Genomic DNA, 130,224 nt, shown 5'->3' with positions numbered 1-130,224 from the left:
ATTTGCACTAACCAAGCCCATACCAAAATTGGCAACCCAAAAAGGAAAAGTTTCTTGTTCTCTTCAGCAATGGGTGTCTGTGGCAAATGGCTCATCTGTCCAAGAGTCCATGCCCAGCAAACCTGCTTCATGGTCCACCAGTCCACAGGTCACAATGCCACCTCTTTCTCCTCACTCTGAGAGGAGCCAAACAAAGACACCTGCTAGAGTCCTCTAGAGGTCTCACTGAGTAAAGAGACCCAGCATCTCTGAGCCTGAGACACAAAGTCAAAATGGAAAGTATCTACGAAGATGTTCTCTGAAGTTGACAACATATAAACTCTCCAGCTTGGACTAGACAAATTAAGGCCTATCTGCTGCCCTGTTCCACTGCTGTTTGAAAGATATTCTTATTTTGTGACTTACCTCAGAGTCCACCAGCTGTCGAGCTACTGGAGTTACCTCCTGGCCCCACTTAGCCTGCTACATTTGTGGAACAAGCCATCTAAACTTACCTCATCAGGTACAGCAAATAATTAAGGATAGAAACTTCTCCTTAGTTCCCTCCAGCTGCACACACTTCTCTTTCCTACTTTGTCATGTGCCCTTTACAGATACCTTCACATACATTATTCCCACTTATTTCACCACAAGAGGGCGATGAAGCTTTCCTGCAGGCCTCTGCCTCAACTGTAGCAAAGAAATGGCAACACAGACATGTTGTTCAAAGACTTGTCACTTGGTGGCAGCAAAATTATAGCATATAAAACGGGTTTTTTTTTTTTGTCTTTTCATGCTTTTGTTTGACCACTTTCCTGGCAGTGCGGAGGATCATTTTTTAGTCACTGACCTCTGGGAAGTCTCTGCAGAGTGCTGCTTCATCTGCTGCGCTTCATGAACTCTAATTAATTATAGGAAGAAACAAACATCATTCAATATTGAGGCCATTTTGGGAGAGGAGGATAGTAGCAAGTATACCTAAGATTTGAGTACTACAAAAATGACACTACATACACGCTGCGGTGCAGACGTCTAGAGGGTGCATTAAAGTGTCTGAAGCTTAGACATCACGCAGTCTATAATATATGTTAATAACATCACAGAGGAAATTATCCCAGGATGCTACGCTGCCTTATAAGGTACTGTCATATGGTTTTGACTAGATTTCCATCTTTTTCTGTGGCTGTGTGATTTTACATCTCACCAAATGTAACATTTCTGACATTCAGTAATTCCACAGTGCAAATTTGTGGATAGGACTCATCAGTTAATTACATTAAATGGATAGACTTGTGTAATGCACCTGGGCCATCAGAGTTTCCTCATCAACTGATAATGTGATATGGTTTCTGTGCTGGAGAGAGAACAGGAATTGGTTAGGCTGACCAGTTTTTGACCTTTGAAATATCCACATTACAGTAACTTATACAGGTGTTTGTACAATTAAACAAAAAGAGATTATTATCTATTATTATTTTTTGTTGAAATGCAGTTTCATTATTTGCCACACAAGACCCAGATACTCAGCCAAAGGAAGCAGACTCGTAACATGGCCCAGTTAAGGGTTTTCTGTTGATTATATCCTAATCTGGTGAGAAATCCCCAATAAGCTGAATAAATATATAGTTATCCAAAGGGCTAAGTGTTTATATGAAATGCAAGCCTGTTTACTCACACAGCACTAATGGTGTATTTGCATGTACCTCTAATTAACCCTGGACAACATTAGGACTTCATCCAGAGCTGTATGAGGGGATGGGGCTCCCTGATAGTTGTGGCCCCTCTAATCACACTTTAAGTGGGATCTATACCTCTGCTTTGAATGGACGCCATACCTACAGCATAGGCCCTGCATCGACATAGAGCCTATGCCATACGCTATACCGTAGCCTGACGTGCACCTCCCCATAAATGTTACTATGCGTCGTGGCAATGGACCCATCTGTCTATTTTTGTAAGCTGAAACCATTTCCCTCAGTGGAAACAAAGCTTTCATTTACTTTTATTTCATAGAGAAGAAACAATAAATAATGAAGACAATAAAGCCTCCGCTAAGATAACATTTCAAGCCTTATGTGTGATTTATCCTGGCTCATATGAGAAGAGGAAATCTCTGCGCGTCGCTTGGCTAATTTATACAATGTAAAATGCCATAGGCTTGTGCTAATAGCATTAACACGTTATATTTGTTTGGAAAACATGTTTAGTATAAGACAGCTGTTTTATCGGTGAACCATGTAAGTTGTAATAGAGCCGAATTTTGTAACGTTACCTTTGATAAATGTCCCTGGTTTTATATCAGTAGAGGAAAAGTCTGCAAGCCTCTAGGCTAATTTATACAATGGAAAATCCCATAGCCTTGTGCTAAAAACATTAGCATGTTGTATTTGTGGGGAAAATACGTCCAGATAAAGACAAGTGTTTGTCTGTGACTCCTGTAATTTATAGTGAAGCCGATTTGTGTACCTGTGTTTGACATTGTCTCTATTGAGCCATGTTTAATGTGTTTTGAATCAACTAGACTTAATAGCACTTCATATCACCATGCATTTATAAATGCTCACCACAGCATAGGCCATGTGTGTAGGCTACAGCGTAGGCTCTGCATAGTACTGATGCACAAGTATAAATCCAGCTTTACTCCCACTGCATGCGCTCTGTGTGGCACAGGGGCTCAGAGCATGCCCCTCTGTCTTCCTGCTGGGTCTGGTTTTCTGGGCCTCTGCTGTGGAGGTGGTTTGGCAAGATGGATTGGATCGATGGCAAGACAGTGAGTTTATGACATGTGTTGCCCTGACTGACAGCAGGTCCTTTCCCAAATGGGCCTCCTGACGACCACAGCTCTTACATTTGCAGTCAGCACTAGACCGCGGCTAATAGGAGGAGCGCTCCTCCTGTTGTAGAATGGGACTTGTAGTTTACGGCTGGCTGGTAATTCAGGACAAGGAGCAAATCTCTCTGGCTTCTGTCTTAAACTGTCTTTGGTAGTTAATTAGCAAGCCTTTCCTTATGTGACTGTCTGAAGGAACCATAACCTAACACACGCCCACTGAAACTAGCCTTCAGTGCGGGCTTCTGATTTTTTAGTACTGATACTATCCAAGGTCTGCAGAAATTAACAATGCCAAGAGTTGTTTAGGCAATTGGGCTGATGCCGTTCCTGTGAGCATGCAGTAACTAGTAGTCAGACTGGATTCAAGTCAGACTTGAGTCACAAATTTGATGACTTTAGACTTGACTTGAAAAAATCCAATAAGACTTGCAACTTGACTTGGACTCCAACACCAATGATTTGTGACTTTACTTGGACTTGAGCCTTTTGATGTGAAAGTAGGCTTCTTGAGATCAAATCAGTTTCATTCCCAGCAAGTTGATTCTTAATTCCCCAGATCTACTCTGTTTGAACCACGAGAGAACCATGAAGAGCTGACTTTTGTTATTAAGTGCCAGTCGGAGAAAAATGTTTCCAAAAATGGTTTCATTCACGCACAAATCTACACTGTGGTCAGCAAAAAATGAACTGCTGTATGCCAAACATGCAGATTGAAAATCACAGATGGAGATGCGAAAACTTTTTTTATGATTAAACTTTTTATTAGGGCTACTTTTTCAGCATTTGAACAGGTACATTACAAATGTACAAACAATATTCAAAAATTAAAAGAAAGAAGAAGAATAAGGAAAAAAGAAAAGGGCATGCACATTTTTCTTGGCAGTGTGTAACACAGGCTGATATACAACATACTACATCATATTGTGTCTCATGTTCATCCACTTCGCATAAACAATTATATAGTGCACAGAGAGCAAGGACAAGACCAACAGATATCAGCTGACGCATTAATCATCTTTACCGACCATCTCCAGGTATGGACCCCAAATATGTCTGAAAACCTTTGAACTACTATTAACTTTGTGAGTAAGCTGCTCAAAAGAAGTTATCCTCACCACTTCACTGCTCCATTCTTTGAAGCTGATTTTCTTTTTTGACTTCCAGTGTCTCAGCGCTATCCTGTTTCGGTGATGAGGGCTAATTTCACCCAAGAACATACTTTTGAGGACAGGTTAGCCTCCATCAGTAAGACGCCAGTGTACATAAGGCCGGACCCTCTGTTTAAAGTACACTATCAATATATTTGACAATAGCTGACCAGAAGTCATGCACTATTTCACATTCATAAAGCATGTGCCACTTTCTCTGTTGCATCTCCAACAGCTATCATCTTCCCTCAGCCTGACAAACCTTTTTTGATAAATAAGTACAAATTTTGAAAAGCTTTCATGATTTTTGTAAATGTAAGGTATTATTGTTCTGATGTTAAAAGGGCATTACAATCGGTGAAGAGCGCAGACTTGTTAAGGATTCAAAACTAAACATTTACTTGGGACTCGTTAATGCTGACTTAAGATTTGACTTGGAACTTGAGTGCAAAGACTCGAGACTTACTTGTGACTTACAAAACAATGACTTGGTCCCACCTCTGCTCATAGTCACTGGCCTTTAAGTTGGGTATGAAAGGCACTTTCAATGTAAGTGATGGGGGACAAAATCAGCAGCACTCACTTTGTGCAAAAATTTACGCAGCAGGGTCAGTTATACAGCAGTGATATGTGTGACAAAGTCAAATGTACATTTGTAATATTAAGTATTACATTTCCACAAAATTAGTTTCAATTGTTATTACCTGACATGCTCGGCCTCCATAGTCAATATGTGGAATGTTTGGTACTCAGTTTCTGTCCCCCTACGTCACCTTTGCAGGTACCCCACCTATAAAGGGGTGTCTCCCGCCTTACCTCTCCCCTTTTGCTGTTGAGCTCAGTGGGAGAGGTACGTCGCTCTCATAGTAATTTCCATGTTTTAACACTGTTAAGATGTTTATAAATTAATTTTATGCTAACATAATCTTGTGTCACTTAATTTGTGTCTTGAGTTTGTATGTGGTTTGTGGTTGTGTTTGACGGAGGATTTTGTTTCTGCCACTTGCTGTCAGGAGTAAACAGAGATCGCCTCCAAAGATATCCACGGTCTGGGCCTCTTCATATCAACACACAGCAGTCAACACTAGAGTCCACCAGTTACATGTATTCAGAGGTTAATCTGAAGCTTCAGCAGTCTCAGTTAGACAAATAATGAGAGTATCTGCCAAAGATTTAAATGTGACTGACCCGAGCCAGTGGCAACAGTATTCTCAAGCAGGATTTTAATCATCTTAATCAGCGCACATTCCCATTAATATTAGTCTTTATATGTGAAATTATTAGCTAAACAGCCATAATAGATGCTAACTAGCTAACTGGTAAACTCTACATTGTGCCAAATTATAGGGTTCATCACTCAAAAATGCTGCTAAAATTACTTTTCTATAGTCCGGGTGTATGGACAGTATGTACACAGGACAGATACAAATCCGTCACAACAGGTTCCCTTAAAGACTGTACAGCTAACATCAGCAGGTGTCTATCTCATGCTTCCCCAGGCTTTGTGACTGTAGAATAGAGCGTCTGCTCAGCTACTGCAGGATAGGTGGCACCCTGAGACCTAGTGATAGAGTAGTCACAGGCTGAGGAGACAGTTTTATTCATGTCAGAGATTGCATTCCTGTCTGTCAAGACAGAGTCTTTCTGGAAATTGACGCTGGCATAGTGGAGCTGGTCTGCAGGAGGGTTGACGGTGGCATAAACGGACGGCAGTACGCCTCCTGCGCTCACCTGCTGGTTCTGCATCTGTATTTCCTCATAGTGGGGCTCTCCATGATTTCCCTGCAGAGGAAAAAGGGGAGCAGTGTGATTCATGCTGCTGTTGTACTCATATGCAAACTCATAAACACAGAAACACACACACCTCTGTGTAATGCTGAGCGTTTGTCCTCTGCTCTGATGCTCCCCCTGCAGCACAGCACCCTGAGAAAAGGAACATTTGAATAGATAAAATCAGCCGGGTGTTTTTAGCTGTCTGCATTCAAAGTCGTCACAGTCAAAATCAGGTGGAAGTTACGCTCGTCATACATCTTTGCCTCCTTAATTCAGTCAATCAGCATCACATGATCTGTTTTGTAATATACTGACATGACTTCCTGCCAGAAAAAGGAGAATTCAAGACAAGAAGAATGTTTATAAAACTACAAATTCATAAAAAAAAGTATGTGTATGTGTGTTTGTATATCCCTTACCTAGTGTCCTGGACAGTCTGTGTCTGCATAGGACAAGTACAAACACAACTATCAGAATCAGTGCACCACACACTACCGAAGGGACAATCACTTCTGCAACCAAGAGCAAAAAGTTGGAGCTGTTAAAGAAAACATGCTATCAGCAGAGTTTCACTGTTGTCAGGATTCATTCATAAAGGAGCAGTTGTTTCAGTGTTTGTGCATATTTAGTGAGGTATGTACAGCTGCAGCAGTAATCAAAGTGACCACCTAGCTCCATGTCTTTCTTATGGTCTTCCTCGTCTCCTCCCAGGTAGTCTTCTCTTTTGGTTTTTCTGTCAGCTGTGCGAGTGTAAAAAGCCACAAGGTTAGGGGAATGACAAGGCATAAGCTAAATTACTGCATACAAAACACACACACACACACACACACACACACACACACACTATCACTACGGTATTTCCTCTCATTATGTTTGTTCCAAAATACTCAGTGGTGAATTAAGTCCTGCATGCAAACTAATTCGAAATATTGGAAGTTACCTAAAATACACTAATCAGCCAAAACATGGGCTAAGTAACCCCTCCTCACAGTGACGGTACTTCCTGAAGGCAGTGCCCCCCCCCCCCCACAGAAAAATGCACCATGCCACACCACAAAAGCTGCTCAGGAATGGCCTGAGGAATGAAAGCTCAAGGTGTCGACCTGGCCTCCAAGTCTCCCACACACACCAATCTGATTGAGCATCTTGGGAAGTGCTGGTACCCCACCTCACAACTGACAGCTCTCAAACGATCCAAAGCCAGCAGCCAGACAGCACAGAACACCCTCCAGAGGTCATGTGTCCATACCTTCAGGGGTGGAAATCCTGGGGGGGACAGGGGGGACATGACCCCCCCTTCAGTAAAGCTGTCCCCCCCTAGAATAATTTGAGACACAATTAATAATTTTGAACAATGCAGTAGTATTTATTGAAAGCACAATGTAAGCAGTGCTCATTATAATTGCGCAATAATGTGCTAAATCTTAAAAAAAAATCTTAAAAGATTTAGCCCCCCCCATTCCTAGTAGTAGTATATCCCACACTCTTGCCAACGGGCAGGGCTAGCAGCCTTAGTACTTGGCAGCAGTTGCAGCGTGTGGCTGGACCTGGCTGCCCACATCACGCATCGCGGGGTAAGATGTACACTCACACAGACACAGTTTAACTCAGAGGGAGAGGACAGGACAAGAGCAGTCAGTGACAGAGCGGCTCGTAGCTATGGGTACCTGTCTGTAGGCTCTCCACCTGTCAGTGAGACAAACATAAAAGACGTGCAGTCTAACCGACGAGGATCGGTCATTACGCGCAACTATTATGCACGGTTGTGAGGTGCGCAGTGGCACACTGTTTATAAACCAGTTTACCAGTTTAATTGCAGGAAATGTTTAGTTGTTAAGCCATTTCTCATAAGTATAGACATTCACTCTGCCTGTTGGAGAGATAGAGAGAAGATTAAAGTGTCAAATTGCGGTAAAAGATACTGTTTAAAAGAGAGGCTACAACTTTTTTTCCTTGTCCCCCCCTGGAATTATTCTCTAAAATTTTACTGCTTATTGCCCCCCCCCCCCAACTATGAAATGGGATTTTCGCCCCTGCATACCTTGACATGTCAGAGACAAGACTGATCCAGGAAGGCCCCACCTTGGATTGGAGGTATCTCTGAGGTACCACCATGTCCCATGGATGCTTGATCAGATTTGGATCTGGGGAATTTGGAGGCCAGGTTGACACCTTGAGCTTTTTGTCATGTTCCTCAGGCCATTCCTGAGCAGCTTTTGTGGTGTGGCATGGTGGATTTTTCTGCTCAGGGGGGCCACTGCCATCGGGGAGTACCGTTGCCGTGAGGGGGGTTACTTAGCCCACAGTGGTGTTTGGGTTATTATATATTGAGCAGCTCATTAGTATAGAGACAGGTAGAGGGGTGAGGTCATCAACGGGCTGATGTATTTGGTTATGCGGTGTTACTATGGCTACAGCAGCAGATGGAGATGAAGATTCCCCATCAGGTTACCCATGGCCAAACGTCAAGTCCACGTCTTAAGTTTGAAATGTTTTCTCTTTTTACCGTGCACAAACTTCATCACCTGAGAAAGCATGTCGAGGGATGTCATCATTTGCTTAATTATTTTAAACAAATCAGAATCAGAAATACTGTATTGATCCAAAAGGGTAAATTATGATTCGTTACAGTCACTCTGATGTGAATAATAGAGAATAATAAGAAGTAGGAATAAGAGCATAAAATAATAGTGTGTAAATATTAAGTAATAAAATAAAACAGAAATAAAAATGTGCATTAAAATAAAAATAAAAAGTGTACTATGCCACAACGTTTACAGTAATACTAGTATTTAAAATAATTGTCTGTCATAGTTGTCTGTGCTTGTAGTAAATACAGTTGTTGTGATATGTTTGGTCAAATGACTTAGGTTCTTTTTTCCAAAAGCAAGTATTCCATTACAGTAACTTTGACTTGTATTGGAGGAATATATATCAGGAGTTTCTATACTTTGACTAATAGAGTTGTGTAGTTTGTCCACCACTGTCTATGAATATGTACCTCAAAAGCCATAAAATTATGAACTATCCCTTTAATATATCCCATTACAAGTAAAGGCCATGCATTCAAAGTCTTAATTTGGTGAAATACATAATGTGTAAAGTTTTAAAAGAAAAACAGTATGAAAGGAAAAGTACTCGTTAATTATTATTACTAATTATGCAGAAACACAGCTGCCCGTGAAGGTTACATGATCATATCATGTGGTTATGTCATTATCATTTAATTATTCTATTAAATGAAAGCCCCTGAACACTCCTTCTTCCCATTTTAAGTATTTGTCTATAACATAAATGAGCAACAATTAAATTAAAAAAAAATATATATTTACTTGACTTATTAAGAATTTAACACAGAGAACTTTAGTTAAGGCCATATGCACTGGGGCATGTGAAATAAATGACATGAAAATGCAAAATACTCATCTACATCAAACAATTCACACCGGCAGTGATGCAAATTTGTGACAGCAGCAACAGCCCTGCCATTGTTGTGAAGTTGTGACATGAAGGTCACTACGCTCAAAAAATTCCCTCACTACATCATTTTTACGACATGTAATGAGTTTGGAAAGGAAAAATGTAGTTGTGCGACTCAATCGCTTGAATAAAAAGGACTTTATTTTGCTTTATGAGCACAGTATGGATGTGGTTATATCAGATTTGATCAACAGTAACTGAACAGTGCTCTAAATCCTGACAGGACATGGCATTAATTTTCTCTCACTGAGCCCCACCCAACTCAAACCCTCCAGAGGAACAAAGGGAAAATAATAAACTCACTAATGTGTGAATTTTTTTATGTGTTTTTTTTTTTTTTTTTTTGTGCTGAAGAAAATAGCGTGTATGTACAGTATAACACCACCATCACTCATAGCTGATGGAGAAAATAGAATTTCAGTAATAAGTATTATAAAACTGTCACAGTTTGTTACAATAAAGATAATTTTAACTACTAGTTTTATCTTATAAGATGGCTGAATGTCTTGTAAATTCATGTAACTTTGCCTAAGTATGGAGTAAAAAGTACATTACTACATTACTACTCGTTGATGAAGTATAAATTAGCACAAAATAAAATTTACAAAATCCTCTAGTATTCTCAAGTAAAATATAAGTATCTCAAAATTGTACTCTACTATATTTTCATGTTCTTAGGTGTAGGATTTTCCAGTCATTATTTTATTTTAACGTCCATGAAGCGAGCACGTCTCTACAAAAATATTTTGCATGATGCTTTACATCATCATTGTACTTACAGTTCATGTAAACATTTCCTCCTTTGTATCCTCTCACAGACTGTAAACTCACAATAGAAATTTTTTTTTAAAAAAATGTAAGAAAAAAACCTATTCATTATAACACCGTCAACCAAACTGGCCGAAATATTTTTTTTTTCACACTCCTCAAAAAACAAACAAACAGAAAAATGTGATTACCTGTGATTCAGTGATCGTCCCCTCAGTCCTCAGCTTTTTCTAAATCACACTTTATCAAATATTCAGCTAAATTTCTCAACCGTCATTCGTCATGATATCAGTAGACTGCTGTCACATCTCCTGTCTCTCTGCACACCTTTCTAACACAGAACTAGAAACATTTGCATCTCAAAATGAGGATGTAGTTTTTTTTATGTGGAGAGAGAGAGTGAAACAGAGCGAGGAAGGCAGGAGAGAGATGGAGAGATGGAGAGTGAAAGTGTTAACCCATATTGAGAGTCATTATTTACCTGCTGCATCTCATGATCTCCTCATCTGTTTATATGTAAAACCCAGCTGCAGCTGTGCTCCAAAGAATAATGCTAACAATGTTCCTCGTTATCTTTGGATCAAAATAATTATAATACCAGCTATTTATATCCAGACTGCAGGTATTCTAGTGATCTGCATGTCACAGTAACATGTACTCTTTCCAGAGGGAGGGGCATCAGTGCAGTGGAATATTCAAAACTCACTTTACGGTAAGTAAAAGCTGTGTGAACTATGGTCCCTGTATTGCATGTACCTGGAAGAAAGCAAAATCCACTGAGATATTTCTTGAAATAATATTTCCAAAATGTGCTTTAATAGTGAGCCTCCTTTCTGCTTTCACCTTCATTTACAGTAAAACAAACAAACATCAACATCTTAATGAATATTTATTGAAATACAGAGGACCAGTTACTCTCTACAATCTACATTATTGTCATTTGAAAAACATCTGAAAAGAACTTTAGTTTCCAAAGGCCCTTCACACTTAAATTGATTCATTTGTAATTTGTTTTTGTTTGTTTGTTTTTGTAAATTGTGCATCTCTAATAATTTTGTATTACTTCTTAGTTCTTCTGCAATCTTCACTTTTATCTTTTTCTTTTTATGTACAATTGTTATTTAATAAGCTATTTTTTGCTTACTTTTATTTTCTATACATGTATGTGCAAATAAACTAAACTAAACTGAACTGAACTGAACCAAACCAAACTGAACTGAACTGAACCAAACCAAACTAAACTAAACTAAACTAAACTAAACTAATCTAAACTAAACCTGAACTGAACTGAACTGAACCGAAACAAACTATACCAAACCAATCTAAACTATACTAAACTAAACTAAACTAAACCAAAACAAACTAAACTAAACTAAACTAGAACTGAACTGAACTGATCTGAACCAAACCAAACCAAACTAAACTAAACTAAACTAAACTAAACTAAACCTGAACTGAACTGAACCGAAATGAACTAAACCAAGCCAATCTAAACTAAACTATACTAAACTAAACTAAACTAGAACTGAACTGAACTGATCTGAACCGAAACGAACTAAACCAAACCAATCTAAACCAAATCATAATCAAACCAATTATAGATATAATGCAATAATTATAAGCTATGTTATGACACTTTTTTCACGGCACCTGAGGATAAAGGCACCCGCCATACCAACACACCACCACTTTATTCTGTTAAAACAATATTCATAACTTGGATTAATTTTATGACAAACACTTTTGTAGACTTTATGACAGCTTTAGATGAAGGAAGTCACCACTTGTTTTTTCGTCATGCTGGTAAATCTGAATAAATTCCAGTCTTCTCTGGTGCTCATGGTTTCAGTAAAATGAAGTGAGCTAACAATATGTAGCATCACCATATTGACAAAAGTTTGAACATTTATATTTATGCAGCCATCTAAGCAGTTAATTAACATTAGCTCAAGTGGGTAGTCAACAATCCTGTTTTATAAATCCAACTTCTATAAAAATGAAATGTTTGGCAGCCCATAGACCAGGCTTCTAATTGAGACAGGCCTTTGTCAAAATGTAGCTACAGCAGGCTAGTGATAGAGATTGGCTGTCTAATTGGGAATAGGCTGTCAATTTAAGTTTTACGGTATACTTCAACAACATGATAGAACTGGTGAAATTCAGTTATGGCTTTTGGTTTTGGTGTGCCACCCTTAGTGGCCACCCCTATGAAAAATTTCTGGGGGCACAGGTGATAGAATCATACTGTGACCATGTTTATCAGACTGCAGGGTTGAATGATTGACAAGCTATTAAACACAAATAAATCAACAGTAACACCAGGGACTATGTTTGTGGGTGCATGATAGCGGCGTACACCTCAGAGGGTCCAGCAGCTGATGTTATCTGTCTCCTGGGCTGAGCGGCTGCCTCTGTGTTGAAGCGGACTGTGGAGTAGATCAGATGGACGTCCTCCGTGATGTGCTGGTCTCCAGGCTCAGTGGAGGGGCTGGTGATGCTGTACACGTTATCCACTCGCTGACTGATTACCGTTGCAGGAGCATCTTGTAATACAAAACCAAGCATTAGAGCCTAACCAGGATAAATAGTTATTATAGAATAATGTGAGTCCAGTTCCCCTGATTGGCAATCGGAAAATTGTTTGGTAAATAATTATGTTGCAGAGACAAAGAAGTGTGATTGAGGTCACTCACCTCCTGCTGTATCATGTCTGTGTTTCCTCAGTCTGAAGTACAAAAACACCACCAGACCCAGCAGCAACACAGCAGTAGCAGCAGCAGCAGCAGCTGCCACAACCAAGTACAGCTCCTTTCCTGCCAGTGGTGGTAACGCTAAAGTGAAGAGTAGTATCGCATTCAACACAAGACACGCTCCAAACAAAATATACATCTCCTATCTGTTCGCCTGTTTACTTTTACTTGACAAAAATGTAAATCTTAAAGAAAAAGAAAAAGAAACCCAAAATGCTCTTTAATTTATCAGTTCAGTACAAATTTAAGCTTGGAAAACACATTTGGCCTTGAATAACAAATTGACATAAGCTTTTCCTTTTAAAACCTTAGCAGATACAAACCTCTAAAAAGGAAACAGGTGACATTACAGCATGACCTTAGCCACTATGCTAGCTTTAAGAGAGACAGAGCAGGGACTGCATATTAAACTGGGCCTACAGTAACGTGTAGGACGGCCGAAAATGCCATGTATGAACAGACCTTTATATGTTGTATACAATACAAACTTTAAAATAATAATCATTGACTGTATGTTTATACATCATAGATTTATTTGACAAGGATTCAGGGGTAACAGTTTGCCCATCATCAGTGCCGTGTGCTGTAAATTAAATGGGTTGGGGTTTTTTGTTTGTTTGTTTGTTTGTTTGTTTGTTTGTTTCTGTAGGAATAAGCCGATTTGTCTTTGTTATTTATATGCTGGATTTGTGTTTATCTTTATTTTGAGATATATTTGAATTTTTTGAAAAAAAAAAAAAACAACAAAAAACTGAGACTTTTTTTTTTTAAGATATCTTTTGGGCATTTTTAAGCCATCAATCGATAGGACAGACAAGCGTGAAAGGGGGAGAGAGAGAGAGGGAGCAACATGCAGCAACTGAGACTTTTTAGATAGACTGGCTTGTTACTGACCACATAGTTACTACATAGTTCGTTAAAGAAATGCAGCACAAAGTTCTTTACAATAAGGTCAGTATAAGCAGTGAGTGCTTCACATTAGAAAAGACATAATGGACTTCAAGACAATTTGATATAAAAGGACATTTAAAACAGTTTAAAACATGGATTGCCTGATTTATAAAATCAAAGATTTGCAAAATTATAAATCATGAAATCAAGTAAGATTTTAAAAGAGCTGCAGCAGCATGAAGCGTAAAGAGAAAGTAAAAGCGTAAAAGGAAAGCGTTTCAGATCTGTATCAGGGAAGTCAGAGCTAGTTAAGGCTTGGACCCTACAATAGAGTGTGCTAGTAAACCCGGAACTCCGTTAGCGCTTTTAGCACTTCTGGTTCTCTCGTCTAAAAGTCAATACGTTTTTTGAATGGGATTTTGGTAAAATGCCTCAAATAAGGTCTGTAGTTAACAAAAGTTTAAGCGAGTTTCAGGTTTTGTTCTACGACATAAAACACGTCAGTAAATACCCTACTTGTGAATTTTGAAGCTTTTACGTGTCGTAAAAAAGGCGGTTGCTAACAAGTTGCTCAATACGACTACAAACCTACAAACCCTGTCGGGTACATTAAATGTCATCACCCCCGAACAGGCGAGAGTGCTGGCAGTCCGCCATTACAGCTTCTTATTTAGCTTAAACAGTCCGATTTCCCCATTATACAATGTTTTTAAAATAAAGCGGCCGAAATCAATTGAAAGCTTAGTGGCAGTGACATCAAGAGTCATGCGACCGTGGAGTAGTCATGTAGTCCATTAAAGCCTAACGTTAGCGTTTTACTTCTGGTGATCGCATTTAAGCTTCAAATGCGGTATGAAAGGTGTTCATATGTGAAGATTATCTCGCTGAACAAAACCTGTAAGTAACATAAACTTGTGTTAGCCACAGAGCTTATTTTCTGACATAATCCAAAATGCAATGCAATAATCACATTCACTGTCTCTTCCGGGAACCAGCGCGATGCTAAACTTCCGGGTTTTGACGTCAGCCCTGGCACACTCTATACCAGAGTAGCGACACACATTGGTCAAACGGAAAGTTGGTCACGTGCCCTCTACTGGCAGGATAGCGCATTGCATATCCGACCAAGATCTGACTGAACTTCAGTATTGCTGCATTGCTACCGACCAGGAATTCTTGTGCATTTCCAAAGTCAAGCAAACCTAAAAGCATAATCTACCATAATCTACCGTAATAGGAGCATCGGTGACCCGTTTACACGTACAAAAAAAAACAACAGTTGTCTACCATAATGTTACTGTCTACATTTTGAAATAAATAAATTATAAGCATTAATATGACCAAGACATCTAAAAGTAAAAAAAAAAAGGCCGTTTTCATCAACTTACAAGCACGTGCGCGTCACACATACTTTAAGTAATTAGGTTTCTGGTCGGACAGGTAATGCGCTCATGCCCCAGTAGAGGGTGCGTGAGGCTTAACTTCAGCATACCACAGGAGTCAATGGAAGTGTCGTCACTCTGGTATTGTAGGGTCCTAGTTAAGGCTAAAGTGAACCGGTACGTTTAATGTAGCTCTGTCCCAACCCATGTAGGGCTTTGTATAGAAGGAGGTGAACCTTTAATCAGTTCTAAATGCAACAGGAAGCCAGTGCAGAGCAGCTGAGACTGGCCTGATGTGCTCTCTCCTCTTGGTTCTGGTTAACAGCCAAGCTGCAGAGTTTTGAATGCGCTTAAGTCTCTCAGTGGTTTTTTATGGAAGGCCAGTAGAAAGTGCATTACAGTAGTCGAGGTGGCTTGAAATATAGAAAACTCAATAAATTGTTGTGTGGGAGGTGTTACCTGTGTGCACACCTGCAGGTGGTGTGGGCCACAGTGTTGTACTACTGGCCCTCTCTGTCACTGGGTAAAAGCAGATAATATTTTAAAAATATCTTCATAAATAGCTTATGAAAATGTCTATAGAGTATATTCCTGAACACAGTGTAATACATACAGTGTAAGTAACCTGTAGTTGTGTCTGATTGTCGCTGGTTCCTGGTGATGGCTTGAGCTGTGGTTGACTCAGGAGGATTTGATGTGACCAGTGGAGGTTTAGGAGGCGCAGGAGCTGTCAGAAAAAGACTATAGATGTTCAGGGAGGAAGAATGAACACAAGTGCAGTAATAGGAAAGATAGCTCAAGATAGAAAGAAAATAATTAACTTTGACATACCTTTGTTGACTTTGAGCTCGATTTCTGTTTTAGGATCATAAAAGTATGCATCTATTTCACACCAGTATGTCCCGGCATCATTCAGGGTCAGTTTATAGATGGTGACATTCAGGATCCTTTTTTTCGTATCATCACAGGAGTAATATTTCCTTTCTTGTGGCTTCTCTTTGCACATATTACCAGTGATTTTAAAGATGGTCCTTCTTTTAGCATAAATGCCTTTTGAGAAATACTTAGGATATTTTTCATACCCAGAGTCATATGAGCAGAGGATGTTAACCAGCCCTCCCTCCCGGGCTGATAGAATTATCTTTGATTGTTGGCATCTGACTGCTTCAACACAAAAATAAACACAGGAGATTATTATTTATTGATTAACTACAGTAATTACAGACATTTTTTGTATCTAAACTGGCACAAAAAATTCAAATATTCTCAGCTGTATAATAAAAGATATCAACCCTGTAGGTAGATTATTTTAAACCTGCAGCTGGAATGTGTTGTTATCAGCACTCACCTGGGAACAGCCAGGTGCTTAGAAGAAGCATTTTCCTCATCGCCATCTTTGTTTAATTCTCTCCCACCTTTTTCCCCTTGGGGTCTAACTTCTCTGCCCGTCACCAACTCTCAGACTCTCAGACCACTTCACTAAGTCGAAATTCAATCTAAGGCACCACTGGAGCCCCACAGTGAACAAGGAAGTGTTCAACAGTATTAGGTGTGTCATAATGAAGCCTCTTTTTTTTTTTTGCTCACATCACATTCTCAGTTCTTTCTAAGTAAAGCTGTGTGTGTGTGTGTGTGTGTGTGTGTGTGTGTGTGTGCCTGTGTGTGTCTGTGTGTGTGTGAATATTCTGAGTTGTTGGTGTGAACATGTTTCACTTCTCCACTAAATCCTGACAACCACAGACACTCATACTCACTCTATATGCAGTATAATGAGTGTGAGAAGCAGAGGGGCTTAAGTGCTATTTGACCAGCTTAGCAGTACAGCCAAAACAAAAAATGACCACAATTTGTCCTGACTTTGTTTATTGCTTTTAATCTTAATTATTAAAACTTCATAAACATGCGAATGACAATATACTTACTGAACAATATTCATCCATTTTCATAACCACTTATTCCCTTGAGGGTCGCGGAGGGGCTGGAGCCTATCCCAGCTGACATTGGGTGAGAGTCACCAGTTAACCTGCATGTCTTTGGACTGTGGGAGGAAGGCGGGACAAGGACGAAAGTTAAGGCAGCGAATGAAAGTGGGGCAGGTGGGAGGGGTGGTGGATGTGTCTAACAAACACCAACCTTCACCCGAGACTCCAAAGTCGTTGAAACCCGGTGCTTGGGCAGTGACTTGCGCACACTGACGAAAAAAGCTAACATTGGCAAGAACTGTGGTCACAGGTACAGTTTAATAGCGCTTGGCGGCGTCAGGGTGAAACATGGCAGGACAAGAATAAAAGTTAAGTGGTCGATGGGTCCAACAAACACTGGCCTTGACCCAGGAGAGCGCTGTTAGCATCCCATAAGAGTCTAAAGCCAAACCCTGTTCTTTTTACCTAAACCGAACTGTGTGCTTTTTTTGTTGGTGAAGGAAAAAAAAAATTCAATTCACAGTGTTGTACCAACGTAGTGTGTTTATTTTGAAAGAGACTGTATGAGAAAGTTAAATTTCCTGTGAAAATGGAAGTGTATTTGAAAAATGACAATGCATATAACAGGCAGAACTTGACACGGTGTCCCAGAACGTCAACAACCAACTCACCCAGGGTACCTTGCACATCGTATGTGGACGTGGAAAGTCCATGACCAAGCACATCAATACAGTATGTGACAAGGTCAGAGTGAGAATGTGTTGGTGTTACTGATAATGTCTGTCCTGCATACATGTAAAAAATAAATAAGTGCAAAATATTATTATAGTGGTGGGTATTTGCAAGCATAACTCAAACTCTTATAGCAAAGGAAGATACAGCACTGAGGATGATCAGCACTGAGCTCAGGCATTGTCATGCACAGTTGATTCATCTGTTGCTTTGTATTTTGATAGCGGAGTATGTGGGTGCTTCAGTGTGAGGTGTGACAGTGCTACAGTCTGTGTGTTTGTTGAAGCTAACAGTGGAGTAGAAGAGGCCCTCGGGTTGGATCTGAGGCTCGGATGAAACGGCCACATTGGAGTAAATATTGCTGGTATCTTGGTGCTGAGTGGTTGATGAGCCGTTAGTCCTGCTGTCTGTGTCTTGATCCTTATTGGCTGTTAAAGAGGAAGTAGTGATGTTCTGTCCATTCTGTTTATGAATAGTTACTGTTGCATAGGCCACATCATGGTCCTTTCCTGAATAGAGAGTGATGATACAGTGACAAGTTTTAGATTGCTGTGAAATGAAAACCACACTTTTTACTTTCACTTCCTGAAATATTTTTTTTCTTTCCGGTGCCACAATGCTACATTTAGCATAGCCAAAAAAAACCAAACAAACAGTAACTTGCTGCCAGGAAAAGAGGAAGGACAGACATGTTTGCAAAACAGACTAAAACAAAAAAATACAATATGGAAAATGGTATTGCTGTCTTGTTGCTTGCTGCTCACTTACATATTAGCTACCACTTTATACTTTAAAAGTGTTAATACATGTTAAAGGCAGTACTAATAGAGAACGTGAGGTTCAGGTCATGCTGTGTTCAATGACTGGATGGGGGCGCCATCTTGTGAGGACTGCGTGTGCCACGGTGGTCAGGCAACAGTTTTCGGACCTACTAATCACAATTAACAACATTGAATCCATTTGACTTGACAGCCCAGGGCTGGATCACAGACCCTGATGCACTGCCTCCACTAACATACCTGGATATTGTCATCTGTCTTGTTTCTGGACTGTGTGCATACACTTTGGTAAAAGTAGTAACAGAGAACATACCTCATAGATGGCGCCCCCATTTCACAAGGCATGATGTACCTTCAAATTTTCTAGACTATTGTTGGTGTCATAGATGGTTGCTAAATTGTTGCTGAGGTATTACTTGTTTTTTTCCAATGCAGTGGCCAGTCTGCTGTGGTTTTCAGTGTGTAAGAGCAGTTACTACAGGTTGTAGGAAGCGGTGGTTGCTATGTGGTAGCTATTTGGTTGCTAACTGGTTGGGTATTACAAAAGATGCTGGGTAGTTGCACTGATGTAATAAGAGAGGTAGCTACAGTGCTACCACTCAGCTGTGTTGCCAGTTTGTCCCAGTGGCCACTCATGTTGTTGCAACAAAAATAATCCACTTAGGTCCAAAAAGCATTTCCCCTGGAGACCGCCATTATGAAACGCCATTTGTAAAACACCATTGAAAGGACAAACTGCAAACAAGTTCAGTTATGACTTTTTATTTTATGAATTTTTAATCCATCAAGGTATATATTTGTAAAACTTTTCCAGTAGTGATACATTGGTCACGTTTTTTTAACCCGCAGCCACCTAAGGGGCAATCTGCACCACCCAACCCACAAGAATATGTGGTAATTAACCAACTGAACTCGACTTAACCAAACCACCAGCTTTATGCATTATAGTGAAGACCAAGATAACAACAGAGACAAGGACTGAGTGCTGCAGTGCTCTCTGAGGTTCTGACAACAAGCAGATAATGTAGTCTGTGAATGTGTCATCAGACAACAACCTGCCTCAATCTCCCCACACCTTACTTTTTGGGCCCATTTTGTATGCAACCTTAGCATTGCCTTTTCTCTGATTGATATGTCAGCCATATCAGCGGTAGCCTCTTCTTTCTGACCCCCTCCCAAAAAACACTGCAGTATAGTCCTGGTTAGATATATCACAGTAGCTGCTTGCTTTCTAACCAAAAGAAAACTTAAACTAATTGTTCCTGGAATAATGTGTTTAAAAACCAGTTATATTACTACCTAAAACTGACCTCTACACCTGACAGGGTGCACTGAGCTTTACCTGACCTACAATGCTTTTCTGTATAAGAACAATGAGATTTGTATTCATTGAAAATTATAGCTTCTTTTCATGTTTTCCAAGAGAGAACAAGCAGGAAGTGAGTTCAAAGGATTATAAAGTTCCATCTGCAACTCTGGCACAAACTGGACCGTACGTAAATTCAGATCACTGTCAGAATGTATTGTTCGGTTATCCAGATCACCGCACTCTCCGAATGGCAGAGCGCTCTCTTGGCGACAGAGCAGCAGAGCGCCAGTGAAGTGAATGTGCGATTAACTTAACAGTTCATTACTTTATATAGAAATTTAACAATTTATTTCTTCGACTAACACGGTTCTCATTTTAGTGTAGAGCGTCAGACTGAATTTATAAACGCACCATGTCAGGTCACTCACTCTCCGGGACCGCGAGTGTTACTTGAATAAGAAAAACATAACCTCCTTGGCGGAGGTAAAAACACTGACTAGCGGGCCCAGACTGGCCAACCCTTATGCTCTCACTCAGTGACTTGAAAGGTTTGCTGAAGGTGGGATGGCTGGCTTTGTGGTTGATTATTATGCCAACTTACAAAGGAGGACGACACTTGGTCCACTTTGTTTTGCTATTGGAGCTAATGCTAGCTAGTGCGCTAAAAAGTTAGCATTACGGAGAAATCCAATGGCAGTTGGTATGTGATGAAATTTAAGTGTTTGTGTTCAATATTTTAAGACTCCTATGTAGCCTCCAGCTGTGTGGTGGCGAGTCGTGTTTTGCCTCCAGCTAACAAACTGACATCATATGTTTTCTACCATGTGTCTTTTACCCTGCCATCATATTCTGAAACTACTATGAAATTAGTCTGTTAGCATTATACCTGAAGATGCACTGGTGTCTCTCTTTCGATGTCTGAAGAACATCAGAAGGACAATTGCAAGGGCCAGCACAATCACCCCGAGACTTGCTCCAACGTACATCAGTATCTCTGAAAAAGAGACAACATCACATCTCAGTGACAATATACCACTCAGGATTTATCTCACACACGTACAAATCAACACACAACCAGACAGGTGCTTACTAGAGGATGAAGCATTTGATTGAGCCAAGGCATCGCCAGGGTTTCCTGAGAGAAAAAAACCAAAGAATTATGTCGATTTTGTTCTCTGGACCTCAGCCACATTTTATCTGCTGTTTCAGTGTCTTTTTTTTCCCCCTGTTGCAAAAAGGAGAAGATCAGTGTGAGACAGACTGTGTTGTGAAATAATGGCCATTTTCTAGTGAAAAGGAAATGGAGCAAAGGTCTTTATTCTTTAAGTGATGATAAATAGTAACGCCATAAAAGCTACTGACACACAACACTGAATTAACTCACCCTTTTTGATTATGAGGACTACTTCATTGTATGTGTCAACACCAGTTCTCTCTATTCCACACCAGTAAGTTCCTGCGTCTTTCTCCGTCAGACTAGAGATGGTCACATAAAATGTGTTTCCACTATCATTAATACTGTATCTCCCATTAGAAGCTTTCTTATTTTTTCTGCTACTTATTAGGATGTCTTCATATCCACACGCTCCCTTGCAGAAATATTTGACGTTGGAGGACGCGTAAGAGTGAGAGCATGTTATTGTGACCTCTCGTCCCAGCACTCCTGTTACTGACTCAGCTTCAGTCTCCCATAACCCTGCACAAAACACACAGACAGCAACAGAGATCAGACATTCAGTCAGTTTGCAAACAGCTGTTGAACCTTAGCAGTGACACTGTATAATACCAACCAAATAGACCTATCTTGTTCTTTAAAGCAGTGGTTTCCAAACTTTTGCTTTCTGGCCGCCCCTGACACAGGTTGTCTTATGAGTTGTAGGCAGTTTATTCTGTTTTGATTGTTTCATCTGAATCATTTTTAGAGGCCTAAAGAGGTAAAACTATACGGATAAACAGATGTAAGAGAAATCAATTTTTTGTGTTGTACATTTTGTATTTTTCTAAACCCGGGTAATCATTTCCGAAAAACTGCTCTGAAGGTGCACTCCAGGGGTGCCCCCTGTAATTCTATTGAATTTCCCCAATTCAATCATGCTGTTGAAATTTATATACAAGTTGATAACTGCGTCAATACTTGAGTTAAGGAACTGCATACTGATGCGCTCTGGTTTCTTGTTTGAATGTGTTATGTGTTATTCAAATAGACTAAATGTCCCATTTTCCTTTAATTTTGAGCTTTAATTTGAAGGAGTAAGCCTCCTTTCATTGTAAGGAACAACACATTTACCAAGAACAAGCCTTCTTAAGTTTAAGGAAGATTCGTAGGTACCTATATACCCCCCCTGTTTTGACAGCCTCATCAGTAAAGTTAACCCTCATTTGAAAAACAGCGGTGCAGTTTTTCTATTTGAGATGAAATTGTCCTTCCCCTTTTACAACAAACAACTCTTACTGACAAATCTCAAATAAGTCTTCCCCATTCACTCAAAGTATTTTAAAAGTGAATTTAAAAAGCAAAAACTTCCACCTGAGAATGCTCACAGCCACAAAAACGCCAAACATTAACACAGAGGCAGAGACAGCTTGACAAAAGAATGAATCTCCATTAACATACCTCCCACAAGAAAGACCAAAATTATGAAAATCATCTTCATGTTGTTCAGACTTGATTCGTCTTTTACTTTCCTTTGCCTTTTCTCATCTCACACTTGTCTCAGGTCTATGCAATAGACTCTACATGAATGAAAACTCTGCTTGTGTGATAGGTTCCTCTTTGTTTTTGCACTTCCTAATTTTAGCCAGCTTCCTCTCTCTAAATCTCTATACCAAACCACTTTGACCATATGTGAAGCATACCAAAACATCTCTCCCATCTTCTGTCTGTCTCTTAGTGAATGTTAAGAGATCAATAAGGCCATTCAATAATTGACACAAGGACACCCTCTGATAATATCACTTGGTTTATTTTAATGAAATATATCAGAAAGCAGCGTGAGACAGTAGGTAACACATGCAGTCAGCTCTTCTTTGCGGATTTTGTCAACTCAAGAGAGTCCTCCTCAGACTGTGAAAACCAAACACAGCAACAATTAACACTATAGCAACTTGACTTAAGATCCTTAATCACGAACTTTTGAATGAGCTTGGCTTAAATTCACTATTCATTACAACCTGGGACTTAGTGTTGCCTCATATCACATAACGCATATCTCATCAGGTTAATAGGTGAGATCTGGGAACATGGCAACAAGAAAACAAAGGTTAGCTGTAAAGTTACAGACTTTCTGTAGGTTGTAATTAACCTGGAATTATCTATCCATCAACAGTCAATCAGCTCTTTGACTCCCACATTGACTCCATCTTTAGGATCGTTGTTTCCATGAAGACTGTGATAGACGTGCTCCTCAAACTGGCTGAGATCCAGGTGCTGGTACTGGCAGATTTGCTTTGGTACATCCACATCAACATATTCACCAAGGCCGAGAGTGACGGTGGACTCCCGATTCTTAGGCGGAAAGTGGGACCAGAGGTCAGGAGGTGGTGATGGTAAAGCTGAAAGATCAGCGCAGTCTACAGACGAACAGCTGCAGCGTAATTCAGGATCAGTTCTCACACCAGGCATCATTGTCTCGTAGTCAGATGACATCTGTGGGTGTGAAAAGAAACCTGCTGAGATTGAACTGCTTCCTACCACTATGTTATTCAGTGTGGTATTTTCAGTAAGTAAACAAGACAGACTGTATTCAAAACCACCTACTACTGCATAGTGTCTTTGTTCAGCAGTACAGCTGAGGCTGATGGGAATGTCATTAGTATTGCAGGTATTTAGTCTTTAACCAAAGTTCAGTCTGGAATACTTCAGTCAAAGAAAATTTTATTTCCATTTGCAGTATTATATTTGGCCCCTCTGCCTTTCCTCAGGCCTACGCAGAAAGCCTCTTCCACGCGCCTACGTGGAAAGTATAAGGCGGAGAGAGCACACGTCCGTGCCCTTCCACGCGCCTGTGTGGAAAGACATAAGGCAGGGAGAGCACACCGCTCTGCCCTTCCATGTGCCTACATGGAAAGCCTAAGGCAGAGAGAGCAGCAGCAAAGATCCCCAGGAACAGAAGAGAGCAGCATCAATGACAAACAGAAATGACTCTGATAAGTCAGACACAACATGAAAAGGAGGAGCTGGGGTGGAGGCAGGTTGTGAAGCAGCTTGCAGAGGAAGCAGCAACAGTAGGCAGGCCAGAGCAGTTTAAATAGGGCGCCCTGAATGAGATTGCCAACTGGTTGCATAGAAAAGAATCATGTGGTCCATCAGCTGACTCCCTTCCATCAATCAACCGCTTCATCACTTGATTGGCTATTTGAGATCAGATGATGTAGCTGGGTGTGAGCTGAGCTTGATATTGTGTCCTGACTAAACTAATACTATGCTCAATTATTGGACAATAGAACAATTAGAGGGTCATCAAACCAAGTACATTTCATCCCAATGAGAACATGACGTTGGACCAAAATTTCTGCCCATCCATTCACTTGTTACTGAGAAATTTCCATTTGGACAAAAGTGGTGGACCGACCAGTGTTGCCATTCTGAAAGCAATGCTCCTAGCGTGGCTAAAAGTTTGCACAAACCTCTCCACTCTGGCGTGGGCCGGGTCTCCGTTGTTTAATAGCCAGCAGAAGACAAAGTGTAAACAGGCAGATAAACAGCATCGCTGCCATACACATCACTGCGGTCATGAACAGCGGCAGGTGGAGCTCTGCAGGAGAGAACGACAACTGAAGATCAGGATTCAGACACACACACACACACACACACACATACACACACACTGAACACTATGAATACATAGGTATATGCATATTTATATTTATACAACTCACTGTCCACTGTTTCCTTTGGAAAGATGGGTGATCCAGTTACTGGAAAGCACAAATACAAAAAAGCACATTAAATAAGTATTTTTAGAAATAAATATGCACAGAATTAACTGATGTATTGTGTAGTTTTACAAATCTTACTTACTTTGATGGGTGACATTTTCTGGAGGATTTGCTGTTGTTGAAGGGCAGCAAATAAAGCAATTAGTTTACAAAAACTTAAATGTGCATTGTAATAAATAAATGTACCTGTAGATCATATATAAATATATATATTTTTACACTTTGTCCTGGCATTTCCACAGAAGTAAGTGGTTCAGAAAAGAGGAACAGGTGTGGGAAAAGTAACTCTACTTAGTTCTTATTTACAGTAATAGCAACATTTTTAGATTGAAACCAGCAGGTGGACAGAAACTGTACAGATGTATAGCTGCAAGGCACGAATGCAGAGACCAGATGCTACTTATATGCATATGGATGGAATGTAACTGAAGACCACATATGAACATAGTGATTCTGTGCTGTGTGACACACTGTACCTCGGGAAACATTCAGTTGTATGAATCTTATATCGTCAGGGCGGAGGCTAATGTCCACCCCACACCTGTAGGTCCCGCTGTCCTCTGAGGTGAGTTTGTCCACCCTGACGATGAAGAAGGCTGCAGTGGTGTTGTCGTACAGAGAGAAACGTCCACTTCTCTGCCACTGGTCATGTTTTTCTGTCCGTATCAGTTGGGTGAAGGACATGTTGTCATCACTGTCATAGCAGAAGTACTTGGCGTTTTTCTGCCAGCTTTTCTCATAGTCACATCTGAAGTCAAATCTCTGGCCTTTCACACCCGTAACAGCTTTGATTTTGACACTGATCAGAGCTGTCAGTCAGAAAAAAGCTGTGTTAGTTGCTTCTTCATTTTATCATGTAATAAACTGCTTATTTCAAGAGAATAACATCAGCTTAAAAAATCTGAAAGCATAGCCAGCTGCCCACCTTGGATTTGTAGTAGAGTAATGAGGACAGTTGTAGTTGTTCTCCATGAGATCCAGGTTGCGCCCATCACTCACAGTTTACCTTCAGTCCACACACTCTGATTCTTCCCTGGCTGCACAATGAGGCAGCAACCTGGACTGAAGACTGTGTAGGTGTGTTCAATCTGATGCTTTCAGGTCCATGTTTTTAAACCCCTTCCTCTTTCGCTTACAAACCAGTACACACATAACTTTAAACCTATGAAAGTGAAATCACAGTGGCTCAAAAAGTGACCTTTATCGGTCTTCATAAACTAATTTTTATATAGCACATCTGGAAATCATAATACAGGTTAAATTTGATCCTTCCCTTTAAGACAATCAATCCCATCCTCCTCTGTAACCCACCTGGGTCATCACAGACTGTACTTGTGCTTGATGCCAGTGTTGCTGTCTGTTACTGTACCACTTCCTAATAAGTAGGTGTGACCAGGTTCAACAGCGGCCAAAGAGATTTTTCACAGTGTGCTACCCCAATGTCCTTATTACTGATCTATAACGCATCAATAACTGATTTATTAACATTTCAATCTTCACACATGAACATTCTTATATAAAGAACTGATCAAATTACTTTGAATGAGGTGAATGGTTTTGATCATAGTAATAAATCCACCTCACTCTGCAGTTTACAGCTCTATGGAGCGTCTTAGTGTATTTTAACTGACAGTTTTGGTTTTATAGCCCACAACTATACTATTTTCAATTACTCTGACCGCTCTCATCAGAGTTTTTTCCTGCTGCAGCAGGAAGCTGTTCCAGATTTTCTTTAATAAACCAACTGTACTTTCACAACCGAGCACTAAACAGCAGACAGTTGGTGACATGACGGAGCATTTAGCAGCTAAAGAGCCAGATATTTCCATCAGGAGTCGGTAGAGTTAAAAACAGAGTATCAGTATTCAGTGCTGTCTGCAACAATGTCTTCATTAACATGACCAGTAGGAGTCACCAAAGTCAGAAGAACCTTTGACATACTTCATATGGAGGTGTCAGCCCAAAAGTGCAGATATGTTTCGTTCAAGGTACAGACTAATCTTGTTAGTGCCACTGACTTACTGAGGGTCAAAGCTCCCTCTTCATGCTCACATGCTTTCTCTAACTGCAAACACACATTCAAATATGCATTTGCATCCTGACACAATCAGCCACAAACAGTCACATGCATGAGCACACTTGTTTGGTCCCTGGAGGACACTGCATGGACTAACGTTCATATGCTGGAGACGCAACCAAATCATAACCTTTACCCAACACCTAGTCTGGCCTTAAATAAAATCATATATCTCTATCTATCTATCTATCTATCTATCTAGATCTCTCTCTCTCTCTCTCTCTCTCTCTCTCTCTCTCTCTCTCTCTCTCTCTCTCTCTCTCTCTCTCTCTCTCACACACACACACACACACACACACACACACAGACAGTGTTACCAGCTCACCCTTTTTCCCTTGTGGCTAACCTCCGAGTGTGTGACATGTGCTTCGGTGTGTGGAGGGAAACACTTTTCTCGGGGTGTCATGGTGAAGACGGCAGGCGGCAAAGACTCATGATAGTCAGCAGAATTAAGTGTCTATATAAGCTCAGGGCTACTGTGTGACCTCATGAGAAGCCATGTTTGTTGTTTTGCAGTGAAGACTGCAATAAAGCCATTGCTGGTGAACAGCACCCAAACGCCTCGCCATCCTTCCTTCAGCGGAGTGGTCCGGACTGCTAGAAGCTAGTTACCAGCTATTAACGAGCCAAGCTAATTTAATATTAATAAGCCAACGTGTTCCCAACTATGGTTCGGAGCTGTCACTGAAAGAGGTAACAGCACACACACACACACACACACACACACACACACACACACACACACACACACACACACACCCACACACACACACACACAGGGTGGAGACAATCAAAGGAACACTTGTACACTATGGTGGCCCACAGAGCCAAAACATTATATGTATCTTAAAAAAAAGAAGAAAGAAAGGAGACACCAGATATTTGTTTTACCACATAAAAATACATCTTTAATACTATTTTAAATTTTGCAAGAAATATAAAACGGAGGTAAAAGCTAAGTTACCCATCCCCTGTAACTGAAAAATGCTTCAGTGTCACTGCAGTTGTAACTGAGTTTGCGAAATTCACAAATAAGGCAGTAGTTAAATCTAACCTTAAAGAAAAAACATACATTTGTAATTAGCCTAGCTTAGCAGAGTGGCGGTAACTGCTTCCTCTGCAGTCTCTGACCCCCGGTGGAATTCACATGGTTACACCTCCAAATCATGTATTTAAATGTCATTAAAGACTAACTGTTGTTAAAGTGGCTTGTTAGTTTAAGTGAAAAAGAAAGCAGAAAAATGAGGAGATATTTTGTTTGAAGATGTTGCTTTTCTCTGCACCCTTCAGTATCTGAATGTATTTTTAATGTTAAGTCTGTGACAATGATTAAAAATCGGCCTAAAAGGCATAAAGTTAAGGATTTACACAACCAGGTCTCACTCCGACCTCGTCACATATTGGCATTTTGGCATGGACTTTCCACATCCACATACAACTTGCAAGGCACCCTGGATGTGTTGGTTGTTGACATTCTGGGACACCGTGTCAAGTTCTGCCTGTTACATGCATTGTCTTCTTTCAAAATACACTTCTGTTTTCACAGGAAGTTTACTATTTACATACAGTCTCTTTCAAAATAAACTCACTACGTGGTACAACAGTGTGAATTGACTTTTTTTTCCCTTCAACAACAAACGCACATGGTTGGGTTTAAGCAACAAAAGGAAGTGGTTAGGTTTAGGTAAAAGGAACAGGGTTTGGCTTTAGGATCTTACAGGATGCAAGCACTGCTCTCCTGGTTGAAAGTCGATATTTGTTGGACCCACCCTCGCTGACTTAACTTTTGTCCTTATCTCGTCACGTTTCCCCCTGAAAAACCTTTAAACCTCAAACCCTCTTTTTCTTAATTTCACTATTTCTGTAATTACTGCTTTCTGCCATTATCAGGTGCTGTGTGTGTAATTGCAGTGTAATATGTACCACTCCTGTGAAGCTTACAAGCATAAATTGTTGTTAAGGTTATGTCATAGAGGTTTATTTTATGCATACTGTGCACAAAGGCCATGCAAAAACACAGTGACGTTTCAGTTAAAATCCTTAGACTCAGCTCTCTCAACAACAGCAGTTGAAGCAAATAGTTAACATTTTAAGCCTCTCACAAACGCAGTATAATACAGGACTGTAGTATCAGATTTTATTACAGTGATCTATCTGACTTTGGACGGTCATCACCTCTACCTTTCCTTCAAATCAAGTATGATCAAGTGAAGCAAAACACATCTTCATAGTATATAAAGTAACTCAGTGAAGCTAGGAGACTGTATTCGTTTGTCTCTCTGTAGCTACACAGACACATAATGAATCCAATCAGTGCAAAGACAGGAGCTGTCTACGTCCCTCAGCATATTTGTAAAGGACAGAAATGTAGTTTAAAGTGAAATATGATTGTTGGTTATGACTGGAGAAGGTGCAGCTCAGTTCTCTGTTGATGTCCAGTCACACCTTTGACAGTAACTCACACTGTTCCTGATAAATCCAAACCAAACCAGAGTGATGTGGGCCTCACTTCTGTGGAATCCCTGCGAGATCTGGAGTGAAAAGCTGATGCCTTGCTTGTACTGCTGCTTGTAGTTGCTGTAGGTTTAAGACAACCTTGAACAGTTCTTTCAGATGAAGGGGGCAAAGGGTTGATGTAGATCTTAGAGCTGGCTTCACGCTTGTCTCTGTTGTTTGCAGCTGAACATCTTGAATGTGCAGTGCCTTTGGAGCAGCAGATGTTTTCATAGATATGATGGGGTGTATTGCTTTCGTCTGCTGTGGTCGCAGATGTTGGTGGATCCTGCTTTGGGTGGTGAGTACAAGAGAGCTTCTCAGATATTTTTTTTATCGACAGAACCTCCCCGCCAATGTCATCGTACTCGCAGTCATCCTGTTGAAGTGGCAGATGAAAAAAATAAGTATATATTAAGCATATATATGTTTGACATTTTGCAGAATACTGTTTTTGGCTTTCTTGACAAGAGAAGATGGACACCACTGTTATGTCTTCAAATGTGGTTTGCATCCAAATTGCAAAAATGCTTGTTTCATGTGCTTTTGTAGTGTACAGTGTACAGTGTAGTGTATAGTGTACAAATAAAATATTTTATGACAGTATGCTTATTTCTCGCCTAGGAGCAGTGACTTTCTGAAGTCTTCCTGTCGCTAAGCTAGCCATCTCCTGGCTGTAGCTTTATAGTCATCATATAAACATGAGATTGGTATCTATCTGCTCAACTAACTCTTAGCAAGACTACAAGTAAGCATAGTTCCTAAAATTTTAAACTATTCCTTTAATGCAACACTCCTGTATCACTGGCAGGACTGTTTGGCTTTGGGTTTTGAAGCATCGTCATGCAAAAACTCCACAGATTAAAAAAAAAAAAGGAAGAATAGGACTTTTGGGAAACCCCTCTTCATACACTGACCTCTGAAACCAGGAAAGGAAACTTCATCGTCACATTTATTCAATTCGCTGTCAAAACAATCGTCATATTTCTCTAGGAAGACAGTTGTTGTGCTGTAAACTGAGCTCCAGTTTGTGTCTCATACCTCTCCTTCATCTGCACCGATGCTGTTGGAGCACACTTGTGGTTGAGGTTTTGATTTTACACTGCATTTCCACACGATAACTGCCAGCATCACGATAGTCAGTATGGCAACAACCCCAGCTGTAGCATACAGCACAATCCCTGACCAAACACAAAAGAGATGGCTCAACAATTTTTACATATCCACAAATGTGAGTCACCAGCTGATATTCATGCACCAACTGCACACAACACGGCAAACTCACCTCTGCTGATGTTCTGTGCTCCTCCATTAGTGCTGTTTGAGGCTGTAAGGTTCAAATAGAATATTATTGTAGGTTTTTCTGTCTATGATTTATATCTGATGCAAATTTAATATTTCCTCCCACCTGTTGAATGGTTTGCAGGCCTACTGGTGTCTATTCCAGATGTTAATTGTGTTGGGTTGGAAATATTCTGATAGGTCCATGTGAGCAGTTCAGGTTCAAGTGTAGGTATGACAGTCGTTGTCTCGTTTGCAACAACTGTATCTGTAACAACTGGATGGGGGACAGCTGTGGAAGAAGTATTTCAATCCTTTTACTTAACTACCAAAACAACAGTGTAAGAGATAATACTTCTGTTAAAGTACAGACGTAGTATCAGCTGAATGTACATAAAGTAGCAAATGTCAAGTACTTGTTGTACAGTAAAATCTGAGTTGAGCTGGAGCTACTTTTCAATACTCTATATAGGCTACAGTTAGTTAGTTGGGTCCAGTGGTACCCAGCTAGGGCTGGGTATCAGCATTAGGCGATTTGAAGGGGGACGAGAGGGGACAATGCCATCCTCGCTGTCCTCCCTGTTGAAAACTGACCCACTGGGTATTGATATTCAATACATTTAAGGAACTGATCAAAATATCCCAGCACCAAGTAGTACTGAGACTTCTGTAGTCAAACAATACCTGCATTCAATCCTTTTTGTACCAAGAACTAGTAAAAAAGAGTCTTTGTGTGGTTTTGCTCGCAGCCAATCCCTGCAAGCTTTCTTGAATTTAAAATGATGTGTAATTTGCTCACTACCACAGCAGCCACAGCCCTCAGGAAGTCAAGTGCTGTCTCTTTGAAGGATTTGGCAGTTTGGCCCTATTCCCAACCTAGGGGATCACAAGATGAATCTGAGGTTTATTAGATGACTACTTGCAAATTTTTGTTTTTTACTGGGATTTTTTTGTTTGTTTTTGTTTTAAATATACACTGCTCAAAAATATTAAGGTCACACTTAATGGTCACATTATAACACCGAGTCAGAAACAGACTGTCAGAAACAGACTCTGTGAGAGTGGCATTAGGGCTCGACATCCTTCAGTGAGACCTGTGCTCACAGCCCAGCACCAGGCAGCTGGATATGCCAGAGAACACCAGAATTGGCGGGTCCACCACTGGCACCCCGTTCTGTTCGCAGGTGAGAGCAGGTTCACACCGAGCACATGTGACAGGCATGAAAGAGTCTGGAGACGCTGTGGTGAATGTTACACTGCCTGTAACATCACCCAGCATGACTGGGTCAGTGATGGTCTGGGGAGACATGTCCTTGGAGGGTCGCACAGACCTCCGCGCCCAGATGTTGTCAGGAGTGCATACAGGCACGAGGGGGCCCTACACACTTCTGAGTCACATTATGAGTTGCTGTGTGCTGTGCTGTGTTCACACAAGTTGGATCAGACTGTGATTCTAGTTTTTCAAATCCAGCTCTCAGTGGGTCGATGATTTTGGTTTCCACTGACCATTGTTATGCCATTTTGCTCTCAACAAATTACATGTACATCAGTAAAGATTTTCAAAGATTTTCAACTTGAATAATTTGTTCAACAAGATCTGATGTGTGATTTCAGTGTTCCCTTATTTATTTATTCATTTTTTTGGAGCAGTGTATAAGGAGTTTTGCATCATTGAGCCTCAAACTGTTATTTAATTCAAGTCTTCTGAGCAGTTTAAAGGGGAAAGCGCTCTTTGGTAAAAGTTATGGATTTATAAAACAGTGACAAAGGGCCCCAACCAAACACTGCTTTTTTTCTTAGGTGTCACAAGCCAAAACCACTGGGAACCACTTATTATACAAAATGCATTGTATTTTATAAACGTAAACAATATTTTGTGTGGAAAATATTAATGCGTAAAGTGTCACAAGCTGTCAGATAAATGTGGAGTAAAAAGTACAATATTTCCCTCTGAAATGTAAGGAGCTAATGTATGAAGTAGGATACATACGAAGATTACAAGTACCTCAAAACTGTACTTAACAGCACCTGAATAGTTACATCCCACTACTGATGGGGAAATGTGTATTCATGATACATCTTATTCAGGGTGAGAGTGATCAAATCATGCACATACCTTCCTTAACGGTAAGTTGTACTGAAGTGTATGTATCAAAACCAGGCCTGTCCACTCCACACAAATATCTCCCCGTGTCTGACAGCTGGAGTTGACTGAAGGTCACAGTAGAGGCCCCGTCCCCAGAGTCCACCAAGGTTATCCTCTCTGCCCCTGCTCTTCCACCAGATTGTACAGTAACCAGTATATCTCTACTGCTTTTACATGGATCGTTGCAGAAGTATTTATTGTTTTTCCATGCAAGTTTGTGTGAACACCGGAACGAGACTTCTCCCCCCTCGAATCCCTCCACGTTGATCTCTGCTCCCTTGATTCCGGCAACTGCTAAAATTAAATCACGTTACAAGAGTTAAAGCATCTTTGAGCTGTTGAGGTAAATTGATGGATGTATTTCATTAACACACTTACCATATAGAAAACAGTAGAAGATAGAGACAATCTTCATTCTGATTAGTGAAGTGCCAGTTGTGTAGTATTTCGTATTCTCCCTGCAGGCCTTGTACACTGATTGAACATCCGTCTGTCTAAAAACCTAAACAGTGGTTAAATGTTTTATCATACTTTACCACTGTACATGCACGACTCCGTTCATGCAGATGAAATGACATCGAGGTAAGCTGCCACCTCTCTAACTTCTTCCTGTGGTTTTAACTGTGTGAGAGCGGAAGGCGAGGGCTGCAGATACAACCCAAGAGAACAGAAACATGCACGACGAAGCAGAAGGGAGAGGACCTGCGTCTGTGATGCATGCCCACACTTAGTTTCAGTTCTGTAATTTTCTTGTATCACTGTATGTGTAACACCTAAGTTCACCTTTCAGCTACAGGTGAACTTCAATAACAAAGCCAACAGTCAGTGTGGGTCAAAATTACATAGCAGGCTTTTATTAAACTCAGGAGCCCTAACAGCAGTAATAAAGAGTGTCTTGGGGGTTTGATCAGAAAATTTAATATCACCTGGCAGCCATTATTTATTTTGTAGAAGGTATACAGTGATTTGCACCAATCAATCACCAGTGATGCACCAATCTGTAGGCACTAGAAGTATACTATATATGGATAACCAAGACTACACACAAAACAAACCCCTTTTTCAACAGGAAAAACACCCGAACTACAAGTGACACATCAAACCTTATATCACCACAACTCAATAGGTGAATGTAGGAGGCCAACACCAACTGCAGCACAAAAACTTAAACCACACATTAATAAGTTAAGTTTACTAAAATACAGATAAAATAATGTGCAATGAGTAATATAAAACATAATATTAAAAAACGGCAATCAGCGCTTTGCCTGTGAATTGGACACAGCACATGTCAGTCTTCATCCAACCACAGGCAAACACTGTTTCATATTAAAAGGCACTCATTCCCCTGGACTGTTAGGACCCTTAACAGCTCTCAACAGCTCAGGTGCTCTCATTGTGACTGGCCAAACTTTGCCTGGGTTGTAGTGTACCCCTATGTATTGCTCAAGCAAAGTAAAAACTGAAATTCAATACATTCAATATATGAGTGTCCTACAGTAGTGAATCAAAATACACTACTACTACTACTACTACTACTGCTACTACTGCTTTTCTTCACTACTATGCTGATCAATAATTAAAATTTAGCACATGTCAAGACCAATACAGGCAGTTCAAATAGGCCAGCTCATACTGAAAAGTTACAGTAATGTAGACACACTTGTTTTTAAAAAAATTCTCCAGAATCTGCCGCTCCCCTCAGCTTTACAGAACTTTATAGTGAGTTTCAGCTCAGTAGTTGGCTGTCCAACCCACAGCTCTCACAGCCTCATTTTCAGCTGCAGCAGGCTGAAAACAGAAGGCTCTAAAAACTATTTCAATCAGGAGAGACAGAAGAATGAAGTAAGGATAATATTTTAATACAGAATACAGTGTACAGAGTAACGGATGATTTGTGCCAGACACCAGAGGGAGATATTTTGTGATTGAGGGACATCTGAGCGGCAGCAGGATAAATCCCCCCATGGAGTCCAGACACTGGTGGAGGTGGTGGCTGATGACTCTGAGGCTGCTGACTGCTGAGGCATATGAGGCTGATGGATCTGTAAAGACTAGGTGGTGATGGGGAAAGAAAGAACTACGGCAGAGAAAGAACCATATTTAAAAAGAGGAGCAGTAAGATGATATGCTGACAGAAAAGGTGTGTCTCTGTGCTTTATGTTAATCAGCTCAAAAACAGCTGATGACGCATTTGACCTACCCAGACAATGGGATCCATGTCATTGGTTCGACAGCCCATTGGTTTGACATCCCATTAGTCCGACTGTCCACGGTGCTGAACGGCTCGCGGTGGGCATATGGTGCGCCGCGACCGGCTTGAGGCGGAGCAGGCTCACAGCTTATGTGTTTGTGACTTTCTTTTTCATTTTAACTCACACCATGATCTTTTCCTGACCCTAACCAAGTGGTTTTTGTGACTAAACCTAACCAGACCTTAACCACAGGGCATCATGATGATTTCGGAACAGACTTCGTAACAATGAGTTTAATATGGTTGGACCAATGGGATGTCGAACCAATGGGCTGTCAAACTAATGGGCAGTTCCCAGACAATGACACCTAGAGATAGTGAGTAAGCATATGTGCAAGGAGTGAATGACAGGATGTGAAAGAAAACGTACAGCCTGAGCATGAAAAGTATTGTCTTCCTGACTGAACTTTCAGTAGAGCTTCGTATGTACACTACTTGCTCAGCACCAAACGGCACAAAAACAAAGTTAGCAAGCAGCTGGTGAACATAGGGGAGCATTTAGCCAGTATCTTCCCTCCTCTGGAATTGGTACAGACGAAAAGCAGAGCTAAAAGCACACTACTCGAAATTAATGATTATGTTGTTCCATAACTGTGAATAAGCATGTGCTGACTAACAGGTGTGCCATATAAACTCAAAAGATGCCAGTATGTCAGTGTTGTGTTAAGTGTTGCCCCTGGAGGCCAAAAAAATCAGTTAGTTCAGGTTAAGCACGGATAAAATTGGTGACAAACATACATAGGCCTATGGTAAATTATATTTTTTTAACTACAGAAATATCCTGTTGAGTGAGACAAGAAGGTCAATACTGTCTCATGTCTGTCTGTTAAATATGAAGCTACGGTCAGCAGCTGGTTAGCTTAGCGTAGCATAAACTGTAAACATGGGAAAATAGCTAGCATGACTAGAATTGTCGTTATCTGGTGTTTATACTTTGGTTTTCAACAGATTCCAAAACAATATAAACTGTATTACTTGGTGAATTTGAGAGGTGGTGGTAGTTTCCAGTCTTAATGCTGGCTGTCGCCTTACACATGAAGCTCAGGGTAATATCGATCATGAAGATTTTCTTTGTGCTCATCCATTCACAAATCTCTCACTCCCAGTTCCAATCAAACTTTGTCACGATTTCTATCAGCCAGTCAGGATGCCACTGCAAAATTTTAAATCAGCTCTCTCCTCTGCTGATGTCAGCCATCATTTTAGGCAGAATTGTTGCACCCTCCTCCACCCCGTCCACCTCCAGCCATCGTATCCAGAGTCCAGGACAAGCTCAACAAAGACTCATTCCTCTACTCATCCAGATCATCAGCACTTCTCCATCCTCCTCTAATCTCATCTTCACCACCTCTACCACCACCAGAGTCTAGACCCCGGGGAGCTCCCTATACGACTATGGATTCATCACCCTCCTTATATCATACCATATCTACGGGTCTAATCGCCAAAGACTTTTCACACTTTTCATTCTTATGTGCACATATTAATAAATATTCTTTTTACTATAAAAACAAGTTGTCAATTCAAAGACACCTGAAAGCAATTATGAGCACTTGATTATAATCTTGATCCGAATGTCAACAAAAAGATAACACAAACTTCTCACACTATTTAGTGCTAACATCAGTTTTCTGAAAGTATGTGTAGGTGGCCAAAACGCTCACTGAGTGGGCCTTTAGATGCATGACATGTAGGTGCGAAAGGCAAAAAGTGACAGGTGACAGACGTGGAGGCACCTTAAAGGACCTCAGTCAGTAGGCTGGATATAAAAGCTGAGAGTAAATCTCTCTGGATGTGTGCTCCACTGGTGGGCTGAAGTGTTGAAGTAGTAGGTTGGAAATGCAATTATAGAATGACTGTGCATTTGCTTTCCTTTTCTCCAGCCTTCTTGTAACCTCCCTGGAAAGTTAGTGACTCAGAGTTATAGTAAGCAAATAAATCAGCAGACCTGTGCGTGTGCATGAAAACAGAGATGTGGTCAACTTTGTGCCTTCATTTAAACATAAAAAATAGATTTCATGAACACAAACTCCTGTGGATCCAGTTACGGAAAGATATTTTCATCACTAATTAATTCCATTTTTTTTTTTTTTGTTGCTTTTAACTGCTTCATAATAGGTCCAATTCCAAAATGAGCTGCATGTAGGCCTAATTAATAATCTTAATCACACTTAAGCAACAACAGAAACACATATAACACCATGAGGACAATACAGCAACGAGAGCAGAAAGCAGATATAAAACAGGTGACAACAAGTCATTTGAGTTTTTAAATGTCTTCTTTAAACCACATGTTAAAAGTTTCCTGAAGTCATGGAGCTGTCACGAGGTGGTTGTGAGAGAGTGGAAGAGTTGACATGCTGAATCACCACACATAGCACCCTCTGCAGGTTTTACTGCAACACTACTTTAAATCTTATGAAGCTGATCATCCCAAACTGTGTCAACAACAGACATATAGGCTACTCTCCACAAAACCATCAGCGTTGTCTGTCTGATGAACACACCTCTTTAATTTGTTTTCTGTTTTTATTTCATTTTAACATAGCGCATAATTCATTCACTTATCAAAGACAAAAGGCTAAATTAATGTCATTTAATGTGTTTTTTATTTAATTATGATACATCAAATGCTTGCATAAAAAGGAAACACACATTACAACGTGTATTGTATTTCACTGTATTTTCTTTGTTTCTAACTTCAGCATTTTCAATCTTCCATATCTGTCATCCTATAAATCTACTGCAAACACTTTTTCATCAGGCAGCATTAAAATCTTAATAACCTCATTTCTATCCAGGAAGATGAGCAGGGCAGTAAGAGTGTTGCTGTCACTGATGATTATCACTGTAAGAAACAGAGAATCAACTTACAATTTTACAAAAATGAACGTAGAACATGCAGAGATATATATTCAAACATGTGTCCTTTATTTGATTCTAAAATACAGAAAGTGGTGAGATTAGCTGTCAGCTCGGAGAAGGAATAAACCCTGCTCATTCCAGAGTTTTGGGATCCAGTGCCTTGTAGATGGCAGCATACTGGGAGGCATCATGACCGCTGGACTCTGCATCAACATGTGGGTTTAAAGATTGCAGCCTCACGGCACCTTGAGACGCACCATCTGCATTTTCCTCACAGTAATCAGACTGTAAAGAAATGAGAATGATCATTAAACGTGATTTTATCTGAGCTGTAAACTTAAACACTCCAGAAATCAAAATTAAATTGGTAAATGGCAAAATGGTCGCTCACCTCACCCTTGTTGTGGCCTTCTGAAACAAACAGAAGATTCATTAAAACACATGTAAATGCTCTGTTTTGGCTTCAGATGTCACTGTGGAGTGACAGTAGTGTGTGCATGTGTGTGTGTGTGTGTGTTTCACCTCACCCACATTACTCCGGCAGTGTGTGAAGAATATAAGAGGTATAAAGGCACAAACCAGAAGGGCGAGGCTCACCGAGACAATAATGACCACTGTGGTGTCTGCAAACAACAGAGGCAGATGTACCGTTGTTCTGGTGACAACAGAACAGGTCCTTCAAACAAAATGACAGAACAGTCCTTCACATATATTCACAACTGTTTACATTCATTTTCAGCTGATTTTCAACTTAACATAAATAAATCATTCTGATTCATAGTCCTTCTGTAAGTGTGAACATTCATCGTGGGTTAGGGGTAAGAGCAAAACAGCAACACACTTTTGTTCCAGTTGTGGGACAAAAAAAAAAAAAAAAAAGTTTTGCCTTTCACTCTAAAAAGCCCACATGTCACATAGTCACTCTTCACTGACACTGCTCTCTGTGGAAAAACATCTTTTACACATTTAACAATGTTATGTTTATTTTCACAACTTCACTTATTGGTAGCAGCAAGATACAATAGTAAACGACTATTTAATCCATTCTAGTGTGATGCGGTGCATACTACTCGATAAAGTAGTATACTAGCTACCTCCTGTCGGAAAAATCTGTCATGATTACATATGAATTTTCTGTTTGGCCTTGAACAAATTTTACAGATTGATTTAAGATCTAACAACAACCAGCACTTGGCTGGATGATGGCATTATAATACGATATGACGCGATGTGACGCAAAGTGATATGATGTGATACGATATGATACGATGTGACGTGATGTGATACGATGTGATACGATATGGTGCGATGTGATACGATATGATACGATATGACGTGATGTGATACGATGTGATACGATATGGTGCGATGTGATACGATGTGATACAATATGACGTGATGTGACGCAATGTGATACGACGTGATACGATATGAAATGATATGATGCGATGTGATACAATGTGATATGATGTGATATGATATGATACGATATGACACGATGTGATACAATATGACGTAGTGTGATACGATATGATACGATATGACGATGCGATACAATACGGTACAATACAATATTCTTTATTCCCTGTACATAGGGAAATTTGTCGTAGGAAATAGTAAATAGTCCAGAGGAAATGAAAAGCATACACCATAAAAAAATAAATAAATAACAACAAAAAAACTAAAACTAAACCAACAAACTCTTAAGGACAGGCTACTTGTTGGCCAATAACTCTGGCACCATGTGGCCTATAGGGTCTTTAGTGGCCTAGGACACAATAATTATGCCAGATATTGACGTGAATACATGGTTACAAATTTGTCACATTATTTTATTTTTTTATTTTTTCAAAAGCCTAGCCCTTAAATATACATTTATCTTTACTTAGTGTGAAAAAAAGTTAAAGATCCCTTCCTGACATGTTTTAAGAGACATACAGGTCTTCTGATTCGGATAACGGGTCTGATATGATTATTTTTATGAAATAGTTCACTTAACTTAAAATAAGTTAAAAGACCATCTACTCTTTCTCCTTCATTTAAAAGATCCAGGGTGAATATGGAAATATGTTTTATTTCGGAAGCTTAACTGGACACAACAAGTTTCCTTACTTGAAAAATCCACGCTAAGGGGCTGTGTTCACCAAAGCTTTTTTTCCCCTGATGCCAAAGTATTTTTTTTTTTTTAAAAATTGCAATAGGAATGTATGCTACAAATGCCAGCAGCGTAATGAAGTGCTGAGCGTCTGTTGTCCCCTAAACGCTGTGTGCTAGGCATGTTTTTTTCCTGGTTGCAGGGAGCTGAAAACTGTTCAACTTTGGGTAAAATGCTACGCCTGTCACAGGCACTTTTTACCTAGCCGTAGAGTCCCAATGGAGGAGGGGTGGGACGAAGACACAAAGACCAACTGTCACATCTTAAAGGTACGAATGCTGAGCAACAACAGCAATGACGGAGGAATATGTTCTTATTCTGTTTGGTGGACACTGGCCTTAATGTAGGTGACCTAGACGCCTCATGTTTCCACATCACACTTGTTGTATATTGGACCATATTTGGCTTCCAGGCTAGTTCTCCAGATTTAAGCAAGCACTGAGACACTTTACACTTTCACCAGATGATTGTGAAAACAGTCTCTGCACAGTGAAGTCAAGCATCCAAGTGAAGTAATAATAAATTGTCTTTACTGTTCTGAAGCTTGCTACCGGACAGTGGCTACTGACAGTGAAATACCTTTGAGGCTGGTTGCTTCTGCCTGTTTTTTCCTGCCCTCTGTCACAGGCAGGGTTGAGTCTGCTGCTGACTGTTCAGTGGTGAATGCAAAGCTGCCTTGGGGCAGAGTATCTGCTTCGGTCTGCAGTGTGGTGGTGGTGGTGGTGGAAGGAGGAGCTCCAAGAAGAACAGTGGGAGCTTTGAGAGAACAGGATGGAGGGTGACTGGTGGGGAATATTGCGTGTTCATGTGACGTTTTTGTATCACAAGACATACAGTGCATGTAATTATTTCAGACTTTCTACGCAAAGCAAATCCAGACTGTCAGCTACATGAAAATGTGGTTTTCTTTGGGCTGACAGAATCAATTTTACTTACAAGGCAGAGTTTGTTTTGTCAGTTTAACAATCACACAGTTCAGACAACACTTTGACACTTTGGGCTTTGCTTCACATAAAACTCTGAGAGCGCACACCTCAAACAAGACCACATCTTGCAATGTTGAAGGTGCAACAAATGACATTCAGAATGATTTTAGGCTGGTTAGAGATTAATTGTGCCTTGTCTGAAAATTAGACGCAATAAGATGGCAGCAGCGGGGGGCGGTGACAGAAAGCTCAGACAGTTTTCTTTTTTTTTTAGGGCATTTTGCCTTTATTGGACAGGACAGGTAAGTGTGAAAGGGGGAGAGAGAGAGGGGGGATGACATGCAGCAAAGGGCCACGGGCTGGATGCGAACCTGGGCCGCTGCGGCAACAGCCTTGTATATGGGGTGCCTGCTCTACCACTAAGCCACCGACGCCCCAAGTCAGACAGTTTTCTGTCAGGACAGAAGTCCCGACAGAACCACCTGTAGGCTACCTGTAGCTCACGTTCGGATACTATGGCTGATTGTGATATTCTGTCAGAGCTTATCTGTCACTTAACAATAGCTATAATCTAAAAATAGCAATTGAGATAACCACATATCCAAAAGAGACAAAGAGCAAAGTATTTTAGATGTTTAAGGAATTGTTGGAGACCACAACCACAACTTCAGAGTGACTGTAATGGATTAGTTAGACTGTCACCTCAGAAGACACCATACCAAATATTGTCAATGCAGCTCATCAATACATTTACACTTTTACAAATGTTTTTATCAATAACTAATTAAGCATTGTTTAGGTTTATAATAAATTCAGAATGCAACTTTTACAAATTATCCAACTCACCTGAGAAGCAGCAAAACATGAGGACATGTAGAGTCCTCATTCTTCATCCAGGTTAAAAACACAGGTTAAAAGACAAGTGTAGTCCAGCAGTGTCTTAAGAAATGCAGCAGTCTTCTTCAAATTAGTCATATGCGTCTTTGCCATAGATCAGGAGAGCCATACAGATCTAGTAAAGCTACAAAAATGTGATTGTGCAGCTATGTGTTTTTGTTTTACTGTGCCTCTTCAGCTACATTTTAAACACAGAGACTGTAGAGTAATGCAGTACTTCTCCAGCCCCCTTTTATTTGAGGAGCCCAGCTCATGACTGTGACACAGTGTAAACTCTTCACTGTTAACATTTACTGTTCAGGCTCTTGCAGCTGGCTCTGTGGTGTAGTTCACTTACAGTACAAAGAGCTGGGGGGCATCAAACTCAACAAGCCGTCTGCTGACTCTGTCATGGTTTTCAGAGGGCAGCCTCGGGGCAACTTCAGCTATCAGGCTTTTTTTTGTTTGTTTGTACAGCAGGTTGAAGCTGTCTCGAAGTTACTGTGGAAATGTATTGCTCCACTCAGGCTAGTCTTTAGACTTAGCTTGACTTTTGACATGTGGTAAGCCCTACCGTAAGACACAGCATTCACTCCTTAGGGACTGTAAGTTATGAGGTGACAACAGGGGATTGCATTTTTGAATTTCTTTCTTTTTTTTTTTTTTTTAAAGCAATATGAGCATTTGCTTTGGATGCTCTGCTTGACTGCAGTGAGACTCGGCAATGCATTTTTGTCCTCTGTGCGGGACATGAGTCTGAGATCTCTAAGTCAAGCACCATTTATGCTATCTACTTGAATCCCACTGTACTGTCAAGAGGACATCCTGGGCTTTCTAGTTTTAACCCTTTCAAAACACTTTTATTCAGTGTCCTTTGTAGTGGACAGCAGGACTTACTATCCCTGTTTTTAACCAATTTCCATACTCCAGGAAGCAGAGGGAAGCAGAGTGAGGCAGAAAGGATTTTGCTAAGAATTGTGGGAGGAGAGTCAGACTTAGAGCTGCCAGGAGATGATGTGGAAGAGGGCCACACAGTAGAGCAGGAAGGTGAAAGTTCAGATGACGACGTGTCAGCTTTTGAGGAGCCTGAGCAGGGACAAAGTGACGCCACCCACCATCCATTATGGATAAGAAGCAATGTGTATGCTAGGGCTGAATATTATTTGTATTACTGTGTGGAAAGGGAAAAGAGAGCCATATTTCTTGAAGTCACACACACACACACACACACACACAGTTAAAAGCTTAACTTGGTAAACTACCGTGCCTTTTGATTTGTGTTGTTAAAAATGTATACATAAATGTAATGTAAAATGCTAAAAGTTCATTAAACTATACCTCTCCTTTGTTTATCATTCAAGTTTCAACAATGTTGTGGAGGAGAACACTTCGCACAACAACGCTTGCCACAGCCATTAAGACTGGAGGCCCTCTGATTACTCCCAACAGTACATAGGTAACCGGGTTTTTGAAAAAATGTCAGAGCACACAAACCAGCGGGAATTGCTTATCACTGGAGGCAGCCTGAAAACCACTCCAAAGGAGCTAAAAACCTTCTTTGGCATATATATGCATGGCATGTCTTGGATACCCAAGGATCCGGATGCAATGGGCAGCAAAGACGAGGGTCCCAGTTATGTGTGATGTGACCTAACAATCTAGCTTCAGGTTTATCAAGTACACAGAATGCGGTTTAATCAAAAAGCTCTATTGAGAGACGTTCCTTAATTTTTTTTAGTGTTTAGATGTGTTTCCTTCATCAAACTGTTGTAATGTTCACAAAATGAAAAGAAATGTAGACAAAAATCCACAAAAAATGAATGCATTATCATTATAATTTAATGTTACACTTGTGATCAAACAAGACCCAATGTCCACTACAAAGGGCAGACGATTAAAAAAAAAAAAAAAATTAATTGAATTTTTTTTTTTGCTGTAAAATGTTTCCTTTAAACCAAGGACTTAAAGTATCTAAAAAATACATGAATATCAAAAAAAATTTCCTCTGGGTCTCAGGACACATTTTCCCCACAAATACAACATGCTAATGTTTTTAGCACAAGCCTATGGCATTTCCATTGGATAAATTAGCCTAGCGCTTAGTGGACTTTTCCTCCACTCATATGAAGCCTGGGACAACAGCAACGTTTAACAAAGGCAATGTTACAATTTTTACAATTTGGCTCCATTACAACTCACAAGGTTCACTGACAAAACAACTGTCTCATACTAAACACGTTTTCCAAACAAATACGACATGCTAACATTATTAGCACAAGCCTATGGCATATTACATTGTAAGAATTAGCCTAGCGACGAGCAGAGATTTCCTCTGCTCATATGAAGCCAGGATAAATCACACACAAGACTTCACAATTTATTGTTTCTTATTTGTGAAATTAAAGTAAAAAAAAAAGCTTCGTTTCCACTGAGGGAAATCATTTCAGCTTGCAAAAATAGACAGGAGGTCTGCGTCCCTGCGACGTGTAGTTACACTTCTGGGGAGGTCCTGTCATTGCATTGCTCTGGCAAAGGGGCTAAAATTAATACTTCCATTACTGCCAATCAAACTTGAAGCTGGAGCCGATAAATACCGATGATTACTGCAGAGTCTTTTATCCTGGTTGTGAATGCTGATTGTAACCTCTCCCATTAAATACAAAAGCCAGATGTTCTTCCTCTTTCCTGACAGGGTGTGTCTAGATTTCACTGTGAACACTCCCATTAATTTCAGTGCAGGGTGTCACCATGGGATGGAACTTACATTAAGCAGTGGAGTACACTGAAAGAACAATTTTTGGTGATGGATTGTCACTTGGTGCATTTACTCAAGTACTGTACGTACAGTTCTGAGGCACTACTTTAATTAGTGGGCTACTATCTCCATTTCATGCTACTGCATACTTTAACTCCACTACATTCATTTTAAAGCTTACTAGTTACTCATTGTAGTTGTTTTTTTTTTTTCAATCAATAATAGAAATTTGCATAGCCAATGAGAAAGCCTTAATCAATAAAAATGATTAACACATAAATACATCAATAATCATAATCCACATTTTGAGACACTTCATTGTTTTTATTGGACCCTCTCCGGACTGTTCAAGCTTAAGCTCAGGAACAACGCTGACTGTTGGAAGTGCTGCAGTTCTGAAGGGACGCTTCTTCACCTACTCTGGGAATGTACCATGATTCAGAACTATTGGATAAAGGTTTGTGAACATATTAAAAACATTAAGCAGACTAACTTCGAGTTCTGCCCGAGGCTGTATGTTCTCAGTGGCCCACAAATGACATTTCACTGTGGAGCCAGGGACTTTATTCAGACCAGTATAATAGTGGGAAAGCAAATTATAATGAGAAACCGGTGGAAACCAGGTGAGCCCTCTTTCAAGGAATGGTTGACACAGAGCTGTCAAAAGTTGCATCACATGAGCAAATCTCTTTCAGTTCTAAGGACAGGACAGGATGTAATATGTGGCTAAGTGGAGAAGCTATATTTGGAGCACATTGCTGGTGTGAACGAAACTTGAATTGAATCATACATTTTTTGAGTGTCTGAGAGTCCATCAGCTGCTTGTAGATCAGAGAAGATTGTGGTGCATATTCATGTAATTTTTTTCGTGCCTTAAGAATTACTTAAGTTTTTTTATATTATTATTTTATGTAGTAATTGTATTTTGTTTCCTCTTGTGTATGTACATATATTTGATTTATTAACAATTGGGGACACTGTATGTCAGGGGGAAAAAGCAGTAAGTTTAATAAAATATTAATGATTAAAAAAATTAAGATCTAATAACACATAAATATGAAATGGGCCATTCTGCATAATGAAACTTTCACATTTGGTAGTTAAAAGTGTATTTTGATGCCAATAGATTTGCACTTTTACTTAAAATAAGATTTTGAAAACAGGACTTTAACTTGTAAAAGTATTTTTACACTGTGGCACTGCTACTTTTAGAAGATCTGAATTCTTCCTCCACTTCCACTTATTTTACATTTCAGCTAGTCATATCTTAAGGTCACAAAAAAACAGTATTGGCAGTATTGTGTATTAGCTTGTTCAAGCCCTTGTTGAAGTTAGGCTCTAATGAATGTTAACAAGAGTATTTCCAAAAATGTTGGACTATTCCTTTAAGGCGCGTTCTAGAGCGCATGGATGTTACAATCCCTGATGCACATACTTAAGTGGGAGTAATAGTGCCATCTGGGGGTCTGAGTGGGAGCCAAAGGGTTAGATGGATAGAGAAGTAGGAAAGAGCAAAGGTAGATAGAAAAATAAGAAGAGGCATAGGGAAGGGAATTGAGGTCAGCAACAGAAGAGACTTTGGCGATTAGACCTTGTCATTGGTCAGATGTGTTTAGCTATGATTCAGTCAACCTCAGTGCATGTCATCAGTCCCTGCAGACATCATGAGTTATAACCCTGTGCTTGGAAGTGGCTGCTCTGTCTCTGTTGGCCCCTCTGGAGAAGACATCCTACAAATGCAGCATTTCAAGCCTCATTGACTCCCGGGTTTTAGCAGTAGCTGCTGGGGAAGTCAAACAACGTTAGTGAAGAATCATAAGGCCACTCTGGTAAATGTTTACAGCACCAGGCAGTTTTCATGTCTTCATTGTTCTTTTCGTAACGATACTTGTGTTACATCAGTTCCCCCACAACTTTTCACTTGAACGTAAAGTTGCCATTTTTCACTGCGTGAGCGGTCCACGAATCTTTCTCCATCAGTATACACTTTATAAGTGTTCCATCTTAACTGTGTAAACAATTCAATCTTCATGTTGCAATGTAATACAAAAAAAAAAATCTCTCAGAGAGAACCTTTAATTCCAACAAAACAGGTCCTGCAGAAAATTGTACATATATTTTATATAGTCTACTTTTTTCATCAAAATATAATCTTATTCAGTAAATCAAACACCAAACAATATTGGTCATATTTACATTCAACCCTGTGAAATGCTGCAGTCATTCACAACGAGCACTTTCCCAAGGTGGTTTTTACACTATGGTTGACAGCGTGCACGTAGCTGTCTCACAAGTCTGTGCTTCATTGTCTGATGTGATTTGTAACACCACATGAAATGTCCATGTGATGACTGACAAGAAATTAGATGGCAGCTTAGTGTCCTTATTATGAAATCCTGGACATCCCTTGGTCTTGTTTAAGATCGCGGCAGGACCTGAGCGATGGTGTCCCGGGCACTCTGGCTGAGCCGCTCTGGGAACTTGACCTCATACTCCACTAATAGGTCCCCTCGACGATCGGGGCGTTTGGGATAGGGCAGCCCCTCGCCACTAATGCGTCGTTTCATCCCTGGCTGCACGATATCTGTTGTTGACACAGTCACCGTTCTGCCGTCCAGTGTGGGTGCGTTGACTGTGCAGCCACACAAGGCCTGATGGGACAGAAGGGGAAAACAATCATGAATAGGCACCAATAGGAACATTTGGAACTGTCTTCCAACACTTTACAATTTTTAAGAACAATAAGAGTATGTCATTTTAACTTACATCTCTGAGTGAAATCTTTGCTGTGTAAACGATGTCCGAACCATCACGTTTGAATACTGGGTGTGACTTGTCCTTTAACACAAAAACCACATCAGCTGGAATAACCGTGGGAGTCTCGTCGCCCTCTTTGGGAAACGTGATTTTCGTGCCCTCTTTCCAGCCCTTCTTTATCTGCACCTCCAGGATTTTATCCTCTACCCTTACTGATCGCCCATCGGGGTTCAGCCTTTTACGAGAGATCTTCATTCTCTTTGTGCAACCCGACAGAACTTCCTCCAAGGTCACCTGGAGGTCGTGAACCACAGGAGGGTCCTGGTGCTTCTTTACAACACTAGTGTGAGGGCCCATTCCTCCCATGCCGGAGCTGAAGGAGCGAGGAAACCCCCCAATTCCACCGCCCCCCATCCCAAAGCGGGCAAAAGGGTCGTCAGTGTCCATGTCCTCATCCATGCCTCCATTGCGGCCACCGAAGAACTGTTCAAAGGGATTGCGTCCACCAAAGAACTCTGCGAAAATGACATGCGGGTCGCCCTGGAAGCTGTAACTGAAGTTGCCAGGACCACCACCACCACCTGGGATGCCTCCGCCTTTCAGACCTGAGTGAGAGAAACAATCAGTTAATCATGGAGGATTGGGGACTGAATGCACAAATGATAACCAAAGTCATGCAACACTTACTATGGACTCTGTAATGTTATAATTGTATTATCTCATTGACATTAACATCACAAGGAAGGAATCTTTTCCTCAAATTTCTCTTGTTAGGCATACATATGATCTGGTTTCTTTCACAGTGTGAATGAGGAAGCAACAGCACTGTAAACAGGTAAAGCAACAGCACTGGGCACTGAGATCATGGGTGACATGGGGGTGCCATTTTGAAGACATGTTATGTGTGCGACCCACCACAGGAAATTTAAAAAGTAGCTAATAGCAGCTAGCAGCTAACTCAAATAAGAACAGCGGTTTAAAACGGCTGCAAACTGGGAAAACAATGAGGTCTGGGAGCTCCTTACCCTCCAAACAGAGGACAAGATCTGCCGCCATATAACAGGGACAGTAAATCATTGTGATTGTGACGGTAATGCCATTGTTATTGTTTAGAAAGCACTGTTAATGGCTATATGTTACACTAGAGGCCGACGTGTTGTGTTACATCACACCCGTCATGCCTCTGATTGCATGCTATCTAAAATCACACCCTGGAGGGGCATGATAACGCTGTTGTTTCATGCTGTGTAAAAATGCAAAGGCTGCATAAAAAAGGGACTTTGTAACAGCCCTATAGTGTGATCTCTGAGTGAGGGCTAATGGCTTCACTTTGTAGACCCATGAGCTATTTCCACTTCTTTTATAGTCTATGACTATAGCAAAACAAGCAGGCCTTGAAACCTTCAACTTCACTGTGTACAGACACCACCATAAAAAATGTGACACGAACCTTCCAAATGCTATGGCGCCAACTGTTGTCGTGGTTGCAAAGCTGTGTGTTTGCTGATATTACTTGTCAGCCTCCTTATATGGAAGTGTTCTAAGCTGAGAAATAACCAGGAGGAATATATAGAAAAGACACGCCCTTGTATAAGGCTCTGATTCCACTGGATAGACATGACTTGCACTGGAAGTTATAGAGTTTTCATGTAAGAGCTGCTGCACCCTTATACATATTTTTGAGCTGTAAACTAAATAAATAGAGTGTACTATGCTGGTTTTAACACTGACATTTCTTACCAACTTTATAAATTCAGCATTTCTCCTTGAAAGTGCCTCAACATGCCTTTTATTGTTTTAAGTCAGGCCTGAACCTGGCAAGGCCAGTGCTGGCGTAGGATTGACTAGTTGGGACTTATCCATCAGCTCCTGCATCACACATCCACCCCGCCCCACCTCTCATGGCTCTTGTGCACTTTTTCAAAATTATGCAGATGTGGGGGTGAAGTTAAACTTCAATGGTTATTAATGTGATGATGTAAACAGATATCATTATTCAGTGGTGGGGACAACACATTAATCAATGCAAACTTGTGACTGTTGATCCAAATATGTTGTTGCCATGGTAACACATCAGACGCCATATTGGGGAGACGTCTCAACCCCAGTGTTGCGTTAGAATCTCAAGAGTACTTTAGGATACATTGCTAATACTTTAACAAGTTAATATTTCTTACAATTACCGTACAACTCTAAGTCCTTCCTATAGTTACCATGGTTACCAAACAAGTAAGGATAAAGTACATTTGTGTAACGCTGACCCACCTCTCAGGTTTCCATGCGCCACAATCAACAGTGACACCACCATTCAAACATTCATATCTAACAGCACAGGGACGCTAATCCCCGCCCCCTCCTTCCACTTCCTGTCCTGAACTCACGGTTACATATTTCCAGTTTTACTTTGTCACTGACTTCTTGTACAAACATGCAGTAAGAGTTTTCCTGTCTGCACAGCCTCGCCTCTCTGCTGGCTCAGACACACGCCTTAGCTGAAGGACAGGACAGGGCAGAGGGGAGCTGCAGCTGCTGGGAGGAGCGCCATGACACTCGCAATAACATTATCCGTCTGTCCCATGCATGGCAAATATCATAACCTTTTCAACATGGCTTTAGTTTGGTTGAACTTTCAACACAGTATAACTTAACCCTACTGTTAGCTAGCTCCACTGTCAGAGCCATGCCACTAGTGACACTGTTAAATGATTCACAAGTACACCTTACCTTCTTCACCGTAACGGTCGTATATGTCCTTTTTCTTTGGGTCGCTCAAAACGTCATAAGCTTCAGCAATCTCCTTGAACTTCTCCTCGGCTCCCGCGGACTTGTTTTTGTCGGGGTGAAAGCGCAGAGCCTGCTTACGATAAGCTTTCTTTATATCGTCCTCCGACGCTCCTTTCTTAATTCCCAAAATGTCGTAATAGTCTTTACCCATTTTGACCATCCAGTGGCTTGTTTAATAAATATTACAGCAGTCCGGAACCGGCTGTTGGAGCACTTACAGAGCACGTCCTGAAGTCAGTACTCTTGTCCCAGAATAGTGCGCTGTGCCCCGGGTATTTTCTTTATAAACTGCGTGGAAACTTCCAGAGTTTTCCATAAACAGCTCGAACAGTCTCAACTGTGACGGTTTGGCCAAGACACGCCCGCCTCTACGTCACTGTGTGCCGCCTTCAAGGGCTGTCGGAAATTCGGTTATTCTTGTACAGTAACATGCCATGCCTTATCAGTCTACCAAACCTCAGTGTGGCTCGTATACAGTCTGTGGTATAGCTATAAATATTGATGGGAAAAAACAGTGGGGCCATGTGTACTCAGATTATTCAGTAGTAATAAAAGTACTGTTACCAAACTGTAAAAATACTGATAAAAGGTGAATACATACAAGTCCTGAATGGAAGTATCTAAAGTTACAGTACTCAATGCAGAAAAATCCTCACATTTGAGAAGCTGGAAACATGAGACATTGATGAAAACAGTTTTGTCAGTCAGCTAATTGACTGCTGATTGTTTGGTGGTTTGATTTATAAATAAAGAAAAGCTAATCCTCTTTTTAGACTGGTGTAAATATAATAGAATAGAAAGAACGTTTTTCATTCGTGAAAGAAAATCCAACTGTCCAGCAGCTTATAAAAACAACAACCACACTTCTCCTCATCAACAACAACATGGTAAATTAGACACAATTTTTTTTTTTAACTAAGTGTATAAATAGAAATTAAAAATCAAATTGAAATTAAATGAAAATTGCCCATTCCACAGTCCAGTCCAGTTGTGGCTAATGTGATGTGTGTGTGTGTGTGTGTGTGTGTGTGTGTGTGTGTGTGTGTGTGTGTGTCTGAATGTGTGTGTGACTGGATTCAGGAGGTGTGAAAGCATTTGCTCAAAACATCACTGGTGGATGTGCTAATAAACTGCACTTGAGTGACCTTTCTTCATGTTTTTATTTCTATCTTTCATAGGCCTAGTACCTGCCTTAAACGGTTTTAGGATATGCACTACTGCTGTACTTTTTGTGTAGTTTAATTTATTACAAACCAGACTTTATAAACTCTTCATATGTTTTGTGTGCCGACATCTGAATTAACAAAGTAAATTAAGTGGAGAGAAGTACTATATTTTCCTCTGACACGGTTCTAAGTCCCACAGATGTGTATTTAAGTACATTACTTTAGTGAACGTAGGCTGTGTTATATTCCATCACTGGGAAGACACATTCAGATTTAGTTTAGTTTAGTTTATTTAAGAAGGGACAGTGTAAATTCATATATACACATGGTATAAAAATGCCAGAATTAGCCAAAAAGGCTATTTTTCATCTGTAGTCCCTTGGCCAAGATGTTACACAAGGCTACTGTTACATCCCACCCTAAAAAGACACAAAAAAGAAAAAGAAAAAAGTGCGTACAATATAAAAGTCTTTGAATACATCAACAATAAATTACTTAAACAGGATTTTTTTTAGTAACAAGAATGTAATGATCATGAAATCTGTGATTTGGTGCTAAAACTTGAGGCAAAACCAATGTAATATAAAAGGACATAACATTTTTTTAAAAGCACTAGAGGCAGTAGTGCCATATTTCGAAATAGAACAGCATTGCAACACCAGCAGGACATATTGTAATCAGCAGCAGAAAAGAGTTTAGTGCTTACATGTGTATGTATGAATCATCCATAGTTTTTATTGGTTACTGAGAGATCTATAAGTGTTTAGTTCTCTGGTATGAATTGGAATTACATTCCACTCTCTTAAACCTCTGATGATTTTTTACTAATGTAAAAGTAGCCTATCTTGTAGTGTGAAAATACTCCAATCAAGTCCTTCATTCAAAATGTTACTGTAGTAAGAGTATTATCAGCAAACTGTAACTACCTGAAGTAGTAAATAAAGGTATTTATTTTGCCCCTGTGAATGACATGTTACTATTATATAAAATATTATTAGATTGTTAATACTGATGCACCGATGTGTAATAAGCCCACTGTTGGAGATTAAACCACTTTTTTTTCAGTTTGGCAGTTTAACCTTGTAAGACATTTAGAGTTAAAATCCCTCTGTGGTGAAACTGCTAACAACTTTCTACCCCAACTAGACACTGTTTTACTGTAAGGATTCACAAGCAAAAAAGGCTGGAGACTACTGTTTCAATCTGTAAAAATGTTTTGTATTTTATAAACTGATCATATGTTTTAAGTAAAATCTAAATCTGTAAAGTAAAGAGTATCCATCTGATCACTTAAATAAGTAAAAGAATAAAAAGTATGATAATTCTCTCTGAAATGTGGCACAGCCTTGTAAATGTGGAATTACTCAAGTAAACAATCAACAATTGAATGCTTAAATTTACATGCCCCTATGGACCATAATAAGCGGTCCCAGATTATGTCAAAAACAATGAATAAGCCAAAAATAAACAATAGCCTAGAAATACTAAAAAAAAGAAAAAAAAGACAACAGACTCCCCTCACTGAACCCAACCACACCAAAATGAAACTGCAAATAGATTTCTGGCAGCAGCTTTTGTTATGCTTGGGTGGGGCTCAGATTCAAGATTACTAAATCCCCTGCGTACTCGCTGGTGGTGTGGTGCACAGCAGGGACATGTAGGGCACAGCGCTGTGCTACTGCCAAATGTTATGGACAAGATTCCCATTAAGTTTGATTCATGTTCAGTGAAACTGCTCAAGTGTACGAGTAGTACCTGAAGGCAGCATTTCAGATTTGATTCATATTAGTGAGCTCTAGCTCTTAGACACCAGTGTCTGTAAGTGATTTGTTGGAGCATATAACATCAAAAATAGTGCAAATACAGGACTGAATCAGTCACACAACATTTGCCTCATAAAAGTGCTGTAATACACACTCGCAAACATGGTCATACACATTTACTCAAGAAAAGAATCTCAGCGGGCTCTCCTCAGCCGTCCCATTTTTCATTTCACAACACTTCTGGTAAAAATAACCAGTAGATTGCAGTAAAAAGTCAAAGTTATCTGTTAAAATAGCGACTACATGCCACTTGTGTGAGATACTTGCCTTTGTCAATTGCAGCAAAACCTGTTTTTCAGGGTGAGAGTGCCTTGGCCTTAGCAGGTTAAATTTTAAGTATCACTGCAGGTTTTAACCACAGACCCACCCAAACTAGGATTTTTAAAGGTGGAGCTCAGAACAATATTCTTTTAGAAAAGCCATAATTCAATTCAAAGGTCATTCAAAGTAGAAGTGTCAACACACACGTAACTCTGTGTATGTACTGAGCGTATTAGGTAACATAATTATGGTGCCTTTGGAGATACAAGGCCTGCAGGTCAGGCTTATCTAGGCTGCAGAACTTATTTTATGTTTACCCTTAAAATGTGTTGGTATATTTCACATTCATGTGTTCTCATTTTGTCATCATGTTTTTTGCAATAACATTATTTTGGGTAAATGCACCTGACTATAAGCAATTCATACCCTGACAGTTTCCCTCAGAATGACTGTTGCCTTTGGTTTAAGATTATAAAGTGACAACATACCATGCAAATGGAAAACTTTATTCATACAGGACAGTTTATGCACATGGAAAACACAGTGTAGACCGACAAAGAAATGCAATTAAAGAGATTACACAATGTGCAGTTGTGGGCAAAAATGAATGATGTAATAGCATAATATAGAAAAAGGGGCTGCCAAAACAAATTAGCCTGGAAATAAAGTTGGGAAAACCCATAAAGTATTTGCTATACAGCATGAGAGGTGGTGCACAGTCTGTCGTCACCAGTTGGATCAGTAGATAAGCCTGCACACAGACGGTCAGGGCTGCTACGCAGAGAGCACTCAATTTTATGTATAAATCCAATTATGTTAGCATAGCCGCGACCTCCCCGTTTGCTTAAATCTAATTGGCTTCGCCGCTGATAGTGAGGACCAGTGAGAACCAGTAGCTTTACTGGTGTGGAAGTGATTGCCTTACTGCCGCCGGTTCTGATTGGCTGCGGCAGGGCCGTAGTGCCCGCCCACTGTGACCTCACCAGTAGCACATTACTCCGCTGATTGGAAGCGGCCCTGTCACTCATCCGGGATATTAAGGAAGGGGGTGCAAACTGCCAAGATGAAGCACTACGAGGTGAGTAGTGTCTATGAAACTCTAAACCGTTAATGGGGCGCTTTGTGGGGCCAGAATATAATTTATTAAATCAGTTAGGAATGTTCTTGTGATTCCTGTAGAGGTAAACTCCTCCGGAACAGTCACATTTAGAGCTTTAAACACGAGAGCAACGCTGCCTGTCATGGTCAGGTTGCTATGACCGGGGATTTGTGGCTCCTCGTGCACGGAAATTAACGGTTGTATCGGCTAATATCGTACCGGAAATACCAGCTGCACCCTCAGTTACGACGAATTGTACTCGTATTGTGTATTTGTTAGGTTGTTGGTAGACGCTGGACGCCTCTGTTAGCTAAACACAGAGCCCTCTGTGCGGGATAATGCTTGTCATTATCGCCATCTCTGGCTGGTATGGCTCATGGCGCTTCTTATCTCGTTGTTGCCCAATACTGCAGGTGAACAGCCAAGTGCGTGAGCCCTGCTGAATTAACTCAAGTGCCCAGGATGTGATATATGATTTAACATAGCATCAGTCAGACCCTAAACTGATGACAGAAACCTACTTAGAAAACAAAAACAGAACAGAACTAATGTTTAGGTTTAGGCTAACTGTTCCAGAAACATCCAGGCGTGACTCTTCATCATTAACGTGAAAGGTTTCCTCTGCCACTAAACCACTGTGCTCCTGCAATCACTGAAAGCTTCTCTAAATGTTAACAAATAAGAGTTTCATGGGCATCAAAACCCATCAGACAGGCTTTAAAGTAGTCTGACAGAAACAACCAGTGGCTGCTCCGGTTCCCCTTCTTTCTGTTGACAGATGTTGCAACCTGCGAGAAGCAAAACAACACTTAAATCATAAAAAGATTTTTTCTTTATCAATCTCTCGTGGCTGCACTGGTGTCAGAGTTCATTTGGACTGGACAATGTGTCAGTAATAGGACACTCTCGCAACCCCTAATCAATTAGCCTGCCTCACCTTTTCCTGGTCATGGCCTTTGAAACTGAAAGATAAGCCAGTAAATACACTTTGTTACAGCAATAGCTACAGCAGGTATCTTCAGTTATCACCATCTGCCATGACCTTGGCTGCATGTGAGTACCACAAATATGTGTGAACCCACATTGTAACTAGTGTATGCAGTATTACACTTATGTGACTCTTAAGACTCTGTGAAGGTCAAGTGTGGAAGAAAAACTGACAGGGTGACCACGTTTTGGCAAATGGTGGCTCTCCAGACAAACCGACACTGCTAGCCACCATTCTTTACAACAATCAAAATTTGTGACTATAAAATACTATGAAGTCACAATTTTGATTAGCAGTTATCAAAATATGACACATGGTACAAAGTTTTGCAGTTACAATACACCAAAGGTATGCTGCTCCGGTCAGAGGGTCCGACAGGTCACAGAATATGGTGATACACCAGTGTGCAACCATGTGTGTGCAGAGGTTTTTGTGCATGTGGCCAATGAAACTGTATGATTAGCTAGTAAATAGGCATTGTTAGAGCAACAGCTACAGCAGGTATGCTTACTTAAAGTCACAAAAATGTGGTCATTGCAGGGTGTGGACTTTGACTGACACCATAACCAGTACACATATTAAAAGTTAAATGTTCTCACCAGTGCAAGCACATGCTCCATGAGTTCATTTTTTCTATGTATTCCTCAATGATTTCATCAAATAAAGTTAAAATTTAAGAGCTCAAGTTTATGGATTCAACTGTAATAGTTTTACTTTTTGTAAATTGCACAATATATAAGCTAAACAGAAGTAGCCTACTTTGTACTTATTTTTTTAGTTGCGGTGTTAACAGTATCCTGGGACATAAATCCAACTGTAAATGTTTCAGTTTTAGTCATTAGATAGATTGCCATTAGTCACCAGGTAGCACCAGAGAGCTGCAACATTTTCTCAGTGATCTGTCTTGCTAATCGGTATGTGGAAGTGTGTACAAAAACACGTAAGGAGCATTTCCAGATTGTCTGCTCATCTGTCTAAACAGGCCATCCCTTAAGATAAAAAAAAAAGTGTCTTACCTTGGGACAGGAATTACAGGCAAAACCTGCAAAGAACAGCTTAAGTCCACCATCTCAATTAAATTGTGTCCTGCTTCACCCTCACCAGGACAGACTGTCACTGCCAGAGAGGAGCTTTATATAGATGAGATGTGGGAGGTACAGCGGCAGTGGGTATGCCTGGCACAGAGTAGAGATGGGTTTATTTCCCTGAAGTCTCAACTACAGTATCATATGTCCTGCTCGATTTGAGCAGGCGTGAATGTTGCATTTACACAGTTATTAAGCGGCTCAGTTCATTCATTTAAAAAACATGTAAAAGTTTCAGAAAGGTATGTTGCCTTGTGTGAATGAGATAAAAAAAAAAAAAATCAAATATGTGCCACGTGAAACGAACAAAATAAAGCAATACGCAAAATTTGTCAACATCTGAGGCCATAAAACTAAATCACCAGAGAGCCCTGTTTCACTTTTAGTCTCAGATGATACTACGTAACTGATGCACAGTGTGTTTACTCAAAAAAACAAACAAATTTGTGGCAGGTACATTAGATAGACATGGTCCAGGCCACTGTCTAAATCTGATGTTGGAGCAAAGTTGATGGATGCGAGGGTGACTGTTTCAAAGATACATGTCTGGCATAAACTTCCATGTTGCCACTTGTGACTTTATGTCTTTCATTCATTATTGAAACTGTATCTGACTGCTCGTCATTAGAGAGTGGGGGCTCCACCAAGGGAATGCCCCGACTAAGCCCTCACAGTCTGGATTATTATCACCCCTTGGTGGCAGGAAAAGGCGACTCCCCATGTGAGCAAATCAGCGATCATGCTGCTCGGTTTGGTTTAAAGGTACCACACGCTGTAAAAGTTGTGGTTTTGGGTTTCTGATCAAATGTGATGTACAGTATATCATTGCTGTAGATAGATATGGACAGTAGTGAACCGATGACATCATCTTTTAGGCGCAGACTGGTGGGGATCTTTAGAGAGAGGACTGCTGGTCATGCAGTTAGCAGTGGATGTTTATATTTAGCTGTGGAGAGAACGGGAGGGGGACAGACGTGGAAAGGGGGGTTGCTGTTTGGCATAATACCTCTCCTCCATCTTCCCACTTAGCAGGGGGCTGAGAGGTGTCAAAGGTCGTCAGGTATCCTTTTTTTAGGAGGGAATTATGTTTCAAAACCACTGCAGTGCTGAAATATAGGCATTACTCTGTGCTCTAGAAGTTTCCTTTGTGAGATATATACAGATGATCTACGGCAGACAGTTTGCCACGGGGATACTGGGCATTCTTGTGTATGCAACTGTGCACACACATGTGGCGTATGTCCACGCTCCAGGGGTCGACTGGCAGTTAAATAAAGCAACGCACCAGAAGTGAAGGAATGAGCGAGGGGCAGAGAGGGAGGGAGAGCGAGAGAATGACAGTGAGGAAGAGGAAGGAGGGGTAGAAGAGCTGTGGAGATTTATTTCCACAGCTGAGTGCCGCCCCTCTCCTCTATGGTTTGGCGTGTATCTCAGATAGACAGTTGAGAGGTGAGGAGTGACAAGAAAACCGAGAGGAAGAGTGAGGGGAAGAAGGGAATAAACCGAGCACAGGAGGAGGACTGTGGACATGGATGCCCTAGCACTAGAGGCCACCAGCACTAAAAAGCCGGTTAACGGGGCGGTGCTTGCCCCGTTGCCAGTCCCAGCACCGGTCAAACGTAAACCTGCTAAAAAAGCTAAAAAGGCTGTTGTTTTCTTTGAGGTGGAGATACTGGATGCCAAGACCAAGGACAAGCTCTGCTTCCTGGACAAGGTGAGAACGCATTTCTTTTCTTCATATTTTTAACAGTTTTCATCTTAATTTCAGTTTAAGTACTTTTTTTTCTACCTGAAGTCTGCAAAACATCTTTTCGTATAACGTATGGACACATTCAATCATCTGTGTGCCTGTGTCGAGTGTCTGTATGTTTACTAAATGCAACAGGTGCAGTATGTCTGGTCCTCTATCACAGCAATAAGTCTGTGTGTATGAGTGAGTCAGACGTTTTCTAGAACATTGTCGAGCTGCTGTAGCCCTTGCTGTCAGACAGTGGGTGTGAAAATGAGATGCACACACTGGAGCCTGTTTTATGCATGCGACACAACACTGCTGTGACCAGATATCTGTGTAAGTAAGGGGTGTCCGGCATGCACACCTACAGGGGGTAAACACAACAATACAAACGACTGTACAGCTGCTACAGGAGCCCTCACACACATCCAACCTTTTGGCATTTTACAAAGACGACTTTTTGTTGGGACTCTGTTGGAGAGCTGCTGATTCAACTCTGTCGTCAACTGTGGTCGATTGTATAGGCAGATATTATGCTAGGTACAGTACACCTTACATAAGATATTACACCACCACAACCTATGGCCTCGAAACTGCACATGTGTTTGAGCAGTGACTACACCCTGAACATCTCCTGGAGAGAAAAGTCTGACATAATGTTCAAGATACTCTTTATCATTAGTGGTTTTGTATCATCCTTGATATTTATGATATTCATGATATACATTTTGAAGTAATGCAGAAAATATTGTATACAATTTAAAAACAAACCTTCGGTGCACTTTTCACTTCAGAAAATATCCCAAGGAACCTCACTCCTCTACGTGAAATAATAAAAGGTTGAAGATACATGATAATAATAACCATAATAATGATAAACTTTATTTATAAAGCACAATTCATGCATAAAATGCAACACACATCACTTTGTGCAAGGTTCCTTTTTTCATTATGGCCTTCAGAAGTTGGTTGTTTGAATTGCTGTTTCAATTCGGATGGTTGAACGGAGGCTGAGGAGGTAGAGAGGGTCGTACAGTAATCAGGAGATCAGTGGTTAGATCACCATTAGGGCTGGGTTTTGGTAATTGATACCTTTTTAATGTATCAACCAAAATAAAGCAGTATGAAGTAGTATCGTATGTCTCCAGTCAAACGATACCTGCATGTAATTCTTTTTGCGCCATGGGTCTGATCCTGGAGCATCCTGACTACCCGCCAGATCAGCAGACTTTCTGTTGCTGCCTCCGCACTGACGGTCAGTTCAACCTCTGCCTAGTTAGCATGAGGTAACGCAGCATCCAACACTAAGCCGTTAAACAGTCTGAACAGTATTACACTGACAAAGAAATGGCTAAGCTCTGTCATTAAACCTGTTAATAACCGGTAATGTTAGCCGTGTAATGCTAATAGTTTGCCTCATCACTGTGTGTTTGCGGCTGGGCAGACTCTTACAGCTGTCTGCAGCACCAAGGTCACACTCCTGCAGTAGCAGCTACAACACATACAGTTTGTGATGTAATGAAGTCAGGTGTGTTACATTTGCCGGAGTTCAGCGTGCTGAGATGCCACCAAAATGTTGGAAAGTTTGGCTGTACTACATGCCATGCCATTCACATTATGGGTATCAAATTGAAGTACTCTATTAGTGTCAGTATCACTTTAAAGTGTACTGGTATTGGAAACGGTATATTGAATTTTTAAATGATACCCAGCCCTAATCCCTGGCTCCTCAAGTCCGCATGTGAAGTGTCCTTGGGCAACATACTGAACCTCAAATTGCTCCCGGTGGCTCTGCCATCAGTGTGTGAGCGTGCCTTAATGCTCATCTGATGAGCAGGTGGCACCTTGTATGATAGCCTCATCCATCAGTGTATGAATGTGTGTGTGAATGGGTGAATGTGACATGTAGTGTGAAGGGCTTTAAGTGGTCGTAAGACTAGAAAGGCGCTATATAAATACAAGTCCATTAATCGTGAACAAGGTGTGGTGCAGGTAGGTATGAGTCCCAGAATATCAACCTCTCTACGTTGTTAGCCAGTTGCCAGCAACACAGCTAGAAAACAGCTCTCAATTGGATCACAGATGAGTGTTTACACAATTGTCCAAAAGGGCAAGAAAAGCTGTTTAAATCAAATCAAATCAACTTAATTTATATGACACTTTTCATACAAAAGTAACACAAAGTGCCTCACAGAGGTTAAAAACAACAAAGAACCAAAACAGAAAACAAAAAAGAAAAGAGAGAACCCAACTCTCCCTCCCACCCCACATAGAGATACATAAATATACACATACGCACAGACACACACACACACACCCAAGCTCACACCCACACACACTAGCTATCACTAAAGAGACATGGCCGAGCACCGAGACCCGAGGCAAGGAAAAAGTTTAGAGAAAATATAGGTGTCGCATATATGCTCAGAAAAGCCTGGAATTCACTGTCGGTCAATTTGTCTGGGTTTTCTTCCATTTCTTCCATACAGGGTGTTTTGTATTGTCTGTTTACATGGTTAACAGCTTTTTAAAAATGGTGGTTGCCGGTGCTGCATTGGCTTTGTTTGACCAATCACCGTACACCATAGACATTCAAGGTTCCGCTTGTGCTGGGAGAGTACTACTCTAAAATAGGAGCTAAAAGCCCCTTAAAACGGTGATCTAAGAAAAACAATTGTTCATAGTTCTTTAGGTATGGAAACAACAGAAAGGGGGGTTCCTATGAAAAAGTTATAACTGCTTTTTGTGGAGTTCCTCCTCACAGCATGAGCAGATTTGGGATTTTGAACAAAGACTCAACCTCAGTTGGGTACAGGGTCAGGACAAAAGCAGATATATTGTCAGCTATTCTATTGTATCGTATCATATCACGATATGGGACTACATACTGTATCAAATTTTGGATATTGTGATATCAGTGTTGTCTTTCCTGGTTTTAAGGCTGCATTAGGGTTGGTTAAAAATATTGCGATATTTGATTTTCTTCATATCGCCCAGCCCTAATACAACAAGTTACAAGATGTAGTACAATTAGTTTTGCAGTACAGTCTGAAAAGGACAGCGTGATACTGACTGATGGACTCCAGCTGTGTTTACAGTCTGGCTTTTAGAGTATCATTGTTGTATTAGCCACCTTTATTTTGAAAGGACTTTGGAGCTCATTGTTTTATCAGGTATATTTCCAGCAATTTGTACTTGGCCTGTGCTCTGTTATTGTTGTGTTAGACAGCTTTCAGTTGTTATTGACAGGTCTGAAAGTCAGTGCGGCTGCATTAGGAGGGTTTAGTGTATTGTTGGTGTGAGGCCTGTTGGTATATAGAGCTGCATTAGCCAAGTTTACAGTGGTGTTAGTCTGTCAGTCGGGCCAGACTTGGCTTATCAGTGGCTGCTCCTCAAGACCACCAAGTATAAAGTGCTATCCTTGTTGGATTATACCCTGTTGTCAGCTTAGCAGAGTTTCCATGGTGATAGCGTGCGCAATCTTAACACATTTTGGAGAGGACGTGTCACAGGTTTGACAGATATAGATCTGGATCTGGACAGAGGGCCCTTTGGGGGAATGGTGTCTTAAAGTTGTCTAACAGCTAAACTAACAGACTGAATTAGAAATAAAACTCAAGTACTGTATCGTGTCTGGGTCGGGGTTACCGGGACAGACTCAGAGATCTTAACACTGAATGAAGCCTGTAGAAGGATCGGAAGGGGTCACAGAGAGGTGGTCTCTCGATGATGTCATCCTGCTTAAAATGGCCTGAGGTTCTCTAGACGACATGAACAGAAGCCAAGTCTATTACAGCAGCAGACACCTCCTCAGCCTGCCTCAGATGTGTCACACGATCTCTGAGGGACTGTTCCTTATATTCTTTAAGTTCCAGGAAACCCCATGGAAAGGATAAGGTTTGAACACCAGTGCTAAGATAATCTAGCATACTATTTATACTGAACAGCACTGGCCTCAGTAATTAATTATACATCCAGGCCTTTGATCGTAAGTACTGTCAAACTCAGTGCTCTCTAACAAGTTCAACAGTTCAAAGTTTGATTTGCAATTGCAGGTTTTAGATTTGAATTTGCTGAACATTCATACAGTGCAATATTTTGTCACATCTTTGCTTAGATAATGTGATTGCATATTGGGGATGCAACTAATGATTATTTTCTAGAATAATCAATTAATTGTTTGGTCTACGAAATGTCAAGAAACGGTGAAAAATGTCAATCACAGTTCCTTAGAAACCAAGGTGATGTCTTTAAGTGTCTTGCTTTGTCAGTTAAAAACCCAACGACATTTCATTTAATTGTTTAAAACGGAGAAAAGCAGGAAAACAACAGCCTCTTTTGCCATTTTTGGAAGAAAAATTACTTTAATGATTAATTGAATGTCACAATAAGTCGCGATTATTTTCTGTCAACCGACTAATCAGCTGTCGCAGCTCTATTGCATATAGGTATACATTTCACGAAAACATATTAGCTTTCCTGGTCCAGGCCATCGGAGGTATATAGGCTTACTGTTAAAATGTTTTGAGAAACCTGTCGCCAAAGTCATAAAAGTCAGAGGCCGGAGAGAAATTTGATGCGGATGCCTGAGATGCTATAATTATGTAATGTGCAGATAGTATGGCAGAGTTTGTATTAATACTAATCGGGAATTGTCTCATTTTTTTGTTTCCATTTATTTCAGTTTAATAACTCGCAGGGACCATGAAACTTATATAAGACACTCTGTCACTTACAATATAATTAAGGATAAGATGATAATTACCTCTCTCGAGCATGTTTAAGTCTCTAAGTTTATTTTTGTAACCTTCTGAAATGAATGGATGTCAGTGGTTGCCTCAAAAGTTGGTTAAAGACATTCACAAATCAGAACATCAATGCTTTAGAAACTGATTAGTCAATCTTTATTTATTGGGCACATTTCATACAGGTTAGGGAAGTCCAACATGCTTTAGTGACATTAATACAAACATAACAGGTGAAACAGCACAAAACTAAAACTAATTTCAAACAGACAGTGAAAGCATAGAGACAGGCAGTGTCTAATCTCTATAAATAGATATTGTATCTGCGCATGTATGCAGAATCTGTAAGCAACAGGACAAGGTTTTGTTATCGAAAGATTCTAGCTATTGTTTGTAGTCAGTTTGTCTATTTCCAGCCTATATAGTATTGACCAGTCGTGTTGGAGCGGGTTTGGTTGCCTGCAGGTAAACAGTCCATGTGGAGAGTAAAAGAGGTGGAATGAAGTGGCCGTTGCTGAAATGTAGTCTTGGAACCTGTCGGCTATCATCTGACAATGATTTAGCTTTTTGGAAAGTGTTTGCTAATTTGTCTGTGTTCATATGCAGACATCTGTTTATAGCCTATCACAGCTGACATGCTGGCATTGGGCAAGAGGTGGGTTACACCCTGGACAGGTCCCCAGACCTTCACAGGGCTGGCGCATAGAGACAGACAACAATTCACGCTCACATTCACACCTCCAGATAATTTAGAGTCACCAGTTAACCTAACCTTTATGTCTTTGGACTGTGGGAGGAAGCTGGAGGACTTGCAGAAAAACTTACCCCAGGGTTTGAACCCCCCACTTGAGTTCGAACTGGGAACTGTCTTGCTGTGAGGTGACAATGCTAACCACTGCATCACTGTGCCACCGATGACGCATAGATTTGATAACTCAGGTTCTTGTTAAACTACATTTTTTTGATACTGCATTGCCTATTTCTCATCTAAAATGTTTCAGATACAGCTTACTGTAACTGTGATTTGAGATTGTTTGTTACCAACTGGTTGCCATATTGCCTCCTGTGTCAAAAGACACAAACTTGAATTACGTGGCCCAACAGCAGGAACATTTATTGGTCCCATGCGGGAATAGTGCATTCTGGTAGTTGTAGATTTTCTACCTCTTGAGCAAGCAACCTGGTTTTATGAAAAGACCATCTTTCCAGTGGTAAAATACTTCTTTAATGTGAATCAGTCACATCATGGCTGACGCACTTAATAAGGTCAGTAGGCTCCCCTTATACATGCAGCCCGAGACCTTATCATAGTCACTGAGTGAGTCACAGAGCTGAATCCTTCAGGAGGTAAACTAAAAGACATTTTATCTCACAGTGGGAGTTGTTCCAGCCTTCTGGAAGAACACACAACGGGCTCTTTTCCACCTCAATAAATGTGCCTATTTTATGAAAATGCAGTATTCCACATAGATCATGTCACAATCAACATAAATGGCTGTTGTTAGCATGTAGAAGAACATGCTGCTGCCTGTAGACTGACAGAGATCACCACTGTCAGTCTACTGGCCAGGTCTCAGGGCTCAGATTTACATCTCAGATGAATCAATCAAAGGTAGACATCCTCATGTTTTTAAACTGTGGTTTTGATAGTCCATATTAGAAGGGTTTGATGGAGGTATGTACAGTATGAGCTGCCTCAACTCAAACAGATAAAGCCATTTGATCAGATTTTGGGAATGTAGTGATGGCTTTGAGTTACCTGACTCCGCCTCAGATCAGCGAGATCACTGCTCTGTCATCCCACCTGTAACAACTGTGTGTCCACATTTGCCACTGTGTGCTCTTCATGTTTCTGTTTTGTGGTCATTGTGTTTATATTTGGGCTAGCCAGGCTGTTGCTGGCAGCCTGGCACAAGGTCGTGTACTTTGGCTGTGGTTTTGTATTTGTATGTGTGTGCGTGTGTGCCTTGGCTCTTTGAAACCCTAATACCAGCTGTTAAATAAACCACGTCCACAGGGTGTGTAGGCACAGCCAGAGCTAAATTTACCACTAATCGCCATCATGAATGGAAAACATGGGTTATTAGCTGTCCCTTTGTGTGTGTCCCCCACTTATTTATTGTGGTCTTATTTGTAGGTCGAGCCAAATGCCACCATCGGAGAGATCAAGTCTATGTTCCACAAGAGCCGTGAGTGCCATCTCTCTGCAGGCTGACTGAAGCCTCATAAATCTGGTTTAACGTCAAGCAAATATTTAAGCTGCACATACATAAAAATACTCACGTCATGTCCTGTCTTAAGATGTCCGTGACATATTTATCTATCTGTTTTAGATCCTCAGTGGTACCCAGCCAGACAGTCCATTCGCCTCGACCCCAGTAAGTCAGCATGATCGTCTATCAGTATACTTATAGTACATGTAGTACTACTTCTCTCATCCACTCATAATGTACTGTACAACTCATTAAGCAAATGTGTGTGTTTCAGAGGGAAAGTCTCTGAAGGATGAGGACGTTCTGCAGCATCTCCCTGTGGGGACCACAGCAACATTTTACTTCAGAGACCTGGGAGCGCAGATCAGCTGGGTCACAGTGAGTACAACACATTGTGCTGTCGCAGTCAGGTCCAACTGTCCTGACAAACCCACATATATCAGACTGCAAGTGGGATCAACTGGAGCTATATTGAGATTTCCCACTGGGTACAAAGGGAGTGTGTGTGTGTGTGTGTGTGTGTGTGTGTGTGTGTGTGTGTGTGTGTGTGTGTGTGTGTTGGGGGGTTACTGGCTCTGCCAAAAGAGGCAGACTGAGGAGAGAAAGAAGAACAAGGAGAGGGGAGATGATATCTTTGTCTTCTAACACAGCAACAAACTAATATATCAGTAATATGACACTATGGCTACAGTTTAACCAAGTCTCCAGGGCTCTGTCTTATCCTGTCCTACGTCTTTTTTTTTTTTTTTTTCTCTCCAGGTCTTTCTGACTGAGTACACAGGTCCTCTGGTCATCTATCTGATGTTCTACTTCAGAGTTCCCTTCATCTACGCACCCAAATATGACTTTACCACCAGTAAACACTGGGTCGTACAGTGAGTGTCTCCAACGTGCCTTCACAGACTGTATAGAGTTCTGGAAAGTCGTCTTGTCCCAAAGAGGGCTTTCTTGCCTTGAGTTAGATGAGAAGATGGATACCACTGTTGTGTCTGTAGGTTAAACATGAAGCTCCAGCTACTTAGCAATCAGCCAGGCTCCTTAATGGCATGTTTTCTCTTGCTGAGTTCTTAAAGCACTTCTGGTCAACCACATCACCGCTGTTCAATACAAGGAAAGCCAAATTCACTCTCACTTCTGAACTTGTCTGTAAAAACCCAATGGGTTCCCCACCGATCGATCTAGTTACCATTCCCTGTCACCAATCAACAGCTGTTAAAATATTAGCAAGGCTCCAGCTACTGTTCATCCAGACCAGACCAATTTTATTAAGGAAAGGCATTCATTCATCAACACATGCAAACTAATTTAAACCGAATGCAGCTGTAAGCCAATATAAAATTAGACACTGTGGAAAAAACATTTCATAATTAACTTGTGGGATTTTATTTGCAGTGCTTCAGACACTTGGATTCAAAGCATAGACTGTATAAAAATAAATAACGCAGCAGCTGTTACATCACCAGTTGTTTTGTAGGCCCCTGTTTTGAAGCCTCAAGTCAGGTGTTGTTTTTTTTTTTTTTTTTTTTTTGCTGTTGCCATTTTGAATTTTTTGGAACCTGAAGTGACCATATTTGGACAAGAGGGTGGAACTATGGAGGAGCGAGGGGTGGATCACACAGAAAGCGTTTTGCAGGTTTCAAAATGCGCAGCACACTGCTTTTTTTTTTTTTTTTTAATTGAATGCGGCTAGTAAAAAAAAAAAAAAAAAAAAAAAGCTTGCTGCAGGTTTTGTTGCCAGGCAACCACGCCATCACTTCCTTATCCTAACCTTTCTATGTTATCAATCGACCTTGAATTAATTAATTTTATTAATTTCACAGTAATTAGTATCTAGTTCCTAAAATGTTGAGGCAGGCGGTACTTGCTGTGGCTCTGGTTGAAGGTGAGAGGCTGTCAGTGAATAGTTTGTTGGGCACAGGAAATGGAGATCTGTGTGGGTACATGAGACCCTAAAAAAGAGGGTGGATCATGGAGAGTACCACCAGTTGGTCCAGGAGCTTCGCCTTGATGATGGCTGTTTCCAGACATATTTTAGGATGACTCGGGGGCAGTCTGACAACCTGCTGTCTATCATCGGGCCGTATAGCTCTGGGTATCCAGCAACCGCTACCACCAGTTTCTCCTCCATTATTTACCAACTGTGAACTTGTTGTTGTGACCACCACAGAAGGCCCGCCTCTCAAAACATCTGATTGGACAATGGTAAAAAAGATGATTTTCTGCTTGAAGTTTTTTAAACTTGAGGAGTTCAGAGCACTCCTCCAGCAAAAACGCCAGGTGCCTGGAGCGCAGAAAAACGAGGGGCTTCGCAACACACAAACTGCGACCAAAAAGCTTCATTCTCATTTAAAACAATTACAAAAAGCTGCCTCCAGCTGCTTCTACGCTTTCTGTGTGACCAGGACCCTAGGCTACTCTGCTGCTGGCTGTACCTGCATGTTTCCTGTACAGACCCAAGAAAGGTATTGTCGACTTGTCTAACTCAAAGCAAGAAAGTAAATAAACATTTTCCCCTTACCCAAACTATTCCTTTAACCCATGTTCTTTCTATATTGATGTATGTGTCAAAATCCTGCCTGGACAGAGCTTTTAGATGAGATGAATAGACTGGCAGTGTTGTCATTTGGAGGAGATGCAATGTACCTGCATCTTTTTAATAACTGTAGCAGAGCTAACACAAGCGTCTGCTTTTTTCAGTCTCGCCTGTATGTGTCACTCTTTCCACTTCGTCAAGAGGCTGCTGGAGACGCTATTTGTGCATCGCTTCTCTCATGGAACAATGCCGTTACGCAACATCTTCAAGGTGAGACGCTTTCTCCCACTTAAACTCTGTCTTTTCCCGCTTTACATTAATATGTGCGAAGGTGTGATGTAGAGTCTTATGGAGTAAAAGGTGGATAAATAACTGTTCAGTTTGTGACAGAAAAGGTGTATCTCTTACCACATAGAACAACGTTCCTCTTATGTTCTCCATTTCAGAACTGTACCTACTACTGGGGCTTTGCAGCATGGATGGCTTATTACATCAACCATCCGCTGTACACACCACCCAGTAAGTATGCACGCAGCGTACACTCCACACTCACATAACACAAGTGTGTAATTGTAACTGCTTTCATCATTACTCATGTTAACTGTCTTGTTTCAGTCTACGGGGAGCAACAGATCCGACTGGCCCTCATCATATTCTTGGTAAGAATATTTCTCTCTTCGACACTTCCATAAATGTATCCTGCATCATCTGATTTGACAAATAATAGAAACAAAACATGTCATTCACATTATTTAAATTATTAGTAGTATTAGAATTGGAAGTATGTTTGTCCACTGGCTCTCTGTCATCCTCAGAAGTGTACAATAATGGCTTTTATTGAATCACTTGTGGCTGTTTTCGTTCTCAGTTCTGTCAGATTGGCAACTTTTCCATCCACATTGCTCTACGGAACCTCCGTCCACCAGGTAAACACACGTAAACACACACACACACACACACACACACACACACACACACACACACACACACACACACACACACACACACCTGTAACACCTGTACATCTGACTGTCACTGACACTCTCTAAGTTTAAGCCACAGTCAATGTTAAGCATATTTTCAGGGATATTTGATGTTTAACCATCAAAATTTGGGTTGCTATGTAATTAATTTAAAGAACAGAATGTCTGTTGTGGTAATCAGTTGTAGTTCTTGTGTTGTGTGTACGCGGCTCATGAACCATGACGAAATCAGTTCGGTAAATATGAGTGCTTTTCGATTACAGCTCCTGAAAACATCACTTCACATATTAAGTATCTGACTCAACAAACATCCTGATACATATATTACTGAATCCTAACTGGTGGATTGAAATATATGTGAGAGGGGCACAGACAAAACAACGCAGATAGAAATCTCTCAGTGAAATAATCAAAACTCTTCACACTGGGGCAGTGCCTACCACAGTTTCAAGTTACTGCAGTTGTTTCATCACATGCCATTTCCACTGCTGGGGATAATAACTGCAAAGAACTTACACTGATATTCTTGTGACTGGGGATAGCTACTGAGAAAACAGAAGCGCTATCCTCGTCCTGTTTTGGTTACGCAATGGTTAATGCACTGCCTTTGTAGGAGGAGATCGTACTTGGTTGCAGACAGAGCTTCATGGTAGAAGGAAGACTTAAAGGGAACCAATCTAAATGCCCATAGTGTCATGATTCTATAGCCATTGCATTGTGCCAAAAATAAAGTCTATTTCCACTTTAAGGTCAATTTAGGATATAATCATTGGTCAGTATGTTAACATTTGATATGGGGCCATAGTGTAAACATAGTAATAAGTAGATGGAGTTGATTAACTGATTTTCTGTATCTTTTGTTACCTTCATCCAGGCTCCAAGACCAGGAAGATTCCCTATCCAACCAAGAACCCCTTCACCTGGATCTTCCTGCTGGTCTCCTGCCCCAACTACACCTATGAGGTAATGTGTCTGAGTCATCAAGGGATGGCTGATAAGTTTTCTCTGCATTAATATGGCAGTCATTGCATGAAAATAGAGCGGGGAATTGTCATATTGAGCTTTAAAAGAATGAATAACACTTACTGCACAGCTGGTAGCTTTAAACTTGATAAATTAGCCCCCTGATTATACTGTTCCACGTCTATTTGTATTTTATCATAGGACTGTCTCATTTTGTCATTTGAAAAAGCTCTGAAAGTTTCCTTAGTTAAACTCACAGCTGCTGCCCTCTTGTGGTCTGAGTCTGTGTGTGACGTCCCTCCTCTTCCTCTTGCAGCTGGGCTCCTGGCTCGGCTTCACACTGATGACCCAGTGCCTGCCCGTGGCCTTCTTCACCCTGGTTGGTTTCATCCAGATGACTGTGTGGGCCAAGGGGAAGCACCGCAGCTACCTGAAGGAGTTCCGCGACTACCCTCCTCTCCGCTCACCCATCCTGCCCTTCATCCTGTAGAGGAATACTTGACCGCTCCCCTCGTCCGTTCAGCTCTCACCCCCACCCTTGTCTGAGAGGGTGCTCTACCCCGGAGCTTAGTAGACTGACTGACTGAAAGAATCTAACCCTTTGTGCTTTTTTCCCCCGTCAACAAAATCATCTTCTGCTTCCTGCCTGTGATCCCTGTAATATTGAGTGCACTACACTTGCTCTGTATTTTTTAATCGCCCACAAACCCATTGTGAAGCATCCAGAGCAGCTCCTCACCTTAACTCTACAAAGTGTACACTGAATGACGCACTGTACATAAATACTGTGAGATGTCCAACTACTCATGTCAGCTGATACTGTTGTGAGGCTGAATCTGCATCTGAAGCTTTAGTTTTTATATCCATTCATCTAAATTTGAGAACATGACAGCATGTCATTTTGTCTGAAGTAATTTATTAAAAAAAAAGGGTAAACCAAAATGTCCTTGCCTTACTCCGTTATGTATTAGTGTCACACTGTGTATTTGCATCAAAGACTTTGCCAATACCACTCCAGCCTGGGAATACTGGAGCTTTTTTGTAGAAGGCTGTATTACGCAGAGTTCAAAGCGTCACCAATAGGCTCAATTGGGGTTTAAATGTGCATCAGTCATCTAAATTTGGTCGCAACCATGTTTTGATATTAATAAGACTGAGTTGTAGAGCTTAAACAATATTGTTTATTGTGAACGGCAGCACTTATGTACAGAGAAGAAGAAGCATCAGAGGATGCACTGATCATGCAGCTTCAGCCTGAGCCTCGATTCTCTTCTTCCTCAGCTGGAGCCTCCTCTCTCGTTCATACTCCTTCATACGCATCACATAGCTGGAGGCAGAAAAACACAGGGCCCACAGTCAGTGACAAGTTGGATGTACCGCATCTTATCACAAGATTAAAGTTTAACTGTTAAATCTGAAATTGAGGCTGTTAAATGTACTAAAATTCCATCACAAATTAACAGTGACTTCCTTTGAGAGACAATATTATTGTCTAGCAAAGAAGGAAAAAAACAAGGTTTCTTGGGATTTTGGATTTAGTGTGGAGTCCTAATTTTCAAAAAGGGAAACTAGCTACTAAGTTTACACATATGAATCTTTGAGATCTTTTTTTTAAACCAACATAGATGAGAATTCTTAAAAAGTAGGGCTGGGCAATGTGGAGAAAATCAAATATCAATAGTTTTGACCAAATAGTTTTCCCACCTTGACATAACGCATAACCTCGCATTTGGTTAAATCAATGAAGTGGGTCTGCTGAGAGCCTCATAATCTAGATCAGAGTCCATTCTACGAAAGACCGACTAAACCCAACCTTCCAAATGTATTCATGTAAACACTTACTCCTGGTGTTCGCAGTAGTCCCAGTCGTGTCTCTCATGCTTGCAGGCCAGGAAGTTGGGCCAGTTGTCCCTCTTGCACTTCATGAGTTTCAGGAGGTAATGTGCACAGTAGTCCCTCTGCTCCAAAGGCAGCTGGGCCAAGTTCATCTGCTCCTGGGTAGCTACCATCTCTGGCAAAGGGATACACATTTTCACAGTCATCTTTCAAATCATCTTTCAATCTATCAAGTACTAAATGATTGGTTGTTAGTAGGGCTGTGTATTGGCAAGCATCTGGTGATACAATACTCATCACAATACAGGCGTTAAGATTCAGTATAGTGGGATTTATTGTGATACTTGTGACTATTTGTGACTTTTTTTTTTTTTTTTTAAAACCAATGTTAAGAGCTAGTGGTTCTTCCTTAATGACTCTGTCTGTTTCATTGGTCTGCATTATTGGTGTTTAGGTCAGCAAGAAGTTGTTACGTTGGAGTGAAAGAGTCATAACGACACTGAAGGAGCTATTGTCAAGGGATTAAAGACAACACAAAATGATCACTCTCTGCCACTAATCTTTGCATGTAAATTATTTCTTCAAAATCAGTGTTTTTTAGAATATTACAATGCTCAAGTGTATCAATAATTTCTTACACCCCTAGATGTGGGAGTCTTAATACATCGTCCGAATACGTCTGTTATGCAAATACTGTACAGGGAAGAGGCTCTGTATATTTTTCATAATAACACAGAGTTATCTAAGAATTTGTTCTAACTGTAACAAATATCCATAACAGTCCCATTTTAATCTACGGTACTACCTGACTCAAGCGCCTTTCTATGCACCACACTCAAGCTTCATTTAAAATAGTCCATTCTTTAATTTGAAAAGATAACACCTTTGAAGTAAAGTCCACTGACACTGATTTCTTGGGGTGTTTTTGCTTGAGACATTACATCCAAATACATTTTATTTCAGATCTTACAGTTCTGAATTGGAACATGAGCAAATTCCAACAATATCGCTACAGCTTCTGTACAAGGAGCTGATCCTTTATTCACTGTATATGTTTCTCTTTACTGTTCAGACTTTAAACTTAATTACATTTGCCAAATAAACCTTTGCTTTCCAGCAGAGATATATGTGAATTGTAGTTCTGAAGGGGGACACCACCTAAATTAATAATTCTAACATGCTATTTTCATGGCCTGGGAAGGTTCAATCAATATTTGTGTGCATGAGCTGCTATCTCTCAAAGCCAGAAACAAGAGGGGTAAATGTTAAACCTGCGATGTCATAGGGTATAAAGTCTGGAGCTGGACCACAGACAATGAATAGGAGACCGATTTTGCGGACTCACAGAATATTTGTTTTCTTTTTTATATGCAAAATGAGCTTTATAGTGTAGTGTTGTAAGGGCTGGAACGGATGTTCCCATATACTCAGAACAGCCACCTGTGTGCTCTGTGTCATCTATAACAGATTTAATTTATCACTGTCTGTGAAGCAGCCCCAGACTTTACACCTCATCACAAAACACTCTAGAGGGAGAGAGTTGTTTATCTTTACTAATATTTTTGCACTGTCTTAGACCGTAACATGTATTAACTTTTAAAATGGGCGTAGTCCCCCTTTAAAGTGGAGCTCACCTTTTATCTTTCCATGTATCTGTATGTGAACATGGCATCAATATACTTCTGAAATACACAATTCAACAAGATGTACTGTCTTTTAGGGGGAAAGCAGGCACCTGTGGTAATGCTGGGCAGTATAACTATATATTGTGTTTACTGATTATTAAATGTGTCTTTAAGCTGCATTAAAAAATGAGTTGATAAAATCTACAACACGTGTTGCTAGGTCAAGTATCTCCCTATTGTCAGCTCAGTTTTATGCTGAATGTATAACAATTAGCTTATGCTTTATAAAACTATGAATATCTTAGGATACGATGAGATGTTTGGTATTTTGTCACCCTGCTGACGCCATGAGAGGCTTCAGAAAATCGACAACTCACCCGATATACAGTGTAAACTCAGTACATGTCGATGCTGCATTACAGTTATTTGGATATATTGAAACAAGTGGGAACAAGTTAATACATATAGCCAGGTGGCTACAGACTGTAACAGGGCACACTGCACCAGCTCACCTGACACTGAACTCCTCCAACACCAATTAGCTAGTAGCTTGTTAGCTATCTGGTGTAGCTTTACTGCCGTTAGCACAAAGCTAGCTCGGCTTACTTAACGAGCTGACCTAGCGTGGCTGATAAGGAAGCCAGTTTAAACCAAATGCCTGTAAACACATTGGAAGATGCATTAATGAGTTCACTGCTGCAGACAAACCTCTCTCGGTCCTCCCTGCAAAACCAAACTCGGGGTCGAACTCGAATTTCTTCGATGGGTCCGGCTCGGTGTCCCTCTCGGTGATATACCGTCTGACCAGGTGAGCTCCCATGGCACCGGCGATGTTTAGACACTGCTAGCTAAAAATAGTATAATATGTTTGTTTGTGCTTCGCGTTAATTTTGTATTACCAAAATTATTCTGCTGTCTGCCATTCGGTCACCTCCACAAGCCCCCTACGCTCACTTCCGCCTCCCACCGGAAATAAACAGCCGAGCGGTACTGCAGAGAAACACATTCCCTCTAACCAAAGGTTCCGCTGGCAGGTGGCTCGTGTTTCCACTAAGTTAACTAATGTTTACAATGACAGTGTAACCAAGTGGACATCAGGGGCCATGACGGCCTCAGATTCACTTTGTCAAACATTATGTCAGTTACTTTTGGTGATATAAAAGGTTGAAAAAAGTGAAAATTGACCACTGTTGGATAACAAAAAGAACGCTTGACATTTCCGAAAAATGTGTTCCTTTTACATTTCTCAAACATAATCATTTTTGATGCTTTAAGGGCCTGAAAATGTCATTTAGATTCATTATATGGGGGTGTAGCCTACTGTACTGCACTGGGGAGGGCGTATGTGTTATTTGTTGTTATGTTTACTGTACTGTTTATCTGTGTTTTTATTGTATGCAGCGCATATGAGTCCAAACCAAATTTCCCTATGGGACAATAAAGTATATCATATCATATCGCATCATATCGTATCAGTACATCAAACCTTAAAGGGAAATTTCGGTTTATTTCAACCCGTCTCCTATCGTCCTAAATTTGTTTCAAGTGACTAGTGACATAAAAATAATAGTTAGCATGTTAGCCGTTAGCCTAGATACAGCCAGGGTGCATAGTAGCTTCAGATCTGTTAAAGCATAAGTGAAAGGGCATACTTTAAGTGCAAAGTTAGTCCACTAAACAAGCTTTTTTTCCACAAAGACCGCCTCATATCGTTAAGATAAATGTCAAAGAACATATAGAAAACGACATGTAAACGTGTTGTCTTACCTTACCGGTGTGCTGCCATGTTTGTTTACCATTTAGTTCTGCTTTCCAAAGCGCGGCCTTTATTTATTTATTTATTTATTTATTTATTTATTTTAAGCAAGGCTTTATTTTATACAGTCTATGGCCCCGGCTGTATCTAGGCTAACGGCTAACATGCTAACTATTATTTTTATGTCACTAGTCACTTGAAACAAATTTAGGACGATAGGAGACGGGTTGAAATAAACCGAAATTTCCCTTTAAGCAAATAAAACTGAGACTGTGCATTAGTAGACATGACAAGAAGTATGTGGGAAAATGTATGTTTGTGTGATTTTTATGAACCAACCCTTTCTGTGGTCACATGGGTTAGTCTTGTGATTCTCTCAAAGAAGCCTGTGTCATATTTGGTGATGACAACTTGATGCGTATTCGTATGTGTTCAATCAGATGGGTTTTTCCACAGCAGATATTTGGGATTATCAAAAACGTAATGATGGTTCTATCCAGTAAGCCATGACAGTATGACCACATGAAAACCAGGATCCTGACACTGAAGTAGATATTTGTACAAAAATACTACATTCAGTGTCCAAAGATAAACCCTAAAGGAGCGATCACAGAGACATACAAATAAATTTATTTATGACATTTTAAACTCACACATACATAAAACATGCATAAATTTCATAGTGCAAACAGATTACAGTGTGAAAACCCAAAGCTTTGATGTTATGATGGTTTACACATTCATTCTTTTGTCTCAGGGCCACTGTCTTACAAGTGCATTGGTTTTTACATTGAATATCGTAACATAATTTTAGACAGACATTTTTCATCTGATTACTTGTTTGATTCATGTTTTTAAAAGTGCTTTTTTAGAAGATCCCTTATAATTATTATAACTATTATATCCCCATGTTTGCCTTTGTATCTCATCATTTTCAGTCCCTTTATTCTTCTGTTTCTATTCCTCCAAGGAAGCCAAGCACAGCAGTGGAAGAGGAACACATTGTGCAGCTGTTCAACTATAGGTTGAGTTTTCATCACTGATAGAGATCATCGTTGCCGTCATCGCTGTACAGGCCTGGCCTCCCTGACCCAGAGCCTGACCCCTGACCTCCAGACCGGGTACCAGTAGCAGAGGGGAACCTAGATAAAGGTAGAGGGAGGAATGAGCCCTGAATGCATCTTGAAGTAATCAAGACTTCATTTTCTTTATTGACACACGTGTTGTATTTTCATATGTGTACCTGAAGTTTCCAAAACCTCGGCTCTGCTGCAGAGTTTGAGCAAACATTTCATATTTGCGGATGTCATTGTCGCTGACAGAGCGACGAGCGAATCGCATCGCCTCCTCAAAGTGGTCCTTCCTGATCTCTGGGACTGGATCAAAGTCCTCCTCCTGCAGGCCAAGAGAAACATAATGAGGACTCGATGTGGAAACAATACGCTGTATGTGGATGTGTGTGTGTGTGTGTGTGTGTGTGTGTGTGTGTGTTCCCAGTCCAAAGGCTGAAAGTTACAAAACCCACAGCCGCCCTTTAGGGAACTTTTTCATCTTCCACAGTCTCTTTCTGTACCGAGCACACACAGCCTGGCACTTCTTTGAGGAGTGGAACTTGTGTGTGTGTGTGTGTGTGGGAAAAAGAAAAGTAAAAGAGACCCAATTATCAGTCTCCTGTTTAATACATTACAGTACAGTTTAAATAAGCAAGTATTCAGTGCGGCAGCAGCCTGACGGTCTGACCATGGGGATGCCTGGTCTGCTCTGCCTCTGACGCTCAGCCTTGATCTCGGCCTCGATGGCCTCACGGATGGCCAGCTTACAGGCCCGCTGGCAGATCTCTGTCAGGTCAGCTCCGGAGAAACCATCTGTGATGCTAGACAGGTATTGCAGGTCCACATCCTATAGGAAAGAGAGGAAGGAGGAGGAAAAGGAAAGAGAAAGAGGTAGAATAGGAACACTGCTCACAATAAATACTTGTGATACTTAAAGGGATATTTCACCCCAAAAATGATCACTTGTATATCCAGGCAGCCAAACTCACACCTGGCCAGGGAGTACAGATGAAAACTAGCCTTCTGGGTAAGTCTGCCATATTTAAGTAATGTTTATTAATATGCACTGTTGATAGACAAAAGAACAGGACAAGATACAGAGAAACTCATCTCCATGTGTGTGTAAAGCACTTACTCGTGCAACAGGAGACTTGCGTAGGTTGGCGTTGAGGATTGCAGTGCGAGATGGTTTGTCCGGGAGCGGGATGTAGATGAGCTGGTCCAAACGGCCTGGCCGCAGGATGGCAGAGTCAATGATATCTGGTCTGGTGTGGCGTGAGGAGTAAAGAAAGTGAGATGAGAATCATGACTTCCAATGGACTGACCTCTCAAACCACAATCATTAAATACACAGTCCCGTATATGCACCTGTTCGTGGCACCAATAATGAAAACATTCTTTTTGTCTGACATGCCGTCCATCTCTGTGAGTATCTGGTTGATGACTCTGTCAGCTGCACCACTTCCATCCCCTGCTCCGCCTCCTCTGGATTTGGCGATGGAGTCTAGCTCGTCGAAAAACAAGATGCATGGGGCTGCCTGTCTGGCCTGTGGGCAGAGACGGTCACAGTGTGAAACAAATCTCTATCTTCTCACAATTATTCATTCATCTTTCCTTTCCCTGCTCTCACCTTATCAAACACATCTCTGACATTGGCCTCCGATTCTCCAAACCACATGGTGAGCATCTCAGGTCCTTTGATGGACACAAAGTTTGCTTGGCACTCGTTGGCGATGGCCTTAGCCAGCAGGGTTTTCCCACAGCCCGGAGGGCCGTAGAACAACACTCCACGAGACGGAGTCATACCAAACTTCAGGAACTTGTCCGGATACTCGACAGGATACTGAGGAGAGTGAGATGAAAACAGATGGGACGGTTAATGGGACTGTTTGGAGGTATGTGCAGAATCTGGTGGTGTGAGTGTGCGAATGTTTCTGTTTCTTCCACCTGGACAAGCTCTTGCAGTTCTTTCTTGACCTCGTCCAGTCCTCCGATGTCCTCCCAGTTCACCTGTGGCACCTCTGCAACAGTCTCTCTCAGAGCTGATGGGTTGCTCTGACTCAGAGCCCACTGAGGGAGGACATGTTGAGCGTTATGGAAAGGTGATGCACCACTCCTCATGTATTCATTTGTTAAGAAAAATCACGTCTAGCTTTTAGCATGTGGTTACAAATAGCGAGATGCACAGCTGTGTTCTGTGAGGGACAAACGTACCCACATATGGTCTAGAAGAGCAGAAGTCTGTGTGTGTTTACCTGGAAGTCATCCATGGTGACAGCCAGTGAGTTGAGCAGGTCAGCGTCGATGGTTTCGTCCTCCAGGTCGATCAGGATCATCTTCTTGCGGATGGCTTGCAGAGCAGCTTCTGAGCACAGAGCAGCCAGGTCGGCGCCTACGTGACCGTGGGTCTCTGTGGCGATCTGAGACATGTTAAATAGCTCAGGGACATTAATATTAATTTATTAAACAGCACACATGTATATTGAGGTTGGGATGGATGCTATCAGAAGGCAGGTGTGACATTTGAGTTCATAGCTAAATGTGATGGCGATGACGTCGATGGACCTGTGCTGTTACACAGTAATTGTGATAAATCCCACTAGCATGAGCCAGATGAATTAAAATCAATTGAATCTGTTATTGCCGGAAGGTTAGCACTTGAAGGTGAATAATTATTGATCAGATCGTCATATTTATACTAAGAATCCTATTATTTAATATCATAGGGAATATATTATATTGTATGACTATAATGATATTCATGTCAAATGAGAGTCTGTGGCCAAAAGCTCACCTGCAATGTGAGAATATTTAAGAAAGCCTCATTGAACTATTTCCGTTGTGGCTGCAAGTAATTATTTTCACACTATTGATTAATCTGCCAATTACTTTCTCGATTAATATATACATCATTCGGTGCACAGAATGACAGAGAGTGGTGGTAAACCTTGATCACAACGTCACAAAATCCAAAATGACATATTAGAATTCCTTGTTTAATGTAGCCAACAGTCTAAAACACAAAGATGCTCAGTTTAATATCACATACAACAAAGAAAAGCAGCAGAATTGACCCTTCGCTAAGCCCTGCCCCTTTGTGATGGTCTGTCAAACTGTCAGAGTAAGCATGGAGCCCACACTGTCACTAACTGCACTCCCTGAAGAAATGTTATCATATTTTTGGAAAAACAAAACAGTAATTCCAGAGAGAAGCAGACAGAGGGGTCTACAGTCTGTGTTTGAAGGATATATCCAGGATGTCAAACTGACTCAGCAGCAACAACAGGTTAAAAAGACAAAGATAGTTAGAAGCTAAAGCCGAACTATAGGCTACAGATCACAGTGTAAAAGTGAACCACCACATCACTGCTGATCGCCACAGAAGACAATGAATATAAAGGGAAACTCTGCTGATATTGAATCAGCTCTGTGTCATCACAGTGTGTGCAGATGAACCGTGTTTGCCTTCCCCCCGTGCCACTGCCAGCACTCAGACCTCTGCCACCAAATGGGCGGGGAGCTCTAGGGGAAGTTAAAGGACGCTCATCTGCACACACTGTGAGGATGCACAGCTGATTGAATATCAACAAAGTTTCCCTGCTTCCCTTCACTGGTTCCTGTACAGCAGGGTCGGTCTTTTTTTTCACTGTTATAACCATTAAAAAGCAAAAGCAGCATGTGTATACATTCAGTAGGCTATATCTTCAGTAGCTAGCTAGCTAACCCTACACTTTCCATGGTCTGATTTTGTGGAAAAAACATGCATCTCCTTCCAGTCTCTCAGAGTAACAAGTATCATTCATACACGACGTGCCCCAGGCACAACATTTGGCTCGAAATCCACAAAACCAGCCTGAAAATGAAGGAAATCTAAAAGAGAGTCTATGAAGCACAGCTGTGTTGTTGTCAGACCCTTGTTAGAGCTGACCGATGCTACGCTATGATTGGCTAGTTTGCGTTCGAGGGGAAGGGCTTAGCGAAGGATCAACAATCTACTGTTTGGTGTTTTTACTTGAAAAGTGAATTTTAAAAAAACTTTTCGTTGATGATCAGAATAGTTGCAGATTAATTATTTGTGATCAACTAATTTTTCAGCTTTAATTATTAGAGAATTTGAAGGAAAAAACGGTTTTATCTTTCTTTTAGCATGTGCTGCTTCACTTTCTCACCCTCTCCAGATCGATGTCACTAGCCAGTTTCATGTTTTTGGTGTGAATCTGCAGGATCTCCAGTCTGCCAGTCGAATCAGGGATTCCAATGTCAATCTCCCGGTCAAACCTGCCTGGAGAGAGACATCACCATTTGTAAATGTGTATGTGTGTGTGTGTGTGTGTGTGTGTGTGTATGTACAAGGGTGTGGGTGGCTGTCCTGACCGAAGCGTCTTAGAGCAGCGTCCACGCTGTTTGGTCGGTTTGTGGCTGCCATGACAACTACATGAGCTCTTTGCTTGAGGCCATCCATCAGGGTCAGGAGCTGGGAGACGATACGCCTCTCCACTTCACCATGGGTCTACACAGAGACATACACACACAAAAGTTCCAGGCAGACATGATGACTTTCTGAATATTAAGCACAACGCACGCTTGACTGTACAGATGCTACAGACAGTTTCTGCACACACAGAACTGTCCACTGACACTATACAGCAGACACAGGCACTTTGTGCTCGCTCTCTGTTGTTTACCTTCTCTCTCTTAGGGGCGATGGCGTCCAGCTCATCAATAAAGATGATGGCCGGAGCATTTTTCTCTGCCTCCTCAAACGCCTTTCTTAGGTTGCTCTCTGACTCTCCCGCCAGCTTGCTCATGATCTCAGGACCTTGTCACAGAACAATGCACAGCATATAAACCACATTTTCTCCTACACAGATCTATAAATAAGAAAACCGATTAGTAAATTGGAATTTTCCAACTTTGTAAACTTTATTTTCAAACTTGCAAGAGCACTGTGCAAGAGCAGGATCTGCTAATTTCTTCCTCTCTTGCTCTGTACACATTTTATCACCGTGTCACCGTGTGAAAACAAACCTTACCATTGATAAGGAAGAAGAAGGAACCAGTTTCATTGGCTACAGCCCGGGCCACCAGCGTCTTCCCTGTGCCTGCAGGGCCATACAGCAGGATTCCTCTGGGGGGCTGAGAGAGAGGAGCGAAGAACACACTGCGTCATGAACAGAGAAAATGCTTAATGTTAGAATCAAATGAAGCAAAGACATGAGTGGTCTGTGTGTGAATGTATGACACCTTAACTCCTATAGCCTTGAAAAGGCCAGGGTGTCTGAGAGGAAGCTCCACCATCTCTTTGATCTGAGCCAGCTGTTTCCGACAGCCTCCGATGTCATCGTAGCCGATGTCATTGAGGCTCTCCTCCTCGTCCTGTCACAAGGCCATATGTAAGATTCAGACCTGGTTGAATTTACTTAGTCATGAACGTGGCCTGGTTCCTGACTTTGCGCGAGTTTCTGTTGCATGTTATGTATGAAACAGCAAGAATCCATGGATCCAGCTTGCCTGGTTTCAACAGCACAGGCCTGAAGTACATGTGGTGTTCCCCTTGCACCATTATTATCATTTGAACACTATGTGGCTAAACCTTAAAGCTGTCCAGGAGTGAAATGGAAACCTCCAGAAGTTCTTTTCATTGAACCAAACATCATCTCAAATCAGGCTCTGCCAAAATGACAGAGGCTGCAGTTTACATCATTGGCCTACACAGCCCCTGCCTCAACCCAGCTGAGCTCCAGGATGTGGTTGACCAAGCATGTTTGCAGCATGAATGTGCTGCTGAAAAATCTGCATCAACTGCTCGAGGACATCAAGTCTGTGCACAACCCTGTATACTAACCTAGTTTTAAATATGTAGATCTTTCACTCTAAAAAAATGGCATGAATTGAGTATTTTTTTTAAAAGGCCAGCACACAGATTCACACATTCTTTTAATGTGGTGTTAATGAAGTTCTTCTGCAATGCAATGTACAGTAGATAAGAGAGGAGTGACTGCTAGCTGGGAAAAAAAGTAACAAGATATGTTAGATGATTATGCAACAGATTTAAAGGAATACTTCACCCTCAGAATGATCATTTGTATATAAATGACTCAGCTTGTGTTACGTTGAATTCGTGAGGAAAACTTTGTTTTTCTCTCATGCCTTCACAGTGAATGAAGAATCCAACATCGGAGACAATTCTCGATGAATTGGAGTAAAGGGGGTCCATATTTAACAGCAGCAAAACTTTATCAAAACTTCTATTTACAAAATCTCACATGGCTCGTGCAGTATAATCCAAGTCAAATTTATCCAGTCGTATGCTCAGAAGTTGCTGTAATGTTTAAAACGCAGCCATTTCATCAAGAACTTCACTACATCACATATAGTACACATATATAACGCATACATTTTCTCTAAAACCTTGGCAAACGCTTTTCTTTCAACACATTCTCACGCCAACCTCGTCACATATCGATGTTTGGTCATGGACTTTCCACGTCCAGATACACGTGCAAGGTACCCTGGGTGTGTTGGTTGTTAACGTTGTGGGACGCCGTATCAAGTTCTGCCTGTTACATGCATTGTATTCTTTCAAAATACACTTCCATTTTCACAGAAAATTTACCGTTTACATACAGTCTCTTTCAAAATAAACACACTACATTGGTACAGCAATGCAAATTGAGGTTTTTTTTTCCTCCAACAACTAACGCATGTGGTTGGGTTTAGGAAAAAAAGAACAGGGTTTGGCTTTAGAATCTTATGGGACACAAACACTGCTCTCCCGGGTGAAAGTCGTTTTTGTTGCGCCTACCCGCCCCCCTCCGACCCACCCTACTTGGACTTTTACTGCCTTAACTTTTGTTCTCGTCCCACTGCGTTTCCCCCTGACGCTGCCAACCGGCCGCATATCATGCCGACATTAAAGGATGGCTTTTTTCAACACTGTCTGATGCCACAAGACACTGCCCAAGCACCAGATTTCGATGACTTTGGAGTGAGACCAGGTTGTTTGTTTGCACTCTGCTAAAAAGTTCCAATACACATACTTGCCCTTGCGTATTACTCATATGCAAAAGCATTTAAAATAGTAGTGATAGTGATATAGTTTTGATGTTGTTATATGTGCACCCAGTTTTACTTCAATAGATCAAGTGTTTTCTCTGTTTTTGGGTTATTCATTCATCGAGCAGAGATGCCAGCAAAACAAACTTTTCTTCACGATTACACTGGGTAAGTAATTCATATACAAATTATAATTTTGTGGGTGAAGTATTCCTTTATTAACTAGAGGTTAGAAAATGAACAATAAACTAACAAATACTTTTTTGCATTTGAAACTGGTGGGTGTGTTCCGAAGTTGCAGCCTGACTATCGTGCATCAGTGTATGCCTTGGATCATTCCCAAACAGCACAGTGCATTTCTTCCACTATTAAAACAGATGAGTACATACTGCATATATTACAAAAGTGTGTATTAAGCTGAGTCTCTCACAGACCTCTCTTTTGATTGGCTCTCCCTCGCAGTAGATGACAGTGTCTGGGGCGACAATGCAGTGAGGGCTGGGGTCAGTCTCCACCACCTTGAACTCCACAGCGCGCATGCTTCCCCTCACCAAGAAGATGTCACCTGGCAATACAGATAAAGTCACCACACACACAGGAGCATCCTAATGTGCCTTATGCGGAGGTGACGAGATGATCTAAGCAAGCTGATTAGTTGAGAAAAATAGGTTGTCACATCTGGTAGAGACATCTTAGGCAATTATTTTTACAGGATCATGTTATGAGCAGCTGTTTGATCTAAGGACGTAGGTTTTAGGGGGCGGGGCATAATAAACAGGGAGCCTGGGGGTCCTCCATCAAGAAATTTTGGATGTTAAACACTTAATTTTCAGCATTTTAGTGAATTTTCACCAATGAATGCACTGATTTGTGCCTTTTCTGCATCAATTTATGGCAGAACTGTTGCGGTACTTCCTGATTCAACCATGAATTGTTGCTTCATCTTTCCATTCAATGGCAGATTGCAATCAGTGCTTTTGAGGTTGCATACCACAACCAACTTTACCAGAGGCATTGTTGCATCTAGAGCTGTTTTTTCATATGAACTCTGGACAATGTCAGGAGAATCTGGTCCGGACATTGTTCAGAGATTCCCTTTCACACATGAAGCACGCAACAGAAGACTGTCCATTTCAGAAGTATTCTCACTATACTTTATTTGGTTTAGGCAAGGGGTGGCACCTAGGTACAGCGTGCAGGAGGCAGGAAATGCCACGTTCACACAGCCAATTTGTAATTTGGTCACATGGTGACGTTCCTTGAATTTTTCTGTTGATTTCAGCTTCAGCCTGTACCGACAGATGCTCCTGAATCTTGTCATCTCTCCAGTGAGACATTTTAGTTGTCATCTATGTGTAAGTGACCCTTCTTTGTCACACAAACATCCTGATAGAAATGTCATCAACATGCCCACTCACTTGCTGTGAATTATCAGACAGTTACCTACTCCATTCATGGAAGTATAAAGGGAACTCCATTCATACATGAGTTCAATCGGACATGACACAGACTTTAAGCAGTTGGTGGGATAAAGTCCATCAATGTCAAAACCAACTGATCTGATATTTGCATTCTCACATGCAGCTCCTGGTAATGCCTAAATAATCCAGGTTTGCAGTGCATGTGTGAAATGGGCTTAAAGAGTCGCATTCAAGCATTTTGTCGAAATAAAAGTCCTCTGCTACTCGTGTACTTAGTTGGGGGGGGGGGGCAAATGGATGTGCTCTAAATACTGTGGGGGACGTTTCCCTTGCATCCCCCCCAATATCTTTGCCCATGGTATGTTCAGCAGCAGAGGTGTTGCAGTACCTTTATGTATGGGTCGGTAAGCCTCCAGAAAGTATGGTTTCAGGAAAACCTCAAAGAGGTTTCCTGTCAGGCCCTCAATGGTGTCATCGATGGGGAGGACATGGATCTTTTTCCCATACTTGATATCAGGGCAGGCAAAAATACTGTGATAAAACACATGTCGACATCTTGGTTGTTTCATTTCAAACCTCAAATGCAACTCCATACCAAACACAAGGACACAGTGTGTAAGATCTACCTGACGACATCACCGAGTCGGACACGCAGGTTGTTGCGTGTCACACGATTCATGCGGATTCTTTCATTTCCACAGGTGTCATCAGTCAGGACGATGCACACTGTTTGGCGACGCTTCCGCCCTCTCAACACCACCGTGTCCCCCCGGAAGAGCTGCAGCTCCTCTGTCTTATCCTAGTGCAAACACACACAAATCTCAGAGGAACGCAACATGGTGAGGATTTAGTCAGACACACACACACAGACCTGTGTCAGGCTGACAATGCTGCTGTCTTCATTGAGAGCTTCGTCCACAATGAGTCTGTTAGGTCTGTGTTTCTGCTTCAGGATGGCAGTGGAGAGATCTTCTCCCTTTGGGCTTCCAAACAAGAGACACATCATGACTCTCACATGCAGGCTCTGCACTTGTAGCTCTAGTTTCCCCATGTGACACCGAGCTGTATTTAGACTCTCTTTGGCTCTGCACGTAGCAACTACATGAGTGTGAATTTGTGAAAACATCACATTCATTTATCAGTAGTTTTGAGTCTCATGTAAAAAATATCATTGAGCCTATCTTTAAAACTTGATCAACAGCACATGCAATGGCACACTTGAGACATTTGACTGGTTTTATGACACAAACATGTTTACTGGATTAAATATGCCAGTACTCTATATCTGTAAAATACCGTGCAGTATGTTTAGATATGCATGAATAAGCACACGTACACTGTACACATGCAGCTGTTCCACTCACTCTGCTCCTCCTGAGCCTGGCATGACTGCTCTCCTTTGTCTCGTCCGATATCCTCAAAGTTCCACACTAAGTTCTGCTCCCTCTCTGTCGCCTGCAGTTGTTTACTGGGGTATATTCAAGAGCTGATCTTGTATGGTCGGATTTCTGCCACGATCAGTGCCAAAGGTTTCAGGTTCTGACTGATCTGAACCGCCCTGGTGTGGTTTTGGTCTTCCTGGAGCCCAGAAGTTTCCAGCAGAGAGTCTCAGTCTTTTCTTTTTCCTATGTTGCCTTGAACCACCATGTTTGTGGGAGCTGCAGCCTGTCTGTTTATCAGTGGACGTATGAATATGCCCATCCGCTTATTTGTAACCCCATCGTGAACACACACACACACACAAACTTTCACACACTCGCACACAGATCCCAAGCACTTACCCTGGAGAGTGTCCCAGGACAGATATAGCATGATATTTCCTCCTCCCCTTTGCCTCTCACCAGCAGATGCAGGCACAAGTCCCTAGCTGGTCATGGAGAACACTTCCCGTCTTACTCTGAAATATTTATGGGTCAAAATAAATGCTGTACAGAGCCTATTTTCCAAAAGAACAGCCTTATAGTCTGTCTTGCCTGGATATGATTTTTCTTCTCTAAAACGCAGCATGGTCTTTCCTTTTTCCACTCCTTGTTGTTGTGAGTGAAGGGAGCTGCTGCTGTAACCCAGCTGCTGTGTTGTTGGATTCCCTCCCTCACACACGCGCCACATATGCATATTTCCACAGACACACAAACATGCATGCAACATGCCTTCGCACACACTCAGAACGGACACGTTGTGGTGTTTTAATCTCCAACTTTTATTACTAAAATTGTCCTTTAACAAATGACAAGCAACAAGGGCACAGGCACACTGTACATTCCCCTTGTGTGAATCTGGACCCAAACACAGCTGTCCTCTCCTACAGATTAAACTCATAAGAATGAAATGATCTGAATGACAACAGTGGCAATAAACAACGTAAAGTTGCAAAGAAAGAGACAGTGAAGGGGGAAGCGAGGGGAGAGAGGTAGAGGAGCTTTGAATGCACAAAGAAACATTCAGTGTGTGAAGAGTGGACTGGAAACATTCACAAAATGAAACCAACGTGCTGAAAACAGAAATATAAACATTCAAATATGAGGAAAAAAGCACTAATATTATAAAGCATGCAGAGACGAGATGCCAAACCTGGAATGTGTCGGTACAGTGAAGGTGGGAATGAGATGTGTGATCGTTTGACAGCATTTGGTTTCTAAGGTTTGACTGGTAAAAACAGTTCAAAAATGCTGGTGGTATGAGATTAGTTGATTGATTGACTTAGCTTTACCCTGCCATTACATCTTTCAGTTAGAAGACTGTTTTTTTTTTTAGTAATTTACAAATGGAGGCTGATGCATTACATCGGCTAACCTTTAATATATTTACATTCTGTTACATCTAGTTGAGAGTTGATTGTTACTAATGTGAAAGCTGAGCAGCAGGGAAGTTGGGTGGGGACGCAGTCATACTCAGGCAAATCAATCATATCTAATATGAAAACACCCTAAGCCACAGTCGAAGTCTGTCTTGGTGAAACCAGCCCCTGTTGTGGTGGTGCATAAGCCAGAACAGATCACCAGCTCTGCTTAAAACATTATGAAAACTTCACTGATTCTTATCTGAAACAATAAGACACACAAAATCATCCACCTGCCGATCTGCGAGTTGACAAGATGCAAAACATCTAGAAGGAATTATCAGCTTATTGCTTTGGCCAACAACCGTTAACACAAGGTTGTGATACATCTACGACTGTGACCGGTCAGCGTCACAACCATCTGCTCCAGCTCCTGGGAATGTATCTAATCTGGTCAACTATTAATCTGTTTCTGATCCAACGTGCTCTGTCATGTGGCCACACACGTACAGCATGTGTGCAATGACAAACATCCACAAGCGAGAAACCCTCGCATCAGTCAAAGCCTCCTAAAACAAAAGGAAAACCACAGAAAAACCACGACCCCTTTCGAAATGTGCATAAAGGTCAGCACAAATAACAGTTTAAAAACAAACCATTTTGCACAGTTTAGTCGAGAAATTGCAAAGTGCTTTATCGTTGTAAATAAAAAAGAGGAATTGCATGATTATTTTTAACCTCCGTATCTGACAGTTTCATGATGTACTTCCTCCGACATTTGTGCTCAGTTTGGTAGAAAACCCTTGTTGTCCAGGAAATCCAGTCTCTTTGCTGTGTTGTTTCTGGACCAGAGCAGTTGTAGAGAAAGAGAAATAGAGGTGTATGTGTGTGTGTGTGTGTGTGTGTGTGTGTGTGTGTGCTATTTGACATGAGATGAAAAGCAAAGTGTGTTGTATATCATGTCATGCATACATATCTATAGGATTACTTGAGCTATATGTAGATACAGACGTAACAGTCTCTGTCGTTAACAGTCGTCATCCTCAAAGTGCGTTTTCTGCAGAACCTTTACGTGACGCTCATAGATCTTGAGGGCAGGGCCCAGTCTGATTGACAGGCCGGTCAAAACATCGTTACGCTGCATGAGGAGAAGAGACTTGCCATCGATTTCCTAACAGAGAGAACAAAGCAATGTGGGTAGGTGGGTGTTGGTTACAACTGTTTTCAGGTTCAAGTATAGAGACAAAGCCTGTCTCTGGTGGCCTCTAGTGGTTGTTACGGGGGATTGCAGGCTCACCTGGGTCCTGAAGGCAGCAGCCTGCTCAGGGAAACCTGCTGCTGTGAAATAACTGACCACATCAGACACTGTCCAGTCCACCGGGCTCCCACTGGCCCCCTCGGACTTCACAAACCTAGAGAGATGACAAGGAGGGCAGTTGGCCCATTACAAAACCCGCAGGAGATGTTGAACTGTAAATGTATAAAGTCATGTCAGCGCTGACACTTTAATTAAGGTGGGCAGTTTATTGATGGTTTTTATCTATGGTCTACTGGGTGTCTAGTGGGTGTTTATAGGAATGGAAGCACGGTGATTTCAGTGTTTTTACTGATGAACAAATTGAACCTTGAACCATGAGACTGCACTTTGTCATTGTCAGTGTAAACAGGAGAATCAGATATTGCGTTATGATTAATACTAAATGGCCAGACTTTGTTTCACTTTATTTTTTTTATCTTAAGAATTTCTCAGTTTGGGATCAATAAAGTACTATCTTATCTTATCTTATCTTATCTTATCTTATCTTATCTTATCTTATCTTATCTTATCTTATCTTATTTTAAAGCGGCTTTAATCAATAGTTTCGTAATAACAACCTATAAGTCCAACATTGTGCAAGGGGTCACTCATACTGATGAATCTACAGAGTTATTAGGTGAATCTGCAGCTCCCCTTAGCTTTACAGAGCTATGGCTGCAACTTTACTGTTCTGGTTCAATCTCAACACTCTTATGGTATCAAAAAACCCACTGTACGTAACCTGCTAACACCAAACAGAGAACAGACAGACTTAGTGGCTACCACAAAGTGGAGCACACACACACACACACACACACACACAGAGACACAGAGACACAGAGACACACACAGCTCAGCTTGTCAGTCTTGACAGTTTATGCGCCAAAACTAGTTACCGTATATCTTCTCTTCTCTTGACATACAGACTCTACATCAGACAACATCAACATACAGTACATTTAACCCAGTGACTGTCATTGCATATCTATATATGACAAAATTACCAAAGAAAAAAATTAATCATTCATTTAGTTTAATCTTTTTTTTATAGTTTAATCATTGTTTTTATAGTTTTTGTAGGATAAGTGTAAAAAAAATAGAAGAATACCAGGGGTTTGCCTTTTCGAGGACATACTGTATATCACAAGCTGTACCGTTTAACATGAGTCCTTCTTTAAATACAGGCCAACACATTGTTGGAGGGCCCACTCTCTCTATTGCCAGCCCTCCAACAGGCCCTAGTGCAACTACACTGCTTGCACCATCTAAAGCCCCTTCTACAGTGTCTGTACATGGCGCGAATTTCATGCTGTTATTCCGCCTCGCTTTTCTTTATAAAAGGAACAATTGCAGAATGAGGGGACAGAGTTGTGTTGCCTTTAAGTCGGCAGTTGAGACAATAACAGTGCCAAATCAACGTGTGTGTAAAAGGGACCGCTGGCAGGACGAGAGCACGGATGACGTGTTATGTGTGCAACCCAGCGCCAGGAGATTTAAAAAGCAGCTCGCAGCAGTTAGCAGCTAACTCAAAGACGAACAACAGCAGTGGAAAATGTCCTAAATTGGGTACACAATGAAGTCTGGAAGCTCCTTACTCTCCGAGCTGAGGGCGAGATCAGTCGCCATGTAACAGGGATGGTAAATGATTGTTTTTGGTATGTTGATGCCATTGTTATTGTTTATAAAGCGCTGCTGATATGTATGTCACATAGGAGGCAGACGCTTGTGTTACAAATAACACCTGTCATGCCTCTTGCTACCAGGGTGCCAGCGTGCTATCTACAATCATACACTGCATTTAGAAGCTAAAGAGACAAATATTTTGCCTCAGGAGTTGGTGGAGACTAAAAACAGAGATAAAAAAGAATAAATATTAGACTTGCATTCCTGAGGTGGACAGAAACATGACTCCAAAATGAATGATTATGCTGCTCTGTGACGCCTGATGTGTAAATAAGCAACTGTTATCCTCCAAATTAACTTAAAAGGTGGTGACACGTCAGGGTTGTGTTCACAACTTGTTTCTGCTGGTTTAAAAAGTCAGGGAAAGAGTTATTTTGGACTGCATATTGTGGAGAAAACTAAAATGGACTTTGTAACAGATTCAGAAAATCAAGCAAGAGGGGAGCAGACACGACCAGCCCAGTGAATCAGTGCTTGGTGTCTTAAGTGTCTCCAGTGTTTCTGCTGTACTCACCCTCCACTGTTAACTCCTCCATTTAACCCTCTGTCCTCAGACATGCCAGAGTCTCTCGGGGAGGCAGTGGGTGTGAGCAGGCAGGACGACACGCCGACCTCTGTCTTAGACTCCAAGCCTACGATGGGAAAAAATTGAGCACAGTCTGATTACCTGTCATCACCGCTACCCACCAAACACAAGTATACACCAGTGCACACACAGTGTGAGATTATGTGTGAAGCAGAACTCACTGTTAAAGCCTGAGGAGGTGTGGTTGATTCTGTCATGCTGCATCTGATTCTGTGTGGGGTAAGAAGAGAGGGGGGTCAAATCAAAGACGCGAATAAGTGAGCATGACAACAGACGATATCTACTCCCTGAAACAAGTCACAGTCACTAGAGACAGTGCCACGGGAAAAATCATAATACGATCCCCATCTAAACTCAAGCATCAAAGGAGCTGGCTGAGTCAGATGAACTGTAAACTGCAATGTCACCCCCAATTCTAATTCTCTTCTATAAACTTTTTTTTAAGTTAGAAAGGGAGGGTTGTGGCACTGCTGTAGTCCTGATGGCCTCAGTGGGTAATGGAAGCACTGCCAATATTTGGTAATTTACAAAGCTAGCATTTTTATATCTAAATAGGCTCAAGACTTCACTTAAACAAAACACGTCAAACTGAAATGCATAATTTTAAAGACCAGTTACATTCAGGTGCCTTGCAACTGTCAGCTAGCTAACGTTCCCTTGGATGCAGTGACACAAAATGGATTGTTTTTTGAAACAGAAAAGTGATGGTGCGTCGGTGGCTTAGTGGTAGAGCAGGCGCCCCATGTACAAGGCTGTTGCCGCAGCGGCCCGGGTTCGAGTCCAGCCTGTGGCCCTTTGCTGCATGTCATCCCTCTCTCTCTCCCCCTTTCACACTTAACTATCCTGTCAATTAAAGGCAAAAAATGCCCAAAAAAGTATCTTAAAAGAAACAGAAAAGTGATGCTGAAAAACTCCAAAGCGTGTGGTGAAGAAATACAACCCTTTGGATTTGGATTTACACTGGCAGGCAGTGATGCTGAGCTGAAAGCACAGTGTGTTGAATGTGGTGAAATCCTGTCAAATGAGGCACTAAAACCATCGCAGCTCCAGAGACACTCAAACACAAAGCAGTCGGAATAATAATAATAATACATTTCATTTATAAGGGCCTTTCACAACACTCAAGGTGTGGAGAGAGAAAGTGGAGAGAGACTTGATGCTATGAATGTCCAATGGGAAGGAGTTCCAGAGGCGGGGGGCAGAGCGGCTGAAGTCTCTAGGCCCCATGGTGGTCAGGCGCACTGGCGGGACAGTGAGGTGGATGGAAGCAGACGACCTGGGAGTGTGGGTGGGGGTGTGGATGTGCAAGAGCTGGGAGAGTTACAGAGGAGCTTGGTTGTAGATTGGGTTAACTGGCAGCCAGTGAAGCCATGTGATTGATGGAGGGGGTTTTGGTGATGATGTGAGCGGCAGAAATTTATGGATGAACTTAAGAGGGAGACCAAAAAGGAGTAAGTTACAGTAATCTATATGGGATGTAATCAGTGTGTGAACAAGAATGACAGTACTGTGCAGTCTGAGGGACAGGTGAAGGCGGTAAATGTTGTATAGATGGAGGTAAGCAAACCGAGTGACATTACTGATGTGAGCTTGGAATGATACAGCGCTGTTGAAGATGACGCTCACACTCTTAACCAGCGGAGAGGGGGAAACTGAGGAGTAATAAATATCAAGTGTGAGAAGCAACTTAGTTTTATTACTGTTAAATTTGAGGAAGTTGCAGGAGAACCAGGATTTGATTTCCTGAAGGTAGTCAGAGAGGGAGGAGAGCGGGAGGTTGGAGGTAGGTTTGGTGGACAGATAGAGCTGGGTGTCATCCTCATAGCAATGGAAGTGGATGTTAAATTTACGGAAGATGTAACCGAGAGGAAGTAAGTAGATGATAAACAGAAGAGGACTCAAGACAGAACCTTGAGGAACACCAGTAACTGGAAACTGCTGGGGTTTGACTGTTTTGAGCAGGATAAATTGAGTACGGTCAGAGAGATAGGATTTAAACCAGTCAAGGGGTGTGTCAGTGATTCAAACGGAGGCCAGTCTGTTAAGAAGGATGTTGTGAGAAATGGTGTCAAAGGCCACACTTAGATCAAGCATGATGAGAATGGATAAGAGTCTGGATGTGCTGGGACGCCAAAACAATATTTCCTGGGGAAAAGGGACAGGTGACAGCTGACAGTGGCATAACACATATTTACAGTCCAGTTTATTTTTTCTCCTTTTTTAATGATTAATTTGGGGACAGTGGTCTTTGGAAGTATTTTAACAATCAGAAGTTGGCCTTAGGTTACAAATAGTTGTAAACCCTTGCTCTATAGTAAGCAGTGAACCGAAATTTAGGATTTTTGCACCATCATTGTCCAGCGTAGTGTTACATTACTGTACTACGTCACATCTATCAAAGGTGAAGCATTGTACTGTGGCATTTAAAAATAAAGTAGTGTTAATGCTGTGGATACTACCAGCTCTAGTGTTAGGTGCAGTATTTGGCTTGTGTGAGGAACAAGGGCAAGATTCATGGTGAGAATTCAGAAACTCAGATAAAGTAAAGTAGATACAGTTCAACAAACAGGCAGGGCATTTAACCAGATATTGTAACACATATAAAGGTTAAAGGACAACTTCTGTATTTTTCAACTTGGGCCCTATTTCTCCATGTGTATGTGTGCATATGATTCATGGGTACAACTCGTTCTGAAACGAGCTAAAATGGAAACGGGGGCAAATGCGTCCCGTATAAGTTTGCGCATTTAAAGTGTTTTTTTTTCGTCACTGACCAGTTCAGATCACCAGTGCCAGGCAGCCTGTGAAAGCTGTACGGGGTGTTGCGCGACATCCTGTTCTTGCAGTTGGGAAAAAGGCCCGTTTATTTGAGCACTCCAAAAACTCCGGTAACACTCCAGGGGGTAGCACGTAAAAGACTCCGTCCCAAACTCTGACTCTTCTGGCGTAACACACACACTTCATACACACATACTCACTTACAGTACCCAACGGGCCGCAATCCCACTCTCTGACTGACAGCTGACTCCACTCATAGCACTCATAGCACTGGCGATCTGAACCGGTCAGTGGCGAAGAAAAGCACTTTTACTGCGCTAACTTATACAGGACGCATTTGCCCCCGTTACCGTTTTAGCTCGTTTCGCAGCTCCAGGCTGCACCCGCCTCCCTCAATACTGAACCAATTTTAGAACGAGTGGTACCCATAAATCATACGCACACATACACATGGGGAAATAAGGCCCAGGTTGAAAAAAAAAGAAAAAAAAAGAAAAAAAAAAAAAAGTTATCCTATAAGGTGGTACAAGACACAAATTTACTGGGTCCCATGATAAATTTTTTCACATGGTGTAATCATTTTTGTTTTACTTAACATGGCATAAAATGTAACATGCAGTGCATCACTGATACCTTAGGAAAATATTTAATAACAAAATGTTAGCACGTGTGCTTACTTACAATTAAAATTTACATTAACTCTGACAGCAAATGAGCAAATGATGTTCTCTTTTATCTCTTTCCCCTGTCTTCTTTGATTGAAGTTTGAGTTTTGGACCCACCAAACAGTTTGTCTGTTGAGCCGTTGAATCTTCTTCAATTTATTCCAAACAGCAACTTTTGATGCTGCTAGAGATGTGAAGTGTGTGCACTCAGTGTGTGTGTGCACAACACAAGCCGTCAGTGGTTCAGAACAGCATAAAAATGAACTGTGTGTCGGCTGAATCATGGTTGTGTGTTAACATTTGGCAATCTCGCAGTAAAACCAACATTTGAAAAATAAAACTGTCGCTGATTAAAAGTGATGTTCTTCACTGCACAGGTGGGTATGAGTCCCCAGCCACTACACACACACACACACACACACACACACACACACTATCATATCCACCATGGAAATAAGTCCTGCATGTGCATGCAAAATCTTGAAAATATTGTCTCTAAAATATATGTGACATTAAATAGGTGAGAGAAAGCGGTATGTCAAGAATAATTTTTACCACTGTGATCACCTCACTGAAATGCAGTTCAAACATCCGCAGCCCATTCTGTGGTTATTGATTCAGTTAAGTGTGAATGAGGATCAGGCAAGGTGTCTGTGTTTGCTCTTGCTACAGTGAACCCTCTGACCCTGGTTACAGCTAATGCAAGCGTGCTGCCGAAAGTGTGCAGCAAACCATCACTGAGAATGTAATGATGTATTTGAAAGAGCACTTGAAAAGGATGACATTTACACTGACTGCCAAGGTTGACTTTCCAGTCACCATTTGATCAGACTTTTAAATGCTACTCAAGAACGCCGTACATTCACTTAAGTTTTGTACGTCATAACAAATTCAAAGTACTTACACTTCATTTAAATATTTCTATAAATCTTATGCTACTTTAGATGTCCACTTCACTTCACTCAGGTATAAAAATTATGCACATAATATAAAGGTATAATGAAATACTTAAGAGAGGCAGTGCCTTGGCCAGCTACATTATCATACATGTAAATGCATCAGCATTAATAATCAAATAAATTAGTATGTATAAATTATATAATACTTAAACAGACTATTCCTCATAATGTGTAATTTTACACCATATAACACTTTTAATAAGGTGTAGAATCTCAATACTTCTTCCACCACTGGTAAAGACAGAGACATAGGACATGTTTTGGTATTTTTTTAAAAGTATTGGGGGATTTTTACACTTTATTAGAGACATTTGTAGAGAGATAACAGGCGAGATGCAACAAAGGTCTGCACTCAGACTCAGTCATGGTTGGCGTTTGAGTAATTTGGACTTGTTTTGATAACATCATCCCACAGTAAAAACCAACAGGACAGATGCTTGCACTCACCTGTGCCTCCATATGAAGCTGATCGGGGATGACAGCTCTCTCCTCCAAGTGTGCGCTGTTACATTGTGACAGGGAGGCTCCATGAACAGGTGGATGCAGTGTCCTGGTGAAGGAATCAAGCCCGCACGTCCCTTAGAGACAAGATGGCAAACCCAGACGAAAAGAGGGAAGAGAAAAGATTAAAGACTGGCTTTTACTTTTATTATTATTCCTGTTAGAAATAGTAGTTTTCAAAATTCATAGTTAATAACAGTTGTTACAATAATAATTTGTTACGGCAGTTCTGGAACATTTTTGTTAATTTTATTTCATTCTTATTTTGGTACAGTGACTTTTGACGATTATGTTTTTTTTTTACTATTTTTTTTTGTCTTTATTTTGGACTGACATTGAATTTTATCATCTCATTGATACTATGTGATTTTAAATTGAGGTATTTTTAATGTTTTGTGAGCGGACAACTGGAAGACTAGCGACCACTTTTTTTAAAAAAAATAAATAAATAAAAAAAATTCTTAGTAATATCTTTTGTTAACACAATATTTTTATTTATTTTTTATTATTCATTTATGCCAATCATTAATTAATATTACTATATCATTATCATATATCATTTTTTTTGCTTGTTTTTCAGCAGAAACAAGGGGAAAAAAAAGAAAAAAAGACAGTAGTTATTTATTGTCTTAAATGACCGTAAATAAAGTTTGAGTTACTCTATGATCATATTTGAATATAAAATATAAGTTTAAGTTATGATCACAGGTGTAAAAAGTAAATAAAAGTAAATATTTATGCCTAAAATTACATTCTTAAACGCAAAAATACAGCAGTCATGATAGTCGTGCTGACTAACAGGGGGAGGGTTACTAGTGATAATGAGAGCATTTAATCAACACGCACGCTCACGTCCACGCGCACACACCTTTGCCACCGTGCTGCTGCTGCTGCTGCTGTTGGGGGCTCTCCTGCTTTGATGCTGTATGGATCTCAGCATCTTCTGTGGTTTTCTCAATGAGCTCTGGTTCGGTTGTCATGGCTACCGGGGATAGTCCTCCCTCCTCATCAGAACTCCGGGGATCATCCTCCTCCTCCTCCTCCTCTTCTTCCTCATTCTTTTCCCGTTCCTCTTCTTCACTGGCTGTTTCCATCGGCTCATTCTCCTGGAGAGAGGGGGACGACGGCTGCAATGACAATAAAAGTTGTATAAAAAAAAAGGGTGGAGAGCAGCGGAGATGAAGCTCCATCCTCTGAGGTGACTGGGCAACACCTGAGTTTGAGCTAAGTTCTCATTGCTTTAAAGAGCATTATGAGGTCTGCTGCGCTCCTCCAGGGTGGGAAGAGTAGATGACAAACACCTCCCACTTGGAGAAACACAGTAAGAGCAGAAATAACGATAGCCGCCTACTGTAGCCTACTCAAGTCTGCCTCCACCCGGGAGGGGGAGAGAGGGAGGAGGGTGTGCTGTCAGAGATGATACAAAGGATTTAATGAGGCACGGAGCGGGGGAGATGCGGGGAGGAAAAGCAAAACTACGGGGTTGGAAAGGCGCCGCACAAAATGCAATATTTTCTCGGTTGTTTTTTTTGGGGGGGGGGGGGGGGGGCTGAGTCCTCCGCCGGCCTGCGCGACAAAGCAGCGCCCACAGGAGAGCGGCAGCGGCACGTCTCAAGTTTAGACAGACACCGCCTACTGCGCGGCAGGCCCAGACACTCCGCGCTCCGCTCCGAGCCGCGCAGACAAAGTTCCTGAGAGCCAAATGAAATGTTATTGACCCCAAAATAGTGATGTGACAACGACACCAGAGGCAGCTCGTGCTCGCGCCGTGCAGAGACGCTCTTTATGGTGCGCGCGCTCATCCCGGGAGCCGGGGAAGCCGCTCAGGAGCCGTCTGCTCCTGAATGTAACCCGCACCTTTTGTGCAGGAAGCAGCGCCACACACACATACACACACATTAACCGAGGCTACAGAGGACAAACGCGACACAGGCACAGTTACAGAAACAATTCATGTGTAGAAATGTGGGGAATCTCCAAACACTTCTGCATATGAACAAGAAACAAAAATATTTGGCGAGGCAAGCCGAGCGCGTCCCGGTGCCGTGTGTGCGGGTTTAACCACTGATCATTAATTTATTAGCCAAGCCATCAAGCCAGCGCTGTACAACTGGGACGTGTTGGAAATATTAAGTTAGCAGCGCCCACCTTTTTCCCAGCGTGCTTGTCCTGCAGTGCGCTCTTTACAAGTCTGTCAGCGGACGGATTCTTCGGCGTCGGCTCCTCCACCACCATCCCCCTCAGAGGAAGAGTAATGTTCCCGCAGCGGGTCCTGCGCAGCCTGCCCCTCGCCACCTCTCTCTCCATAACCACTTTGACTTTGCCTCGGGTCAGCTTCTCCTCCGACAGCCGCTCCTGGCTGCTCAGATAGCCTAAAATCTCCTTCAGCCCGAGCGGCTTCATGTGGCCTCTGGTCGCGGCGGCGGAGCCCCCTCGGATGCTCCTCTCGGACAGGCTGCGAACAGAAGCCACCAGTCTGTCGCCCAGGTCGGAGTTGGCGTGGTTCCCCGCTGTTTTGGTGCCCCCTCCTCCGACTCGAAGTTTGGGCTTGAGGGGCACAGTCTGCTTCGGTCTCTGCTGTTGCGGGAGGCTGCTGGCGCTCCCGGAGCAAGTTTTGTTCTGGGTGTCATCTCCGGACAAACACGGCTCTTTCTCTGCGCGAACTGCGTCGGCTTTGCTCGGTGTTATCTTGCTGGCATCGCCGCCGTCGTTTGTTGTGTGAGTGAGACCGGGCGACGGACAGCCCCCCACTCCCTGCTGTCCTAATCCCTTGTCTCTCGGTGCACTTGCTTTCTCCTCTTTACAGCCGCTCCCGACATCGCAGCCCGTTGTTGCGCCACAACTGAGGCACCCGTTTCCGCTACTCTGACTGGAGGCTGGCTTCAGCTTCTTGTCGGCGGCGCTGGCTGGTGTTTGAGTGTGGGGATCTGGGCTGGGCTCCGAGTCCTCCTCGCCCTCCTCCTGGTCGGTGAAGCTGTGCGCACTGTCGCCGTTGTTGTTGAGATGGTCGTGTTTGGTCCGCTCCCTCGCTGCCTCCGCGCTGCTGCTGCTGCTGCTGCTGCCAGCCGCCGTAAACTCAATCTTCTTTCTGCTTTTCCTCTGCACCTTCGCCGCGTTTCGATACGATATGGACCCCTTGTAGCTAACTTTGAGCACCGTCTGCTCTTGAATCAGTTTTTCCAGTTCTGTCCTGGTTCGGTCTGGGTCTGACCCGTGTCGTCTCCGGACCATTCGACAAATCCTCTCCAGATCCGGACGGGCTTTCCTCGAGCGGAGAGAGTCGATTGTTTCCAGGATCCACTCTCGGTACTTATTGGGCTCGGACATCTTCTCCTGCTGGTGCGGATGGGCTTTGGCTCGGGTGCGTCTTTTCCCCCCCTCTGTGCTGTTTCACAAGTGACGCTGTGTCAAAGCTGGGAAGCCAGAGAGCGATCCCCGGCTGGAGAATGAGGACGGAAGCCTGGCTGGTACGCTTTCGTTCGTTCGTTGGCCACATTGTGCGCTTAAGGTGGACCGAAGATGGCGCCTCGGTCTCTACTACAGACGCAAATGGCATTTAAGGTGGAATTGGCTGGGTTTCAGCGCATCGGAGCGGTCTTCTTTGTTGGCAATCACAATTTAATCACTGCTCAATCTGTCAAACCTGATTTTAACACAAAGAAACGCGATCTGTGATCATAGTAGAAGGTTTAGTTATTGTTTTTACGCGTTATGGTGAATCAGATGGAGCCGGGCGGTCAACAGATGGGTGGATGACGGCTCCATTCCGCATCAGGCGGCAGTGATGGATGCCTCACCTCCAGGCTACAACACTCACTCTACATTTAAACTATCTCCTCATCCACAATTCACCCTTAAACACACACAAACTACTAACACACACATCCAGGAAACACACACACGTTTAGTAGAATTTTACAAGTAAAACTTTATTGGAATGATACTCATGTTGCAAAATATTACACTTCGTGTTTTTATGTCACTGTTCCCGTGACTTTAGACGCTTCCCTTTGCAGTGTGTTATTTGTGTGTGTGTGTATATGTGTGTGTGCGTGTATGGGTGTGTGTGGCGGGGGTTAACATGGTTTACATTGGGGTCTCATTTCCCTAAAAAGTGCGACAGTATGTACCAGCATTGTGCCTGCATCGAGAGGAAGTTGTATCACTGCAAAAAACATCGAGGAGACACGGAATAATATTGTATTATAACTTCAAACATTTTGTCCATGATGATATAGTCAACATTAAACTGGACATGGAGGAAATACAACGAATGTGAAGTCTCAACAAGTGGTTTACAACAATGTCATAATAATAATAATAATAATAATAATAATAATAATAATAAAAGGGTTGTAAATTAGTCCATAATAACCAATAAGCCAGCTGATCAAGTAGATGTGTGTCCACCTTGCAGCTCTTGCCACCATCTATGTGCCAATATGGTTTTGACCTCAGATTGATCAATGAAATGTTTTTAAGCTGTTTCACCTCAATGTGAAAGATTATGACAAGAAGTGGGGAGCGGAGCTTTTGGTCACGAGATGATTGCCTTGTATGTGACTAATTTCTCTGATATAAAACCAATCAGTCAAAAGGTTTTCTACTGGACACTGGCTGGATTACCAGCTTGGCAAAGAGTAGGCAGCTGCCCAGGGCCCCATATCTGCAAAAGCCCCAGATTGGTTTGTGGTAATTTGATTAACTGTAACTTCATTTGGGAATATACTCTGCTAAAGCGCCATATCAGCTGACACTAGGAAGGGCCTTGAGGTGGGTCTTTAGCTCATCTTGAGGCCCTGTCTTAAAGGGGTCCTGGACCCCATCGAATTCAATGTCAGTTTACTGGTCACACCTGTGAAAAGGTGTCAGATGGCATCAACGCTTGCATGCCAACACCTTTCCCATTTCTACCATCCATCCCATATGATGTGAATATGGCATACTAGCTAGGATACCCATCTAGCTATCTATTTTGCAAGCTTTATGGAAGTGCAATACTGAATCAGCGGCCCCTCAAGACTTTGATTACATCAGTTAATGCTGCACTCATTCCTAAAGTAAAGCAGCTACAAGAAGTTTTTAACTGGTTATGAAACAGTCTCAGTTTAATACTGATGCTAATACATGACCTACATAAGTTTCTATAAAGTTATTCTTCGTGCTTGTCTTCGGTCCGATTCCCCGCAAAATCAGACTGAAGAATTTATGGCATGCAGACTGGAAGTGCCTGTTTACATTGTCCCGGGCACAGTTTGGCAGTGAGTAGTGCATAAGCTAGTTAAAATTCTTTACAGAAATTTATTTTCGATGTTACATTTCGTGTTTATGGCTGAAACTGGGGCAGAAACAGCAAAGAGAACAAAGAAAGCTAAAGGGGATGGTGATAAAGCACGGGCAAAAACACGAGTCAACCTTGGTTGGTCATTCAAGAGATGGAGAGCACTGCGTTGAAAGGATTCAAAACTGATCCTGAACTGGTCTTCTTCCACGCAGAGAGGTGTGTATTATGCCTGTTTATGTATAAAACACATTTCGATAAGAACAAACTGCTGTCTTCCACTTGCTTCCACAACAAATGCACCCGCTAGCCAGATCAAGATTTACAACAAGAGGCGGCGGTGCTCATGGGAAATCTTTATTCTGGGAAACACTACCGCTTTTGTTCAGAGGAGCTGCCCAAATCAACACGAAATGAAAGTTCCTTGTAGCTGCTTTAATTTGTGTTTTAATCAAATTACCACACAGTGAACCTGGGACCATGAGATATTCCAGCATAGTGGTACATACACAGAGAGTGGGAGGAATGGTGGGTTCATAAAGGCCCGGGGCCCCGTAGCTGGTTAATCCAGCTGCAGACATTTGGCTACACACACCGAAAAATGATCTAAAACAGATCATTGAGTCGACATTGAAAATCCCTTGATGGTAGCTCATTTCTAATAACATTCCACATGAGTGATATGTGTGTAATTGTGTGTGTATTTTTTCATAAACACAGAATTACACAGTACAACTGAGAAAAGGCTTGTAATATTTTCCCGTATCTGAACTGTTTTGGACAGGAGGGACTCGTGTGAATCAAACATATCTGGATTTTAAAGCGATCAGAGCAAAACCAGAGCGCCCGTTTGAACCAAAACAGAATATCTTCATTATGGTGGCACATTGAAATACAGCTATGAAGAAGGCATTTGAATGTTTGAAACAGACACTAGTGTCACTGTGTTTTATTTCATAAATCCTGAACGACCAAATCCTACACTGACCACCATTTTGGGCTTTGCTCAAGTACTTTGCGATCACAGCTCAGGAGCTAAGGAGGCGTTGAACACTTGTGTCGTGCACTTTAAACAGGCAGCTTGGACACTGTGCACTAGGATCATTTTTGTCTCTTCTCAATACTAGCTCTAGTCAACTCCAGTTGCGCTACCTTTTCTTAACTTGTTCAGTGGAGCGCCAGTCGTCGTTACATCACCACCACATGAAAAACTAAATTAAACAAAGACTGTAAACACAAGAGATGGGAATAGAGTTGCTGTCACATGTAAGACTGTCACATGGAGTGTGGCCCAACTTTGCAAGTGACAAGAGGGCTGGCTGCTGGGGAGATGAACATAAACACAGGTTTCTGTAAAAGACCATAAAGCACACTATCCAGACCGCCTTCAATGACTGGTCAAAGTGCTCTGGTGACCACCAGCCAGAAGTGGTTGGAGGTAGTCTGCCTCAGGTGGTCTTCTGTAGTTGGAATTGGCAAGGGCCAAATTCAAAATGCTGCATCAACTTAAAGAGTATGTGAGCTCTGAGTGGAGACAGTGAGTGCTTTTAAGACCAAACAGAGTCGTCGAGTTAGCAAAACCAAATCTTCTGGAGTGGGAAACTGTGGAATACACTATCCAAAAGTCTTAATATTCCCTCATGTTCCTCTTAGTGCTAACCAGAGCTTTAAATTCCTAAATCTATATCATAAGCTAGTGTCTCACACGTCCTCTTTACCTGCTAATCCTAATGCTTCATGTTGATAAAATGTCTTATTAAGTGATATGTTCAAACCTGAGATACCATTATGTTACGGTGTTCCTTCACAACACCATTAAAACTGAGATATTTACGTTCCCTTATCCAAATTTCCTTGTTTGCTGACATGATATCATTGGAGCCACTAGTATCTAGCAACATTTAAAAATTGAGTGCACAAAGCCTGGCTATGCTAACAACGATGAGAAGTATAGATGGAGTTACATAGTAAACTTAACTGACTTCTTGCCCCTTAAGTGTCATTTGTGTCTGACCGAAACTTGTTAGAGCACACGCGATGCATCATCTTCATGTTTTTCTTGTGGCCGATCATGCCAGTGACTTAATGTATGCTGTCTACGATATGAAATGCTTTCAATAATTAAAGGAAAAATGACTGCAAAACATAAGTTATTTAAGTGCGTGTGCGTGTGATTCATTTAAATGTTCGACTCAATGCCGCTTTTGCTCACCAGAGAAAGAGCAAGTTAGCCGGTTGTTAAATTTAAGAAGCTCTTGTGCGGACTGAGACCTCGACTTGCACGACTCGATGGGCTTCATGTAATGACCGACGGACTGACTGAGTGATGTCTCTGTGATGTGGCCCAAAAGTGACTGAACGATGAATGAAACAATAAAAGAGCAGGGAAGATCTTGGGTGAAAATGTGTAGAGGCAACTCTAAATAACACCCATGAATCTGAAGCACACCTTCATCATAAAGGGATCCATAAATAAGACAGACCAATAAATAAAATACAACAGAAACGCAACAGAAAAGGCAACACTGCTGGTTATCAGTCTCCTTGCTCTTTTTTCCCTTCTCTATCCCAATTCCTCCCTCATTTTGTAGCTGGTGCTTGTGATTGGACAGGAGACGGTACTCCCTCCTTACGTCTCCCACTTGACCAGCCTACCTTTGACTCTCCCTACTTCCTTCTTTCCTCCTCTCTTTGCTCTCTAACTCTAGAACTCTGCAAACTCCTTGGCACATTTCTCAGTGAAGGAGACGCGGATCTCCTCCTCCTCGTAGTCGTCAAAGTTGCTGGTGTCGCCTGGTCCTTTGAACTTGGGGACGAAGGGAGCTTCCACCTGATGACAATTAAAAAGCCCAGTTGAGAAGTGAACTCGACAGCAGGGAGGTAAATGCATCTGCACAGCACACACTCACAGACAGACCTACCTTCTTCTGGTAGATGGCAATCCAGTCAGTGGTTGCAAACCACTTGTGTCCCTTGATGTCGTTCACCCCGTTCTTGAGGTTCCCGTAGCGTTTTGTTAAATCCACCTGATGATAACACCCATACATTTTCCTCACTTTTATGTCATAGTAAATTCAGGACACACAGCAAAGTAAATGTAGCCTCAACATCAGAGTGACTCAGACATGTGCTCTCACCTGTAACAGGTTCCTCAGGAGGTCCTTCAGGTCTGAACTGAAGTGAGACGGGAAACGCACCTGAGACAGAAGACGAGAAGAAGAGGAATGAAGCAGCTGTGAAGTTTGGATATTCTGAATCCCTTATATGTCTATATAGAAAGATTAAGTCACCAATGCTTCACCTCCCTCAACCAGGCAGCTCCCAGGTGTGAGTGTGTGGAATGACAAATCACAATGTCCGGGGGAAAAAGGCACATTCAAATAAATATCTATCTTTATACTTCTGCTGTTTGATATAACAGAAGAATCATTTAACTGGAAGTCACTTTCTGTTACAGCTGTGTTTATAATAGCAGGTAATGGGTGCAATATCAAGCACGGCTAAACAGACACTCAAACAGACAATTTACGAATTATTCAATGCTCATCATCTTGCAGCTTTGGACTCTTCAAAGCAGAGATGGGAGGAGGATACTGGAGAGCAAATATCGGATGAGGTGTGGCATAAAGCTACTCAAAATATTTATCCATCTTCTATTTGTCTGAGACACATTCTTGTTTGATTTAAGACTGTGCAGTGACTCCACTGGCTCGGAGCTTGGTTGTTGGTTGGCTAAGATTAGCAGTGATATTGATCCTGCGTGTGACAGATGTAAACAGTCTTCAGCCAATTTATGTCCGAAACTATTTCATTTCTGGGATTTAATATTTAAAACTTTTTCAACCATGTTTGGACGGCTGGTTGCCCCATCTATGTCCATGGCAATATTTGGAGTAACTACCAGGATATTTAGAAATCCAGAATACCATCAAAAATGTAGACATTCATCTTTCTATTAAACTGACATGGAGAAGCTGTATTGAGGTGATGTAGTGCACATCATGCACCACCAGAGGTCAGTCTACAGGACTAGTACATAGCTGGCCAGGAACTGTAGCGAGAGACAGTGGGGAAAACCAGCTTGTAGATCCAGCATATTTTCACATCTAACTCAGGTTTAGACTTTATTTCGACCACACCAAACAATGACTTTAATGTTTGTGGGTTTTGTTTTTTTTTCTTCACACAAATATCATCATATGAGGTATGAAGGTTTGAACAAACAGATACCATCCAATCCTACTTGTTGTACATAAAAACACAGCTGAACTGCTTTTTTAAATAGAAAAACTTGACTGGTTGATTCCCCATGGACTCTACTGTGGAGCTGTGTGAAGTTTTCTACTGGTATCCCTATGACTCTATGATGACTGTGAAAATAACCAATTACAATCAAAGCCCAAATTCCAAAAACACTATCCATGTTGCTCTTTTTTGCATAATATTCTCTGTAATTTTACACATAACTGTATGCAACTATACAATTATGCAAAGACAATAAAAAAAGGTGTTGCCAAAGTAAAAAAAACAACAACTGTTGCTTAAAACTTAAAAACAAACTCATATAGGAAACGGGACATATAGTGTGTATCACAAATATATTTAATATTATAATAACAATGAAACAGAGGTGGTCATGCTTGGAACAAACAAATTAAACAATTACTTAAAGCAGCAGAGGAGGGCAGGGGAGCACTGTGCAAAGAACACTTTTGTGTGTGTGTGTGGGTGTGTATGTGTGTGTGTGTTACATTTATCCATCTGTGTTTGCCCCCATGTGTGCACCAGCATCATACAAAGTGTGTCGTACTATTAGCACAGAAAAGAGATGCAGCTAGCTGACTGCACCTGTAATGAGGTGGTGAACTGACCTTTCTTCAAAACTGAAATAAAATCACTGTGTCTTTATAAGCCTTAAATGAAAAAAGCCAAAGCAGTCAGCAGAGTAAAAATAGACAGAAGATAGCATTTTCTAAATCGGAGGAATTTATCATTTCGCTTTCAAAGTGTACAGAGGCACGTTTGACCTGATGCTGAAAAAGCAACATCTTTGTTCAATTCCAAAATGTAGCTACACTGTAAATATGAATCAGACTGAAGCAGTTTTCTACAATAAACCAGCAGAAAGAAGTCAAGGACTGCGGATGAGGGGTGGGTACTGTGAGTGTTATAAACAGATACTGAATGTAGCACAAAGTGGTCATCAGAGAATCAGACTCACCTTCCCTGATACGATCTTTTCATAGATCTGAATGGGCTGGTCAGCGAAGAAAGGCGGGTACCCTGCAGCCATCTCATAGACGAGTACGCCCAGCGCCCACCAGTCTACTGCCTTGTTATACCCCTGTTGGATATAACAGTGAAAGAGGGAAGTAGAGAGTCATTGTAGACAGTTAAAACAAAATACATTTTAAAATGTTTTTTTTTTTCAGCTTTATTTAAGTTCATCCATCTTCTTTTTTCATCTTTTTTTCCCCCCCAAAATTGTCTGAGCATCTCATCTACAGGTTCAGAGTTCTGATTAAAAAAGGAGTGCAGGATTTAAAGTTGATTGTGCTCTAGATGTCCCTTAAACCCACATGCTCAGAGGGGTTTGAAAACCAACATGACCGAGATCAGCATCCCCAGAAGCACGTCTTTATGTCTTGAATCAATATTTCTGAAATAACAGCAACCATACGTTACCGTTCTGCCAACTCAAATGAACAACTATCCTGTAAGAAAGGTGCAGTAATGTGTTTTAACTTTGTGCAACAAGTTGTTATCACTATTTTTCCGAATGCAGAATATCTCGTTTTGAGAGGAAACACAGCTGATGGTTCAAAAGGCAAAAAAAAGGGGAACAATGGTGGCTCACCTTGCTTAGAATAATCTCTGGGGCCAGATATTCTGGGGTGCCACACAGTGTCCAGGTCCGGCCCTTTACACGTTTGGCAAAGCCAAAATCTGTCACCTGAGAGATGAAACACAAAGTAAGAGGATGAACAAAATAATCAGTGCCTGGCTGAGTTTTTGCACATAAAAAAGAAGCAGGAAGAGACAGATGATAGAGGCAAAGAGATGGAGAAGAGCATCTTGGGGAACCTGTTTCACCAGTTGTAATTACACTATCGCCACTAGAGGGCAGCAGAACCTGTGCTACACGACGGCCTCAGTGCCAACACACAACTCAGCAAGGATAATAGCTAATACACACCATCATCATCATGCCATCGTAGTTGCACGTGTGCACTCTCTGGGTAGTTGTTTATATTTTCTAAACACTTCCATGTCTGTGTGACATCACAGATAAAGATGGGGCAAACATCTTTATGTTGTTTATATTTAGGACTTTCTAAATTTGCACTAATGCGGTCCTAAATGTTCTGTTGTTTGTTTGTTTTTTTTTGTAATTTGTGTCTCATGTTCATGTTCAATGCACTGCAAAACAGCATGAACCAAAATTCAGACCTGGACTACCTGTCTTTAAAAACTGACTGGTTGATCCCCCCCATAGACTTGTCCTTGAATCACTGTATCTCTCTGATAATTGTTAAAGTAACCAATTCCAATCATATCCAAAATTACAAGAACAATATCCAAGTTTTCTCTCTCTCTCTCTTTTTTTTTTAAATACTCGCCTTTGATTTTACACATAGTTCTTACATGTCTCTCCTGTTACTGTATGTAACTGATACAGTTTTCCAGAGACTCACCTGTGGCAGCATATTATAACAATATCTCAAATAATAATACACCATTCTATATCCATGCTCGTACAAAGAGTACGACTGCATGTCTGTGAAAGTAATGTGACACTGTGGTGACCAAAGCTTGCTTTGTTGTATCAATAACAAACATTAGCTAGCTAGCTTACATGGCTAACAGTAGCTACCATTCATCAGAGTGTGATCACTTGGCCAATAAATATTGCCAGTAAAGCTGAAACAACTGACCCTTCGCTAAGACCATCCCTTTGTGATGGTACATTCAGGATACCTTCAGCAGCTAATGTAGCACAGAGGTGCTAACCTAGTAACAACATATGACATTTAACGTATATCTCCTTCCAACCTCTCAGAGTAACAACTATCATCATTACACACCCACAAGGCACAACATTTGACATCTGAGTTGAGAGCTGACCAATGCTATGCTATGATTGACCAGCCTGCGTTCGAGGGCAGGACATAGCGAAGGGTCAGTTAAGTCGATTAATCAATTAGTTAATTGACAGAAATTTAAAGATTGTTTTGACAATCAAGACATAATTTATGCCATTTTTAAACAAAAATGCCAACACTTAGATCAGGGGTGTCAAACATACGGCCTGGGGGCCAGAGTCATCGCGCCAAAGGGTCTAATCCAGCCCTCTAGATGACTTTGCACACCTCATGTTGATACACATGTGAAGGCTGAGTGGTTTGAGGAGCAATTTAAACAGTGAACAGCTCTCTGAAATAACTAAGTACTTTTTGTGGTCATATTTAAAGATACTGAACACTGTGAAACATATTGTCAACCAGCAGCTTCAGTACAAAAGAGTCTGTATCAGACTTCTGTCTTAAAGCAATATTAGTGTAATCCTGCTGCTGAGGCACTGATACAACTTCAGACTGTAAGGCAGGGGATGACTTAGCCTGCTTCTTCAATAGATCCCACTTTAGTGGAAAATTATGAAAAAAATCACGTGTAGTGAAAGTGAGAAGTAGACTGACTGAGTAAAGAAAAACTAAGACATACTGTTGAATTTGCACATCATTTTTTGTTCGTCTTTGTTTGTTGAATGGATGAAGCTTTTCAGACTGAAAGAAAAATTTGAAGCGGTTGATATTTATAGCTTATTATGCAGTGGTTTCAGTGGTCCAGCCCACTTGAGATCAAATTGGGCTGCATGTGGACTCTCAACTACAATGAGTTTGACACCCCTTGGCTTAGATTGTTACAGATTGTAAAATATGAGGTCTGAACATCTTTGGCTCGAGGAAATAGCGAAGGCCATTTTTCACAGGGTTATGATTCTTTAAAGACCAAACAATTAAAATAAAAAAACTGCAGTTGACTTGATAATTAAAAAATAACTAACTTTTTAGAGTCTGAAATCTCAACAGCCACTGAGACATCACAAGAGTGCCTGACAATGTTTAACATTACTTGTGAACTCCCACCACACTCAGGACTTCATATATAAACAACCTTTTGTGTAAGTTATTGATGATCCTCTTTTATATATCACTGCATCAGGTGTTATTTACCTGTATGTAGCCCTGTTGGTCTATGAGCAGATTTTCAGGTTTCAGGTCTCTGTAGATCAGGTCCAAAGCATGCAGATACTCAAAGGTTAGAACGATCTGAGCAGCATAGAACCGAGCGTGAGGCTCACTGTACACACACACACACACACACACACACACACATACACAAGACAGAAAGAGAGCAGTTTAGTGGAGTGTAGAGCTAAAACAGACCTGAAGAGAACATAGCTGTAAAGAATAGAGTAAAATTAGGGATGCATGATATTGGATTGTTTGGAGGTATCCGATATATTTTAGTGATCATCAGGTCTCTGCTGCAGTGGAATTATCATCGTATTATACATGTATACTCTTATCCTGATGGCCCACCAGCAGATGGAGACATGAAATAAAATACTTTTCAATGTATGTAATATTCAGTCATTGAGCAAATTTAAAAAAGCATGTTGGCCGATTCTGATAGTTCATTTTAAAGCCGATGTCGGGCGACACTGATGATGTGCTGATATTATCATGCATCCCAAAAAACAGACTACAAGATCATAAACACAGTACAAAGCTCCACATTTTAATGTAAACTTCATATTTACTCCAGTTTGTAGAGACACTAACCTAAATCTGCCAATTCGCCGTAGATGGGAGAACATCTCTCCACCAGGTACATATTCCATCACCATGTAGAGGTTAGTGTTGTCCTGGGGAAGGGAAGACAGAGGACCTGTTACTGGCACTCAAGTACAAACACACACACACACACACACACACACACACACACACACAATGGGCAGCAGAGCGACATGGAAACAGTATTCTGTGGGTCAGTACTGACTTTTTATTTAATTTATTATCATTTAAAAACCCTAATGACAAAGTGCCAGCAGCTGCGTCTATGAAACATTGATTCAGGTGTGTTTTATTCCCACAACATGATTTGCAAATCATTACTTCTTTAGACCTTTTGACAGAGATAAATATTACACGCTTTTAGGGCTGTCATTTAAAAAAGTACAATATCCAGGACCAATAAAGTGACACAGATACGAACAGAGAGCTTAATTTGGAACCTTGTTCATTCAATACCCAGCATGTAGGTGGAGGCATTCAGCTAAAGTAATCCTTTCACCACAGGCGTGTAGTAAAGCCATACTTTCAAATATTTTGGTGGCATTACTGCCAACTCCGTCAAGTTAAGTCAAGTCAAGTCCGCTAGACTTCACCACACCACAGCGTAACGCATCATACTCGCATCGAAACATCATATTTCAGCTTATGAAATAATTATTCCGGCACCTTATGTCTACCAGAGAATAAAAGGTATATTGACAGAGTTAATATTGTCAGTCTACTCCGTCTCTTTACCTTGCTTATCTTAAGAGTACTGATCCCTCTGGACGGCCAGAAGTGAAATACTGTGATATTCCAACTATTTGATCCAATCAGCAGGTAAGATCACCATTTAAATTAACAAAGACCAAAACCAGGCCTTGCATAGCTCAGTTAGCTTTAACCTCTACAGTTTGTCTTTCCAAATTAGCCACTGTAACTTAGCCTCAGCTTTATGAAAGGTAGCTGCATCCTCAGTGTATGTCCACTTTTGTAGAAGCTCATTTTTTGGTTTGACAGCTTATAAAAACTTGGTTCTAATTTCCTCACCCCTTTGGTGGTGCTTCTAATCACACAGCAACTTTTAGGCATTTTTATGTTGTTTGCTAGCCGACATAAATGACAATTGACAGTTGTTTGGGCAGGACTTATTTGTGCTCTTTCTTTATGTGTTGTAGCTGCCATGAAAAATTGACAAATGCTTGCAGTGATTGCCTGTTTAAAAAAAAAAAAGAGCAAATTTTTTTTCTAAATCTGGGTACAAAAAGGACTGAATATAGGTACTGTTTGACAGAAGAAGTTGTTATGGTTGATACCTTAAATGTGTCAAGTACCGATACCCAGCCCTGTTTGCTTTACATTATATTCACATTATCAAGGAGGATTTTATTCTTCACCCGTTTCTTTGTTGACACCTGCAAATACAACTTACTCTCAAATAACTCTAACTAAGCTGAGTTAACGTGTGTTTGTTGTTGACTTTTCCATCAGTGTGCAGGATGTGGCACGTGGACAGGAAAAGTCTGTTAATAGGTTTATTTGAGTCGCCCAAGAGGCATCTAAACAGCTTAACCTGAATAAGGCTGTTATTGGAGTATAGCCATCAGATGGGTTAGTCTGTACGAGTACAACTAGACACAGACAAAGCTGGGGTATGAAAATGTTGAAGAAGATAGAGATAGAGTGTGGCTATTTCACTCTATATTTGCAGATGACACACCCCTAATAGGATTGATTGTCGATGATGATGGAAGTGATAAGATAGGATAGGATGAGATTGGACATTGACAGATTATTGCATCAGGATATTAAGGTTAACCAGCTGAAGAAACAGCAGTCGATTTTTATAATAAAAACGAACAATCCAATTTCTGATCACAGAGATCACTATTAATACTTAAAAGTGGTCATTACCTAGAGGAAATAACATTTAAGATGAACTTATGATTATGTTACAATGTTTATTTAGCTCAAGAAAACTTAAATTATTTATTTAGAGTGTTAAAATGATATGTTATGCTTATACATATGCAGTATATGGAACTACTGTATAGATCTCTGATTCTCTGTCCGAGCCCGACTGGGCCTGACCCGAACTGCCGAGTGTGTTGTCATTATTCCCTTGGGCTTGAATGGGGTTAGGCTGTTGCCAATTTACAGTTTTTTATAGTTTTTTAAAAATGAAACTGCCAGTTCTCATGCATAAATGGCAGGAGTTTTAATGGACCAATCCAAGAGTGAAAGAGAGAGAAAGAGTGACGGGACAATGGAGATATATAGTGAAGTGAGTAAGAGGTGCTGAAAGGTAACTTCTCCTGAGACCCGAACTTTTGTTTGGTATGCATTTTTAATTTCTCCTCGCTATTTGGGATCAGAAGGACCCGGTAAGTGTAGAAAAACTTTGCTTTGTCAATGATAATCAAGTTCCAATGTCCTAAAAAAAAAAAAAAGTCTCAATGTCAAATGAGTACTTCCTTATTAACAGTGTCTTAGCTTGTTACTGTTGCTAAAATTGGTCAAATTTGTTGCCATATCAAACTACAAACATTATTAATCATAACTAAACAAGTTTCGACCATAAAATGTGATCAGGTTTAGGACCTTGTGCACTTTGTGTCGGGACTGGCTGCAGACTGACTTGGCAGAAATGGCTGCCATCTTGTTTTTACATGGATTAGTGTATTGTGCTCTTACTACCACTAGATCACACAAAAAAAGTGTCCACGAATGAGGACAACAGGTCTAAAAAGAATGAAGTATAAGGTCAAGCCAAAGTGTGATGTCCTCATATGAAGACACAGGGTCTCAGGAGGATATTAAAATATGCTGCTGTGGTTCGGGCTCAGGTCGGGCCTGGACAGAAAATGTAGCAGTCCCTGAAGCGTTGTGCCTGATTTTTGGGCCTGATCAGAGCCCACTACTATATACTGCAATGAGGTGAGAATGTTAAACAGTTTTGACAAACACATGCATTTTTAGTAAAAAATCTTAGTAATGGAATCTTGGTTTGAAGAGGGCATAGATCTGTTTAAAATATTAAGGTCTGATTGTAAATGCCTGTGTTTGGAAGTATGTTGCACACAATGGGAGTAACACAGTCCCCCAATCCCAAATGGATCACTTACAGACTCGTTGACTCAAGCCCTAAGCCCTTACAGACCTAGGACCAATTCCATTTCTTCCCCTTAGCCCTTTTCTTGGCTCTTCCCCTTGGTTTTGCACGTTCACGTGAGGGGAAGTGGTGTCCCAGTTCTCCGTCAGGTTAGCTCCTAACCTGATGGAGAATTGGTCCTAGGTCTATAAGGGCTTAGGGCTTGAGTCAACAAGTCTGTAAGGGATCCATTAGGGATTGGGGAGTATGACCAACTGTCACACAAATGATCATGTTGTGGATAACATAGTACTTTGAGCTGCTTTCACAACTGAGGTTTTGCAGCACGGTGCTAGCAACTCACAGGGACAGTAAGAAAAAAACTGGCCGTGGCATCACATTTCCACCAAACGCCAGTTATTTACACGGCGCCAAGCATGTATTTTCGCCAGTGACATTCAACCAAAGCACCTGCCTGTCGTCGCAGCCCTGCACCGTAGCGGCTGCAGATGCTTTTTGGGGGAATGCTCTTGCAGGTGTGGCAGTGTTAAAATAGCAAGTTAGTGGTGTGCGATACAGGTTAATGACCTAGATTGTAAGGGTTGGTATGTTTAAAAATAACTAGTTCGTGTGACCATGACAGAAGGCAGATGTGTTTATAACTCATCCAAACGTGTGTCTGCTGGGGTAAAACATTTATTTATTTTTCTAGTGGATGACCTTTACAAAAATGTAGACAAACAGCAAATTAAAAACTGGTTGAGGGTTGGAGGGCAACCTGATGAGTGGATGGAAGGAAATCATCAACACACAACCGTACACACACATTAGTACACGCGCCAACACCATCTAAAATTCTCTGTACCTTGAACGAGTACTCTAACCGCACCAGAAAAGGAAAGCTGACGGCCTGAAGAATCCTCTTCTCATTCAGAGTGTGCTCTATTTGCTTGAGCTTCACCACCTGAGAGGCAAAGACAGAGAGAAGGAGAGTTTATATTGCATCATAAAAAATATAGAAATAAGAATAAACAGCAGCATAATCTAAACTTTCTTTAACATGCACATTAGCAGTCAACAGCCGCTGGTCCCACACTTCTGTATAGAGAAATAAAACTGTATTTTCTGTTTCCATCCAATGGGAACACACAAAAAGTCAACTAAAAGGCCCCAAGGCCACAGTACTTGTATGTGTATTGATATTTGTATTGACACTGTATATATATGTATATGTATATTGTACACAGTGTTTCCTTCATGTCTCATATCTGTTTTATCTTCTTTCTTATTAATATCTTAAATTCTTCTATTTAAAACAACATTCAAAGTGGAAGACAAAGTAAAAATTTCACTGCACAGGGAAACCTTACTGTGCATATAATAATAAACACCTTGACTTGACTTGAAAGGAAATGTGGCTGCTGTTCAAATCATCCCTAAAAACCAGTGATCTGGGGCTCTGTCTCTGAGCTTTTTCTGCTGCTCTTGATAATGACATGCTCCATATATAATTGATCCTGTATAAATGTGTAAAGTACTTATTTTTTTTTCAGATAAATGAATATATAAATAAATAATAGTAGCTAATGATGCTTTTCCACCTGCATAGTCTTTTCTAAAATGTGGCAAGGCACTTCACACATGATCAATATTCTAGTTTTCTTCCAATCCTATTACAACAGCAGCTCACAGATGCTCTGAAATCTCACAATCTGCCTCCTTCAGACTCCACATTTTTATTGCATTGCAACATATTTAGTATATTACATTAAATGTATTGCATGACCAACAGCTGCAAGCATCTACATTGAAACTATGTCTATTGTTTTATCTCCAAAAGGAGGTCTTGTTTCCAGTTCAGTTTGTTTGTTTGTCTGTCTGTCAGCAAGATAGCAGAAAAACTACCAGCCCGATTTTCATGAAACTTGGTGGAGTTGTCCAGCACTGGCCAAGGAAGAACCCATTACATTTAGAAGCAGCTCTGAAACACGGCATGGATGCACAAATTATTTTTCACTTATGTTAACACTGTGAGATAAGGCGTTTGGCCTTGGTGGAGGTGCTCTCCCAGTGCCTTTCTAGTTGTTGTTTTGTTTTTGCTCTGGTTATGTTCACCTTGCACCATTTATTTACCCACCACTCCTTTAAAGGTAATGCTGAAAACACACCTAGCAGTGGTGAAGTGCGACCCACCGCAGTAATTTTTCTGCAGCCAGGAAGCATGTTAATCTGTTTTAGACCGGAAGAAATTCTTTGTTTTTTTGTTTTTTTTTTTTTTTTTGGTGATGCAGGCACAAAACAAGCAAACAGAAATTCTTCGTTAACATAGGTCAACATGTCACAGGAGTTATAAGACTCTGTTTACTCATTGGTTGCGGGTATTCTCTGTGAAAATTAAGCTATACCCAACTTCTAGTTATGTCGAGTTTGGAGCAGCCGCCGAAACTTTTCATTGAGATTGTACGGCAGATAGCTGCAGATCGCACTTCGCCGCTGCTTGGTGTGTATTCCGTGTAAGTGATATACATGATGGAAGTCCACCACACTGGACAGATACAGTATTTCCAAAAGGTTTTTTTCTTGTGAAACTGGGAAAAAAAAAGTACAAACACAAGCTGAAATATGGGTGTCGCAAACATTTTTTCCCACTCCTGATAATCATGAACATGCAGTAATTATGGTGCAAAGCAGCACAAAACAGAATGGGTCTGAAGAAGATGAACATATGAGTAGGAGGAATAGAGTCTAAGCAGGTGGCATAAAAATGGCCAATCGCATCAGCTGGTTTTATCCAGCAGACAGCAGAGCCATGGTCTCTCCAGGAGGTGCAAAGTGTGACTATATAGCAACCTAAATATATATATATACACAACAGATGATCTATCCATCTCTCCATTTCTATACCTGCTTATTATTTTTAGGGTTCCAGCATGCATTTGGTCCAGCAGTTTGTTCAGGCTGCCAGCGAAAATACACAGACAACATCCACATTCACAGTTTGGTGACTGCTTCACCTAACCTGCACGTCTGTGGACTGCATCCACCTTCATTTTTCAGGTATTAAATTCACTCGATTAGCCGATTACCCAAAACAGACATTCCCATCTGTGTATTTTGTCTATAAAATATTAATCTATGAATATTAAGACACATTAGAGGTTTGGAGTGCACGGAAACGCAGGCACAATTTCATTCTAAATGACTCGACTTGATGTGATCTGCATAAAAACCTGAGCTCTGTCACTGCGGCCGATGTCTGCTTCAGCACAAGCAGGTTCAAAGAGGTTCAAAGGGGGCAAAAAAGAAAAGCTTGCACCTGTATTTGCGTCTGAGTCTTCACACCAGCATATAAAGAGGGGCCTTTTTTTATTGTAACCATGAATGTTTCATGCCTTGTGAACACAATAATCACATCAGTGAAATCTCCATATTTTCTCTGACCATCCTGCAAGTGTCCTTAAATGACAGACACATTTAAACACCCTCCATCCCGCTGTGCCCCCGACCCAGACTGACCTTCTGCTTGTTGAGGATCTTCATGGCATAATGCTGTCCCGTTTCTCTGTGCCTCACCAGCATCACACGGCCAAATGAGCCCGTGCCCAGGGTTTTCAACCTCTCAAACTGCTCCAGGCAAGCAGTGTTCTGAACGGACAAAACAAAAAGGGTTAGTTGATTTTTGTGAAAATGGGATGGTAAGGATTGTGGTGTTGGAAGTGAACTTTTATTTTCTATTGTGCCCTATGCTCACATCGATTGTGAATTCTTTTGTAAAGGCAAATAAATGCCTGAATATATGTGCATGGTATATGTGTGTACTATATCCAGTAATCACAGTGTCTGTTGTGTAAATAAAGCATGTATATGGTTCATGGTAATGTGTATATAGTATACAATACATACAGGATTTAGATACACTGTGCAGAATATACAGACTAACATAACATATAACAGAGTCTTATTTAAAACTGTTATGTAAGGCTGTAAATACTATTCTGATTCACTGAGATCATTTTCATTACTACTTGAGTTAGAAAGAAAGGTACAGATATACTATACGTTGTAAAGAATACTGATACAGATCTTATTTGTATTTAATATTATCTGTGTCTATATGATAGCAGCACACAGTGCATCCAAATTTCACATCATGTTTCCAGGGCTGGATGATTCAGTTGGGATCAACACCATGATATCAATAATAAAAAATATTTCAGAACATTTTTTTTTCTAAATTTCTCATTACTCAAATCAGGATATGTGCAGGTACATTAATAAAAACTCATCACACACACAACATAACTTGCAGGGATAAAAAATAAGGATTGCCCGCCTGCCCAGGGGCAAGTGAAATGCAAAGTTGGGCTAATAAATCTAGCAACACACCTGCCCCATCAGGCAAGTAGTACATAAGAATTTAACATGTTTTTTGCTGAGTTTATGATGGACGTAACTAAGGAGTGAGCCATCGTGATTCCTTCTCATCTCTGTTAAAAAGTGCATTTGCGCAGTACTGATCGGGCACTCGTGAGAAAATGGCGTCTGGTAAAGACAAAGTTTAACAGCTGAAGCACTCATCCTGGAAACAGGATTTTAGTTGAGTGGCAATAAAAGGGTATGGACGAAAATCCAATTATGTATTGCAGAATTTGCAGCAACTTTGAGAGCAAGACAGATGAACTTTGTCAAAGGTGCGTCAAGTTTCCCAAAAACTGGAGTGTTGCAACAGGAGCAGTCAGCATCTCGCTTCCACGGCAGCTAAAAAATAAACAATTTGCATAGGGGCAAGTAAAATTTGACTCTAGACAATTAGATTTCTGACCAACTTGGAAAGTGGTAGACAAACATTAACGCTGCACCCTGACTTTGACAACAGGAATTTGAAAATTCTGATATTATAATAATATCTTTACCATACGAAATATAAAAAAACAACTAAAAATTCAAATGACGAGAACTGAGCAAGCAAAATCGTACACATGGCTTGATATTGTTGGTCACAGAATTGGATTGAAAAACTAATGCGAGCAACGAAGATAATGACAATAGAGAAAATATGTCTCGTTCTGTGGTGTTAAATAAACACAAATACATCCAGACACTAACCTGTGCGGGGTTCTCCCACTTCTTGAGAAAGTCCTCTTTGGCTTTAGCAAGGAACTCCTTGACTGTGGAAGACAAAACCACAAGAAAGACCTTAGTAGTGTGTGTTTGTGTTTGTGTGTGTGTCTTTAAAGAGTAAAAGAAACCAGAAAATAAAAAGTAGGATACCTTCTGTGTTTTCTGAATGAAATTGTAGAGAACCTGTGCTTCCTTTTTTTAAAGAAATACAGCCCAGTCTTTGCTGTTTACATCTCGCCTACATCTTACAAATACTTGTTTTAAATGCATGATTTTCCTTGTTTGATTGTTTCTGGATAGTTAGACTGCACATAGAAAGAGGACAAATTAAGACTGAAACAAGGATGACATGCTGGTTTGAAACAGCGGTAGTTACAGGGCACACAGCAGCACTGAAATCAAATTTTGTTGTGTCAAATCCATCCTAAAATCAACTTCTCACAACTAACTCAGATGCCCCAAATAAGACGACATGGATCATGTGCCCAGGTGCAAAATTAACTTTTTTGTCCATCAGTCAAGTTGCAAGTGAATGTTTAAAAAAAGATAATCTACTAAGATTACCATTGTTTTTTTGTTCTGGCTGGTGAGTGAAGCAAACCTACCTGCCAATTTGCTTATTATACCATCATCTGGCTAGTGGATGGTGCTAATGTTGTACCCTGTGTGCCAGTGTGTCAAAGTGTGCAAAGGACATGCTGTTCAATACACTGGAGACTTCTGAAGACATGAGAATGAGCCTCAATATCATTAAGTGTGATTCTGATTCTTTACATACTGCATCCGGGACAATCTTTAAGGGACACCCCACTGATTTCCACACAGAGGTGCGTTTAGAGTACGACTAAGCTGAGCAAAACAGTTGTACAATGTTTTCTGTAGTTCTGAAGAGAGCTTTCTAAAGTCTATCAAAATGACCCTGATGATGTCATCAGGGTTACAACAGGTTGGGCTTAAGACTAGAAATTTTGACAGAAAACCTGTGTTACAAACTGGGAGTGCGGAGTTTGTGAGAAGAGGCCATTTATCATTTCATGATTAGATGCTATGCAGCTGCATTATGGGAATTGTAGGATCCAGTATTTCTGAAGCTTCACTCATAAAAGGCACTAATGGTGCGTTCATTTTGTATTCAGAGGTTGGAAATTCCCAGTTCCCAGTCGGAAGTTTAAACTCAAACGCACTCTAAGATCGGATTTCCAACTCGGAAACTCGGAGCAACCGCATCAACCCCGACTTACGAATTCAAGATGGCTGCCGGTCACATACATAGTGAGTAAACACTCTGCTAAAGTACTGTATAGCAATTTTATCTTATTTGTTTTACATTAGGTCAGCCTCATCTGCGGCGTTCATCAGTTGGAGTGCATGATGGTTTTGAAGCTGTCCATACTCCGAAAGTGCAAGGGCAACAAAGGCTTTCTTGTGGGCGTCCATGTTTTTTTCCGACTTGTCCACCGTTGTCAACTAGAATGCAAAAACTGTTGTCAACTCGGAGGTGACGTCATTCCCACTTCCGACTTCCGACCTCCGAGTACAAAACGAACACACCATAACAGTCAGAAAAGCTCGCCCTGTGCTGCTTCAATTTTGGTCGTTCTTGTTTTGAATCTGTCTCATGTGTGTCCCCAAACATTATGGAAGTGCAATATTAAACACTGGAGCATCCCTTTAAGGAGAGAGGAAGCCGAAAATAATTGAAGCAAACTTGAAAATAACCAAACAACTAATCATTTACACTTAATTCACTTAGTGTAAATGACCAACTGGTTAGTCAGAATTTAAGGCATGAACTATTTCCTCCAGCAGGACAAGGGTTATTATAACCTGCTGGGAAACTATGGTTGAGTTAAGATAACTCGTAATGCTTAACTCCCTCCGGAGCGATGCACCAAAGCCTCACCTACACAGGCAAAGCTGCTCACTGACCATGAGTACATGACACGTGTCTGTACCTGGCAGCTACCAGCTGTGACTCTGTGATACTGGATGCACTCAAGAGATTCTCAAACCATATTTCATTAAGTCTTCTCATCATCCCTGTCACTGTTTTTGAATGCTTGTTGGCAAAACAATCGCAACGCATGGCTGCAGTACAGACTAATGGTGCCCAGCATAGCAAACCAATATCCAGACTATGACCTGAGTATGATTGTGACACATGTGTACCCATTCATTGTGCCTCACTGCAGCTTGAAATAAAAACTTTACATTGTATGTCATGGTAAAAACAACATCACTGGTAAATTACAGCATACTCTCATCCTTCTTCATCATGGTAACCTTACATTGGACTCACAGTACAACAGACACACTGACACCAGCTCAGCCAAACATGCTGCAGACTTTTATGGGTTCACGTAGATTAGATTCAGCTCACCCACACACACTTTAAGCAGCATCTCTTTCAAAAGGAGTGGAGCAACAGGCCTAGAGTGTTTGGGGGAAAAAATCTGACACGCAGACTGTTGTGATAGTGCCAATATTTTAGTCCAGTGAATATTCCAAGATGATTGCAGCTTACAATTGCTTTTGGTTGTTCTGAGGCTCATGCAGAGATTTTGCTATGGAAACAGATCCACATCCTGCTTCATCCTGCCTCAGCATCCACTCACATCAAGTCCAAAACTGAGCAGTGTGTCATCTGAAGAGAGATTCACGTCTCATCTACATGAACACACAGTGCTACTGAATTTAAATCAATGACATCTGGGTTGTTGTGAGCTTGCAAGGCACAAGCTAATTCGCAGCAAGGACTTGTCATGGACGTACAAGTGGATCTTAATGAATGGGAAAGCAGGAATAGGCCTCTAATTAACGGTGTATGGCTTGTTATGTAAAGCTAACACATCCTGCTGTATCACTTTGTCTCTGATCACTGCATGAGGATGTAACCGAGCAGGTGCTGCTCAGGAGTGATGTGTACTGGCGACTGTACCCACCGCTTTCCATCTCGCTGCCCTTCCTGGCCGTGGGCGCGTTGCCCATGATGACAACTTGTCAACGGGCGATCCGTGGCTTTTTGGCCGCCCTACAGCCTTGTCAAGCCGGTCTTAGCTCGATTGGGTCTGACCGGTATATTCTAAATCCAGCTGTAACAGTTACCAAGCGTTAACTCCGAAGTCTTGATCTTAAATAGCCTGACAGCTGCTGATGCGGTGCCACGGCGAGACGGTACAGTGCAGCGGGCTCACTGACTCCACGGTCACCAACAACCGGCGACCGTTAGAAATTTAAATCCACGGGGAGCTACCGTTGAGGTATCTCGGTCGCTGGGGCTTCACCGGACCGCCAGGCCGACCTCGGCGCAGTTGGCCTGAACACGGAGGATCCAGTCTTCTCCTGTCCCTCCTTGCAGCCCCCTCCGAGCGAGGCCCCCCGGCTCCCCACCTCTCCCCCAGCCCAAAAAACAGCTATACCGACGGCGGGGGTGCAGTATTCTCAATCAAAAGCCTGCCACTTTGCGTTACCGAACCCAGCTTTTAAAAATTAATCCTCGGCGGGGTCCGACAACGACAGGAATTCGCCCAAATCAACATTGGCCCCCTGTAGCCTCGGAGACGAGCGAGATGACGGAACTACAGCCGAGCGAACGCCCCGCCCACTCTCCAGAACTGGGGTTGATTGACAGCTGGAGCTCAGCCAAGGATTGGCCAGCTCTCCACGGCGCTGTCCTACGGAGCGCTCTGATTGGCCCTTCGCAATCCATCAACAGCAGCAGCATCCCGCCCCCTACAAAAAGCAAGCGAGGGGAACGTCAGCGATTATTTTCCTACCGAAGAGGTACGCGCCCACTTTTTCCGGTCGCTCTCCTCCATTGGCTTGGCGCGGCCGAACCGTGGGAATCTCGGTGAATGCTGGGACATCTATTGGCTGTCAGCAGCGGTTGACAGGAATGCCCCCCCCCCTTTCCAAAAAAAAAAAAAAAAAAAAAAACCCTCCCTCCCCGTGCTCTCGCAACACCCGCCCCCCCTCCTCACCGCCGCCAAGCGACTGATACACGTTTGGCTAAGTGACGTCAACCGCGAGCTATTTTTAGAAATGTTGGTCAGAATTTAACGCACGCGCGGCGCGGTCTGGCTGGCAGGACTTCTAAACAGATCGCAGACGGCCGCGCATGGAGGGAAGAGTTGATGTGGTGGGAAATGAATCACAGGAAATAAAAGACAATCTTTTTGCAATCGGTGCTGGATGAGGAGCCTCATGCTGTCTGCGCACCAGCGACCTTTACAGTCAGTCCTCCAGCAGCATCTCTGCCATCCTCGCTCCACACCTGCTGCACCTACAGGGCGACTGTAGCAGATGCCCAGGGGCCGCTTATTATCAGGATCCTCAATAGGCACAATTTTATATAGATTTGCATCTGAATATTTGATTCCAATAATAATTTGAGCTCGTGTTGGTGTAAAAATCAGAATTTAAAAAAGACCCGAGGCCCATGAACAAACACCTAAGCTATAAATATATCCCTACAGCCACTGCAGGGTCTGACACCATCATATTAGGGCTCCACAGCCACCTGCTTTATTGTGTGCAAGGTGCCTAAACCACCAAACATACCATACATTTTTTTGTGATACACAGTATGTTCTGATAATTATTACAGAAGATTTCAGGGCTTGCAACTAAATTGTTTTGTCAGTAATTTATAGTAATAATATAATAAAATAGTATAATCCCTCAGTTATTTATTGTATAGTCTCATATAGTCTGTATATATATATATATATATATAAAGGGTGGGTACACCAGGCCCACGATACAATGATCAATATTATTTTAAACATGTTGTGCCTACTGTGGTATATAGACTGTAGTATATTGCATTTAATTACCTTTTTCAACTGCAAATCACATCCCCAAACTGTCACCATCTGTTTTATCATATAAAATAAAGTTCTCAGCCTGTTCATCTCACTTCACTCATTTTTAATGCAGCAAAATGTACATAGTGGTCTAAAAAAGCAATTGAATTTATTGTTCTAGTGGACTATCAAATGTTCAGGTTTGCATTATTAAAATTCGTTATTTGGCAGTATTGCCATGTAAGATATGATATGAATGCTGTATCGATTTTCCCCCTTTACCTGTCATAAATATAGGGATTATATCCTAAACTATAATAATTTACTTATTATATTTTGTATTATTAATCTGAATCTTTACAGAAAAAAATATAAAATAAATGTAGTGGAGTAAAAGGTATATCTGCCTCTGAAATGTGGTGGAGTAGAGGTATAAAGTACAAGTCCCTAAGTATTGGAGTTAAGGACAATTTTGAGTAATTGTACTTAGTTACTTTCCACCACCGGGGCATGCCGCATATGGAATTTGATGCCAAATATGAATGCTGGTAAACATGGTTTAACATGCTGCTTTTTTAAATCTCGCCTGTAGCGATTATAAGCGTTCACAGCATCTCGCTCAACAGTGTAGACATGAAAGAAGCAGACAGAGGTAACAGATGGACGGACGGAGGAGTTAGTCCCTTCAACTAAGATGAGATAAAATGGGTGAGAGCAGACAGTCCTCCCCTCCCTTTTGTGCTGCAGTTGCCTAGCAACATGAGGCTAGAGTGAAAATGGTGGAATGAGGCTGCTGCATTTTATGAATGAAATCAGGGGGAAAAAAAAGAACGGAGCGAGGGAGAAGGGAGGGGAAAGAGTGGGCCGACGCACGTGCACGCACACACACGCACATGCTGAGTCTCGCTGCTGTTGCTGTGCTCCCTTCCCCGCTAGCCAAGGTGGAAAGCAGCTGTGTAAGTAAGACAAGGTGATCACCAGAAAGCGGCACAAGGTCCACAAAACAAACTTTATTAACCCCATCATGGTTGTTACAAATAGAAAGGCAGAGAATATATAGTAAGTACAAAAAGAAAGAGATCACATCATGAAGACAAAATAAGCGCTTAGAAAACATTATTTACAGTAAGCCTAAACCATCCGAACTTGACTGCAATACCGCATCCATCTCTCTTGTGACTCCTTCACCTACAGGTTGTGCATAATAAGACGTTTTATGCAACATTTTAAAGAACGTCATCTGAGCTGGGGCCTGTTTGAAGAAGCAGGTTTACCGAGTTATCACAACTTGCAAACACAAGACTGTACTCTGCATGAGTTACCCACTAACAGTAAACAAAGCTGCTTCTTGCAACAGGCCCCTAACATGGCCCATATTTCAAACCCAATTTTTTTTCCCCATAGGTATCAGGATGCTACAAATTTACATCAGATGAGACAAACCTTCAGAACAATGAAATACTTTGACACCAAGAGCACTGCCCATAGCTTTGATCTGTGCTCAGAGAACATAATGAACAGTATGGGCACCAAACAGGTCACCATGGGTGTGTGAGTATGACTTGTGAGCCTTAGGGCTGTAAAGATACGGTGGTCTTAAGACTGCCCCACCCTGATGACTCAAACTGAGACAGAGGTACAGTTAAATAAGGCAGTGTCGGTTGTGCAGGCCTCTGTGTGTTGGAAGAGAGTGCACAGGAGACAAAAACAGTTGCTAACAATTCCAGATCCATCCCATTTGTGTATGCTGTATAAAAATAACGTTGTAATACCCCTGCTTCCTGTTAATGTCCATCTTACGTAGATACGTCCGTGGCCTCCTTGTCCAAATGTGTGTTTGCGGTGTGAGTAAGTGTACAAATAAGAGGAATTTCTTGTCCATTATCTCAATCTGATGACTCTTACATGCAGTCCATGGAGTTGTCCGGCATCAGCCCGAGAGGCGGCATCTTTCCTGGTATACAGGACGGGGGGAGCATGCTGCTGATGTTGGGGGACGGGTCGACGTTCTCGCTGTCCTCCATCTTGTCTGCCGAGCCTTCCCAGTTGATATGGAAGCGGGTGACACGGGGGTTAGAGGCCAGAATATTCCTCAGGAGCTGAGGGAATGAAACAACATCAGTGGAATGAATTAGTGTTTGTAATCGACACATCCTGACTTTTAGTCCCAAATATGGGTCAGGTTTCACAAACACTTTCTTTATTAAACTAAACTGCATCTTTTCATTTGACCCTACTTGCCTGGTAAACACCCTCGTCTATTAACGTCCACACCTCCTGCTTGCGATGCAGGCTTTCCGAGCCAAAACTGAGATAACCTTGATGGCATCTCAGAGATTATTTTCTCAGATTACAGAAAGCTTCTCCTCAACTGCAGAGGATATTATACAACTGTTTCCAAATGAGTGGATCCCTGTCAGGTGAACACATAACGGTACCTCTTCCACACAGAGAGCCTACTTTAAGCCCCGTTTCCACCAAACACTTTTGGTATGATACCTTTGGCACCAAAAGTAACCCCTCAGACATGGTACCTAGACCCTAGTGTTTCCACGGCGAACAGTACTCTGTGTGGGGGTTGTTGTCGCTCACTGCTCACTCACTGTACTTCCTCTTTTATTAGTCTACACCTAGTTTATCGTCCATAGAATGAGGCTGCACATCAACATTTTTAGAACAAAATAAAACAGGCTGCAGTGAGAGTCTCTCTCCATGGGATATTTAAAAATAGTGGGTTTGTGCAAGTTAATGTTCCACCTTAAAAGTTGCCGGCAGACGGCCTAGTGAATTAAGTTGTTTTTTCTCAGTCTACAGCTGCTGCGAGAGGCAGCACAACATCAATTCATTTTATAGTTACAGTTAACTAATAAAACTCTCCACAGTATGAACAGTGGTCACATGAGCCTCAAAACCAGCCACAACTCAGCCCTCAGCAGAGTGACCGCCTGCTATTGACCAGTCAACAGACTGCAGTGTTCACAGCTCCACCTTTTAGTACCAGATCTGTGTGCTAGGTACCCCAACAGAGGGGTGACCAAAAATGGGGACGGTACAGAATGGTTCCATTGGTACCATCCACAACATTTCACTGTGGAAACAGAAAAAAGGCGTGCCGAACTGAACTGAACCGCACTGCTTGGTGGAAATGGGGCTTTAGAGAGTCATGGCCAGTATTGCGTTAACTTCTGTTCCACTGGTTTGCATTTAGAAAACTGATTTCTCATACAGAGCTTCTTTTATCAGGTTCTATATGTGCGTGGCACATATACATCACACTGAACGCTTCTCTAGAGGCTGCGATACACTGTGCTGTTTGTCTTTGTTTTCTGTTTTGTGTCTGTTTGCTTGATAGTCCTGCACCTGTAATATCTTGGATGTGCGTGCTCTACCCTACCATACAGGGTGCCTCCTGCTACTCAGTTTTTGACACACTCACATACCGACACCAATTTGGGGTTCAGTATCTAGCTCAAGGATGGATCGACGTGCAGACTAGAGAAGCTGGGGATCAAACGGCTGATCTTCCGATTGGTGGACAACCTGCTCTACCTCTGAGCCACAGCCGCCCCAGATAGATGTATTTTTTTTTATAATTTATCATATTGTCAAAAATATCATTGCAAAAATACCCTGAAATACTGTGATATTATTTTAGGGCCATATTGCCTATCCGTTTTACAAAAACAGGTCTAAAACCCTTCACATGTCAGCAGATGTGCTGAAAAGTAAAGTAAAGTAAAACACACACACACACATTTCAGCACCGCTACTGGAAAAACCTCCTTTGGGAAACACTGGCACTTGTCCTTCATTGAGCGATACATAGCTGCAACTGGGGACTATCTTTATTAGTGATTAAGCTGTTGTTTTTTTAGTATTAATCAATCATCTGTCAAATTTTTAAAATGTCAGAAAACAGTGCAGAATGCCCTTTGCAGTTTTATAGAGAATAAGTTGTTGTCTTTTAATTAATTGTTTCGACTGACCGGCAGTACAAAACCAAAACATATTCAGTTTTCTCCTTAAGAATAAAAGACAACTACAAAAAGGAAAGAAAAAATAAGAATATACATATTTATTTTTAAAAGTTCACGTTGTACTCATTTCTTGATGCTGCTGTTACCTGTAATGTCACTTTCAGAGCACAAGAGGGCGGTAAAAACAGTGCATATTTCAATAGATCTCTTTCATAAGCATTGCCTATGTAGTGTACTGTATGTTGAAGCTCTCTGCAGCTCAGGAATTGCAGTAATTTTTTAAAAATACCATTAATATAAAACACCAAAATCTGTTTAGCAATTCAGGCCACATACATGTAAGTGCATATTGTTGTGAGCAGGTCCCACACTACTCTATCCATGACTATCATCCCTGAGTGTACGTGTGTTACCTGAGTGTAGTCTGGTTTGAGAGGTGGGTTTTCCCGTAGTTCAGGGTCTGTGTATTCATTGTTGACGTAGTAACCGATACGAATGAACTCCTGTCCACGGTAGGTGCAGGTTATAAGGACAACAGTCACTCCTACAGCATCACTCTCTGGAATCAGCCCTGTGTTGGGAGCATCAGCCTGACGGGGCAGAGAGGAACACAAAGAGGGAGAAATCAGATCAAAGTACACCACAGTAATCACGCTATCAAAGCAGCACAGAGCAGAAGAACAACCACCTACCTACATGTCTTTGATTTCTAGTCCTAATATTCAATGAGTCCCGTGGTCTAGATGTATGACAGCAAAAGTAACATGTGACTACAGCTCACTCACCTGAAACACAAACATGTGTCTGCCAGCCGGTACCGGGCCAACTAACACAGAGTCCAGGACCTGGTCGTATTCCTCGCTCTCAGCTGAACCCACGTAGATGATCTTCCACTCCAGATCTGACATGACACACAATAAGAGGGCTTAAAAAGTGACAGGGACATTTTGAACCACTCAGATTTGTTTTTAAACTGTGTACAACAGAATATCCTCAGTGTTTAACCAATGCTCGACTTTCGTCTCAGACCTGTGCGTAATTCAAAAGCAAAATGAGTGCTGTTGAGCTCCACACAATGCACTTATCCTCAGGTTTCAGAGGCGACATCAGGAGGAAAAAAAGTTGGACTGGTGAATTCCTAAATGGCACCAAGCCAGGCCAAACAGGTTCATTTTCTTAGCACAGATTTTGACATATCATTTCACCTATTATTTTATCCATGAACCGTGCCATAGCCTCATTTGACATAAGTTTAACACAAGTTAAATGTGTTTAAAAGGTCATTGGGACTATAGTACAGTTCATATGAGGCTATGGTACAGATCATGGCTAAAATAGTAAGTTAAATTTGTTAAACACAGTCACCCCTATACACTCTATATATTTATGTCTGACTTTTTTAAGCTTTTAAACCGACCACAACAGAAATGAGATGAACAGAACTTCATTTGGGGTGCTAACATATTTGAAAAGTTCAGTGCCCTTTGTTTGCAGTACTTGTACAGATTCACTCCAGCATTTTGTTGTTCTGTATTCTGTATGTTCAGAGTCTGTGATGTCAAGTGACATAACCTCAAACTGTAGATAAGCATAGAAAAAAACAGTTCCACAATGTCTACATATCAACAGTCAAACATAATAATAGACTGATACTGCTTCACGTAACTGCCCTCCAATCAATCCCTCCATCTTATAACACTTTGTGATGGCACTTTATATTTCCATGGTAACTAAACAGTTAGTGTCACCATGGATTAACTGACTGTATGCATCCCCAGAACATATACTACCCCTTTCCTGTTGTTTCTAACTGTCCTCGGTTCGCGGCAAATCGTTCAGCTTGTCTGTTGCTACAGAAACACAATGTGATCAACCAATCAGCTTCTTAGAAAAACCTCCGACGAACGTCCATGAACCAATCACTGCAGGCAGGAGGCGGGGCGCAGAGCACAAACGCGCCAGCGCCAATTTTCAACAGCTATCACTGAGCAGCCTCAACGATAGCTAGTATTTATATATGGTCGAACAATATGGCGGGTTTATCAGCTACTTAGGACGCGCCCCATCTACCTGTAACGAGTGAATTAATGTTAGCACTGATGCGGAATGCGCCCAGAAGGGCAGCTAGTACTCCACAGCTAACATATCACAAAGAACGAGAAAACACAGTACCAGAAAACAATACCCACCTTCTGGTAAATCCTCCATGCATTCAAACGTGATTTCAAACTGAAAAGGATTTCCAAATGGGCTCGGGTTGTCCAGCACAGCGACGTTTAACACTTGTACCTTGGCCATAGCGACGTCGTCTGTAGTACCTCGACCTGGAAACTAACCAGCTTTTTTTAATACGTGAACAAAGTTTAAAGAGTAAGTCGTCACTTCGCTGTCGCTGTGTTCCCGGGCTGGCTCACAGGGTTTGATGGAGCCTGTCTCCGAGACTGTCAATTAAAGTTGGAGTCTTTTCTTCAAGAACGAGAACAGCGTCTGGGCTACGGAAGTACGTCACTGTCTTCTTCTTCGCTGTCTTTATTTCTGGCCGACAACATACTGCATCTTGGCTAGTGCCCCCTAATGTTCATTTGCTAAACAACATGACAAAATGGATAAACTAAAGGCCAGAATAATGAAGATAGTTAAAAACACTCGTGTCCAGAAATGTTTAAGGAAAAACGGTTACAGCAGTAATCATCTCAAATATACACTCACCGGTCACTTTATTAGGTACACCTGTTCAACTTCTCAGTAATGCAAATAGCTGATAAGCCAAACACATGGCAGCAACTCAGTGCATTTAGGCATGTTGACATGGTCAAGACGACCTGCTGAAGGTCATACTGAGCATCAGAATGGGGAAGAAAGGTGATTTAAGTGACTTTGAACATGGCATGGTTGTTGGTGCCAGATGGGCTGATCTGAGTATTTCAGAAAGTGCTGATCTACTGGGATTTTCACACACAACCATCTCTAGGGTTTACAGAAGATGGTTGGAAAAAGACAAAATATCCAGCGAGTAATTCTCTGGGTGAAAATGCTTTGTTGATGCCAGAGGTCAGAGGAGAATGGCCAAACTGGTTCAAGATGATAGAAAGGCAACAGTAATTCAATCACGCATTACAGCCAAGGTATAACGAACAACACGTTGAACCTTGAAGCAGATGGGCTACAGCCACAGAAGAAGACCACACCAGGCGTCACTCTTGTCAGCTAAGAACAGGAAACTGAGGCTACAGTTCACACAGGCTCACCAAAACTGGACAATGGAAGATTGGAAAATGTTGCCTGGTCTGATGAGTCTGGATTTCTGCTGCGACATTCAGATGGTAGGGTCAGAATTTGGTGTAAACAACATGAAAGCATGGATCCATCCTGCCTTGTATCAACAGTTCAGGCTGGTGGTGGTGGTGTAATGGTGTGGGGGATATTTTCTTGGCACACTTTGGGCCCCTTAGTACCAACTGTTTAAACGCCACA

The 130,224-nt window shown here is 41.4% G+C and overlaps 11 protein-coding genes across 14 annotated transcripts; 1 reads left to right on the top strand and 10 right to left on the bottom strand.

Moving 5' to 3' along the window:
- Window positions 1–3,589: 3,589 nt before the first annotated feature.
- Window positions 3,590–16,493, bottom strand: LOC125886505 (CMRF35-like molecule 9). 2 transcript variants are annotated; one of them, XM_049572756.1, is made up of 10 exons: window positions 16,353–16,493; window positions 15,836–16,168; window positions 15,630–15,731; window positions 15,464–15,523; window positions 12,675–12,812; window positions 12,340–12,524; window positions 6,402–6,473; window positions 6,153–6,245; window positions 5,825–5,883; window positions 3,590–5,742 (listed from the first exon to the last, which is right to left on the bottom strand). In XM_049572756.1, the coding sequence occupies exons 1-7, from the start codon at window positions 16,396–16,398 to the stop codon at window positions 6,402–6,404; spliced, it is 936 nt and encodes a 311-aa protein (XP_049428713.1). In that variant the 5' UTR covers window positions 16,399–16,493; the 3' UTR covers window positions 3,590–5,742; window positions 5,825–5,883; window positions 6,153–6,245. The 2 variants fall into 2 exon arrangements, with proteins under 2 accessions (XP_049428713.1, XP_049428714.1); XM_049572757.1 differs by lacking the exons at window positions 3,590–5,742; window positions 5,825–5,883; window positions 6,153–6,245; window positions 6,402–6,473 and having other exon boundaries at window positions 10,797–12,524; window positions 15,618–15,731.
- A 424-nt stretch (window positions 16,494–16,917) lies between these two features.
- LOC125885622 (transmembrane domain-containing protein TMIGD3-like) lies at window positions 16,918–22,495 on the bottom strand. The gene is given in 6 exon segments (XM_049571296.1): window positions 16,918–17,864; window positions 17,866–18,167; window positions 20,633–20,740; window positions 20,837–20,881; window positions 21,131–21,442; window positions 22,361–22,495. Coding segments are annotated over 6 exon segments (840 nt in total). The 5' UTR covers window positions 22,401–22,495; the 3' UTR covers window positions 16,918–17,831.
- A 190-nt stretch (window positions 22,496–22,685) lies between these two features.
- LOC125885788 (uncharacterized) lies at window positions 22,686–25,735 on the bottom strand. Its single transcript, XM_049571565.1, has 6 exons — window positions 25,610–25,735; window positions 25,161–25,493; window positions 24,767–24,796; window positions 24,625–24,663; window positions 24,373–24,500; window positions 22,686–23,392 (listed from the first exon to the last, which is right to left on the bottom strand). Exons 1-6 carry the CDS (start codon window positions 25,674–25,676, stop codon window positions 23,066–23,068), a joined length of 924 nt encoding a protein of 307 aa, XP_049427522.1. The 5' UTR covers window positions 25,677–25,735; the 3' UTR covers window positions 22,686–23,065.
- A 1,980-nt stretch (window positions 25,736–27,715) lies between these two features.
- LOC125885701 (CMRF35-like molecule 8) lies at window positions 27,716–33,280 on the bottom strand. Of its 2 annotated transcripts, none has more exons than XM_049571420.1 (6): window positions 33,060–33,280; window positions 32,652–32,975; window positions 30,663–30,827; window positions 30,540–30,581; window positions 30,296–30,435; window positions 27,716–29,633 (listed from the first exon to the last, which is right to left on the bottom strand). In XM_049571420.1, exons 1-6 carry the CDS (start codon window positions 33,094–33,096, stop codon window positions 29,220–29,222), a joined length of 1,122 nt encoding a protein of 373 aa, XP_049427377.1. In that variant the 5' UTR covers window positions 33,097–33,280; the 3' UTR covers window positions 27,716–29,219. The 2 variants fall into 2 exon arrangements, with proteins under 2 accessions (XP_049427377.1, XP_049427378.1); XM_049571421.1 differs by having other exon boundaries at window positions 32,652–32,972.
- Window positions 33,281–46,342: 13,062 nt separating this feature from the next.
- Window positions 46,343–50,407, bottom strand: dnajb1b (DnaJ heat shock protein family (Hsp40) member B1b). The gene is made up of 3 exons (XM_049571714.1): window positions 49,994–50,407; window positions 47,279–47,874; window positions 46,343–47,163 (listed from the first exon to the last, which is right to left on the bottom strand). The coding sequence occupies exons 1-3, from the start codon at window positions 50,211–50,213 to the stop codon at window positions 46,930–46,932; spliced, it is 1,050 nt and encodes a 349-aa protein (XP_049427671.1). The 5' UTR covers window positions 50,214–50,407; the 3' UTR covers window positions 46,343–46,929.
- Window positions 50,408–54,298: 3,891 nt separating this feature from the next.
- Window positions 54,299–72,022, top strand: tecrb (trans-2,3-enoyl-CoA reductase b). 2 transcript variants are annotated; one of them, XM_049571207.1, is made up of 12 exons: window positions 54,299–54,381; window positions 58,139–58,189; window positions 65,090–65,141; window positions 65,286–65,330; window positions 65,440–65,543; window positions 65,925–66,040; window positions 67,863–67,968; window positions 68,145–68,217; window positions 68,314–68,357; window positions 68,567–68,624; window positions 69,556–69,644; window positions 69,961–72,022. In XM_049571207.1, the coding sequence occupies exons 1-12, from the start codon at window positions 54,367–54,369 to the stop codon at window positions 70,132–70,134; spliced, it is 927 nt and encodes a 308-aa protein (XP_049427164.1). In that variant the 5' UTR covers window positions 54,299–54,366; the 3' UTR covers window positions 70,135–72,022. The 2 variants fall into 2 exon arrangements, with proteins under 2 accessions (XP_049427164.1, XP_049427163.1); XM_049571206.1 differs by lacking the exon at window positions 54,299–54,381 and having other exon boundaries at window positions 57,871–58,189.
- On the bottom strand, window positions 70,803–74,089 carry ndufb7 (NADH:ubiquinone oxidoreductase subunit B7). Its single transcript, XM_049571208.1, has 3 exons — window positions 73,814–74,089; window positions 71,487–71,655; window positions 70,803–70,971 (listed from the first exon to the last, which is right to left on the bottom strand). Exons 1-3 carry the CDS (start codon window positions 73,923–73,925, stop codon window positions 70,884–70,886), a joined length of 369 nt encoding a protein of 122 aa, XP_049427165.1. The 5' UTR covers window positions 73,926–74,089; the 3' UTR covers window positions 70,803–70,883.
- Window positions 74,090–75,468: 1,379 nt separating this feature from the next.
- On the bottom strand, window positions 75,469–86,409 carry zgc:136908 (Transitional endoplasmic reticulum ATPase). The gene is made up of 18 exons (XM_049571843.1): window positions 85,755–86,409; window positions 85,262–85,373; window positions 85,017–85,189; window positions 84,779–84,921; window positions 83,404–83,534; window positions 81,158–81,289; window positions 80,947–81,049; window positions 80,599–80,732; window positions 80,288–80,423; window positions 80,083–80,195; window positions 78,169–78,333; window positions 77,861–77,983; window positions 77,544–77,756; window positions 77,282–77,460; window positions 77,049–77,178; window positions 76,602–76,760; window positions 76,105–76,256; window positions 75,469–76,003 (listed from the first exon to the last, which is right to left on the bottom strand). Exons 1-18 carry the CDS (start codon window positions 85,775–85,777, stop codon window positions 75,898–75,900), a joined length of 2,427 nt encoding a protein of 808 aa, XP_049427800.1. The 5' UTR covers window positions 85,778–86,409; the 3' UTR covers window positions 75,469–75,897.
- A 157-nt stretch (window positions 86,410–86,566) lies between these two features.
- Window positions 86,567–99,358, bottom strand: samd1b (sterile alpha motif domain containing 1b). Its single transcript, XM_049572438.1, has 7 exons — window positions 97,787–99,358; window positions 96,507–96,765; window positions 95,585–95,715; window positions 90,897–90,945; window positions 90,664–90,781; window positions 88,467–88,581; window positions 86,567–88,340 (listed from the first exon to the last, which is right to left on the bottom strand). Exons 1-7 carry the CDS (start codon window positions 98,963–98,965, stop codon window positions 88,197–88,199), a joined length of 1,995 nt encoding a protein of 664 aa, XP_049428395.1. The 5' UTR covers window positions 98,966–99,358; the 3' UTR covers window positions 86,567–88,196.
- A 197-nt stretch (window positions 99,359–99,555) lies between these two features.
- Window positions 99,556–121,554, bottom strand: prkacab (protein kinase, cAMP-dependent, catalytic, alpha, genome duplicate b). The gene is made up of 11 exons (XM_049570878.1): window positions 120,911–121,554; window positions 117,954–118,015; window positions 116,364–116,492; window positions 113,713–113,811; window positions 109,766–109,848; window positions 109,154–109,280; window positions 106,777–106,872; window positions 106,141–106,263; window positions 104,057–104,116; window positions 103,841–103,945; window positions 99,556–103,749 (listed from the first exon to the last, which is right to left on the bottom strand). Exons 1-11 carry the CDS (start codon window positions 120,954–120,956, stop codon window positions 103,624–103,626), a joined length of 1,056 nt encoding a protein of 351 aa, XP_049426835.1. The 5' UTR covers window positions 120,957–121,554; the 3' UTR covers window positions 99,556–103,623.
- A 2,209-nt stretch (window positions 121,555–123,763) lies between these two features.
- Window positions 123,764–129,251, bottom strand: asf1bb (anti-silencing function 1Bb histone chaperone). The gene is made up of 4 exons (XM_049570879.1): window positions 128,940–129,251; window positions 127,536–127,651; window positions 127,164–127,340; window positions 123,764–124,872 (listed from the first exon to the last, which is right to left on the bottom strand). Exons 1-4 carry the CDS (start codon window positions 129,046–129,048, stop codon window positions 124,675–124,677), a joined length of 600 nt encoding a protein of 199 aa, XP_049426836.1. The 5' UTR covers window positions 129,049–129,251; the 3' UTR covers window positions 123,764–124,674.
- Between the last annotated feature and the right edge of the window lie 973 nt (window positions 129,252–130,224).

Source organism: Epinephelus fuscoguttatus, linkage group LG3 (genome assembly GCF_011397635.1).
Source record: "Epinephelus fuscoguttatus linkage group LG3, E.fuscoguttatus.final_Chr_v1".
NCBI lineage: Eukaryota > Metazoa > Chordata > Actinopteri > Perciformes > Serranidae > Epinephelus > Epinephelus fuscoguttatus.
The sequence above is the reverse complement of the archived record's forward strand: the minus strand, read 5'-3'. Positions and strand labels throughout refer to the sequence as shown.

Bases quoted from the DNA above. Each gene is read 5' to 3' on its own strand.
- LOC125886505 (XM_049572756.1), bottom strand. From the start codon at position 16,398: ATGGCGATGAGGAAAATGCTTCTTCTAAGCACCTGGCTGTTCCCAG. The intron at 16,169-16,352 runs GTGAGTGCTGAT...TTTGTGTTGAAG, and splicing joins AAGCACCTGGCTGTTCCCAG to CAGTCAGATGCCAACAATCA. The intron at 15,732-15,835 runs GTATGTCAAAGT...TTTTTCTGACAG, and splicing joins CGAGCTCAAAGTCAACAAAG to CTCCTGCGCCTCCTAAACCT.
- LOC125885788 (XM_049571565.1), bottom strand. From the start codon at position 25,676: ATGGGCGCAACCTGGATCTCATGGAGAACAACTACAACTGTCCTCATT. The intron at 24,797-25,160 runs GTACAGTGTGTC...CTTCAACAACAG, and splicing joins ACAACTGAATGTTTCCCGAG to CAAATCCTCCAGAAAATGTC. The intron at 23,393-24,372 runs GTTTGTGCAAAC...TCACACCCACAG, and splicing joins GCCCACGCCAGAGTGGAGAG to ATGTCATCTGACTACGAGAC.
- LOC125885701 (XM_049571420.1), bottom strand. From the start codon at position 33,096: ATGAAGATTGTCTCTATCTTCTACTGTTTTCTATATG. The intron at 30,582-30,662 runs GTGGGAGGAAAT...TGAACCTTACAG, and splicing joins GCCTGCAAACCATTCAACAG to CCTCAAACAGCACTAATGGA. The intron at 29,634-30,295 runs GTATGAGACACA...CCACTTCAACAG, and splicing joins TCGGTGCAGATGAAGGAGAG to GATGACTGCGAGTACGATGA.
- dnajb1b (XM_049571714.1), bottom strand. From the start codon at position 50,213: ATGGTCAAAATGGGTAAAGACTATTACGACATTTTGGGAATTAAGAAA. The intron at 47,875-49,993 runs GTAAGGTGTACT...TCTCTCACTCAG, and splicing joins CGACCGTTACGGTGAAGAAG to GTCTGAAAGGCGGAGGCATC. The intron at 47,164-47,278 runs GTAAGTTAAAAT...CTGTCCCATCAG, and splicing joins CAAAGATTTCACTCAGAGAT to GCCTTGTGTGGCTGCACAGT.
- tecrb (XM_049571206.1), top strand. From the start codon at position 58,004: ATGGATGCCCTAGCACTAGAGGCCACCAGCACTAAAAAGCCGGTTAAC. The intron at 65,544-65,924 runs GTGAGTACAACA...TTTTCTCTCCAG, and splicing joins CGCAGATCAGCTGGGTCACA to GTCTTTCTGACTGAGTACAC. The intron at 68,625-69,555 runs GTAAACACACGT...ACCTTCATCCAG, and splicing joins ACGGAACCTCCGTCCACCAG to GCTCCAAGACCAGGAAGATT.
- ndufb7 (XM_049571208.1), bottom strand. From the start codon at position 73,925: ATGGGAGCTCACCTGGTCAGACGGTATATCACCGAGAGGGACACCGAG. The intron at 71,656-73,813 runs GTTTGTCTGCAG...TCCCTTTGCCAG, and splicing joins TGCAGGGAGGACCGAGAGAG to AGATGGTAGCTACCCAGGAG. The intron at 70,972-71,486 runs GTAAGTGTTTAC...TTCTGCCTCCAG, and splicing joins GACTACTGCGAACACCAGGA to CTATGTGATGCGTATGAAGG.
- zgc:136908 (XM_049571843.1), bottom strand. From the start codon at position 85,777: ATGCCAGGCTCAGGAGGAGCAGA. The intron at 84,922-85,016 runs GTAGATCTTACA...GTTTTATCACAG, and splicing joins CGACTCGGTGATGTCGTCAG to TATTTTTGCCTGCCCTGATA. The intron at 80,424-80,598 runs GTAAACAACAGA...GTCTCTGTGTAG, and splicing joins TCGCCCCTAAGAGAGAGAAG to ACCCATGGTGAAGTGGAGAG.
- samd1b (XM_049572438.1), bottom strand. From the start codon at position 98,965: ATGTCCGAGCCCAATAAGTACCGAGAGTGGATCCTGGAAACAATCGAC. The intron at 96,766-97,786 runs GTGGGCGCTGCT...TTGTCATTGCAG, and splicing joins ACAAGCACGCTGGGAAAAAG to CCGTCGTCCCCCTCTCTCCA. The intron at 90,946-95,584 runs GTGAGTGCAAGC...TACCCCACACAG, and splicing joins AGCTTCATATGGAGGCACAG to AATCAGATGCAGCATGACAG.
- prkacab (XM_049570878.1), bottom strand. From the start codon at position 120,956: ATGGGCAACGCGCCCACGGCCAGGAAGGGCAGCGAGATGGAAAGCG. The intron at 118,016-120,910 runs GTGGGTACAGTC...TGTCTTCCACAG, and splicing joins GGGCAGCGAGATGGAAAGCG to TCAAGGAGTTCCTTGCTAAA. The intron at 106,264-106,776 runs GTGAGCCACCAT...TATATCCAACAG, and splicing joins CAGAGATTATTCTAAGCAAG to GGGTATAACAAGGCAGTAGA.
- asf1bb (XM_049570879.1), bottom strand. From the start codon at position 129,048: ATGGCCAAGGTACAAGTGTTAAACGTCGCTGTGCTGGACAACCCGAGC. The intron at 127,652-128,939 runs GTGGGTATTGTT...GTGTCATGTCAG, and splicing joins CATGGAGGATTTACCAGAAG to ATCTGGAGTGGAAGATCATC. The intron at 124,873-127,163 runs GTAACACACGTA...TCATTCCCTCAG, and splicing joins TCAAACCAGACTACACTCAG to CTCCTGAGGAATATTCTGGC.